This window comes from Urocitellus parryii, chromosome Y, assembly GCF_045843805.1.
Source record: "Urocitellus parryii isolate mUroPar1 chromosome Y, mUroPar1.hap1, whole genome shotgun sequence".
In the NCBI taxonomy this organism is placed as follows: Eukaryota; Metazoa; Chordata; class Mammalia; order Rodentia; family Sciuridae; genus Urocitellus; species Urocitellus parryii.
In genome coordinates, this window is record NC_135548.1 from 353607 (window position 1) to 497785 (window position 144179).

The 144179-nt window shown below is 42.3% G+C and overlaps 4 protein-coding genes and 1 pseudogene across 5 annotated transcripts in view; 4 read left to right on the forward strand and 1 right to left on the reverse strand.

The window, feature by feature from the left end:
* Positions 1-18592: 18592 nt before the first annotated feature.
* Positions 18593-36633, forward strand: LOC144251076 (uncharacterized). The gene is made up of 4 exons (XM_077794202.1): positions 18593-18725; positions 33035-33161; positions 33346-33406; positions 33977-36633. Exons 1-4 carry the CDS (start codon positions 18723-18725, stop codon positions 35445-35447), a joined length of 1662 nt encoding a protein of 553 aa, XP_077650328.1. The 5' UTR covers positions 18593-18722; the 3' UTR covers positions 35448-36633.
* Positions 36634-57809: 21176 nt separating this feature from the next.
* LOC144251063 (uncharacterized) lies at positions 57810-73764 on the forward strand. 2 transcript variants are annotated; one of them, XM_077794194.1, is made up of 4 exons: positions 57810-57949; positions 69051-69177; positions 69544-69604; positions 70164-73764. In XM_077794194.1, the coding sequence occupies exons 1-4, from the start codon at positions 57947-57949 to the stop codon at positions 71659-71661; spliced, it is 1689 nt and encodes a 562-aa protein (XP_077650320.1). In that variant the 5' UTR covers positions 57810-57946; the 3' UTR covers positions 71662-73764. The 2 variants fall into 2 exon arrangements, with proteins under 2 accessions (XP_077650320.1, XP_077650321.1); XM_077794195.1 differs by lacking the exon at positions 57810-57949 and having other exon boundaries at positions 69158-69177; positions 69544-69599.
* Positions 73765-108484: 34720 nt separating this feature from the next.
* On the reverse strand, positions 108485-108943 carry LOC144250925 (ubiquitin-conjugating enzyme E2 N pseudogene; annotated as a pseudogene).
* Positions 108944-111104: 2161 nt separating this feature from the next.
* LOC144251130 (uncharacterized) lies at positions 111105-124416 on the forward strand. The gene is made up of 3 exons (XM_077794225.1): positions 111105-112171; positions 112254-112387; positions 124358-124416. The coding sequence occupies exons 1-3, from the start codon at positions 111105-111107 to the stop codon at positions 124414-124416; spliced, it is 1260 nt and encodes a 419-aa protein (XP_077650351.1).
* A 3951-nt stretch (positions 124417-128367) lies between these two features.
* The window catches only part of LOC113177979 (uncharacterized), a 22237-nt gene continuing 6425 nt past the window's right edge, over positions 128368-144179 (forward strand). Inside the window, exons 1-5 of the mRNA XM_077794226.1 lie at positions 128368-128424; positions 133412-133538; positions 133719-133774; positions 134880-135437; positions 144002-144012. Of these exons, the coding sequence (XP_077650352.1) occupies positions 128422-128424; positions 133412-133538; positions 133719-133774; positions 134880-135437; positions 144002-144012 (755 nt within the window). The 5' untranslated portion in view covers positions 128368-128421. The remainder of the gene's footprint in view (positions 128425-133411; positions 133539-133718; positions 133775-134879; positions 135438-144001; positions 144013-144179) is intronic.

The following is a 144179-nucleotide window of genomic DNA, read 5'->3' on the forward strand; positions in this document are numbered from 1 at the left end:
CCTCTTGTCACAATAACTCTGTGGTTACATCACAGGGCTTCTTAGGAAGATGGACCCCAACAAAATTACGTTTGAAGGAAGAGATGACCGATGTCACACACAAAGGCAAAGTTTTTGGCTTTTTCTTATTTTTTTGGGGGGGGGTTATGCAACCCAGGGGGCTTGTGTGCTTTGAATATCCCACCAGCATTCCCGAAGGGTGCACCCTGAGTTTCCTACCAGCTTTCTCAGGTGCAAAATTCAAAGAGAAGATGAAACACTCCACCTAAGAGCTTTTGCAGTCGGATGTGCAAAAACTGATTGAGAATCTCACTATAGATACGAATCCCAAAGGCAGTGACCCAGCCCCTAGAGCTCAAGGAATTCCCCACGGACTGGCAGATGACAGGTGCTAGTCTCTTCCCTTCTACCTTGGAGGAGGCTGCATCTGGTGGGAGCTAAGCTATAGAAGCTCAGACCTTGTTCTTCATGCACCCAAAGCTGACCACTTAATGGCCCCCCATAAGGACAGTTCTAGTCCCCTGAGGACAACTGGCAAAGTACAGAGACACTGGGGATGTCCCACTTTGGGATGTGGTGCTATTGGTGAGCAGCAGGTGGAGACCAGAAATGATGTTCAACATCCTACAATGCACAGGATGGGCCCATCACAGAGAGTGATCTGGGCCAGTGCACCAGTAGGACCAAGGTAAACAACCTTGTCAGTCCTTCCATCCATCCAGCCAGCCAGCCACCCATGCACCCATCCATCCAACCACCCATCCACTCACCCACCCACCCATTCATCCACTATTCAACCATTCATCCATCCATACATCCATTCATCCATTCACTCATCCACCCATCTACCCATTTGCCCATCCAGCCACCCATCTGCCCACCCATCCAACCACCCATCCATCCATCCACCCACCCAGCCACCCATTCATCCATCCATCCATCCATCCATCCATCCATCCATCCATCCATCCAGGCAACCATCTATCCATCCATCCATCCACCCATCCACCCACCCACCCATCCATCCATCCACCCACCCATCCATCCACCCATCCATCCACCCATCCATCCACCCACCCATCCACCCATCCATCCATCCATCCACCCACCCATCCACCCACCATCCACCCATCCATCCACCCACCCATCCACCCATCCATCCATCCATCCACCCACCATCCACCCATCCACCCATCCACCCACCCACCCATCCACCCATCCACCCATCCACCCATCCATCCACCCACCCACCCATCCACCCATCCATCCACCCATCCATCCACCCACCCATCTACCCATCCATCCATCCATCCACCCACCATCCACCCATCCACCCATCCATCCATCCATCCACCCATCCACCCACCCATCCACCCATCCATCCATCTATTCATCCAGACAACCATCTATCCATCCATCCATCCATCCATCCATCCATCCATCCATCCATCTATCCATCCACCCACTCACCCACCCATCCATCCATCTACTCATCCACCCATATATCCATCCATCCACCAACCCATCCACCCATCCATCCAGGCATCCACCCACCCCCTCATCTATCCATCCATCCATCCATCCACCCATCCACACATCTATCCATCCACCTATCCATCCATCCACCCACCCATCCACCCATCCACCCATCCATCCATCCACCCACCCACCCACCCATCCACCCACCCATCCATCCACCCATCCATCCATCCATCCATCCATCCACCCATCCATCCATCCATCCATCCATCCATCCATCCATCCACCCATCCATCCATCTGTCCATCCATCCATCCACCCACCCACCCATCCATCCATCCACCCATCCATCCACCCATCCATCCATCCATCTGTCCATCCATCCATCCACCCACCCACCCACCCACCCATCCACCCACCCATCCATCCACCCACCCATCCACCCACCCATCCACCCACCCATCCATCCATCCATCCATCCACCCATCCATCCACCCACCCACCCACCCATCCACCCATCCATCCACCCATCCACCCATCCATCCATCTACCCATCCATCCATCCATCCACCCATCCACCCACCCACCCACCCATCCACCCATCCATCCAACATAGGTGGATGGGCAGATAGACAAATGGATGATGCCTGGATGAAAACATGGACAGATGGGTGGGTGGAGGGATGGCTCGGTCATGGATGCATACATAAGATGCATGCTGATGGATTTGGGGTAAAATTCTAGTGATTTGCTAACCTGAGAATAAAGGGCTCAGAACGGAGTACAATTTTACAAGCCTGTGTGCAATCCTCCATACAGTTTAGCCAAAATAAGAAAATACCCCACTCCCTAAGATCCTCTGGCCTCCAAAGACCCCCATTCAGACCTTCTCCTTGGCCCCCATTTTGGCCATAGTCTCCAGTCATACTGGGGATCAGGGTTTCTGTGGAACACAGGATATGTGAGTATCTTTTGGACCCATAGCTTTCAAATCCTTTGGTCTGAACCCAGCGGTGGCATTGCTGAATCATAGTGTGATTCAATCCTAAGATTTTGAGGGGCCACCATATTGTTCTGCCAAGGGCCACCTGGAACCCCAGGAGCTGGGGAGGCAGGAGGAGCCTCCCTGGAGCCTGTGGAGGGATCTGGACACCATTGTAAGAGGCAGGTCCTGTGCACAGCTGGACCCCAGAACCTGTGAATGGGACCTGGTGTGGGAACAGGGTCTCTGCAGAGGTCGTCAGTGAAGGGTCCTGAGATGGGCTCCTCCTGGGTCAAGGGGCCCTCATGCAATGGCCGTGTCCTCCCCAGAGACAGAGGAGGGGACACAGATACAGAGGAGGAGCCCCGTGGAGATGGAGGTAGAGACTGGAGTGAGGGGCCACCAGCCCAGGGCCACCTGGAGCCCAGGAGCTGGAGAGGCAGGAGGAGCCTCCCTGGAGCCTGTGCAGGGAGTTCAAGCTGGGACCCTGGTCCAGCTTCTGCCCTCTAGGGATTACTTTTAAGTCTCTTTGTTTTTGGTTATTTATTACAGCAGCCCCAGGAAAACCCTCACAAACTCAGCCCGGCCTCAAGTTGTTTGAGAGCGCTAAGATCCTGTTTTTACTCTTGGAGAGAATCATGTTTGGTGCTGAGTTCCACAGCACTAAGAAATTTCATTTGCACTGGTCGATTTTAAGTGAATTATTCCACTAAACTGCACACACACACAGCACCACCCCACCACCCAAACAGCACTCTACCTCAGTGTATCGTTCCCATAGCAACCAACATCCCCGATGCCCAGATCATCTGCCAAGATCAGCAGGATGTTTGGCTTGGAGGCCTTCGGTGATTTCGGCTCACAGGTCTGCAGAAGCCAACATACAAAGAGGAGAAGCAGCGTGGAATCCCTGCAGAGGAAAACAAAAGGCAGAAAATAAATGTACAGGATTTGGCTTGTGAAGTATACACCATGCATATGTAGATGTCAGGGGTCTGGGGAGGGCTTGAATCGCACTCCTATTGATAGACCCAACCTGATCTTTTCTTAAAATTGGGAGCCACCTCGCCACAAAGCCATGAAAAGCTAATTTTGGCTTTACTATAATTTACTGCAAACTCTGAACCTGCTTGGAATGCCTGCCCGTGCCTTGAACTCACCCATGCCTGGCTCTCTGACCAGATAGCAGCCCTCTCTGAAACTTTAGTGACACCTCATAAATCTTGGCCTTCCCTGGCCAGACAATGACCCTCTCTGAGGCTCTAATGGTCCTCATAAATTCTGATGTTGGGGCCAGCAAAAAATGTAAACTACCATTATTGTGATGCTTGTCAGAGTTGTGTTATCTGTAACCCCCCTTTGTGTAACTTTCTGGGCTATACAGCTGGGCTGCAGGAAAGCTGGGCTGGGCTGTCTTGTTCCTGCCATTTTGGGAGGGAGAGGCAGCCTGGCCAGTTGAAATAATCAGCTTGCTTTAATTTGATTTTAATTGGAGTCAGTGGACTTTTCTTGCATCCTGGTCTAACACTATGATGCCAACTGAGCACCGAGAGAATTATCCAGCTGTGGGGAAGCCTCTGGTTTTGCACAGGGTCCAACAGCCCAAAGCAAACCAGGGTGGAGTCCCTACTGCTAATGGCCACACAATCAAGATGACGCTAAGAGGCCCATTTCCTCCCTGCACCCAAACTGGAGATTCTCAGCAAGCAATCAGAACCTGAGCCCTCATAATGAGAAGGTGCCCTCAACCCCATGAAAACAGAGCAGAGGTTCCCTGTTTGTCCTCCGGGGACACATTCCAAAACTCTCAGAGGAAGTAGAAAGTTCAGCTAGTACCTAACCCTATACTTTCTAGTATACATAGATGCCTGTCATAACGTATGATTTATAATCTAGGCACAGCAAAGGATTAACAAGGCAAATCATAACCAAATAAAACAGTTGTAACAATGTGCTGTGACAAATGCCTGACTTACAAGTTTTGCACTTTCTGTTTTTTCCCACTTATTTTTGGACATTCGGGAACTGAATCCTGGGAGATTTCTGACCACTAAATTAAGGAACAATCACTGAGTGCATTTGTGGTGACCTTTTGTCGCTACCCACACACAGGGGTGACCCTGGAAACACCCTTTCTTGTTGTGCAAGTCATGGTCTCTTTGAGTTTGTTTTGTCACTAAATGGGTCCTCTGTGTTAAGGTCTTTTGAGCTCAACTCTCAGTAAAGTGTGGCCCAACTTGGCGAGAGTTGGGGTTCAGAGCCCGGGGCCTGCCGTGTGGGGTCCTCGGTGGGTCAGGAGGTGGCTGATGGTTGGCAGGCGCCTTGGCCCACAGTGCGTGGAGCCAAGGTTGCGCTAAGGGGCAGGCAGGACACTGGGAGGACAGGACCAGCAGGGACACTAGGATTTTAAACCACAGGTGGGGATTCACAGCAACCCCAGAGACCAGGGCAGCCGGCAGAGAAGAGAGTCCCTGAGCGTCTGAACAGGGGGCCAGGCGCCCCACCGCCCCAGGGGCTACTAGGAGCATCACTGAAGGGTCCTGGACTCCACCTGCCCCAGGACCCAGAGGGACTCGGTTGTCCAGGAAGCGCTGGGGGTGGGGCAACCGGGGAGGGCAGGGTGGAGGAGTCAATGTGACGTCACAGTGTGTGTGTGTGGGGGGAGGGTAGCCTGAGGAAAGGGGCGGGGGCTGCTGTAGATCTTGTGCGCCATGGGAGTGGGGGATCGCTGGCCAGTCTCACTGCTGCAGAGACGGGGACACTGGAGGGCACAGTGGGCGGACTGAAGGACCCAGAGCAGGACCAGCGAGTCCTAGCGCTGGGAGGGGGATCCAGCTGTGGCAGGGGGCGGGGATGGAGGAGTCAAGGGTCCGCACCCTGCGGTTTTTAGTGGGCTGTGTGGGGAGGTCATAAGGCCGGGCACAGCTGTGCTGGAGCGGGATGGGGGACTTGGGAGCCAGGAGCAGGACGGGGTGTGTCCTAGAGTGGGGGGTGGGGGGTGGGCGTGCTGGGGGTGGGACAGGGACGAGCCTGAGTGTTGGGCACCACGAGCTGGGGCTGCGAGGGGGACGCGCCCTGGAGCTGGACTGCGCCTTCCTTGAGGGACCCAGGGTGGAGGGCGGTGCAAGGGCGTGTTCTGACGTGCGCAGTGGACGGCAGAGGGCGGCGCAAGGGGCGTGTCCTAGAGGGGGGCGTGCTGGGGGTGGGGCAAGGGGCGAGCCTCAGTGTGGGCGGGCGACTCATAGCTGAGGCTGGGAGGGGACGCGCCCAGGAGCCCACCAGGGCCTGTCTAGGGGGAGACTAGGCCTTAAGGTGGGGTGGCGCAAGGGGCGTGCCCTAGGATGGGGGGGGGGGGCTGGACGTGCTGGGGCCGGGACAGGGGCGGGCCTCAGTGTTGGGCTCCGCGGAGCTGCCCAGGGTACACACATGCGCCCAGGAGAGAACTGGGGAGTGACTTAGGAGGGGAAGGGGCGGCGCAGGGGTCCAGTGGCGGCCCTAGAGTTGGAGGGACGGTCAGTGCTGGGGGGAGGGGAGAGAGGCCCGGGAGCGGGACAGCAGTGGCTTAGACTGTTCCTGGGGGCTCCCCAGCAGCATCAGGGAGGGGGTGCGGGGCGTGCGGGGGGACTCAAGCTGGGCCCGGAGTCGGAACCCGGTGGTTTTCTGGGAGTGATGGGGCGAGACGGCCTTATGGGGAGGGGACCGGACAGGAGTCTCAGCCGGGGTCAAGACCTTGTTGGGGGAGGGGCAGCATTATGTCTTAGAGTTTGTGAGAGGCCATGGCTGGGGGTGGGGACCAGGACGGGACACGGAGGGCTTCCAATTTATTGGGGAGACACGGGGCATCGGGCTGCGTGTCTTAAAAATGTGATTGCGGGGGGAGGGGTGTTACAGCCGTGTCAGCGTGGGGCAGGGGACGTGCCTTATAGAGATTGTGGGACTTGGCCATGGGGAGGGGTCCCGGCTCCGAATGGCAGGGGCAGAGCGGCTGTTAGTGGGGGGACACTCCAGTGCATCTGTGCCGACCTGGAGTGGGGGACACAGGCCATGAGGGGGCAGGGACCGGGTCTTGGAGGGGTTCGGAGGTCCGAGGGTCTCTGTGTGGGGAGGCGAGTCTCCGAGGCCCTGGGGTGGGGCGTCGCAGGCGCCGTTTCCGCGGCTCGAACCGGGCCCCCCACTCCTGATCGGCCTGCGCCCCCTCCTCCTGCTCGGCCCCCCACCTCCCTCCGCGCCCCACCCCAGCGCTGCTCTCCGGGCTGCGCAGAGAAGGCGCCCGGAGCTGGGTTTTGGTGACCCGCCATTTCCGGGCACCTCCGCTTCCTTCCCAGAGTCTCGCGCTTGTCCCCTCCCCAGGCCTGAGTGGCTCCGCGTCCCGGGGTCCCGCGCACCTGGCGGTGGCCGAGGCGCGTCCCCTGGGCCTGCGAGCACTCCTCTGCGTGGATCCCATGGCTGCGTGCTGGCGCCGGGGCAGGACCTTGACCCCAGACCTGGGCATGATCCCGCCCGCGCTGGCGCCTCCGCCCCACGGGCTGTGCTGGGCGCGCTCCAGGACCCCCAGGGCTCACTTAATCCGATTAACCTCCCTACTCTGCCTGGAGAGTGGCACGTGAAAGCTGGTTCTCCGGGTCCCCACCGCCTAGTGAAGCTTGGGCTTCTGGAGCTGCTTAATCTGGATGGAGCCCGAGCAGGGTGACTGCCCCAGGCAGCCAGGGCGGCCTATGGGACCCCCTTTTTAAAAATTCCTTCTAGGGGTCTTGGGACAGCCCAGGGTGCTGGACTCTTGCTCCTTTGTGCACGCAGGCCCTGGGGTGAAGCCAGAATTAAACCGGCAGTCAGTATAGACAAGGAAATGGAGTGAGGCCAATTTTGATGAGCCTGGCAAGTTGGAGACTGTTCCTGAGGGATTGAAATGTTAGTTCCTTCAGAGCCCTTCCTCCACCCTTATGGAGAACCTGCCCTTGAGCCAATCTGCTGCTAAGATAGCTTGTCCCAGGAATTGCCCCTCCCTACAGGGAGCTACAAGGTTTTTGATTAATGGTCCTTGGCTGCTCCACCCTGTCCTTCCCCCTTCAGCTCATCTGGTTCCCACCTTTTGACCAGCTCAGGAGCATCCCTGGGCCTAGTCAGGTTCCCAGGAAGGAGGAAGATGAGGGGAAGAGGGCCCCAGAACCAAGGAAGCCTAGGACACATCAAAAGGGCAGAACACCTTGCTTCTTGGGAACCAGGACACCAGCTGTGGCCCCTTCTCCCTCCCAGGAGAAGTCTGTGCTCCTCCTTTTTAAATAAACCCTGCTTCATATGCTTGCTTCGGCCTGCTCCTCCAATGTTCAGACGTCAACGTGTGGGAAGGCAGAACTCCTCGCCAGTGCCCGTGGTATCACTTGGAGGCCCCTCGAGCTCTTAATGCTTAAGTGCAGTTGGTGCAGCTGCTGTTAGGTGGGTGGTGGCGACTTAGAACAAAGCAGCCCTCAAGAACATCAATCAGATGCCTGTGGAAATGCCTGTCAATCAGCCAGATCTCCTGACTAATACCTGTCAATCAGCAGGACCCCCTGGCCAATCCTAGAGTTCATCCAACTCCCCTGAACAACTCCAAGGGGGCAAGGGACCCTGAAAACACCTTTTCCTGTCCCAAGCCCTTCCCTTCCTGCTGTAAGCCCCATAAAAGTCCAGTCCGGTCGAGCTTCCACGCGGTTTCTCCTCAGACCCTTCCCCTGTCCCCTCCGTGGGTTTAATTGAGTTCCGCCCAGGAGTGATATCTCAATAAAGTCTGTTCAGCAGCCCTTTTAAATCTGCCTCCTTTCGTGGCTGCCTACCTCGCCTGATGTGACAGCTGGCGCTCTTCAAGACTGGGGTGAAGGGCTTCCCCACCTAGGCAGCTCCCCAACACCCATTCAGTACAGAGCAGGCATATTGGGTTCTACTGAAGGTACTTCCCACTTCTTTTTTTTTTTTTAATTAAATTTCTCTTTTTTTTCTGGGGTTTTTCACAATCAGGAGTTGGTGAAGGGGTTCCTGTAATCTGCTGTCTGACAGGGTCACAGTGTGGGGGATGCTGTGGCAGGGTCACACCATCTGGAAACCTGAAAAAGGGGAATGTTAAGTGTTTTGTTTATGATCCTCATGGTATGGAGAACAGGGCACACTCCTCAATGCGTAATAAAAGTACCTGTTACCTGAGAATGCAGGAAAATTCCCAGAATGAGACCAAGGACACAACTGAGACAGGCCCCAAGGTGGGTTTCAATCTCTCTCAGGATACAATCTATAGTGTTATTCCTTAAGAAATTCACAGGGAAAAGATTACAAATCAAAATTCCTGAGAAAAGCCTGACAAGAAATGTTTATCCCACGGTTACCAATGTACACTGATCTCCCCCCATTTTCTAAAGGCACAACACATGCAACAGCCTAGTTACAGAAAAACAGTTCCTGAGCCAAGTGTACAAGGACCACCATGTGTAGCTTGCTTAATTAAAGGAAGATTATGGTATTCCCCTCCAGGACAAGAGGCTAATCAAAATACATCCCCCCCATTAACACAGCCTCCTTTGCCTCACACAGGAATTCATGATGAAATTGAGAAACACATAGTTAATATTAATGGCAAATGGGTTGAGGAGCAGTGCCTGCCCTTTAACTAAAAGATTACAAAGACACAAGACTTGGTATGCTTTGACCCAGGATCAAGAAAACTCTTTAAGGGCTGGGGCTGTGGCTCAAGAGGTAGCATGCTGGCCTGGCATGCGTGCGGCCCGGGTTCGATCGTCAGCACCACATAGAGATGTTGTGTCCACCGAAAAACTAAAAAATAAGTATTAAAAAAATCCCCTCACTCTCTCTTAAAAAAAAAAAAAAACTCTTTAAGAAAGCAATTAAATAGGTCATATGAAAAAAGGAAATTACTTTGGAAATTAAAAATAGAAGAATGTAAAATTAATATAGATATATTGTAGAGTCACTTCGGAATAATAGGCTTTTACTATTTTAAGTGTGTTTTACTATAGGGGCTGGGGATGTGGCTCAAGCATAGGTAGCTTGCTCGCCTGGCATGCATTCGACACAGGTTCCATCCTCAGGACCACATACAAACAAAGATGTTGTGGCCACCGAAAACTAAAAAAATAAATAAATATTAAAATTCTCTCTCTCTCTCTCTCTCTCTCTCTCTCTCTCTCTCCCTCTCTCTTTAAAAAAAGGTGTGTTTTACTGGAACTTTACATTAAAAGTAAGAAAGTTACTAATAATTATAGGTGTGCTTTAGAGTTAAAGGTTAATGAAATAATTATAGGTATGATTTAAAGTTAAAAGTTAATAATAGACCAGGAGACGTGTAGTCGAGTTGTAAACTATAGTGTTAAGGGCCAGGGTATATGAGCAATGACCAAAAGGCTCCGTTTCACCCTGTGACTCCATATCATGGAAGAAAGGCTTCTCCCATGGGAAAGCCCCGCCTCTGTACCCATTAATGGTTTCCTACAGAGCATACTTGGCAACACAAAATAGCAATTCTTACACAATGTAAAATTGTTCTCTTTGCTTTCCATTTTTCTTGGGCAATGTCCCTTGTCAGAGATGGATTGCCTAGACCTTAGTAACCATTCTCTAACTTGTACCGAACCAGGGTCATTTTGACCCACTTCCCTTCTGCTGGCTTGCTGCTCTGCCAACCTGGAAAGTCCTGCAGGGAATACCAATGTACCCACTGCATTGTCTCGCTAAATGCCCAGGCCAGCTTCTGGACCTGCTTCCTTACAGCTATGTCCACCCAGAAGTGTTTTTTGTCTTTAAATGTCCTACAATGCTCAGGCTTGGGGCTGTTCCTTGCAGAGACAGTTATGGGTCCTGCAGGGAGCTGTCCCCAGCTGGCCAGCTAAATTCTGTCAATTTGGACAGAAGTGGGACTTGGTGTGTTTTCTGAGTGACCTGCCCCACAACAGAGTGCCTAATGATTAAGGTGAAAATGTAGAAGCTTACTCATGATTGGCAAAGGTTACAGGAAAATATTTTAAACCATGTTCTCAATATATCTTAGGTAATCAATATGTCAGGGGCTGGGGATGTGGCTCAAGCGGTAGTGCGCTCACCTGGCATGCGTGCGACCCGGGTTCGATCCTCAGCACCACATACCAACAAAGATGTTGTGTCCACCAAGAACTAAAAAATAAATATTAAAAATTCTCTCTCTCTCCTCTCTCACTCTCTCTTTAAAAAAAAAATCAATATGTCAGAAAAGATCGTGACTCTTGAAATTATGTACATCAAATAAGTTTCCGGCTTTGAGATTATTTATTTACTACCTGGAAAGATATCTGCAAAAAAAAAAAAAAAAAGATATAAAAATAAAGGTCCCCCTAAGGGCAGCAGATTCCTTTTGAAGGGTGCTCAGAACTTGCAACCCGCTATTTTTCAGGACCACATAAAAATTAATAAATTAAATAAAGTTTTTGTGTCCAACTACACCTAAATTTTTTTTTTCTAAAAATTAAAAAGTAGGGACAGAGTAATACTGAGACAATCTTGGTGAATATGCTTGTTTCTCTGTGCACCATGTAGCCCCTTGACATGTCTTGAAAACATTTCAATATCTTGCTGAACCTCACTCCTCAACCTGGGCCCAGGGATGTTTTGTGTCACTGATGAGGCCTCTTTGGTCCAGGTCCCAGAGACACCCTCATGAATAAAAGCAAATCATTGTCCTCAGCCCACAGGCGAAGGGAGACTGTCCCAAGTCTCCACGGAGTTTCCTAAAACGTGAGGATGAAGAGGAGCAAGGAAGAGGTACATGTGCTTGAAAAAGAGTCAAGAAGTTTACCCAGCAGGTGACTTGTTCATTGGACACGGGTTAGCAAGGCAGTGAGATTTGAGGGTGGGGCTAATGAAACACACTTAAGCCATTTAAATGTTTATATCATTCTTCATGTGGGAGGAGAAACAAGTTCTTCAGAAATAGATCTGAAGTAGAATTTGGGAACAAGTGGTTAAATGTTTAGTCACAGCATTCAGCAGAAATCCTGGGGCAGGAAACACAGAAAACAGGAAGTGTTTGCAGCCCATTCACAAATGTGCCCTGTGGCTGGGCAGGGACAGGAGGAATGAAGAGGCAGTGCTTTGATGGACAGCGAAGCTGGAGAATGAACTGAACTCCCAGAGTCCAAGTTCACAGTAAGGATGTGACTCCTATTTTCTACTTGGATTCTGAATTATTTTCTTTCTGTTTTATTGTTTTCTACACTTAATTTGCTATGAGTGATGATTGATTCAAGACTCACATTATAATCTTATTGCTTTCTGCTTGCTAAATGATCTTCTACGAATCTTCATGATTTCACTTAAATACTTGGGAATTATTTCCAAAGTATTTGATACAGTTTTTATTAAAAAAATGTACAATGAACTTTTGAAAAGATTTTTATTGGTTCTAATTACAGCAGAATGCATTTTGTCACATTGTACATAGGTGGATTACACCTCCTCATTCTTCTGGTTGCACATGATATAGAGTTATACTGTTCATGAAGTCAGAGGGTACAGAGGGTAATGACATCTGATTTATTTTACTTTCAATCCTACCTCCATAACCCCTCCCCTTTTTTCACTTCCCTCAGTCTAATCCAAAGTTCCTCTATTCTTCCCAAGAACCTCACCCTTTTTGTGAATTAGATCTGCATGATCTGGGAAAACACTAGGCCTTAGAGTTCTTGGGACTGGCTTATTTCCCTTAGCATAATATTCTCCATTTCCATCTATTTACCGTCAAATGCCATCATTTTGTTCTTCTTTTAGGCTGAGTGGTATTCCATTCTGTATATATACCAAAATTTCTTTAACCATTCATCTGTTGAAGGTCACAGAGATCAGTCCTTGGAATAATACACAGAGCCCTCCTAGGCACACACCCACCCTGCTGAGTTCTTTATCTACAAATAACAGGAGAGACCTTCTGGACCAGGTGTCCCTGACTCAGTCTGGCTAGGTGAGGACCCACAGCAACCCCCTGCAACCACCAATCAGCATGAGACAGGGAAAATACCTGGGATGCCCGATGACCCCCCAGTAGTTTATGGAGCTTGATAACATGTTGGGAAACCATGTAGTTCAGCACACACTCCGCTTGTGGCTTAAACCAATCAGTTCAAAGGAATCCCCCTCTTGTACTAACTGATAGAGCCAACCTGATCATTTCTAAAAATTGGGAGCCATCTCGCCTTGCCACAAAGCCATGAAAAGCTAATTTCAGCTTTACTATAAATTACTGCAAATTCTGAACCTGCTTGGAATGCCTGCCCATGCCTTGAACTCACCCATGCCTGGCTCTCTGACCAGATAGCAGCCCTCTCTGAAACTGTAGTGACACCTCATAAATATTGGCCTTCTGCCGGGGTCCTGTCCTAGTGGGGTCCTGCCCTAGCGGGGTCCAGGGAGTCCTGAAGGATGAGTGGCATCGGCGAAATGATGAGACAGGAGTCGTTCCGTTGGAGCAAACTCCAGAGAGAGAGCTAATGCCGCTTTCTCTGGGTCATCTTTTATTACAATTTTTCTCATCATTATAGATTCAGAATACGTCATTGATTATAGAATTTAAAACTTTGCCAAGACATGACATTTCCTTAACCATGATTGGGGGGTACAAAAAATGTAATATTAATTTACATTTTTTCAGGATATGTCCTTCAGTTATGTAATTATTAAAAGTACAGAATCATTAATAAAATACGTCACTAATTTACATTTTTCAGATTTTCCCAAGATTTACTATTTTCCCCAAGATATGCTATTTTCTTATTAACTAATGCCAAACTACGTAACCAGACTCTAAGTCTCGTAACCAATCATTAACGTAAAGTACACTTGTACTTTATTTCTAATCTAAAATTCCCATCTAAAAAAGTCCCCTTAAATCTTATATTTAAAACATCCTAAAATTTATAAATCATTCTTAAAACACATCAGAAAACTATACTGTAAGAGTAAAAGAAATTGAAGTTAAAGTGTAAAAGACTGGGCATTGTAAAGTTGCCAGAAGCCAAGTGCCAATGTCTCCGCTTGGCACAGAATCACGAGCCACCACACAGCTTTGTAGGTTCAAACAGCAATTCTTTATTCCGGATCTCACACCAGCCTCCACACACATTCAGGGGCAGTCTAAATCTTCCTGCACACTTCACCTACTCCACGAGGCTTTTTCCAAATCCCATTTGAATCTCAGGAGAACTCAATGGGAACAAGCAGCAGGAACACCCTAATCCCAGCAGCAATAATCTTCAACCTCAACTTCCCTAGAACCCATATTCTTAAACCGGGAACACCCTAAACCCAAGGACTGGGGTACTTCCTCAAACCTGGATCCACCCTCGATCACCTTGAGCAGGGTCATCTTTCTCAAACACACAAGCAAGGTCGCAGCAAATTTCCAAGGCAAGTCCATTTAACATGGGTTACACTGGCAAGGATTACGATGCGTCAATACCTACTTGGTAATGGCCCTCAGCATAACGTTTCTAAGCTGCAAGGCCTGAGTTAAAAAGTAAAGGACCAGGTGTTGTTAAATTCCTCTGCTACCCCCCAAAACCTGAAATTGTTAGGACAATACCTGAACTGCCCAGTAAATATTCCTCCTGGTCCTCTGGTTGTTTAATAACGTAGGATCCTGTGTAATCCAGCACGTAGGCATTCAAGGCCCAAAACCAATCAGTTTGAATGTGCACCCTGCTTAGGAGTGACCAATCACCCCCGCCCTGTTCCCACCAATGAATGTACTAATCAAGTCTAAGAATTGTTGTTCAATTTTCCCACACCTCATGATGATTTGTTCTGATGTATGCAAAGCCCCCCGCCCTCCCCAAAAAGTGTACTTGAGCATTGATCAACCCCTGCTCTCGGCTCTGGGCTGCTCTCCCTTCCTGAGTGAGCCTGGAGCCTCAGCACACTGAATCGGATCCTCAATAAAAATCCCCTTTTGTTTATTGCATGAAGCCAGTCTCTTGTGGTCTCTTCCTCCAATGCTTCGCTGGACCCTTACATTACAACTAAAAACTTAAGAATTTCTAAACTTGGGCTGGAGATGTGGCTCAGCGGTAGCGCGCTCGCCTGGCATGCGTGCGGCCCGGGTTCGATCCCCAGCACCACATACCAACAAAGATGTTGTGTCCGCCGAGAACTGAAAAATAAATATTAAAAAAAAAAAAAGAATTTCTAAACTTAAGAATCTAAATAAAATCATATTTCTAACATTATTCTAAAACTGTGTCTTATAAAGCTGTTTTAATTAATTCCTAAATTCATTCTCATAAAAGTGGTTGAGCTGCTTTCTCAAAGAGTTTCTTTGTTTCTCAGTCAAGGTGCACTAGTTCTCATATCTTTATAATCTTTCTCAATAGAAAGTAAGTTCTAAACATCAGTGCACTTTCCGCCAATATTAACTATGCTCAACATATATCCCTATGTAAAGTAAGAAAGGGTTTACAAAAAAGAGAAGAATATATCTTTTTATGTTTCAACTTTCCTAAGTGTATAATATAACTTTCCTTAATCAAAAATGAGACTACATGTGGTGAACTTTGTAAAATAAGCATAATGATTAGGTTTTCTAAGAGGCCAGAAATATGGGCTTGGGTTCTAGTTGATATAATCAATGTGGTGCCTAAAATTCTCATGACCTTTCAGAGGATGATTGTTGTCCCTTATCAGGTTTGTCCTCAATGTACTAAGATAGAAGAACAGCCTTCTGCTTTGTCCTTGATATGCTGAGGGGTAGTAGAACAGCCTCCAAGGCATGAACTACCTGTTCTGTTCTAGCCATCTGAAATTTAATTTGTTTAGCATTTAAAATACTCATGACTTTTGTCAGAAACATAAGCATGAAAATGCAAAGTCCCAATTACATAAAAAAGGGTCTCATAGTTTCGGTTTCCCACCAACCAGTGTGGCTTTGCCAGCATTCATCCTCACTGTGACCCTGTCAAGACAGTGAGTGGGGGATCACCTTCACCAGCCTTCTCTGGCCAGCTAATGACCCTCTCTGAGGCTCTAATGGTCCTCATAAATTCTGATGCCGGGGCCAGCAAAAAATGTAAACTACCATTAGTTTGAAGCTCCTCAGAGTTCTGTTATCTGTAACCCCCCTTTGTGTAACAAGTTGTAACCCAACTTGTTCCCACCAGTGAATGTGCTAATCATGTTTTAGAGTTGTTTTATGATTTTCCCACAGTGTATGATGATTTGCTAAGAGATGCCATAATGTATGTGAAGTCCCTGCCTTCCCCAAAGTGTAGAAAACTGCTGCAAACCCTAGGCTCGGGGCCTCTCAGTGTCACCAGTTGCTTGGTGCCCATGGAGAATGAAGCTAGCTCACAATAAATGCCTCCTTGCTGCTTTGATCGATCTTGGTCTCTGGTGGTCTTTTGGGAGTCCCAAATTTGAGCATAACAGGTCTAGGGAAGATTATTGTAATCAACTTCAACTGGGCTTGAATTTTGTTAAATCTTTGTGAATTCTATAATTGTTTTTTAAAAGTAAAATAAATTTTTATAAATATATTTTAAATTTCAAAAAAAGAAAAAGAGAACAGTACACCACAAATTGACAGAAGGATTCAGTTTATTCTCCACACTTGGAGAGAAATTGACAAGTTCCCTAAAACCCACATCACTTTGTGAAGAAAACCAAAACTGTGGGCTGGGGATGTGGCTCAAGCGGTAGCATGCTCGCCTGGCATGCGTGCGGCCCGGGTTCGATCCTCAGCACCACATACCAACAAAGATGTTGTGTCCGCCAAATACTAAAAAATAAATATTAAAAAATTCTCTCTCCCCCCCTTTCTCTTAAAAAAAAAAAAGAAAACCAAAACTATGACCCACTCTTTCAAATACATGACAAAACTCTGTGGTTCCGCACACTGACATCAATTCTTACTGAAAACTACAGTGAACAAACCATAAAGTTCTAGCCTGAGAATGGATTCTTAGAAACCAATTTGAAGATGAAATATTGCACACAATTGTGAACAATTCATTATAGTAAATGGATTAAGAACTTCAATGAGGATAGAAGTGTTTTCTAAAATGATTCCAGAAAACTCAAAAGTTGTCCTGCAAAATGATGAAGCTGGAGCCCCAGCCCCAGTCACACACTAAACATATAGTCATCCATGGTTAACAAATGTATGAAGAAAAGTTCGACATCTCTAGCAATTAGAGAAATGCAAGTTCAAACTACCCTGACATTCTATCTCCCTCCATCAGGAGGGCAATTCTCAGCAATACAAGTAACATTAAATATTGGCGAGGATGTGGGAATATGTTGTCTTTAGAATTTTTTTTTTATAATTCTAGAGACTCTAAATAAATGTAATGAGTTATTAAGATGATTAGTGGGATATGTTGTTGAGTCCTCTCCCATGGGGAAAATGCTTTTGTGGACATTTTTTAGATTATTCTTATGAATCTTTATATTTTAAAATGTTAGGTAAAGACTTTTTGGGTTAATGTACTAGAAGTCAGTGCTTGGAGAGTGATAGACCCAACCTGATCTTTTCTTAAAATTGGGCATCTTGCCACAAAACCATGAAAAGATAATTTCGGCTTTACTATAAATTACTGCAAATTCTGAACCTGCTTGGAATGCCTGCCCATGCCCTGAACTCACCCATGCCCTGCTCTCTGACCAGATAGCAGCCCTCTCTGAAACTTTAGTGACACCTCATAAATCTTGGCCTTCCCTGGCCAGACAATGACCCTCTCTGAGGCTCTAATGGTCCTCATAAATTCTGATGTTGGGGCCAGCAAAAAAATGTAAATTACCATTACCGTGATGCTTGTCAGAATTCTGTTATCTGTAACCCCCCTTTGTGTAACTTTCTGGGCTATACAGCTGGGCTGCAGGAAAGCTGGGCTGGGCTGTCTTGTTCCCGCCATTTTGGGAGGGAGAGGCAGCCTGGCCGGTCAAAATAATAAGCTTGCTTTAACTTGATTTTAATTGGAGTCAGTGGTCTTTTCTTGCTTTCTGGTCTAACAGAGAGTGAGAAAACAGGGAAGGAAAATGTTGTGATGAGACTCAATAAAAGGATTCTTTCCCCGAAGAGAAGTAAGTTTTATTTTTCTGTTTTTTTTTTTGTTTTTTTTTTTTTTTTTGTGAACACTCAGTTTATACTGAACCCCTACTGGGTCTGATGGCCGAATCCAGACTGCCTTAAAATCTGATAGCAACGCTGGTGTCTGCCATTAAAGCTCACTTTTAAAGTCCCACATGCTGCCAGAGAAAGTGCAAAGGCAGGAGGACACAAGCTGCAAGCACAGGTCGCCCAGGGATACCCCGAAGAGGCGGGGGAACGCAGTCAAACTAAATGGAATGCCACAGGCTAGGGAAGCCCTAGGGCAGCGGGCTCCAGGCTGTTTCCATCACCATGGTAACCGCCCAAGCCTGGCCGCTCAGCTGGCTTCCTGGTCCCGCCTCCTGCATTTCTACAGGCTTCCCATTGGTCCTTCCAACTGTCACTCAGACAGGGCTTCTGGTCCCACCTTCTAGCTGCTAACCTGTACTTCCTGTTTCAGACCTGCTACCCGGATAAATGCCCAGAACCTGCATTTTTAAGAACACCCATCTGTAAGCGCTAACAAAAGATCTTTTTCAGGCAAAATCTAATTCCACAATTTCGTTCGTTGCAGCCCTAAGCCAGACTTGCTCTCAAGGCCAAATAACTTGATTTCTTATCCCTCAGCAGCTTCCCTTGGGACCCTTCCTTTTCCTTCCTATGGTTATGTTGCTAAATGCTGCTATTTCACATTTGGCTTTTGATTTTGAAAGTTATGGGGATGCATTTGCTTGTCGCAGAAACACAGCTGGCAATGTTCCTGGGATGACCCCAAAATCCTTATTCTTGTTCCTGACTGTATAATTACAAGAAATAAGTAAATGTATACACGAGGATCATCAGCCACATCACGTGACATCACATGCAAGCGTGCACTCCTAGTTGAAAACAAATTGAAATGGATCCAACATATCTTAAGATCCATTTCAATTTGTTTGGAGGCCATCCATCTGGGAAGCTGGAGAACTGTCCAATCAGTGCGCAGAGGAAGGGGAAGGGCGGGCTTCCGCAATCTCAGGGTTTTTTTTCCTCTCCGACTGGGCTACTCCTTCTCAGGGCCAAGTTCTCTGCTCCAGGGACCCAGGGACTCTGTGCAGCCTGTGTTCCCCGCCCCCCCATCTCGGGTACCCGGAGGTTCCTCCAGAGGAAGCCGGGTCACCACGGAAGCCAAAAATGGTGAGTTTGCGACCAGGGCTGAAGGTGCGCATCACCATCTGCCTTGGGGCTCGGCTCGCGGGTGAGCTGCGGAGCGCTGCCGAGTCCCCGCTGGCGGGTGGCCCTGGGCCCTGTCCCCTGGTTCCCTGGGTTTGGAAGGGCGGCTCAGGTCCCTAGTGTCCCCTCTTCTCTACCAGTGGCCCGACCCACTCTTCCCAACGTGGAGGAAGCAGGGCCACAAATGCACCTTCCTCCTCCCAGGGGAGCTCCTCCGGAGGCTGCTGTAGGTCCCCCAAATTGCAGGCGCCTCCTGCCTTCTAAACCCACCTTCCCTCCACCTCACAGCTCGGCCAGACGTCCGTTCTTCCCACTCGGTCCAAATGGACACCGCCCGCTAATTGTCACTTTTCATCTAGTGAAATATTGGAGAGAATCTTCCTCCCTCCCTCCATCCTTTCCTCCCTCCCTCCGCAGCCTTAACTTGTGATCCTCCTGCTTCAGCCTCCCATGTATCTGGAATGACAGGCCTGTGCCACTGTCCCTGGCAAGAAGGACACTTTTGAAAGCATTTGTTTTTTATTTGTGAATATTATACTTGAGGGGAAAGAATAATCACTTAACACTTCCTTGTGTTTAGTCAAAATAACTGCCTTAAAGGGAATAAGGAGGTTGTTTATAGATCCCAGGGATATGGAATCCTGGGCTCCATCAATAGAGGATAACTGCTCCCTTTTCTGATAGTCCATGATGTAGAGTCACCCCAGTCGTGTAGTCACCTAAGTGCACAGGGAAATGATGATGTAGGGACAAAGGAGGCAAGGCACTGAAGATAGCCGGAAACAGTTTTATCTGGCTGTGTCCAGTCTCAGAGGGCCCAGGTTTTTCTGTAATCAATCAGTCAATCCCCTGAACCCTGAGTTCAGGTGGTTTCAGAATCTTATACCCAGCATGTAGGGGGACGGATTCAGAAGTTCACATTGTAATACTGAGACCCTCAAATAACTCTCAGACCACACAGTCTCATTCCAGTTAAGCCTTTATTGCTGGCTGGTGACAGACACTCTGCTCTCGAAAGAATGAGATGGACAGGGTGGTGCCCCTGCCTTCAGGTGGCTCCATATTTAAGCACAAATACCATAAAAGGGACGTTTGGGGGTTCAGGCAATGCAAGCAAGGCTGAAAGTTTCAGTCAGTTAGTCTCCAGTTGGCACCATAGATAATGCTGGGTTCTTGGGGGCTTTTCATGAAAAAAAAAAAAAGAATACAAAGTGCCCCAGTCATGACTTTTTTGTGTGTCATGACTGAGTTCACAAAATGGAGTCACCATTGTCAAGTTGTCACATCACACACATAAAAACAGCTTTTTCTTTCTCTGTTCTGGCTAGGATCTCCCTGTTTGAGAAGCCAGATTTAAAGAGAGGAGTTTCTGTAGCTAGGTTAATGGGGTTCATTAGGAGCCATAAAGAAAATGGAGTATAATCTGATCCTGGGAAAATCATAAAAACACCTGAGAAATTGAAATATTAGTGTCCCATGATCTTGGGGAGGTCCTAATAAGGGTTAATGAAGTAGCTCCCAGTAAAACCAGGAGATGCTAATCAAATCACCATAGGCTGTTCCTGCCCTGGTTTCTGCTTTCTGCCCCATTAGTCCACCAGTTTCCCACCCTTTGTCCTTCCACCTGCAGCCCCCATCACATGCACAAAGAGAAATAAAGGACAGGAATGTGGGAGGACAAAAGACGACCTTAGATATAAAAGAGAGGATTTCTCCTTTCCAGTCCCCTTCTTCCCAAGGGTGGGGGTGAATCTTTTCTGCTCTCCCTTAATTGAGCCTTCCACTTTCCACTCTCCACGTGCTTCTCTGGTGTTATACTTCAGCATTTGGGGAAGCAAGGACCTGTCACAGTAAACATGGGTAACACTGTAGATCCTGACCTGAACCTTGGGCTCCTCCTGCCTGAGGCTCCCCAAGTACCTTCTTTTGTTAATTGTTCTTTGTTTCTGTGGTGAGGTTAACACCCAGGGCTTCATTCATACTGGGAAAGCAGTCTCCCTGAGCCATAGCTCAATCCCATCCTTACCAAGTTCCAAGCAAAGGCTTCTAACTTGGAATTTTTTCCAGCCCAGCAAAGACTTGTCACCTGAGAAGAACTGTCACTCTAGGCAATTTTAGTTAGTGATTGGATAACCATTTTTGAATGGGTGGCTCAGGTCCCTGGCTTCCCCTCCTCTCCCTGCTGGTGGCCCGCACCCACTCTTCCAAATGTGTAGGAAGCAGGATGGCAAATCCACTTTTCTTCCTCCAGTTTAGTTTCTCCATAGGCTGCTGTAGGTCCTTCATTTGCAGTTGCCTCCTGCGTTCTAAAATGCCATCTTCCTCTTCTCTTCCCATCATTTTCAAATATCTGGTCTTCCTCCTGTGTTTCAAATGGACACAGTCTATTAATTTTCACTTTCTCTCTAGTGAAGTATTGCAAGGAATATATTGTTTTTGTATTGAGGATCAAAACTAGAGAAGCTTTATCAGTGAAATCCTCAGGCACACCCCCTCCCTTATTTATTTTTTTTAAAAGTGTGATTCTATCTCAGTTGTTTTGTATGTTCACTTCCAGGTTGTGATCCTCCTGGCTCAGTTGCCTGTGTCCCTGGCATTGCAGGCCTGTGCCCCTATCCCTGGCAAGAATAACACTTTTGAAAGCATTTGTTTTCTGTTCTGAATATCATACTTGAGGGGAAAAAATAATCACTTGACACACCCTGTGTTTGGGTAAAATAGCTACTTTAATGAAATAAGGCACCTCTTATAAGGGATATTCAATCTTGGTCTACATCCCAGTCCTTTTTTGTTTGTTAGTTTTTGCAGAAGTTATTTATTTGTTTTACTTGGTTTTCATTACTTGTACATGGCAGTAAAAACATTTTGACACATCATACATAAACAGAGTTTAACTTCTCCTTTTTGTGGTTGTACATAATGGTCATTTAGTCATATATGCACATAGGATAATGATGCTTGATTTATTATACTGTCCTTCATCCCCAGCCCTTTTAAATTTTATTTTCAGACAGGATCTGGCTATGTTGTCTAGTCTCACCTGGAACATGTGATCCTCCTGCCTCAGCTTCTCAATTCTGTTGGAATTAAAGGCTCTGGCCACCATACCTGAAGAATATAGTTTATTTTGACCCAAATATTAATGACCATCCTCAGGAACATGAGGATGTTCATTTAACTTATCCTGAATGATGTATGTGTTCCACTCTGGAAGAGATTACATTTTTTTTTTTTTAATACCAAGGATTGAACCCAGGGGTAATTAACTAGTGAGCCATATCCGCAGCCCTTTTTATATTTTATTTTGAGGCCTGATCATCCTTAGGGCCTAAGTTACTGAGGCTGGCTTTGAATTTAGCAGTCCTCCTGACTCAGTTTCTCAACCTGTTGGTTTTGTAGTTGTGCTCCAGTGTGCATAGCCGAGAAGAACATTTGTAAAGAAAGTTATGTAAGAATACATTAACCAATTGCATTGATAGGATCATCAGATCGGTGACTACAGTAAAAAGGGTCGGGGGATTTCTTCTTTAGGTCTGTTATTACATTGTTAGCTTTGGAAGATGGTGCTTATATGTCAAATAAGGTTGGTAATACATACTGAGAAGTTTATTTGTTCTGAGAAGTTTGAACTAATACAGAAATTGAGGTAATTGGCTATTAATGGGCTTAAGATAGCCCAAGATAATTTTTGCCATTCATCCAGAACCCTGTCTTACTGCCCTCATGGTGGTTTAGTTCCCCAAAGTCAAGTGGTCTGAAGTTTCATTGATTTGAGAAAGTTCATAGAGAATTTCAGTTCATACCTGCAAAAATTCTGTGCTTCTCCTTTTATCTTTCTTAGGAATAAGCACCATATCCGATTTTCTCAGGCAAGTTTCCTTTGGACACCTCACAGAGTCCTATGTTCTCAATCACTAGTGTTTCCTGGGCCTGCCACAATGTGCCCACAGGTATCCTGTGTCCCGCATGGTTCAAGGAATTTTAGGCACTCGGTCAGCTCCTCTTAGAGGACAGCCTAAGGTGTGAGGTACAGCCTTTTGGGGGATCAGCTGGAAGTCTTGGGGCTAAGGAATGTCCTGGAACAAGCCTCATCTAGACAACTAACTTCTTGGGACCTTGTTTTCCCCAAGCCCTGTTCCCATTCCTTGGAGACAGGTGTGCAGTCAGCCTGTGGATGCTAGTGGTGAGAGGCCATGTCACCAGTGATTCCTAACCCTTGCATTCTCTCACAGTGTGGAGGAGCAAAAACTCTCCCAGAGCCTAAGGACCAGGGACCCCAATGCAGTGCTGAGCAAACCCAAAAAGCCTTATAAGCTGGAGTCATGTCCAGGTCTCGTGGGAGAGTGATCATAGAGTGCTTCAGTGGGTATGACCAGGTGTGAGGATGTCCCAGCTGGAAGGGACCTTCTGTACTTCTGAGCCTATTAGGTTTGCTTCCTCAGCACCAGCCATTTTGTGTTTATCACTTTGAAATGATCTGCTTATTATCTGAAGCCCAAGTTTATTTATTAAAAACCAAATATGATGAAATATTATGAAAAAGAGAAGACAGAGGGGATTTTAAAAAGTCTACTTACATTTTCATTTGTTAAATATCCTAATTTGCAGCAACATTCAGTGGTGCACCCCTGTACCTTTTGGTGCTCCAGATGCTGAGGCAGGAGGGTTTAAAGTTTGAGGACATCTTTACCAACTTAGGGAGACCCTATGCAACTTGATGAGACTTCAAAGATTGGGGATGTGGTTCAGTGGTCAACAGCCTCTGGGTTCAATCACAAGTATTAAAAAAAATATGCCTCATCTTTGTGCCACCACGTTGACAGCTAGACTATTAGCTTATGAAATTTAGCAGTTACATAAATACTATGTTCATACTCACTGTGATCTCTACAAGATTTTCACTGATCTTCGATATGGTCCACTATTTCCATTTTTAGGAGTAGTTTCTGTTAAGTTCACCAAGAAGCACAGCACTCCTGGCCCTGGATTTCACAAAATTTACTAAAATGCTCAGGATTTTTTCAGAGAGTGTAGATCTTGGGAAAGTTCAGTCTCCTTAATCTCTTTGCTAAGAAAGCATATTGTCTTTCTATTGATTTCATTGTATTTAATGCCTCACATTTTGCACTTTTTCTATTATAATCATTTTTTGTCATTCATGAGATGTATTTTAGTATAGTTTCTGTGTGTGTGTGTGTGTGTGTGTGTGTGTGTGTGTGTATGTGTGTATTTGTGCCCTGCTTCGGACTGAACATAGGGCCTCATGCATGCTTGGCAAATGCTCTATTGTTGGGCAACTCCCCAGCCCAAGAAAATGGACTATTATTGATGTATTTACTTATGTATTAAGTGGTGGGATTTAAGCCATGGACTTGCTCATGCTTGTTATCCTTCAAAAACATGTTTTAAGTTTGTGAAAGCATTTTCTTGGAGGGATGTTTCCCTAAGGATTAATCCCAGAGCCACTTGACCACTGAGCACATCCCCAGTGTTTTTTGTTTTTATTTTTTATCTATTTTTAATTTTGTTTTAGTAATAAATGGACAGAATACCTTAATTTTGTTGATTTATTTGTGGATCTAAGTTTTTTTTTTTCTTAGAGAATTTTTAATATTTATTGTTTAGTTCTCTGCGGACACAACATCTTTGTTGGTATGTGGTGCTGAGGATCTAACCCGGGCCGCACGCATGCCAGGCGAGCGCTCTACCGCTTGAGCCACATTCCCAGCCCTGGATCTAAGTTTTGAATCAAGTGTCTCACACATGCTAGTCAAATGCTCTGTCACTGAGTGACAGTCTCTTTCCCTCATTTTCATTCTTGATTAAGGGCAAGTCTCACTATATTTTTGATACTTTTGCTACATGACTGAGGCTGGCTTCAGTGTTGTCATCTTCTGGCCCTGTCCTCCCTAGTTACTAAAATTTGAAGTGCACACCACCACACTAGGAGTTATAATGACTTTTAAAGATAAGTCATTATCTCAAAGTGGAAACAGTATTGAAAATCAGTTTCCTTGCTTTTCTTCATAGTTATGAAATTTGTATATATAACTCTTCCTCTTTCCTTTTTGCCGCAGTCTAGCTGCAGCAAAATAACCGGGGGTGACGAACAACTTGTGTAGGTTGATACAGCAGGAGTGGGAGCCGTTTATTGTAGAACTGGAGGGATATATATACATTACACACAGCTTATCTTAATTAACATAAACTAGATACAGCAGTCAACCAATAAGGAATCTCCACCCTTAATGGCTCACTGGCATTACTTCATAAACCACTCCCCCTGGCAAAATGCCAGGCGCCATCTTGACTTGTTTACAGACCCTAACGTTTCCCCCTTTTGTTTAATTTAAATAACAACCATAGTGGTTTTTACACAAACACCATAAATAGTCTGCTACAAGCAGAAGGGGAGGATACAAAATGCCACAATACCAAGCCAATTGATGGCTCCATGCAAGAAGCCCTTGGAAAAATTATACCAGCAATGAGACCGTTAGCAAAGATACCGAGTTACAATTTGTTGTAGATTACAGTTTGTTGTCTCAGTCCAGGTAAAGCAGTGTCTCAATAGATTAACTCACAATCCAGGTAAGTTCTGCAGGCAGCTAGCTTGATCCGAAGTCTCTTCTGGTTCTCAGTAACACTGGAAATTCTTCCACCTTCATCTTCACTGGCACTGGGACGAAGGCAGGAACTCCGGATGGCTAAAGAAAATCCTGTAGTATTCCAGCAGGCACTAAGAAAACAACCTGAACAATTTAGTCCATTATCTAAAGGTTTTTTACATTTGAAATAAGCCTTAATAGTGCTCATTACTCATTAGCTTCCAGGCATGGGAGAACCATTGTAGTTACTGGCCTTGGAAATGATCAAACTTCAGGGACCTGGCTGTCTTCTGGCTACAGGGTCCCAGGCAGCCCCAGATGGCCCCGGGGAGAGTCCAGGGAGTGTCCCGCACTCAAACTGCCATTGGGCACAGGGAGCAAGAGCCTGCGAGACTATGCCTCTGGTCAGGTTTGGATTTGGGCTCTCAGTGTCCCGCTCCCCAGGCGGGGGCAGGGAAGAGCCGGCTGCCACCACTTGGAAAGTTCTTGCTGCGCCATGACCCGCTTGCGCATGTGGCAGCCATTATGTACCCTCCAGTAACGAAAAGTATTCAGTAATAGCCTTTTGTTGCAACTTTTTTCCTGATAATCCTTCTGCTTCTTAACTTTCTTTTTCTTTCTGATTAGAGTTCCTGGGCTTCCATCAACACATGCCCTAACTATTCTTGGTTCCACTGGGTGCTTCCTTCCCTTAGCAATTTACTTAATACCCCTTCCATATTTTCATCACAAAGACAATACAACACTGAGACAAAACAAGACACAAACATGCTGTATTAATCCTCTCCATCTTCTTAAAATGGTCATTCTTTCTTTCACTCTGTCTGCTTAGGGACGAGCAGACTTGCTCCCGTCCTATCTTTTTATGGATGGGTAGCTTTTTTTTCATCACTTACCCCCGAGTGTCCCAGGGCTCCCCATACGGGCCACCATCTGCCGCAGTCTGGCTGCAGCAAAATAACCGGGGGGTGACGAACAATTTGTGTAGGCTGACACAGCAGGAGTGGGAGCCATTTATTGTAGGACTGGAGGGGTATATATACATTACACACAGCTTATCTTAATTAACATAAACTAGATACAGCAGTCATCCAATAAGGAATCTCCACCCTTAATGGCTCGCTGGCATTACTTCATAAACCACTCCCCCTGGCAAAATGCCAAGCGCCATCTTGACTTGTTTACAGACCCTAACACCTTTACTCTTGCATTATTATGGAAAAGGTATTCAGTATGTAATATTGTTTCTTATGTATATATTTGTGAATCTTCCATGGTGTGGTAGTTGATTCACTTTTTTATTAAATTTATTTTTCAGAGTGATTATAGTCTTATATAGTACATTAGTTGGGGTTCTCCATTGGAACAGAATTAACAAGAAGAATGAATACAAAAAGGGGATTTATTGGATTGTCCTAGGTGACCAGAAGCTGGAGAGTCCTCCATGGCTGTCTGGTGGCTGGGGAGCTGGAGAAGTAGTAGCTGTGCAGCCCAAGATGCTGAAGCCTCTGAACAAGAGGGATCAATGGTGCTACCCTAGTGTGAGATCCAGTGCTTCTGGAAACTCCCTGGAGAATCACTGGCAGATCAGCTTTGGAAGAGTAAAGAAGGAAAAGTTGATATCCTCAGGCAATCACAGCAGCAGTGGAAAACCCATCTGTGTACAATCCAGCTTGCATCCGCAGCTGCTCCATGTTGTTACAACTTTTATTTCATGCAAACCACCATCCTATTTGATGATGTTACCCACACATATGGAGGTTTTCCAGTTTGCTATCCCACATGTCAATCACTCCTAGACACAGCCTCATGGCCAAACCCAGAAGCCCATCAATCATCAGTCTCTCTTAATCCCATCAAGGTGAAAATTCACATGAACCATCACATAGTATAATACACCCCTTCTCTCTAGCTCATAGTCTCAATTCTTTTCAACATCTTGGACTTGGCATGCAATTCTTTTTAATTATTTTTGGTTCAGTTAAGTAATGTTTGTAGAGGTATTTTGCATTTATGATCATGAGAGTAATCCATAGCTTCCTCATTTTATCAAGTTAATTTTTTAAAAAAAGAGGAGAGAATTTTTTAATGTTTTTTTTTGTTGTTGTTGTTGTTTTTGGCGGACACAACATCTTTGTTTGTATGTGGAGCTGAGGATTGAATCTGGGCCTCACGCATGCCAGGCAAGCGCACTACCACTTGAGCCACACCCCCAGCCCCTATCACGTTAATTTTGATAATAATGTAACATATGCCTCCAAAGAGATTAGAAGGTGTTTTCTCTGCTTCTGCATTCTCAAAAGAAATGTAGAAAATTGGTGGCAATTCTGGAGTGTCTGGTAGCAGCCTGTAGGATGTCTAAAAGTCTTACATTTCACTTTTTTGATGGTAATGAGTTATTGAGTCAGTTTCTTCTCTAGGCACAGGCTCATGTGTTTTGTGTATTTGTCCTTCTGTGTATGTTGTAGGAGATGGTCTCTCTGAAATTATTGGGCTACTTCCTCTAAGTTACAGATTTGTGTCAAGTGCATGTTCATGATATTGTTGAAGAGCCCATGGATGGTAATGTTGGGTCTTTTAATTCTAATGGATAGTTTCTGTGTCCTCAGTTTTCTTAATTGTTTATGTTATTGTATTTCTCATAGCTTTGTTTTAATTTATTTAATTTTATGTGCTGACAAGGAATGAACCCAGTGTGTAACTGGTGCTAGGCAAGCTCTCTACACTGAGCCATAACCTCACTCCTGTCCTCTGTTTCCTTAGCCACATATTAGTTTGTCACTGATGCTGATGTTCAGGAAGAACTTGGTTTTGCTGACTGCTGATTTCTTTTTTTTTTCCTATATTTTTTCTTAATTTTTAAAAATTGTTCATAGATCTTTATTTATTTATATGTGGTGCTGAGAATTGAACCCAGTACCTCCCACATGCAGGGAGAGTGTGCTACAGCTGAGCTCCAGCACCAGCCCCTGCTGATTTCTTGATTGTGGTTTCACCAACACCCCCTCTTACCTGCCTGTGCTTAATTTACCCTTACCTTGCTCTTTTTTCTTTGCTTTCCTTAAGTATTGGGTCAATGATTGCTTTTATCTCTTCTTTTCTAAAATGTGCTTTGGATAGTGTAGATATCCCCAGTGCTCCATCTCTGCTGTTTTCCATGTTGGACTTTTTAATTTCATTTTTCTAAACATGATCAAATTTACCCTTGAGTAACCTCTTCTTCCTGGGTCTGTTTAGAGCCCTGTGTTGCATCTCCCATTGCTTAGAGGTTTTCCAGCTGCTTCTGATCTGATTTCTGCTTTAACTCCCCTGTTCTTTGAGCATACTTGGGATTTCACTGGCATTGCACACTTATTGAGGTGAAGTTTATGGCTCAGAATGTGGCCTTTTCTGGGGAGTCGTACTATGATCCTGAGAAGCCTGTGTGTTTCACTGTTGACTAATGGCCAGGGATCACAGACCCAACAGAGTTGTGGTGATGTCTCCCAATGTAGCCATGTATTCTTCACTGTCCTGGGGAGTTTTGTATGTCTCTGCCTGGTGTATTTTGACTTTGTTTCGGGTGCATGCATACTAGCAATTCAAGACAGTTACTTGAAAGTTTAGCCTAGAGCCGCCACAGTGGCACATCCCTTTAATCCAAGCACCTCAGGACTCTTAGGCAGGAGGATCAGAAGTTCAAAGGTAGGCTCAACAAGTTAGGCACTGAGCCAATTAGAGAAATTCTATCTCAAAATAGAAATAATTAAAAATGAAATATGGCAGTGAATGTGGCTTATTTGTGATGCACCCTTTGGTTCAATCCTTGGTACAAAATATAAATAAACAAAAAATAAATGAATAGAAAAAAATTAATCCCAGGGATTCTGGAGTCTTATCTTACTTGGGCATGGTCAATCTCACGTCTGGTATTTTCCACTCATGAGTTAAGTTTTCCTGTTTCTCAGTATTCTTTGTACATTTTTAAAAAGTGAATGAAATATGTTTCTTGGGGCTGGGGTTGTGGCTCTGTGGTAGAGTGCTTGCCTAGCCTGCATGAGGCACTGGGTTTGATTCTCAACACCACATACAACTGAAAAAAGTCCCATCAACAACTAAAAAAAAATTAAAAACAGAAAATATGTATTTCCTTTTCTCCTATACTATGGTTCCTGTTTGTTGAAGGCTTCGTGCCTTTGCCTAGAGACTAGGTGTCTGAGCTATTTTTAGTGAGTTATTTTGTGTTCAGCTCCTTTGAAAGATTTCCCTGAATGCTAGATCATCCAACAGAATGGAAACTTTAGGAGTTTCAGAGCTGATAGGCTGTGGTTTTGCAGACTGACACCCAGCAGCTGTGCTCTCTGACATTTCACCATAAGGGCTGTCAACAGCTGCAGGTACCTGTAATGCAGCAGTAGAAGCAGCCAACAAAGTAGCAGAGAAAGAACAATCCCTCTTCAGGTTGAGCATAGTAAAAGTCCCAAATGTGTATGAGTCTTTAGGCCATTGGCAAGCTTGTTCCCATATAAGAAATAAAAAATTCACTCTCCAATATATTGCCCCAATTTCCTTTTTAATGTCCTCAAAACTTGTTTATGTATAAAAGTAAAAGCCCAGCTGTGCTCAGGCCTCAGGCTTTAGGAATTTTTTGGGGGGAAGGGGTCTATGGTGTCACAATCAATTATTGCTATCAGATTTCAGTGTCCCTTGGCCTCATTTCTCCTTACACCTGAAACTATAAAAGAACAGTAGAAACAGCAAAACCTCATTTTTCTGGTTTTTGTGAGTAGTTGTGCTGGGGCCTGTACTTTAACACACAGTGGTGCTATTTAAAACTCTGCTGTGCCTTTGCTCTGCGGATCCCCACCTGGAGAGCAGCCAGTGCTGAGCATGTGGGTCATGGTCTTTTTAATGTTTCCTCCTGATCTGTGTGAACTTCCTTCTTTTCTCAGAATATCTCGGTGGTTTTATTTGGGGGAGCATACTGTGGAGTGAACCCTCAGGTGCTTCACCACTAAATCAAATGCCCAGAACCTCCCCCCTTAACTTTTATTTTTTTAACTTTCATTCAGGATTTTGCCAACTTGCTTAGGGCCTAACTAAGTTGCTAAGGCTGGCACTGAACTTGCAAGTCTCCTGCCTCAGGTTTCTGAACCTGGGTATTTTTGAGACCTGATTTCTAAAAGAAACTCTCTGAAAGTTTCTTTGTCAAATTTTAGGTGATGGTTGAGTGGGTAGACAATAGTTTGCTTTCTTGCTAGATGCAGGCTGTTTTTTTACTTAAATCCTTTAAAGGAATTTCTGCTGATTTTTTACAGTGATTGCTTCTGATGTAGAAAATTGAGAGTTGGTTTTAGGTGTTAATATATTTCCATGCTTGAGCTGGAGTTGTGGCTCAGTGGTAGAACACTCACCTAGTACATGTGAGGCCATGGGTTCAATCCTCAGTACCACATTAAAAAATAAATAAATGAACAAATAAAGGTATTGAATTCAGTTACAATTAAAAAACAAAATATTTTAAAGAAGATAATTCCATGGTGATTTTAGTATGAATTGCCCCAAACTGAAGAAGATGTGCTGTGTGTAGTCTGGAGTCATAGAGGGTCAGGCTGAAGGGATCATGAAGGTCAAACCATGGTTGCTGCACTGCACTCTTCCATATGACTGCTTCACGGAGCTGTTGGGAAACTTTCAGGGCTTTGGGGCATGATGACACTGTTGTTCTGATGGTTTGGCTTGTGGTTCCACTTTTGTTGTATTTCATGGCAGTAGTGAGATAGTTCCAGGCTCCCTGTTGTGTCATTTTGCTATGAGTGTTGAATTGTTTTTCTTCTTATCATTAGGGAATTGTATAACATGTTCTTCTACAAAACTAAATTTCCACAGGTGCAATGGTGCATGATTGTATTCCTAGCAGCCTTGGAGGATGAGGCAGAAGAATCATAAATTTAAATGCTACCCTCAGCCTCTCACAAGGCCCTGAGGAAGTTTTTGAGTACTGTGTCAAAATGGCATATGTGCTGGGGATGTGGCTCAGTCATTAAGTGCCCTATGGTCAGTCCCTGCTTATTTATTTTCTAAATGTTTCTGACCACAAATAAATAAGTACAGTGAAATTTTTTGTCAGTTCATTAAAAGTGTTTTAGTGTTTCATATTTGAATGTATAATAAATGGATTTTTGACTACAGAATTAATGCCTTTGGCCACCTAGATTCGAGTTTGCCTGGACCATCATTGTGAACTGTGTCCAAGACACCTGCTCTCACTCATCTTTCCATGCTGTGAAGGCCAGCCCACTGAAGCCTTCCTCATGGTCTCTTGCTCACCTCTGCGGGTACTGTGCTGCTCAGGAGATCACATGTTTTAAGTCCTTGAGAATGGTTCTATGTCAGTGGCAGGGGCACCTTCTGGTAGGTGATATTTTTGGCTGTTCCATCATGGAGCACACATCATAGTATTGTTATGATTGTACATGAAGTGGCGTGTTTCACACCCAAACTGTGTTAGATAGGTGAGGATTCTAGGTTGCAACCTTGCTTCTTTACCACACCCTGGAAATGCTTCTGTCTTAGGTTTGCACCACCATCATTACAGGCAGGAGGAAACTCTTTCACAACAGACACCAGTGCACATGTGGCCCACTCTTGACCAAAGTGTTCTTGAGTGGAACATGGCTATGTGGAACATGACCTTACGGTAGTGAAGTGACTGCTTTTCAGTAGGTTATTGACAATTCTTGTACATTCATTGTTGCTATGAGATTTAGAAATTCGTGTCTGCTTTTTATAAAGAAAACTGGTTTGAGACTTATAAAACTTTGCAAGGTTGTTGTTTGGACAAGGTGACATCTTTGGGTCATTGAGTTATATGTAAGACATGTTCCATCTTTCAACTTACCTCATTCTGCTTTGACAGTAACCTTAAGAAATCATTAATTTTTTGTGTTTATTAAGCATTGTGCATGTTTACTATCTTATTAATTTTTTAATGGAGAAATGTACCTGTAAACATCTAGTTGTTCTCTTATTGTAATCCCACAACATGAACTCAATCCCTAGTTCACAAATTCTGGTAACCTGAGTGTCAAGTTGTCTAAATGTTGTCTGTAGGGGAAGCTTCTTTGTGATCCATCCTCAGAAATCATGGGTGGAGACTGTTCTAGGCATTTCCTTAAAGAAGGAACAATAGACTTTCAGAAAGAATCAAGAGATCAGTGAATGCAGTGTTGTCTATATTAACTGTGTAGGCACACTGACCCACTGTTGTTGGTAGAATCTCTCTCAATTGCTGAGTTCTGTGATTACAACAATGTCCTACTAAGTCAGCTTTCTTTCCTAAGGGTAAGTACTCTCAAGGGTGCTAATTTTAGCTCTCAACATCAGAGAAGGTTGTTAGGACATGTAATAGAGGTGTAACCAACAAAGTGACCCAGGATCCTGTGTTACTTCCTGTGAACTCACCAGTGGAAGGGAGAAAAATCACTAAATTGCTTGCCTTCTGAGTGGCCCAATTCTACTGTTGAAATGTTTGTGAGGAATTGAGTGCAGAAAAGTTTTGTTGGACCAAATCATGGAATTAATCAGAAATTCAGAGAATCATGTGAACATCAACCTTGTTGAGTACATATTTCTTCTGCTGTGAATCTGTCCTGACCTCCAGTAAACATTTGTGGGATATTTTAGATCTCAGTGACCTTTGAGGATGTGGCTGTGAACTTCACCCAGGAGGAATGGGCATTGCTGGATCCTTCCCAGAGGAACCTTTACAGAGATGTGATGCTGGAAGTCCTCAGATACCTGGCTTCTATAGGTAATAATGATGTTTTTTTTTAAATTAATCTAATAGAAAACTCGTGTTTATTTTGGTCATTTATATAGAACATGAAAAGGGAATCCATTGTTGAATTATTGCAGCATAAAAGGCACCTACAAGTTTGGCAAAGCATTTCTGTCTCCTAAAAATTCATAAAGATTGTTCTGGTTTCTCATTTTAGAAAACAAATGGTATGAAACAAACATTGAAGATGAGATCAAAAATTCTGAGATCATTCTAAGGTAATTGTACTCACAAGAGGAGTTCTTGAGGGAATTTGAGAAAGTCATATAATTTTTAAAAGAGACCAACCCAAGAAGTATGCATAATTTGAAATGTATTTATTCTTATAAGATTTTTTTTTTAACTAGAAATGTATACTTAACTGTAACAGATATTCAGTCTTTGACAAGTACTTGGCATGCCAAAAGTATATGAAATTGCATGTGAATATCACTATTTGGACAAATACCATAGGGAAGCTGCATTGCAAAGGATTATTTCCTTTGGATATCTTGATTTTCAGGCAATTTGAACACATCAGGAAACCTAGCCTTTACCTGATGTTGGTAGTAATGTAAGCCTAGGACCCATAAATAAGTATAAAATCATGAATGAATCAAGCATTGATAATGTGCTGGTCATTCTTCAAAGAAGACATGTGGTAAACTTCAATGGCCAAGAAGATAGTGTGGGGAAACTTTCAATGAGATTCCAGTTCTTAACTGGACAAAGAAAAATTTTAATAGAGTAAGTGCATGTGGTTGTTATATGTGTGCCAAGGACTTCATATGCCCTTCATTCCTTCATAGGCACATCACATCTCACTCTGGACACAAATGCCACAAGCATGAGGAATGTGAAGACAAGCTTTGTGAATTTAAACAGCACAGGCAATCCCTGCTTTCTCTCAAAAGTGTTCACACACAAATGTTAATACAAACTGGAGATGGACCCTATGAACGTACAGTATGTGGGAAAGACTCCAGTTGTTCCAGTGATATTCAAAGGCATGAACATACTCATACTGGGTGGCAACCCTATAAATATCAACAATGTGGTGAAGCCTCTTCTTCTCTCCCAGATGTTCAAAGACACATGAGAACACACAGTGGAGGTAAACCGTTTCAATGTAAGGTATGTGGGAAAGCCTTTCATTTCTCCTCTTTATTTAGAAGACATGAAAGAATTCATTCTGCAGAGAAACTGTATCACTGTAAACAAGGTGGTCAAACCTTTATTTCACACACAAGTCTTCAAAGGCACAGGATCACACACACGGGGGATGCACATTTTAAGCGTAAGGTATGTGGGAAAGACTTTGCTTATCCCAGTTCATTTAGAATACATCAGAGAACACATACTGGAGAGAAGCCCTATGAATGTAAGCAGTGTGGAAAAGCCTTTGCTAGATCCAGTGAACTTCGCATACATGAAAGAACTCATACTGGAGAGAAGCCCTATGAGTGTAAGCAGTGTGGCAAAGCCTTTTCTACATCCAGTTACCTTCAGATTCATGGAAGAACACATACTGGGGAGAAGCCCTATGAATGTAAGGAGTGTGGCAAACCCTTTGCTAGATCCACTGACCTTCAGATTCATGGAAGAACGCATACTGGAGAGAAGCCCTATGAGTGTAAGCAATGTGGCAAAGCCTTCAGTCATTTCTCTGCCCTTCACTCACATAAAAAAATTCATACTGGAGAGAAGCCTTATGCATGTGATCAGTGTGGCAAAGCCTTTGCTAGGTCCAATACCCTTCACAGACATGAAAGAACACATACTGGGGAGAAGCCCTATGAATGTAAGCAGTGTGGAAAAGCCTTTGCTAGTTCTAGTTACCTTCCCACACATGAAAAATCTCATACTGGAGAAAAGCCCTATGAATGTGAGCAGTGTGGCAAAGCCTTTTCTACATCCAGTTACCTTCAGATTCATGGAAGAACACATACTGGGGAGAAGCCCTATGAATGTAAGCAGTGTGGAAAAGCATTTGCTAGATCCACTTCCCTTCAGAGTCATGGAAGAACGCATACTGGAGAGAAGCCCTATGAGTGTAAGCAGTGTGGAAAAGCCTTCACTCATTTCTCTGGCCTTCATGCACATAAAACATTTCATACTTATACATGTAAGCAGTGTGGCAAAGCCTTCACTTGTTCCTCTGACCTTCACTTACATAAAAAAAATCATACTGGAGAGAAGCCTTATGCATGTAAACAGTGTGGCAAAGCCTTTACTGCATCCAGTAGCCTTCAAAGACATAGAAGAACACATACTGGGTAGAAGCCCTATGAATGTAAGCAGGGTGGCAAAGCCTTTGCTAGTTCCAGTGAACTTCAAAGACATGGAAGAACACATATCAGAGAGAAGCTCTATGGTTGTAAACAATGTGTAAAAGCCTTTGTTACATCTGCTCAGCTTCACTTACATGAAGCAACCCATAGTGCAGAGAAATCGTACTCATGAAAACAATTTGCAAAGTCTTCCTTTAATAATGTTTCACTAATTAACATGTAGTAAGTTTTCTGTAGGAAAATTCTTTGAATGTGGTAAATCAATGTTTCTTGTTCATTTCAGTGAGTAGAAAGTGCTCACATGTTTGAATCTATCTATCTATCTGTCATCTATCTATCTATCAGTAGTACTGGGGATTTAGTCTGGTGGTCATCTATCACAGAGCCATGGTGAAGGCGATCTCCCACTCACCGTCTTGACAGGGTCACAGTGAGGATGAATGCTGGCAAAGCCGCACTGGTTGATGGGAATCAGAAAGCATGAGACCCTTTTTTATATAATTGGGACTTTGCATTTTCATGCTTATGTTTCTCACAGGAGGCATGAGTATGTTAAATGCGAAACAAATTAAATTTCAGATGGCTAGAGCAGAACAGGTAGTTCATGCCTTGGAGGCTGTTCTACTACCCCTCAGCATATCAAGGACAAAGCAGAAGGCTGTTCTTCTATCTCAGTACATTGAGGACAAACCTGATGATGGACAACAATCATCCTCTGAAAAATCACGAGAATTTTAGGCACCACATCGATTATATCAACTAGAACCCAAGCTCTTAGGAAACCTAATTATGCTTATTTTCCAAAGCCCACCATAGGTAGTCTCATTTTTGATTGAGGAAAGTTATATTATACACTTAGGAAAGTTAAAACATATAAAGGTATATTTTCTTTTTATAAACCCTTTTTTACTTTACATAGGGATTTATGATGAACATAGTTAATATTGGCGGAAAGTGCACTGATGTTTAGAACTTACTTTCTATTGAGAATGATTATAAAGATATGAGAACTAGTGCACCTTGACTGAGAAACAAAGAAACTCTTTGAGAAAGCAGCTCAACCAGGTTTATGAGAATAAATTTAGGAAGTAATTAAAGTAGCCTTATAAGATATATTTTTAGAATAATGTTAGAAATATTATCCTATTTAGACTTTGGGGTTTAGAAATTCTGAAGTTTTTAGTTGTATGGGTTTCTGATATATTTTAAGAATGATTTATAAACTTTAGGATATTTTTAGTAGAAGATTTAAGGGGACTTTTTTAGATGAGAGTTTTAGATTAGAAATAAAGTAAAGGTGTACTTTAAACTTAAAGGTTAATGATAGGTTTGGAGATTTAGAGTCTGGTTTCATAGTTTGGCATTAGTCCATAAGAAAATAGTAAATCTTGGGAAAATCTGAAAATGTAAATTAGTGATGCATTTTATTAATGATTCTGTACTTTTAATAATTAAATAACTAAAGGTCATATCCTGGAAAAATGGAAATTAATGTTACATTTTTTATATCCCTAATCATAGTTAAGGAAATGTCATGTCTTGGCAAAAGATTTAGATTGTATAATCAATGGCATATCTGAATCTATAATGATGAGAAAATTTGCAATAAAAGATGACCCATAGAAAGCTGCATTAGAGCTCTCTCTCTGGAGATTTCTCCAATGGAATGACTCCTGTCTCATCTTTTCGCCGACACCACTCATCCTTCAGGACCCCCTGGACCGCCTTGGCAGGACAAGAACAGGATCAAGTCACCCTTTTCTCTGCATGCCCTCACTAGTGCAGTTCTTTCATCCTCACTGTGCAATGCAACTATTGATTTCTTTGACTTTTCTCACAATGATGCTGCCCACTGCTTTTTCTCAAAAATTAATTATTACTTCATGACTTCTCAATTTATTCTTTTGTGTGTTTCTAAACTTTGGTTACACATTGTGTATGTGAGTTGAGGCCTGTGGACTCCAGCATTCTGTGCAGATTGGCCAAATGTCTCTTTGTTCTTCCTTTGCTCCCTTCTTTCCTTCAGATTTCACCCAGGAGTTCTCCACCACTGAGCTTCCCCCTAGCTCTTTTATTATTATTTTTTGAGATGGGGTGACGCTGGCCTCAAACTTGTTGTCACCCTGCCTCAGCCTCCTAGCAGCTGGGACCATAGAGATGTGCCCTTTTGTGCCCTGCTACTGGCCTCTTCCTTTTCCTTGGTGCCTTATTGGCCTGTTGATGACTCTGGGACCACCACTCTGTCACTCATGTTTCTTCTAAGTCTCATGTGTTGTGGTGTATGTAGGCACATTAAAGGGCATTATAAAAGTTGTAATTTGTATGTATTCTTTGGAGAGGCATCTCCTCAAAATATACTTTGCCGTGTACTTAATTGAGTGGCTTTCTATTTCTTCTCTTTCCCTGGTGCCAGGAACCCAATCTTGCCTTGTGCCTGCTAGACAGGTGCTCTAGCACTGAGCCCTCCCCTAGCTCAGGTGGTGAGTTTGCTGCTGCTGTGTGTGTGGACCCCACTGAGGACCACTTTGGTAGATGCAGCTCTGCAGGTTTTTCCCATGTTTTCACCTGGTCCCTTTCTTAAACATCTTGTACAGCAGGGAATTTCAGCCACTGACATCCACCTTAGCTTTTCTCCCCATGACTAATGCTTAGGTGAAATATGCCAGAAAACCCAGGCTGGTCTTGTCTCTGTGTTCAGGGAACCTCAGTAGCCCTGGGAACATCGTGTGATGATTTTCTTCATACACATCATGTGATCAAAACTAGGTAAGGAGGGACCCAGTCGGATGTCCTAATGTATTGGTGCCCCCTTCTGCACCTAAGAATCTTAAATAAGCTTCTCCAGAGATCCTCATAATATTCTTTAAAACAAATATCAGGAAAAGATTTTGCAAAGATATCAATATATGTTAGAATGAAGATGTGATGATGTTACTTCTTTTTTGGTAAAGCTTGGAAGGTCTCCAAATAATCTCAAAAATGATTAAAAATTCACTTTCTTTGAACAACCAAAAAAATTTATGTAGACTCCTACAAAAATAAAATAAAATAAACCTCCACCCCCTCCCACTGGGTGTAAAGATAATGAAATTCCAACATCAAGGTCCAGAAAATTTTAGGTGATACCCCTCTAACCCTGCCGCTAATAAGTCAGCTCCCTGAATCTTCCTCAGGGGTCCAGCCTCATCTGCCCCACATCACTTATAGAGCCTCAAATGGCAAAAGATTTCACATGATAGCCAGGAATTTTTCTTTTAACATTAACAGCAGGGTCGCTGATTGGAATTCAGGAGCACTGGTTTCATGGTTGCTAGACACTTTAGAGCTTCCTTCTCCAGCAGTCATGACCCAGACAAAATCCACAGTGGGTACAGCACCTGGGAGGTGGCCACCCTTCATGAAGGCAATACACCTCTTGACCTTACAGACAATAAATTTCCAGGAGTCCTGCTTCCCAGTGCTTGCTCTGTGCTGCAGGGGGTCCTACTTGTTGCTATAAACTTCTGGGTGTTCTTGCTGTGCTCTGCTGGGGTCATTCTACCCAGGAGGCCTGGACACTCCTGGTCCTGGGGTCTATTAATGACTGTGGAGCAGGAGGCACTTGCATGGATGCCCATTTACTGCTGGGTCTGATGAACTTCCTGGGCCAGCACCACCCAGTCGTGCCTGGATCTGCTCTTTACTCTCGCCTTCTTCCCTGCACTGCCTGAGCTCAGAGTCCCATCAGTTCTCCACACTCATGTTCCTCTTTCCTGATGGCCTTGGTGTCCACCAGGGAACATACTCCCTCTCAGCCTCATGGGCTCCCATCAGACCCCTCTCTGCACAGGTCACCATGGTGTACACCGCAGGTTTGGCATCTCCCCCTGCTGTGGAGTCTTGGTACACTGGGCCCAGGGTCAACCAGGTGTGTGCCGCAGGGTCGGCATCTCCTCCTGTTCCCTGAAACCCTGGTACACTCTGCCCCTACCCTGGGTACCCTGCAGGGAGGACAGAGGGCCTCTAGCAGAGAACCTGGGATCTGATCTGCTGTGATAGTGTGATTTAAGGACCTCCATTGACCTGTCCTGGGCCCACCCAGGGGAAGACTGCAGGGCTCCCTGGATGTATTCTGCTCCCTGGAACATGCCCTCAGGGAGAACTGTGTTTGTGTCATCTGTGAATGGTCCTAGGTCCTAGGATGAATGTCATTTGGGAAAGGGACGGGAACACACTGTGCTCCAGAAGAGGCCAGCATGGAACTTCCCAGGGAGGCATGGCACCTGTCTTAGAGCGCCCACTTCTCTGAGTTTGCAAAGGACAGATGAGGCTCACCCTGGGCGGTTCCACTTACAGCCCTCCCCCACCTCAGCTGTTGCCAAAGCAACAAAGGGCACCCCAGATTTTGAATTTTGAATTTGGCCTGGGGCTCTGGCACACAGACACCTTGCTGATTTCACTTTCGGGGGGTGATGATTGACAGATGTTGAACAGTGATTATAAACACAGGCTGCGTGAGAAGCTTTTGTCCAACCAGGAATGAGGTGGGCTCTCAGCCCGCAGAGGCAGTCTGGGCTCAGCCAGGACCTTGGGTGGGTTGTGGGTATGAAATGCACACCTGCTTGGTGACATTCTCCACTTAGAGTGGGTTATGGGGACCTCTTGGCACAATAACTCTGTGGTTACATCACAGGGCTACTTAGAGGAAGATGGACCCCAACAAAATTACATTTGAAGGAAGAGATGACCGATGTCACACACAAAGGCAAAGTTTTTGGCTTTTTCCGCGGCTCGAACCGGGAATTTAATGGGCTACTGGATAAAGGTGCAGACCTTAGCATCATCTCTCGTCAAGAATGGACAAAACATCAGCAATTACAACAAGCCGCTCAAACGCTTAAAGGCCTAGGAGTGGCGACTAATCCCCATAGAAGTGCAATGGTATTAGATTGGAAGGATCCTGAAGGATGTGAAGGAACTATACAGCCATATGTATTGGATCATCTTCCCGTAAATTTATGGGGACAAGATGTTCTAGATCAATTAGGACTAACATTAACAAATAGCATCAATTAAAATGCATCCACTATTATGGCTAGACAAGGTTTTAGGGAAGAAAAAAGATTAGGAGAACAAGAACAAGGTATAGCAGCACCAATACAAATAGATAAAGGAACAGACAGACATGGATTGGATTTTCAGGAGAGGTCACTGTGACAATAAAAATTACTTGGAAATCAGAGAGACCAATATGGGTTCCCCAGTGGCCCCTGACTAAAGAAAAGATACAAGCAGCCTATGACCTGGTCAAACAACAATTAGTGGAGAGACATATACAACCTTCTGTATCTCCCCATAAAACTCCCATTTTTGTTATCAAAAAGAAATCTGGTAAATGGAGATTATTGCAAGATTTAAGAGCCATTAATAATGAGATGATTATTATGGGACCTGGTCAATCGGAGATTCCCCAATTGTCTGCTTTGCCAAAAACTTGGTATGTTTTAGTTATAGATATTAAAGATTGTTTTTTTTTCAATTCCAATTCATCCTGAAGATAGTCCACGTTTTGCATTTACTATCCCTGCACTGAATCATGAAGGTCTTGATCAGAGATATGAATGGAAAGTACTCCCTCAAGGGATGGCAAACAGCTCAACTATGTGTCAAATTTATGTTAACAAAGTAATCTAGCCACTTAGAAATCAAAATCCTGAACTACAAATATTTCACTATATGGATGATGTATTATTAGCACACAAAGATAAAAACACATTGCTAGAATGTTATGCCACACTTACAAACTTATTAAAAAATTATAATCTAGAGATAGCAATAGATAAAGTACAATTAAATTTTCCATTTAATTATTTAGGAGTTCTATTATCCTCAACCATGGTCCGTCCACCAAAAATTCAAATACGAGTAGATCAACTCAAATCACTTAATGACTTTCAAAAGTTATTAGGAGACATAAATTGGATAAGGCCTTATCTAGGCATACCAACAGGAGAGTTGGGACCTTTATTTGATATCCTAAAGGGCCCATCAGATCCAAATTCACCCCGAATGTTAACGCCTGAAGCAAAAAAGGTATTAAAAATCATTGAAACATATATAGAAAATATGCATTTGGATAGAATTGATATAAGTTTGCCTTTATTATTTATTGTACTACCAACAAAAAATATTCCTACAGGAGTATTTTGGCAAGAAGGTCCATTATTATGGATACATTTATCTTATTCTCCTAACAATATTCTTACTAGGTATCCTGAGGCTGTAGGACAATTAATACTCAAAGGAATAAAAGCAGCAAAGGGAGTGTTTGAAATTTCTTTCAATAAAATTATTACTCCATATTCTATGGATCAAATTGATGAGTTAGCTAATGAGTTAAATACTTGGGCAATAATTATGTGCAAATCTAATGTTTTATTTAATAACCATTTACCATCTAATCCTTTGTTGTCTTGTTGGTCATCACATCCTGTAATTTTTCCAAAAATGACAAGAAAAACACCTATCATGAATGCTCCAAATATATTCACTGATGGGTCAAATAATGGTACAGCAGCAGTAGTTACACCTGATCAAACTTTTACATTTTTAGTACCCAAACAATCAGCTCAAATGTTAGAGCTTAATGCAGTATTACAAGCTTTTGTGATGTTTAAAGATTCTGTATTTAATTTATTTTCTGATAGTCAGTATATAGTTAATGCTATAGAATCCCTTGAAGATGCTGGTAGGATTTCCCCTGCCTCTACTGTTTTCTCTTTGTTTTCTACTATACAAAGTCTAATCTGGGACAGAAAAGATCCATTCTTTATAGGACGTATCAGGGCACATACAGGATTGCCTGGAGCCCTTAATTTGGGCGATGATTTAGCAGATAAAACTACACATGACATACATATTTTCTCTACACTAGAAGAAGCTACAAATTTTCATAAAAAGTTCCATTTCAATGCACATACTTTAAAAAGGCATTTTAAAATAAGTAAGGAACAAGCTAGACAAATAATAAAACAATGTCAAAATTACCACAAGTTAATCTTGGAGTCTATCCTAGAGAACTGATACCTAACCATATTTAGCAGATGGACGTCACACACTTGCCAGAATTTGGAAAATTAAAATATTTGCATGTTACAGTTGATACTTCTTGTGGATTTTTGATGGGCTCCCTTCATGCCAGAGAAAAAACTAAAGATAGTGTAGCTCATTGCTTACAAAATTTTGCCACTGTGGGCGTTCCAAAACAGTTAAAAAAGATAATGCCCCTGGTTATTCTTCTACCTCTTTTAAACAATTTTGCTCATCATTTGGCATTACTCATATAACAGGAATCCTATACAATCCACAGGGACAAGGCATAGTTGAAAGAGCTCATCAAACTATTAAAATGTACTTATTAAAGTAAAAAGAAGGAATTTGGATGGGATATATATTCCCCAAAGATAAACTTAAAATAACCCTTTTTACTCTAAACTTTCTAAATTTGGATTCATCAGGGCTTAGTGCTGTGGAAAGGCATATGTGTCCAAAAAATGTACATAAGCCCAAGTTACTTTGGAAAGATATTCTAACAGGACAATGAAAAGGTCCTGACCCAGTAATTGTCTGGAGTTGGGGGTCTGTTTGTGTGTTTTCACAGGGAGAACAGCAGCCAATTTGGATTCCAGAGAGATTAACTAAAGTGATTTCTACAGACCAAAAAGATGATGATTTGGCTCAAATCCATAACAGCTGATATCCAGAACTCCGGTTTAGCTACCCTTACATCTGTGACAGAACCAGGATGCTTTTTTCAATATCTATTTTATTATTGCCCTTTCCCACATCATGAAGTTCTATTTTGTTTTTTAAGTCATACAGACCTAGGTTAATGTTTTGTTGATCAGTTCTATTTTTTGACTACAGAGTTTTTAAACATTGCAATGGAGATTTCACCTGTAAGAAGTTATAAGGCTTTACTATTATGTTATATGTTGTATGTATTATATTATGTGTGCACATTTGTGTTTTGTGTTGTATGTTTGTATGTACGTATATCCATATATCATATATGATGAGCGCTTATGAAAAAATGGATCCAAATATTTTTTTCTTATTCACATGATTTAAATGGTTTAATTTAAATTGGGTAAACAGCTGTTGAGGATTGTTTTAATATGTGAACACAAAAGGAGGTTAACAGATCTGTTTGTTTACTTTCATCTTTCCTTTTCATTATATTTAATAATTCTGTTCAGGATAATGTAAATTGTTCAAAAAATTGTTTTCTTTTAGTGCCTGCTGAATGTTACATAATTTTTTCTTTAGCCATTATTGCCAGAATTCCTATCTTCATCCCAGTGCCAGTGAAGACAAAGATAAAACCAATCTACAGCTTCTGCAATAGCTATCACTGAACTGCTTGCAGAACTTGCCTGGACTATCACTTGTATGCATTGTGAATTATCTGTTGGTGCAGCAACTTGTGGTAGTGTTGGGGTATTTTTGCTGATGGTGTCATCCGTGGTACAATTTTTCCAAAAGGAGCCGTCAATTGGCTTGGTGTATCCTTCTCCCTTCTGCTTGTGATGGTCGTTCAGCTACAATTTAGGGGCCAACAGAGTTGAGGCAAAGAACCCACCCCCCTGCTGGTACAAAGGCCTATCCACAGGTTTGGCTGTATGCTGGACCGGTAGTCAATGACAGGTAAGATCCTATTGCAATGGTACCAACCTAAGACAGGAGGCTGATGCCTTCAGGTCAGCTCATCCGATTATGGGTAAGGACCATATGTAGTATTGAACAACCTAAGGCAGGCATGGTCCCTGATTGAATGAGGGACACCTGGTGCAGCAGATCTCTCCTGTTATTTGCAGATAAACAACTCAGCAGGATGTATTTGTGCCTAGGAGTTCTCTGTGGGTCTTTCCAAAGACAAGGGTCATGCCCCCTTCCTTGGACAGGCTTTGCTCTGAGGTAGAGGCTGGTTCCTCAGGTGCCCTTCAGCAGATGAATGGATAAAGAAAATGTGACACACACACATACACACACAAGCACACACATGGAGTGTGGGGAGAAAAAATAAAAGTCTATTGAATTAGACAAAGAGAAATTATGGGAAGGGAGAGGGAGGGTATAGGAAAGTGAGTAGACTGGATGGGACACATTCCTATGTTCATATATGACTACAGACCAGGGTAACTCCACATAATGTACAACCAAAAGACTGGGATCTTAATCAGAATAAGTTACTCTCCATGTATGTATTATGTGTCAAAATATACTGTAGTGTCATGGAACACACAGAAATGCAAATACTGAAATTACTAGAATTATCAGGGCAAAAACAAGAGGGAATTTGGTTGATCTTGAGAGAGGAAAGATGTCTTAGAATTATACTGAAGGTACAATCAGGAACAACTTTTAATTTATTTTTTATTTTATTTTCTTGGTATGGAGGATTGAACCTATGGGCACTTAACCACTGATCCACATGCCCAGCTCTTCTTTATATTTTATTTAGAGACAAAGATGCTTCAGGCCTCACTAAGTTGCCAAGGCTGGTTTTAAACTCGCAATCCTCCTGCGCCAGCCTCCTGAGCCACTGGAATTACAGGCATGAACCACTACACCAGCAAGAACAGAAAATTTGATAAAGAGTACCTCATCAAATTTATAAGAATTTTCTCTTCAAACACCATAAAGAATGTGAAAACAGTCTCTAGATTTAAGCATTTCAAAAATCTATGCATACATCAATATATCATTATTTTACTAACTAATGTTTTAAGTTATAATTATACAAATAATTCTAATGTGAAAACATTTTTAAAAAGAAGCTGCTGAACAGGAGACACTATTTCACATTATATATTTGATTAGTTTCTTTCTAGTGTCTAGATTATAGCGAACTCTAGTGAGTTCATAATTAAATCATGGTTGGCCAATTAAAAAATGAGTTCAGAATTGTGAAACCCTGAATATGGCTGCTGGTTTGATGGTGTTCCTTGAGGATGAAGTTCAAAATGGCAATCGTCAACCTTCGGTCCCGAACTTTGGGATGATTCTACAGTAAGGTCGCCCCTATCCTGGATCAGAACAGGGTTCCTGCAGTGGTATTTTAACTCACCTGTTTTTCCAAAGGTTATTGATATGCTCTGTGCAAATACCCCTACCTCTGAAATCTGGGGGATCTTAGAGTATGTCTCCACTTGCTGCTCAGGTGACACAATCTGAGGCTAACATGGACCCTAAGAACTCTGCAGCTGTGTGTTCCTGCAAGAGCCCGGCAGGGGGCGCCCTTCCCACACACTTCACCCTTCTCCTGCAGGATTTTTTAATTGTAGGAGGAATGATGGGGTCTGACTCTGATTTATGCTTTCACTGCAAGTGAAGATACAGAACCACTCCAAAGCTGTAAAGGATAGAGTTAGCATCATGTTCAACTCTAGCATTAACTAATCATAAAAAAATTAAAGCTCCCCCCCCCCAAACCAGCGTAATAGGAGCTGGGAAAGCGTTGTCAGGAGGAGAGTAGACATCTCTTTCCATAATCTTCCTGGAATCCCAGAAGACACTGGCCAATATTCCTGGCTCCTCAGAGCTGGAGATGCTGATTGGATCTCGGTGGGCCCCAGCTTCACCTGCTGCTGAGGAAGTGGGTGCACCTGACCTTGTGTGAGGAGCCTCTTCCACTGACAGGGCTTTGACCCACAGGCCAGGAGACTGTATGGGAGGCTGGGTCTCCATGAGGCCTCCCTCAGAACCGTGTGCCAGTCCCCTCACTTTCGCTGCCCAGTGTGATCCAGCTATTATCACACAAAAGTGCACACGTGAGCCTGTCATGTACAAAAGTGTCCCAAGCATCACACGAAACAAGTGAAAGAGGCCACAAAATCAGTGAGCTTTGAGAATCAGGAAGCCAGAGACTGAAGCCATCCAGGTCATTCTAACATAGCCCAAGATAGAGGACAGCCCCTGAAGGGCCTAGTCTTTAGCACAGTTCTCCTTTATAGTTCGGGGCACAAGTGACCGCCCACCAGCAAACCCTGTTCTGTCCTCAGCCAGGGCCACACAGCCACAGGTACTGTTTGCTCCTCTTCTGTCCTCCTCTAGTGTTTTCCTTAATGATCTAGAAACCCGGATGACAAGGATGCTGATCCCAGAGCACAGACTCTAGGTGGCAGAATTTCCTTCTGCTGGGGATCATCTTTGTTTTGACCCAGATCAACTCTGTTCCCATCTGCCCTTTATACTTTTCCCAACACCCATGCCCACTGCACCTCATCTTCTCAGGTAGACATACGTAGAGGATCACAGCATTGTCCCCTTCACACAGGAGGAAACTAAGCCTCTTGTGAGACCCACTCATCACAGGGGCCATTTGTGGGAATCACTCTGAATGACCCACACCTTCCAGTCCTGAAGCAAGAAGCTCCAATCAATCACTCGGGCATTGCCACAGCTCAAGAAGTAAAAGGCATGTCTTCAGATGTAGATGAGTCACCAATGGGGTTGAGCGACACTCACCTGTTCTATTGTAATCCTACCCCTTTGCCCTGTTTGGGATAAAATGTTCCTTGGAAACTCCCTTTGTGTGTTCCCTTCTCTTGCTGTGCCTTTGGGTGTGGCCTCCCTAGATGTCAATCAACCTGCTGGCAGCAGACAACAGAAAGCTAGACTCAGCCCCCAGAAACCTGACCCCTTGCCTCATTTGTGTGTGTGTGTGTGTGTGTGTGTTCTCTCCCTCTCTCTCTGTCTCTCTCTCTGTCTCTGTCTCTCTCTCTCTCTGTCTCTCTCTCTGTCTCTCTCTCTGTCTCTCTCTCTCTCTGTCTCTCTCTCTCTCTGTCTCTCTCTCTCTCTCTCTCTCTCTCTCTCTCTCTCTCTCTCTCTCTCTCTTTCCATGGACCCCTGAGGTCCGAGCAGCCATCACAACACCCAAAGGAAAAGGAATCTCTGTCTCTGTCTCTTGTGTGATTATTTCATGCAGCTCAGTTCACCTGGAGTGACCCTGAGTTTTTTAGTCATGAGGAATGCGACAATTGGTTGCCCATATGGTGACTCCAGGGTGAGTTTTAAAAATTCAGTTCGTTTGGAATTTCTCTCCAGAAGTTAAGAGCGCTTAGGATTGCAGAGTATTGTGGACTGAATTGTAGAAAGTAAGTAAATTAGACAGAAGAAAAATCTGTGAGGTTAAACTTTTTACTATCTGGGAATATTTTGTCTTTAGAATTTTTTTAAAAAATAATTCTAGAGAGTCTAAATAAATGTAATGAGTTATTAAGATGATTAGTGGGATATGTTGTTGAGTCCTCTCCCATGGGGAAAGTGCGTTTGTGGACTTTTTTAGATTGTTTGTCTGAATCTTTATGTTTTAAAGTATTAGATAAAGACTTTTTGGGTGAGTGTACTAGAAGTCAGTGCTTGGAGAGTGAGAAGACAGGGAAGGAAAATGTTGGGATGAGACTCCACACAGGGATTCTTTCCCCGTAGAGAAGTAAGTTTTATTTTTCTGTTGTTTTTGTGAACTCTCAGTTTATACTCCTAGGGGTCTGATGGCTGCAACTCAGCCGCTGCTCCCTGTGGTGTTTGTAACTGGACTCACTGCCAGCACTGCTTTTGACCCTTAAGCAACCCAGCCTGGGTTAAAATCTGATAGTAACGCTGGTGTCTGCCATTAAAGCTCACTTTTAAAGTCCCACATGCTGCCAGGGAAAGTACAAAGGCAGGAGGACACAAGCTGCAAGCGCAGTGGCTAGGGAAGCCCTAGGGCAGGGGGCTCCAAGCTGTTTCCATCACCATGGTAACCGCCCAAGCCTGGCAGCAAAGCGGGCTTCCTGGTCCCGCCTCCTGCATTTCAACAGGCTTCCCATTGGTCCTTCCAACTGTCACTCAGACAGGACTTCTGGTCCCACCTTCCAGCCACTAACTTGTACTTCCTGTTTCAGACCTGCTACCTGGAGCTGCCCAGAGCCTGCGTTTTTAGGAACACCCACCTGTAAGTGCCAACAAAGTTCTTTTTCAGGCAAAATCTAATTCCACAGTTTTCTTCCTTTGTTGCAGCCCTAAGCCAGACTTGCTCTCAAGGCCAAATAACTTGATTTCTTACCCCTCAGCAGCTTCCCTTGGGACCCTTCCTTTTCCTTCCTATGGTTATGTTGCTAAATGCTGCTATTTCACTTTTGGCTTTCGATTTTGAAAGTTATGGGGCTGCATTTGCTTGTCGCAGAAACACAGCTGGTAATGTTCCTGGGATGACCCCAAAATCCTTATTCTTGTTCCTGACTATATAATTACAAGAAATAAGTAAATGTATACACAAGGATCATCAGCCACATCACGTGACATCACATGCAAGCGTGCAGTCCTAGTTAAGAACAAATTGAAATGGATCCAACATATCTTAAGAACCACGTGGTTACATAAAGTAAATCAATTATATTGTATTAATTATAGGTTATTATATTGTATTAACTATCTACAGAAATATCCAAGGACTTTAACTATATTTTCATTGATATTTCTTTCCCTTTTTTAAAATATATTTTTTAAAGTTGTTGATGCACCTTTACTTTTTAAATTTATTTGTATGTGGTGTCGAGAATCGAAGCCAGTGCCTCATGCATGCCAGGCAAGCGTGCTACCACTGAGCCCCAACCCCAGCCCTCATTGATATTTCTTTTTATCAAGGTACAAAGATTCTAAGGTTTTCAGAAATTATTTCAAAGTATAACCAGGAAAAATTCTAAAAGGAATTTCAACAGAGGAGAAGCACACATTGGAGAAGAAAGAAATCATCTTTGGGTAAACTAAGATCTGTATATTCTAGATTTTAATGATAAAAATATTTTCCTAAATAGAAATATTTTTATATTATTAATTAGACCGATAATAGAGAAATATAAAAAAAGATTTATATGTACTGGACTAAAAATTTTAACTGATTAATTCAAGGATATTTCAGGCCATTTCCCTGATTTTACTATCTATGCTGATAGTGAGCTAATATTTTTGTTCATATTTTGACATGATAAAGACCTATTAAAATGTTAAGTTTAACTCCTTTAAGTAAGGTCTTTATCGCCTAGTGATTCTTATTGTTTAAGGCAAGGATTAATTTTGGTGAATAAATTCACATCCTTGATTAAACAAACTAAATATATTAAAGTGCTGTCTTAGATTCCAATTTTTACAATTCTCCTTGGAGACTAAATTTGATTGATTCGAAGACTGTTCATTCTTGCATATTTTGTTTGTTGAATAATTTTGAGATCTGGGAATTTCATTAGGACTGATATTCTCCAAATTAAAGTTGTATGTTAGTTTTGAGCAATAAAAGTTGCAAACCTTGTTGAAAATTCACTGACATTATACAAGTTCTCTCACTGGACCTATTATTCATAAAAATATGGTAGGATTTATATACTGCTTAATCATATTTTTAAAAAGACAATTGAGAGACATCTATTTAAAGGATAATATTCTGAGACATAAAGATATTGTGAGACCTTCTCTCAGAAAAACATTCAGGATTCCTTTTAAATTGTTAGGATATATCAACTAGTATATATTGAGAAATTACAATAATTAACATAAGGTAAATCTAATCATTTAAATACTTTACTACTATCCATAACTTAAGCTGATGATACTATGGCTTATGCCAAGTCTTTACTCAGTTTTATTAAATAAAGAAAAGGGGGAATACAGGACCCCAGAGGCACACACTAGATCTTACAAAATATTTATTTTTTTCCTTAATTGTAATATTGAGAATCTCAGGGGATATAGCTCAGTTGGTAGGGTGCTTTTCTCACATGCACAAGGCCCAGAGTTCAATCCCCAGCACCACCACCAAAAAAAGAAAAAAAAAATTGAGACTGCTGCTGAATTGACTGAATCATGTTCACTGCTGCTGATCATGATTCAGTAAATTAAATCAGATTTGAAAAGATAGAATTTAAACCAGTCATCATGACTGAAAAACCTGACATAGGAAGGTAAATCTTTCAACTGCAGAGTTCACAACCATGCAGATTCATGAGCTTGCCAGGTAAGTCAAAAGTATGAAGAGACTTCTATGGACCCATTTCTCAGATCTATTTTTTAAAATTTACTTTTTAGTTGTAGATGGAAACAATCCCTTTATTTTGTTTATTTTTTTATGTGGTGCTGAGGATGAAACCCAGGGCCTCACACGTGCTAGGCGAGCGCTCCACCACTGAGCCACAACCCCAGCCCTCAGATCCATTTTTAATGTACATTGTGGTGTGGACTGGAAAGTCCACCAATGAAACTAGATTAATCATGCTGACTGTAGTGGTCAGTTATATGTTGATCCTATGGTAAACAGGTTGTCTGGGATTATATTTGAGGAAAACACAGCATATGAGAAACGTAAACCAGACAATCATGCTGACCCTTTGAAATTAAGTCTACTTATCGGGACAATTGTTCAAATAGAAAGCTTGTTGAAATAGAATTTTTCTATACTGGCCAGTTATTTACAGAAGGTATCCACCAATGCATGGTTGCCCTGATCATTCTACAATAGAAACCGGCACCTTTCCTAAGTATTCTTCCTGAGTATTCCTAAGTATTATGCAAATGTCTGGTCAGTACAACACAAGAGGTCTAGAAATAGTGGATGCATTTTAGGCTGGTCTCCTAGAATGGACAAGAGCAATTACAGGAGGATGCCTGGCACCTGGAGGTTGATTGGTAATACCCTAACCCTCAGTGAGATGGCACCCAAAAGGATGTTTGGATGTTTGTCTTCTGCCTTCAGAATATGTACATCAGTGACCGACCTAATAGACTCCTTAAATATGAGAGTTAAGAGAAAGGATGATGAATATCCTGTAGCCTGTATGAATACAACTCACCTTATGGCATCGCTAGTTATTGCTGGTTGGTATTTCAGAGCTGCACTCTGCTGAAGTTCATGTTGGGGTCTGAAACAGGTGCATGCCAATGAACCAGACCTAGGCCAGCTCCTGGTCTCATGATCTTTGAAGTGACTACTTTAAATATTATTCCTTGCTTCTGTGATACAGTCTTTATGGTTCTGTTTCAAACTTACAACATGTGGATTTTCTTAATGTTTGACTTAAATTACTTCCAAGATCTTTCATAGTCAGATAAATGCTGATGGAAAACTTAGAACTGAGTTAAAATGCTCTAAAAAGCCACTGTAATAAATATTGTGACTGAGCCCTCTGCTCCATGGAAAGGCTGAAGCACCACGCCAAATGAAAATGTCCATGTGACCATTGCCAAGTGCAAGGCTTCCCAATAAAATGAAGAAAAGATGAAGAGTCTTCTGATGAGTGTTTGGCAGAATAATAATATTAATAACCTGGATCTTCCAAGTTGGTTATGTCCCTGAGATAGTATGTTTTCTACTAATGCCTTTTGTGTTTCAAGAGTAGATCATGATGACCTCGGACCAAGAATCCAGTGATGGAAGGATATAATTTCCCAATTGCCTTCATATATTAAGGAAGGGCTGGGGATGTGGCTCAAGCGGTAGCGCGCCCGCCTGGCATGCGTGCAGCCCGGGTTCGATCCTCAGCACCACATACCAACAAAGATGTTGTGTCCACCGAAAACTAAAAAATAAATATTAAAAAATTCTCTCTCTCTCTCTCTCTCTCTCTCTCTCTCTCTCTGCAGACCCTTACAGTCAGAGGAGCCATCACAGAACCCCCCACAAAGGTCTCAGTGTGTCTCCTGTGGTTATTCCGTGCAGCTCAGTTCCCCTGAGTGACCCTGAGTGTTTCCGTGTGAGGAAGCGGCAGCAGTGATGCAGACATGGTCTCTGTCCACTTTCTGATTCTTCGAGCTGTCTGTACTGTAAGCCTCACCCAGACCAAGGCGCACCCCCCTTCACTTTGAAACCGTCCAAAACAGGGGGCTGGCAGGACACTTCTCATTACTTTTCTGGCCAGGGGTGGGCCGGAGAGTTTCAAATTTCCAATCCCCCTCCCAGGGAGCACTTGGAGGCTGTTGGCCTGGCCCTTCTGCCGGAGGAAGAGCCCACCTCCAACCCCAAGCCCTTTGTGGCTATCCTGACCAAGGGGACCTGGTCTCTAGCAGGGCTTCCCCATCCCTCTCTGGTCTCCCCTTCCTGAATTGAGTCTTGTTGGAAGCCAGAGCCCCAACCTGCATTCACTCAGGCAGCCAGGAGGGAGATCTGGGGCACAGTTGGGACTAGTTTGCTCATTAGGTTTCCTGATCTGGGTCTCAGGTGCTGATGAAAAGTGGGCGTGGCGGGTTAGTCATGCTGGGATTGTCACTCTCTTGAAAGTGCCTCTGTGTAGAGCCCTCCATCACCTTTGCAGCCCAGGGAGCCTGGGACACTGTCCCCAGTCACAGACCTTCATGTCCCCTCCGCCTTGCAAGAACAGCCACCAGAACCCAACCTCTTCGTGGGCAGAAGATGTGGCGTGTCTGTCATCCTGTCATTGCCTCCCCTCCCATTGTCCTCGTGGCACCCCTCTCTTCTGTGCAGAACCCAGGCCCTTCTTCCGGCCCCAAAGTAGCTTGTGATTGGAGTTGAGCCTGGCATGTTCATTTTGGTCAGAATGTGAAAGGATGCTCCATATCCACTCTCCACGGAGGCTCTGAGGGCAGGAGGATCATGAGGTCAGAGCCAGCCTCAGCAAAGACAGGTGCTCAGCTACTCAGGGAGACCCTGTCTCCAAATAAAGACAAAATAGGGCTGGGAGGGGGCTCAGCGGTTGAGTGCCCCTGAGTTCAATCCCTGGTACCCCCACCTCTCCAAAAAACAGCCCCCTGTTCCTGCTGATGAGAAGAACCATGGCCTCTGAGACAGAAGATCACATGCTTCTACTTTACTAACAAAGCAATACAACTTATCTTCCCCCCAAAGCTGTGTCCTCATTATTGGATTGGCACTGGGGACAAGGATGGAGTTTTTAGTAACTCCTTAACCCCATGTTTCCATCCCCCACAGCTGTTATCTGTCACTAAATATTTGTGTTTGAAACATTTTGCCTAATTTTAGTAGATTGCTGTAGCACAGCCTCCTCCTCCTCTGTTTGCTGGTGCAGATTCACATCCTTTGTTTTCAAACTCTATCTATTACCATGCAAGCAGGGACTCCTGTGGATAGTATAGAATTGGACATTGTTTTTATTTTTTTAGATGACCTCTACCTTTGGATAAGATTGCTTAGTCAATTCACATATAATGTCACTGTTGATGTCGTTATATTTATATCTGCCCTTTTACATTCTATTTTCTTATGTCTTTTTTGAGGGGATGGGGACTGGGGATTGAAAGCAGGGGCACTCAACCATTGAGCCACATCCCCAGCCATATTTTGAATTTTATTTAGAGAAAGGATATCATCAAATTGCTTATGACCTCATCATGGCTGAGGCTGGCTTTGAACTCATGGTCCTCCTTCCTCAGCCTCACAAGCTGCTGGGATTTGAAGTGTACACCACCATGCCTGACCCTTACATCTTCTTTATTCCTCTATCCCTCTTCATTGTGTGTGTGCTTTACTGAAGATTGAGCCCAGGGGTGCTGTAACACTGAACTACATCCCCTGAACTACATCTCCATTGCAGGTTTTATTTTGAGACAGAGTGAAGCTAAATTGCTGAGGCTGCTCTAGCAAGTTACTGATTTATTTATTTTTCTTTGTTTGTTTTATTCAGCTGTTTGTTAATGAAGACTTCTGAATTTTTTTTCAGAGAATGAACTCATTATAGAGCTGGGACCCCCTGAGAAACTGAGGCAGTGAAAAGATCCCCTTGAACCCTTGATTCTTGCAATCACATCAGAAAGTTTCAGACCTGTCACCCTGTAACAGACATGAACTTCTTGAAGGGGACAAGAAGAACTTCTTGAATGGGACATTCTCAAGGATGAGAGTGGGTCCTCTCAGTGAGCAGAGGGACACTGTGCCTCTTCTGCACTCCAGTTTTATTGGAATCCCTGGGAAGTTTCCAGAGAGTCCTGCCCAGGTGCACCTTTTGACTTTTGGCAGCAGGGTGACATCATATTTTCAAATCTGGACTGTCATGGCAACTCTATGTCACCTTGGCCCATGATGAGCCAAATTGGATACTTATCCAAAGAATTATCCTTTCTTCCAAAATTTGGTCTGTGAAAACAGGCACAAAATCTGTCCCTGCCTAGTAACTTGGGTTCCTCTTAGGGGGTTTCCTGCCTGCATTTCTCATGCAGATCACAGGTAGTTTGCTGAGGAATGTGACATCTCCTGTCCACTTAGGCCAGGCAGAGTTGCAGTAAATTGCTTTTTGGAAAAGAATGCATATGCAGGTCAGCACAGTGGGCCCCATTTTACAGGATTATTCTCTTAACCTTCTGTTCCCACCATTCTACTGTGTGTCCCCTAAAAGACTAAGAGACACAGGTACGGAAAAAGCACGGCTTTCGCTGAGAGTCTTTCAGGATGGAACACCTGGGGGAGCAGGCAAGTTGCAGTCAGCATTTTATCCTCTGGTTCACAAGGTCCCCGCTTCCCACCCCAGTTCCTTGTTGGCAAAGTACTATGGGGTGTACCAACTTCCAGATCTTCACCTGGGCTTCCCACTGGGCTGTTTAAAAAAGTATGCTGCTGGGAAGAGTGGCACATGCCTGAAATTCCAGTGGCTTGGGAGGTTAATGCAGGAAAATTGCAAGTTTGAAGCCAGCCTCTGCAGCTTAGTGAGGCCCTAAGCAACTTAGCCAGACCCTGTGTAAAAGTAAAAAAGAGCTGGAAATTTGGCTCAGTGGTTAGGTAGCCCTCAGTTAAATCCCTGGTATCAAAACCCCCACATATTTGTATATAAAGCAATACACCATTAGTTGTCCTCACCTCCCTTTGTCCTTTTGTGCCAGGAAAGTCTTCTTGGATTGAGTGCATCTTGGACATAGACCATTTTTACTTTCCTAAATCAGCACTGTTTCTTTCTCTCTTGGTCAGGGTGACCCCTCCCCTACCTCCTGTGTGTCCAGGGTGGTTCAGGTGCATGGACTCGGGATCTGCCACATCCACAGTCTGGGGCTGTACGAGTATCCATTTTGCTCTACTTGCCCTCAGGCTGCCTTTCTTATGTCTCAACTCTACATTTAAGGCAACATACTATATTCTGAATATACATCAGTGGACTTTTTATTTCTCACACCAAGTACATCTTATCAGAATAAGCGACGCATTCATGCTAACAACTCCAGCTAAATAGAAAACCTTATCCTACCTAGCTCTCCATCCTTCCACATACAGTTGTAAGTCCTTTTCTACATTCCATTTTTTTATACTTATTCTTATACATGTCATATCTCTAAAATTACAAACTAAATAGTACCTGGCTGGAAAAGTTATTGCATCAGGACATTCTAAATTCGAAGTCTTTTGAGGAAGTTAAAAGGAGACCAGTGATGTAATTAAGAATATTGTTTATTATTTTTATTATTTATTTATTTATGGTGCTGGTGATTGAACTCAGGGGCACTTGGCCACTGCACCACCTACCCAGCCATGTTTGGTATTTTATTTAGAGTCGGGCTCTCATTGAGTTGCTTAGCACCTCATTTTTACTGATGCTAGATTCGAGCGAGAAATCCTCCTGTCTCGGCCTCCGGAGCCTCTGGGATTACAGGCATGAACAACCATGCTTGGCCTCACCCTCTTCTTTGTCAGTTTCTTCATTGGATTGATAGTAGGTTGGACTCACCATCTGGAGTTATTCTCTCAGGCCCATTACAGTTATGCTCACACCCACCTTCTTTGAACCACAATAAAAGGGATGCTCAGAGGCAAAGTGCTCCTGCCCTCAATTCAGTCTCTACCATGGGGGACAATAAAAGCACCTGGAATTCAATTCTCAGCCCTGGGAAGCTATGTGCCCACTTTTCCACACCCGTGGGAATATGACTTCTTACACAATAGTCCCCCTTGGCCATGGGAAATATTGTTAGGTAGAATGAACTTGGGCCAGTGAGCAGGATGTGAAAGACTTCACAAAGGCCAACGTAAGAGCAGAGAATTGGGCTGGGGATGTGGCTCAAGTGGTAGCGCTCTCGCCTGGCATGCGTGCGGCCCGGGTTCGATCCTCAGCATCACAAAGATGTTGTGTCCCAAGACCTAAAAAATAAATATTGAAAATTCTCTCTCTCTCCTCTCTCACTCTCTCTTTAAAAAAAAAAAAAAAAAGAGAGCAGAGAATAAAATTGTACTTAATTTCCAAGATGGGGGTAGACATGACAGGCACTATTGGCCCCAAGTGGCAATTTTTTATGGTTTATACGCAGGGTTAATGGGCCGAGCTGAGCAGGGTTTTTGTTTCTTTCTGGTTTGACTATCAGTTGATACCCAGGAAGCTGAGAGCGCTGGGTCAGCTTCTGGGGGAATGTTGCTTTCTCGGGTTTGTGGCTTTTTTTAAAAAACCTTGACATGGAAAGAATACACTGGAGGGGGACTTTCTCCTGACAAAGTGAGGTCAGTCTGTGCAATAGAGTGACGTGTCAAGGGGGCAAGTGAGCGTGAGCTCACAGACATGTTATAAGACCACAGATGCCTGAAGCTTAAATCCTACAGATAATACTAAATCCTAGATAAAATTTCCCCTATACATACATGCCTATGATTACCCTTTCTATAAAACCTCAAAGTCCTTGTCAGCACCTGAAGACAGGGTAAGGACAGGGTTTCCTTGTCTTCCTGCTGTAGCTGCACTGGTCAAAGTTCCTTTCCTGCTTTGCGTCATGACCTCTTCTGTTTGATGTTGAGGCAAACACCTGACCAGACCTGTGGGATCACCAGAGTCTTTAAATAGTGTTTCAAAAATGTGGAGACTGGGTCTTTCTAAGTCGCTTCACGTCGCATCAGCTGAGTGGAAAAATATATGTATAGATGCAATATCGTTCTTTCTTTTTAAAGGTCCTGGGGAATAAACCCAGTGGGGCTTGACCTGGACCTCTGAGCTACATCCCACCCTTTTCCTTTTATTTTAAGAGAGGGTCTCTCTGACCTTGGGCTCCTCCAGCCTCAGCCTCCCCGAGAAGCTGCGCTTTGTTTTTGTGTTGAGGTTAAACCCAGGGCCTTGCCAAGCTCCGAAAGCAGCGCCAGGTGTCACCTCTGTACCAGAGGCTAAGCCAAGGCTTCCCACCTGGATTAGGTCCCAGCACAGCCCGGAAGCTCCTCCTGAAAAGGGCTGGGGCCAAGAATCCGTCACTCTACCCAATTTCAGGCAGTGATTGGATGATGTTAGCTGTCAGTCACGATGCAGAGGCGGGCCTGGAGGCCATCCATCCGGGAAGCTGGAGCAACTGTCCAATCAGTGCGCAGAGGAAGGGGAAGGGCGGGCTTCCACAACATTGCGGGCCTTCTTCCTCACCCACCGGGCTACTCCTTCTCTGGCCGAGTTTCTGTTCCAGTGACCCATTGACTCTGCCGCTGCCTGTGTCCCCGGGGATTTCGGGGGCCGGGAAGTTCCTCCAGAGGACGCCGGGTCACCACGGAAGCCAAAAATGGTGAGTTTGCGACCAGGGCTGAAGGTGCGGGGTTGGGGCCCGGCGCGGGGGTGAGTTGCGGAGGGCGGCGGATTCCACGCTGGCAGGTGGCCCTGGGCCCTGTCCCCTGGTTCCCTGGGTTTGGAAGGGCAGCTCAGGTCCCTGGTGTCCCCTTTGCTCCCTACTGGTGGCCCGACCCACTCTTCCCAACGTGGAGGAAGCAGGGCCACAAATGCACCTTCCTTCTCCCAGGGGAGCTCCTCCGGAGGCTGCTGTAGGTCCCCCAAATTGCAGGCGCCTCCTGCCTTCTAAACCCACCTTCCCTCCACCTCACAGCTCGGCCAGACGTTCGTTCTTCCCACTCGGTCCAAATGGACACCGCCCGCTAATTGTCACTTTTCATCTAGTGAAATATTGGAAAAAATCTTCCTCCCTCCTTCCCTCCTTCCTTTCCTCCCTCCCTCCCTTTTTTCCTCCCTCTCTCCTTCCCTCCTTTGCTCCCTCCCTCCCTCAGCCATAACTTGTGATCCTCCTGCTTCAGCCTCCCACGTATCTGGAATGACAGGCCTGTGCCACTGTCCTTGGCAAGAACAACACTTTTGAAAGCATTTGTTTTCTCTTTGTGAATGTTATACTTGAGGGGAAAGAATAATCACTTAACATTTCCTTGTGTTTGGTCAAAATAACTGCTTTAAAGGGAATTAAGAAGTTGTTTATAGATCCCAGGGATATGGAATCCTGGGCTGCACCAATAGAGGATAACTGCTCCCTTTTCTGATAGTCCATGATGTAGAGTCACCCCAGTCGTGTAGTCCCTTAAGCACACAGGGAAATAATGATGTAGGGACAGAGGAGGCAAGGCTCTGAAGATAGCCGGAAACAGTTTTATCTGGCTGCAGCCAGTCTCAGAGGGCACTGCTTTTGCTGTAATCAATCAATTCATCCCCTGAACCCCGAGTTCAGGTGGTTTCAGAATCTTATACCCAGCATGTAAGGGGAGGGACTCAGAAGTTCACATTGTAATACTGAGACCCGCAAATAACTCTCAGACCACACAGTCTCATTCCAGTTAAGCCTTTATTGCTGGCCAGTGGCAGACACTCTGCTCTCGAAAGAATGAGGTTTTCAGAGTGGGGCCCCTGCCTTAACTTGGCTCCATATTTAAGCACAAAAACCACAAAAGGGACGTTTGGAGGTTCAGGCAATGCCAGCAAGCCGGAAAGTTGTGGTCAGTTAGTCTCTGGTTGGCACATAGATCATTCTGTGTTCTTGGGGGATTTTCATGAACAAAAGAATGCAAACTGCCCCAGTCATGACCTTTTTGAGTGTCATGGCTGAGTTCACAAAATGGAGTCACCATAGTCAAGTTGTCACATCACACACATAAAAGCAGCTTTTTCTTTCAGTGTTCTAGCCACGTTAACCCTTCAAGGACAGCACCTGAGAAGGGGAGAGCTTCTTCTCCCCTTTCTTTCCTCCCCCACCAGCTGTTTCCATGGTGCCCAGTTGGTGACTTCTCTGTGAATCCCAGCTCAAGGCCAGAGGCCTTGTTTGCACATTTCTACAAACTACTATACTGGATACAAGTGTGTAAAAAACTAGTAAGGGGAGTTTGAGTCCAGCACTTGGAGTGCTAATTTCTCCCATACTAGCCACCCGGTAAAATAGGGCAACACGAAAATAGAAAGTTTATCTACACTGAACTTTTTTGTGGACACTCTCTTGTTGACAGTCCTAAAATTAGCCATGGTGAAGATTTCTGGAAAAACCCAGTTAAAATTTTCTGTGAAGGAAGGGGATGCCACTACAATAATATCTGATTCATTTACTGTCCTTCATCCCCAGCTCTTTTCAATATGATTTTCAGAAAGGATCTGGCTACGTTGCCCAGCCTGGCCTGAAAGTTGTGATCCTTCTGCCTCAGCTTCCCAAGCTGTTGGGATTAAAGGCATTGACAACCCCAGCTACAAAACATACTTCATTTTAACCCAAATATTAATGACCATACTAAGGAACATGGATTCAAGTTACCCTGAATGATGTATGTGTCCCTCTTTTCTTTCCTTCTTTTCTTTTTTCTTTTCTTCTTTGTTTCTTTGTTTCTTTCTTTCTCTCCCTCTCTCTCTCTCTCTCTCTCTCTCTCTCTCTCTCTCTCTCTCTCTCTCTCTCTTTCTTTCCTTTTTTAATATACCAGAGATTGAACGCAGGAACACTTATACATTGACCCACATCCCCAACACTTTTTTTTTTTTAGTTCTCGGCAGACACAACATCTTTGTATGTGGTGCTGAGGATCGAACCTGGGCCACACGCATGCCAGGCGAGTGCGCTACTGCTTGAGCCACATCCCCAGCCCATATCCCCAGCCCTTTTTACATTGTATTTTCAGATGTGATCTCACCAAGTTCCTTATGGTCTCACTAAGTTGCTGAGGCTGCCTTTGAATTTAGCAATCCTCCTACCTTAGCCTCTCAAGCTGCTGGGATTACAGTTGTGTACGACTGTGTCTGGTCTACATGAACTTTTATAAAAGAAACTTGGTAGGAACATCAGATTAATGGGGTACAGAAAAAAAATAAAGAAAATTTTTTCTGTATGTCTGTTATTGCATTCTGAGCTTTGGTAGATTTTGGAGACTAGGCATCTGGTAAGGTTAGTGGTATATTCTGAGAAGTTTTGAGAATTGTGTTCTGATACAGAAATTAAGATAATTGGCTATGAAAGGACTTAAGATAGCCCAAGATAATTTTTGTTCTCCATACAGAACCCTGCCTTTCCACCCTCATGGTGGTCTGGTTAGCCAAGTCAAGTACTCTGAAGGTTCTTTGATGGAGATGCAACTGTATAGAGAACATGAGTTCACAGCTGTAAAAATCTTGTGCTTCTCCTTTATCTTCCTTAGGTGTAGACACCATGTCAGATTTCTTGGGCAGAGGTTCCCTTTGGATGCCTCACAGGGTCCCATGTCCTCAGCCACTGTCCTCTCCTGGAGCTGCCACAAGGTGCCCACTGCTGCCCTGGTCCCTTCAAGGTGAACAGAACTTCAGGCCCTGGGTCAGCTCCTCCTAGAGGACAGCCTGAGGTGTGGGGTGCAGCCTCTCAGGGAAGCTGCTGGGGGCTCTGGGCTGAGGAATCTCCTGGAACAGCCCTCATCTAGACAGCTACTTCCTTGGGAACTTGTTTTCCCCAAGCTCTTTCCCCATTCCTTTGAGACAGGTGGCCAGTCAGCCTGTGGATGCTGGTGCTGAGGGGCCAGGTCACCAGTGATTCCTGCCCTTTCAGTCTCACAGTGTGAAGGAGCGAAACCTGTCCCAGAGCATAAGGACCACCCACCCCAGTGTAGAGCTGTGCAAACCTGAAAAGCCTCTTAGAGTGGAGTTATGGTCCAGGTCTCTTAGAGGGTGATCCTGGAGGCTTTCAGGGAGCAAGACCAGGAGGGAGCATGTCCCAGCTGTCAGGAACCTTCCCTGCCCCTTGAGCCTGACACATGTGTGCTCCCTCAGCACCAAAGCTTTCTGTGTATCACTTTGAAATGATGTGCTCACTTATCCGAGGCCCAGGTTTATTTATTCATAGCCACATGGGATGGACTAATATTAAAGAGGCAAGAAAGAAGTGGATTTTTTAAAAGTCTGGTTGCATTTCCATTGTTAAAAATCCCAACTTACAGCCAGGTACAGTGGTGCACACCTTTGATCGTTTCTTCTCCAGAGGTTCAGACAGGAGTGTTGCAAATTTGAGGACAGCTTTAGGAACTTATCCAGGCCTTATGCAATCTGGTGAGACTGTATCTCAAAATAAAGTATAAAAATGACTGGGGATGTGGATCTGTAGTAAAATGTCCCTGGTTTTCATCTTGGGGCTATAAAAAAGAAAGAAAGAAAAGAAAAAGAAAACACCTAATTACCTAATTTACCTTTTGCTACCCCTGAGTATGTATAGAAAGTTTGTAAGATTCAGTCTTGTCTTTTCAGTGATTTCAAATTGAAATCCAACCCTAGATTCCAAAATGCCACGTAAGATACAGAGAAACTCTGTTTTGCATTATTGCTGCAGAATTTGAGTCCAATACTATAAAAATAGTGGTGGATAAATTTATGAATGTGATTTCATGTAAACTAGTAACTGTCCTTCACAAGGTGATGAATTTGACAAAGGATGACATTTTTTCACTGTTGTTATCTGGACTTGGCAGGTTCATGTTAGCTGTGTGTTTTTTTTTGGTATCAAGAATGGAACCCAGAGTTGCTTATCCACGAGCCCCTTTTAGATTCTTTGTTTTGGTACAGAGTCTTGCTACATTGCCTAGTGCCTCAGACTCGTGAACCGCTGGGTTACAGGTGTGCACCATCACTCCCTCGTCATTATAAAATTTAAGGACAATTTTGGCAATACCTGAAATACCCAATTATGATCATTTAATCACTGAAATAGTAAATGACACTCGTTTTCTGGAAAGGAGCCATACGTCTGTCTAAATAAGGGTGCTGATCCCCTCAAGAGCACTCCCAGTATGTCACCTGATTCCTGTTCCCTCCTAAGTGCCTCCTCCTAGGGCCACCCTTTTGGGAGCTGGCCTTTTATCTTATGAAATTTGGGATCAGCATAAATGCCCTCTCTATTCTCTCTGTCCTGTAGAACATTTTGGCTGGTCTTAGATACAGTCTATTATTTTCAATTTTTTTTTTTTAAGAGAGAGGGAGAGAGGAGAGAGGAGAGAGAGAGAGAGAGAGAGAGAGAGAGAGAGAGAGAGAGAGAGAGAGAGAGAATTTTTAACATTTATTTTTTAGTTCTCGGCGGACACAACATCTTTGTTGGTATGTGGTGCTGAGGATCGAACCCGGGCCGCACGCATGCCAGGAGAGCGCGCTACCGCTGAGCCACATCTCCAGCCCGTATTTTCAATTTTTTGAAAACTATTTTTTGTTGTTGCTGTAGTCTGACAAAATGCCTATTTATTTATTTTTATGTGGTGCTGAGGATCTGAAAGGTTAAGAATGTAAAGGTTAAGTTTGTTTTCTTGGTTGAAGTTCTGTTTTCCTGAAACCTGAAATTTATGTGGGTGTCAAAACAATTCCTGGAACAACCGTTAAATGTATGTTGAGAAATGTCTCCTGACCATCTGGTTGCTCTGTACAAACAACCCCTCCCGCATTCCCTGACCTCCACATGAACTCCCCAGTTCAAACAATGTATATAACCTCTGCTTAAGTTGTTCTCGGGGCTCTCAGCTCCTCTCAAGTGAGCTCTATGCCCCAGCATGCTGGACCCCCAATAAACCCTCTGCTGTTGCATGAGCAGTCTCTTAGTGGTCTCTTCCTCTGACGCTCACCCGACCTTAACAGATCAAACCTAGGGCCTCTCATGTGCTAGGTAAGCACTCTACTGCTGATCCAAAATCCCAACCCTACTATTGTTTTTTTTTTTTTTTTTAAAGAGAGAGAGAGAGAGAATATTTTTTAATATTTCATTTTTTGGTGGACACAACAACTTTGTTTGTACGTGGTACTGAGGATCAAACCCAGGCCGCACACATGCCAGGCAAGCGGACTACCACTTGAGCCACATCCCCAGCCCCCAACAATACTATTTTTATTTTTAGATGTAGTTTTTCTTATGTTTACCTCCAAAATACAGTAAACCATGCCCTAAATTTCACAGAATTTATTGAAATGCTCAGTGTTTTTTTAGAGAGTGTAGATTATGGAAACATTCAATCTCCCTTGTGAGAAAGCGTGTTGTCTTTCCATTGATTTTGTTGTATTTTATGCCTCTAATTGTGTACCTTTTGTATTATAATCATTTTTATCTCTCATTACATGTATTTTAGTTGTTTTTTTTTGTGTGTGTGTGTTTGTGTGTGTGTGTGGCCTGCTGGAGATTGATCTGAGGGCCACAGACATGCTTGGCAAGTTTTCTACTACCAAGCTACTCTCCAGCCCAAGAGAATTAGTATTGTAGACTGTTTTTTATTTATTTGCTTACTTATTGAGTGCTGGGGATTGATGCCATGGACTTGCTCATGCTTAGTTATCCTCCAGAAATAAATTTCAATTTGTGAGCAGCTTTCTGGCGGTGGGCAGGTGTTTTACTGGGGGATAAACCTACAGTCACTTGACCACTGAGCACATCCTCAGCCTTGTATTTATTATTATTTTTTCTTTTTTTATATTTTGTATAGTTATACATAGACAGAATACCTTTTTAAAAATTTTTCTGTGGTGCTGAGGATCATACCCAATGCCTCACACATGCTAGCAAGTGCTCTGTCACTCAGCTACAATCCCAGTGTCCTCTTTTAATTTTTAATGAAGACCAGTCTCACTAAATTTCTGAGTGTCTTGCTAAGTTGCTTAGACTGGCCTCCAACTTTCCATTTCCCTACCTTGACCTCCCTTTTGGCTGAAGTTACAGGTGCACACCACCACACCAGCAGTTGGAATGACTTGTCAGACCCTGCTGACAATCTGTAGTTCCTGATCAGGTGGTAACAGCAGAGATGCTGAAAGACACACACACACACACACACACACACACACACACACACACATACACACAGTAGGAATGAGCACCTCTTTATTTTTTCCCTTCTTCTTTTATATAGCAAAAAAGAAACACATCCTCTTGGCAGCTTAATCTTTTCCAGCATGGATAAACATTCTCAGCATAACTTTGTTACTGGTCACAGTGCTCTATACTTCTTATTATACTACTTGTAGTTAGTTATTTCCTGGCAAGCACAAAAATGTATATATTTTAAACTTGGCAGAACATTCTTTTATCTTCTTAAGATGGCAACAAGGACACAGTTCAAAGAGTTCATAGTTTCTCACAGTGCCCCTTTGTTTTGCGAAGCACAGCAAAACTTAACACTTTGTGTATGTGACCACACAATGACTTTTGAAGACTTATCATCCAATTTCTTTCAAGATGGTAATAGTATTGAAAATCAGTTTCCTTGCTTTTGTCCATAGTTTTGAAATTTGTTACTCTGACTCTTCCTCTTTGCTTTATTTTTGCATTTTTATGAAAATGGTATTTAGCATATAAAATTGTTTCTCATGTATATGTTTGTAAAACTTCATGGCTTGGTAGTTTATTCACTTCTTTATGATATAAACTTTATTTTTTTCAGAGCAATTTTTGACTTACATAGTATATTAGTCAGTGTTCTCTAGAGGAACAGCATCAAGAGGAAGTATGATTATGAAAGGGGACTTTTAGATTGGCCTACTTGACCCAAAGCTGGAAGTCCACAGTGGCCATCTGCAGCTGGAGAGTTTTAGGAGTGCTGGCTGCAGAGTCCAAGAGGCTGAAGCCGCAGAACAAGAGGGATCAATGGTGCTGCTCTGGTCCAGACCACAGGTTCTGGAAACTCCCTGGAGAATCACTGGCAGAGTCCACTTTGGGAGACTGAAGGAGGCAGAGTCTGATATCCTCAGGCCACTGCAGCAGCCATCAAGAACAAATGGGAGAAGAAAGGAGCTTGCTCTGCTGCTGCTTCCTTCTTCTTCCAACTTTTGTTCACCCAAGTCCTATTAGATGGTGCTGCCTAGCTTAAGGAGGATCTCCAGTTTGGTTCACTGTTCCACATGCCAATCATTTATAGACACACCCATAAGGTTATTAATCATTGGCATCTTTTAATCCAATCAAGGTGACAATTAAATGTGGCATTACTCATAGAATCGAATACCCCTTCTCTCCAGCTGATAGTCTCCACTGTTTTCAACATATTGCATTGGTGTAGGGTGTTTGTTGGTTACTAAACCATTGTTGAACATTTGATAAGGAGAATGGATGAAGCAACATGTTATGATAAGCCAAAGTTCATTCTTTACCTTAGTGTTCCTCCTCTGTGTGATGTGATTGTGTGTGTTACATAGTTTACAAGATAATGTCATACAGAAGAGTTTCACTGCTCTGGGAATTTTGTGTTCCCCCTGTTCATCACTCCTCCTCATTGCTCCCTCCCTCTCTGCTCCATGAGTCCCTGGTATCCATCAGTTCTGCTAGTGCATCTATAATGTTGTCTTTTCCAGAATGTTTTTGACTTGGAATCTTACTGCACTTGGCCATTTCAAACTGGCTTCTCTCTCTTACCAGTCTGCCTTTAAGGGTGCTGTATCATTCCAGGCTGCAGAGCTCATTTTCTGGGTGATGTTCTTTGGTGTGGGTAAACTGCAGCTTGTCCATCCAGTATTGCAAGGTGTATCTTCCTTGCATCTAGCTTTGGGCACTTCTGGATATGGGTTCTGTAGTCACTGTAGTCAGGGTTCCTGTGTCCATAATTTCCCCATCATTTGCATAGACACCTGGAGTGTACAGTTTTTTACATTTATGATTGTACATTTTCTCTCTCTCTCTCTAAAAATACTTTTCTTTATCTATTTAATTTGGATAATATGGTAACTTATGCCTCAGAAAGAATTAGGAGGTGTTAACTCAGCTTCTATGTTCTGGAAAAAAAGTAGAAAATTGGTGGCAGTTCTTAAGTGTCTCATGGAAGCCTGTTTGAGATGTCAGAGCCTTGTCTTGCTTTTGGGTAGTAATTAGTTATTGAGTCTGTTTTTGTCAGTAGCCATGGGCTCATCTGTTTTGTGTATTTCCCCTTGTGTGTAAGTTATAGGAGATTGTCTCTCTCAAAGAAATGGTCCAGTTTTTGCAAGTTGTCAAATTTGTACCAAGCATGTTTATGATAATCTTGAAGTCCCAATGCATTGTTGATGATGATACCTTTAAATGTGTTACTAGGTTTTCAGTCCTCTTTGATTTTTTTCTTTAATGTTATTGTATATTTTACACTTTTTTCTTTTTATGTGTCAGTGAGGTTTGAACCCACTTTCTCCCAAGCAGTAGACAAGCACTCTTCCACTGAGCTATAACCCCAGTCCCTGTCTTCTGTATTCTTAGCCTTATGTCAGTGTATCAGTGATGCTGATGTTCATGAAGAACTTGATATTGTAGACTTCGGATTTCCTGGTTGTGGTTTCATCAACACCTTCTGTTACCTTTCTGTGGTTAATTTAGGTTTACCTTGCTCTTCTTTCTCTGTTTTTCTGAAGTGACAGTTTCAATGATTGCTTTTAGATCTTCTTTTTTGAAATGTGCATTGGATCACTTAGAAAGCAATACAGCACCACCTCTGTTCTCTAAGAATTTCCTGTGATGGATTTTTATAATTTTTCTTCAAAATGGTCACCTTTTCTCTTGAGTCCCCTCTTTGTCCTGTGTCTGTTTTGAGTCTTGTGTTTCACGTCCCCTTCTCTGGAGGCTTTTCAGCTGCTTCTGATCTATTTTCTGCTCTAGCTCTCATGTTCTTTGAGCATACATGGGATTTCACTGGTGGTGCACTTGTAGGGGTGTGGGTTATGTCCTGTGGAGTGTTGCTGTGACCCTGAGACTTCAGTGTGCTTCCCATTTGCTTCAAGGCCCATGAAGCCCTCCTGCCTGCATCATTGTCCTGACAGAGTTGGGCTGATGTCTCTGAGTGTAATTGTGGATTCTTCCTTGTTTTGGGCGGTTCTGTATGTTTTCAGTCCTTGAGTATGGTTCTGTGTCACTTGCAGGGACATTTTCTTTTTGCCAGTTCCATCACTGTGCAGACATCATAACATGCTTACAGGGCTGGGGATGTGGCTCAAGCAGTAGCGTGCTTGCCTGGCATGCGTGCGGCCCGGGTTCGAGCCTCAGCACCACATACCAACAAAGATGTTGTATCTGCCGAGAACTAAAAAATAAATATTAAAAAATTCTCTCTCTCTCTCTCTCTCTCTCTCTCTCTCTCTCTCTCTCTCTCTCTCTCCTCTCTAAAAAAAAAAAAAAAAAAAGAAATAACATGCTTACAGATGTGAATGGTGGCCTTTTTTACACCCAGATTGTGTAGGATAGTTTAGGATTCTGGGCTACAAACTTGTTACTTTACCACACTCTGGAAGAGCTTTTGCTTTATGTTTGTTTGCACCACCTTTGCTACAGGCACCATGAATCTCTTTCACAACAGTCAACCATTGCACATGTGGCCCAACCTTGATCAAAATGTCCTTGAGCGGAGCATTGGCATGTGTCTCATGACTGTACATTATGGTAGTGAACTGGCTGCTGTTAAGAACAGTTTGACAATCATTGGACATTTATTTTTACTATGAGGCTTAGAAATGTAGTGCCTGCTGTTTATTAAGAAGATTTTTTGAGAGATATAAAACTTTGTAAGATTCTTATTTAGACAAGGTGACATTTTTGGGTCATTGAGTTATTTCTAAGGCACGTGCCATCTTTGCACTTACCCCATTTTGCTTTGACAGTAACCACAGGAAATTATCAAGTTGTTGTGTTCATTAATAAATAAGTTAATCAAATAGAGAACTTATGTTTGTTTTTGTCACTTAATAGTAAGCTAGTTGACTAAATTTGTTCTGGAGTAAAGCACCTGCAAAGTTCTAATTGTTCTCTGTATAATCACACAGGATGAACTCAATCTCCAGTTACCACATTGTGACAACCTGTGTGAAAGGTTGTCTAAATGTTGTCTATGAAGGAATCTCCTTATTGACCCTTTTACCAGAGGGTGTGGGTGTGGGCTGGTTCTAGGCATTTCTTTAAGTATGGAATGATAGACTTTCAGAGGAAACAAGACATCAGTAAGTACCATGTTGTTTATATTAACCTTGTAGGTACAGGGATCCAGTGTAGTTTGCAGAATCTCTCTCAAATGCTTAGTTTCTTGATTCCTGCAATTTCCTACTCATCACCTTTCTTTTCTAAAGATAAGTACTATCCAAATTGCTTATATTAGCTCTGTACCACACAGGATGTTTCTAGGACATGTAATAGAGATGCAACCAATAAAGAAGTTAGGATTGATCTCGGAGCCCGTCTCACTTCCTGTGAACTCACCAAAGGAAGGGTATAAAGCACTAAAAAAGGATGTTTGCCTTCTGAGTAGCCAATTTCTAGTGTTGGAATGGCTGTAAGAAATTGAGTACAGTAAAGATTTGTTGGATTAAATCATGGAATTCATCAAGAGGCCAGGGAATCATGTGAACATCATGCATGTTGCGTATAGATTTCTCATGCTGTCAATCTCTCCTGACCTCCACTATACATTTGTGGGATATTTCAGATCTCAGTGACCTTGGAGGATGTGGCTGTGAACTTCACCCAGGAGGAGTGGACTTTGCTGGATCCTTCCCAGAAGAATCTTTACAGAGATGTGATGCTGGAAGTCCTCAGAAACCTGGCTTCTATAGGTAATAATGATGTTTCTAAAATTAATCAAATAGAGAACTCATGTTTATTTTGGTAATTTATGTAGAAGGTGGATGGGGCTGGAGATGTGGCTCAGCGGTAGCGCGCTCGCCTGGCATGCGTGCGGCCCGGGTTCGATCCTCAGCACCACATACCAACAAAGATGTTGTGTCCGCCGAGAACTAAAAAAATAAATATTAAAAATTCTCTCTCTCTCCTCTCTCACTCTCTCTTAAAAAAAAAATTTATGTAGAAGGTGGAAAGGGAATCAGTTGGTGAACTATTGCAGCATAAATGGCACCTAGGATTTGGCAAAACATTTCTAGCTCCTAAATATTCATAAAGATTGTTCTGTTCTCTCATTTTAGGAAACAGGTGGGAAGACAAGACCACTGAATATCAGATTGAAATCTCTGGAAGCAATGTAAGGTAACTGTACTCACAAGAGGAATTCGTGAGGGAATCTGAGAACTGTCATATAATTTTTAAAGCAAACCAACTGAAAATGTATGCATAATATGAAATGTATTAATTTTTATAATAATTTTTACCAGAAATATATTCTTAGCTGTAACAGATATTCAGTCTTTTCAAAGTATTTGACATGCAAAAAGTACTATAAAATTGCATATGTGAATATCACTATTTGGATAATAGCCACAGAGAAGCTGTGTTGCAAAGGATTGTTTTCTTTCAATCTCTTTATTTTCAGGCAAGTTGAAGAAGTCAGACAACCTAGCCTTTACCTGATGTTGGTAGTAATGTAAGGATCTATAAATACATACAAAATTGTGAATGAATTAAGCATTGATTATGTGTTGGTCACTTCTTCAAAGAAGTCATGGTAAACTTCAAAGGCACAGAATAGTGTGGGAAAACCTTCAAATCAATTCCAATTCTTTATTGAACAAAGAAAAATTTTAATAGAGTAAATCCATGTGACTTCATTATGTGTGCAAAAGACTTCATATGACCTTCATTTCTTTAGGCAGATCACATCTCACTCTGGACACAAACACTACAAGCATGAGGAATGTGAAGAGAAGCCATGTGAATTGAAACAATATAGGAAATCTCTGGTTTCTCTCAAAAGTGTTCACACACAAATGTTAATACAAACGGTAGATGGATCTTATGAAAGTACAGTATGTGGAAAAGTCATCAATTGTTTCAATGACATTGAGAGACATGAAGAAACTCATACTGGGGGGCAACCCAATGAATATCAACAATGTGGTGAAGCCTTTTCTTATCCCACCAGTGTTCAAAGACACATGATAACACACAGTGGAGGTAAACATTTTCAATGGGACACATGTGGGGAAGCCTTTCATTTCTCCTCTTTATTTAGAAGACATGAAAGAACTCATTCTGGAGAGAAACTCTATGAATGTCAACAAGGTGTTCGGACCTGTATATCACACACAAGTCTTCAAAGGCACAGGATCACACACACAGGGGATGCAGATTTCAAATGTAAGATATGTGGGAAAAATTTTGATTATCCCAGTTTACTTCAAATACATCAGAGAATGCATACTGTGGAGAAGCGCTATGCATGTAAGCAGTGTGGCAAAGCCTTTGCTAGATCCAGTCACCTTCACTCACATGAAAAAACTCATACTGGAGAGAAGCCCTATGATTGTAAGCAGTGTGGGAAAGCCTTCACTCAGTCCACTAACCTTCACACACATGAAAAAACTCATACTGGAGCAAAACCCTATGCATGTAAGCAGTGTGGCAAAGCCTTTTCTAGATCCAGTCACCTTCACTCACATGAAAAAACTCATACTGGAGAGAAGCCCTATGATTGTAAGCAGTGTGGGAAAGCCTTTTCTACATCTGGTTCCCTTCAGATTCATGGAAGAATGCACACTGGAGAGAAGCCCTATGAATGTAAGCAGTGTGGCAAAGTCTTTTCTACATCTGGTTCCCTTCAGATTCATGGAAGAATGCACACTGGAGAGAAGCCCTATGAATGTAAGCAGTGTGGAAAAGCCTTCACTACTGCCTCTTTCCTTCAGATACATGAACGAACTCATACTGGAGAGAAGCCATATGAATGTAAGCAGTGTGGGAAAGCCTTCACTCAGTCCGGTCACCTTCACACACATGAAAAAAGTCATACTGGAGCAAAACCATATGATTGTAAGCAGTGTGGGAAAGTCTTTGCTACGTCCAGTTACCTTCAGATTCATGGAAGAATGCACACTGGAGAGAAGCCCTATGAGTGTAAGCAGTGTGGCAAAGCCTTCACTCAGTCCTCTCACCTTCACAAACATGAAATAATACATACTAGAGAGAAGCTCTATGAATGTAAGCAGTGTGGCAAAGCGTTTGCTACGTCTTCTCTGCTTCACAGACATGGAAGAATACATTCCAGAGAAAAGCCCTATGAATGTCAACAATGTGGAAAAGCTTTTGCCACATCCTGTCTGCTTCACACATGTGAAAGAACAGATACTGCAGAGAAATCATATTCATGAGAACAATTGGTAAACTTTTCTGTTATTACTGTTTCACTCATATACATGTAGGAAGTTACTGGAGAAAAATCCTTTGAATGTAAAACCTGGTAAATCAATATTTCATGTCATCCTCAAAGACAAGAAAGGGCTCACACTGCCAAAAATGTGTGTGTGTGTGTGTGTGTGTGTGTGTGTGTGTGTGTGTGTGTATGTGTTTGAGAGAGGGAGAGAGAGAGACTGGGGATTATGTCTGATTGTGCTCTACACTGAGCTACATTCTAGTTACTTTTTATTTTGAGACGGGGACTTGCTGAGTTTCTTAGGGTCTTCCTTAGGTGCTGAGGCTAGCCTCCAACATTGATCCTTCAGAATCCACCTCTCAAGTCTCAGTAATTAAAGGCAAACACCACCACATCCAACTGAATAACTCTTTAAATGTAAAAAATATCACAAATCATTCCATTTCCCCTGTTGTCTTCAAAGCCATTTTAATCACATTGAAAAAAAAAAAACAGTTTGTGGGGGATTTTCTACATCCTGTCAGCTTCCCATCCAGCCCTGTTTTCATTTACATATATGAAAATCCTCACGGAGAGAAGCCCTGTGAGTGTGAGAATGTGGGAAATCTTCTAGTTTTCTCAGTATTTTACTAAGGACTTGGAATAATAAGTATAAATCCTACGCAAGTAAGAAATATAAAGGTTTCAGATGTTCTAGTTTTGTTCAGTTGTATGAAAGGACGCATACTGTAGAAAATACTGAGGATAAGCCATGTGGGACAGTATTCAGCTTTGAGAGTTTTCCTCAAAGATGTAGCGAATTCATATCTGGGAAGATCCTTTTACTCTCTTTAAAAATTATAGTAAGACTTTCAACTTTCCAGGTCCCTTTGAACAGCATTTAAGTAATCACACTAGATCTCCAGTCGCACAGTTCACTTGTGGTTGTGACCCAGTAACCGGTCCTCGGTGATGGAAATCCTTCCTCTAGGTTTTGGTGCACCCCAATTTTGATGGAAATTCCTAACAAGATAGCTTTTGGTCGGTGTACCTCGTTATTCACCTGTGCAGTGATGAAATACAGGGGGGTGATGCACTCTATTCACTGCCATCTTCTCCCCAGAAATTGAAATCAAAACCACCCTAAGATACCATCTCACTCCAGTAAGATTAGCAGCCATTATGAAGTCAAACAACAACAAGTGCTGGAGAGGATGTGGGGAAAAGGGTACTCTTGTACATTGCTGGTGGGACTGCAAATTGGTGTGGCCAATTTGGAAAGCAGTATGGAGATTCCTGGGAAACCTAGGAATGGAACCACCATTTGACCCAGCTATTGCTCTTCTTGGACTATTCCCTGAAACCTTAAAAGAGCATACTACAGGGATACTGCCACATCAATGTTCATAGCAGCACAATTCACAATAGCTAGACTATGAAACCAACCCAGATGCCCTTCAATAGATGAATGGATAAGAAAATGTGGCATTTATACACAATGGAGTATTACGCAGCACTAAAAAATGACAAAATCATGGAATTTGCAGGGAAATGGGTGGCATTACAGCAGATTATGCTAAGTGAATCTAGCCAATCCCTAAAAAACAAATGCCAATGTCTTCTTTGATATAATGAGAGCAACTAAGAACAGAGCAGGGAGGAAGAGCAGGAGGAAAAGATCAACATTATACAGAGAAATGTGGGAGGGAAAGGGAGAGAAAAGGGAAATTGCATGTAAATGGAAGGAGACCGTCATTGTTATACAAAATTACATATAAGAGGTTGTGAGGGGGAAGGGAAAAAAACAAGGGAAAAAATTAAATTACAGCAGATGGGGTAGAGAGAGAAGATGGGAGGGGAGGGGAGGGGGGATAGCAGAGGATAGGAAAGGTAGCAGAATACAACAGGTACTAATATGGCATTATGTAAAAATTGGATGTGTAATCGATGTGATTATGCAATCTGTATTTGGGGTATAAATGGGAGTTCATAACCCATTTTAATCAAATGTATGAAATATGATATGTCAAAGAGTTCTGTAATGTTTTGAACAACCAATAAAAAAAAATCAAATAATATCACACTAGACAAAAGCCCTGTATATATAAATGTGGTAGGACCTTTGCTTGTTTCAGATCCATTTGAACTTGTTCAGACTTGAGGAAATTTTTATTTCATTTTATTTATTTACTTTGATAAAACCACTGTAGGTGTGTGAAAATGTGTGTGCCTTCATTTCTTTTTTTATCTATTCAGAGGTAACAAAAATGCACCCTGCATTGGAGAGGAGCATTGCATCAGCATGAAGATTTGAAAGCAACATGTTTTTCTGGGTTACATCTTTCTTATTGTTAGATTCCATTTTCCTGTATTTTAAGTCTTTTGTTGTCCTTAGAAACCCAGCACCTCACACATGCTAGGCATGTTGTCAACTACTGAACCACAGCCTGAGCCCAAGTACTGCGATTTGTAAGGTGACTTACCTGGCTTACAAAGAGTAAAGAACTCAGTGAGACCCTGTCTCTAAAAAACTAACTCAAATAATAAATTAAAAAGAAGGCTGGGAGGTGGCTCAGTGGTTGTGTCCCCCGAGTTCAATTCCCAGTACCTCCAAGAAAAATACATTAGGAACCAAGATTTAATAAACTGTATGATGGGTGGATGGGCTTGTCCATTATACTGTTTTCTTCTTTGGAATCTCGGGCATGGTTTACTAATTTTGGAACTCTGTAAAATTTACCAGTTCAATAAAAAGCAAGTCTATGGTTTTAAAAAAATATATATAGCAAGGTCCATAAGGGGCAGCTTCCTGCTCTGGGAACCCTCAATAATTGGTAGTCATCACAAGTGGCCATAATGTCCTTATCATAAAGAGTTTGTGGAAGCTTCTGTTGTGCAGGAGTTTCTGAAGGTGCTAAAAGTGCCTGTGTTTTCAGAGAGTTGGTGGAGGAATTCCATATGGAGGTCTCTGATTTATAGATGATGTCATTGGAGAGCTCAAGTGAAACTGATAAGTGAAGAGCATGTTGCCACATGGTCCAGTGCAGTCTAAGAGGTGTCAAATATTCTTTAAGAAGTGTGTCAAGGGGAGCGACTGAGGGTAAGTTAACTGCTCGCCCCTGAGGGCAGGGCGAGAGGATGGGTAGGCATTCTAAGATTCCTCTTTTGTTTTGCTTCATTTTTGTTTTAAGTTGCCTGTTCCTGGACATGAGTGAGACGGAAGAAAAACCGCTCACATCTGAGGAAAAACTATTTGTATCTGAGGAACAGATAGGCAGAAAGGACGGATACAAATTTCAGGAGGATAGAAAGGGTGATATAATGAATTATTGTTCCAACTTTATTTCATTCTGTCTCAGTTTTGTTTGCTGTTATCTTGCTGGGTTGTATTATAGTAGAAATACGGGATCAGCAATTAGCAAAAAAGAAACCGAAAGACTGTTAAGTAAATTGTTAGAGGAAGGAGGCATCTCAGTAAAATCAAGAACAGTCAGGGCATACGTTGATACAATACAAAAATGTAGCTCATGGTTTTTTAAGGAGGAGTTGTTAGATATATCACAATGGAACCATCATGGTGAAGATTTAAAAAGAATAGAAAAGAACAACCCAGGGACTCTGCCAGTTGGCACATTGCCATTGTGGACGTTCGTATCTGGTTTGCTTATCCAAAGCCTTCAGTTCAGACAAAGGTAGAGGAAGGAGAAGACATATTGATTCAAGTAAAAGATAAGGTCTCTCAAGTTAGTCAGAAAGAGGAAAAGATTCAAGTACAAGAGAAGGTCTTTCGAGCTAGTGAGACAGAGGAAGGAAGTTTAGAGCAGAAAAAGCCATCAGGGGAAAAGTTACAACAGGAGACTGCTAATAACACCTTTCTATAAGAGAGCGAAAGTCTCCAACCAACAGCACCACCTCTATAGGAGACTGCTACTAACAGCATTCTATCACCAGAGGGCATAAGTGTCCAATCAACAGCACCACCTCCATATGCTAGTAGACTCCCAACCCCCGCAGTTGATAGTTGGGATCCTGAGACAGGATCTCAGGTATGCCCTGTATTTGAGGTAGGAGGGCAGCGAATTTACCAGGGTTTAAATTTAAAATCAGTGAAGGAGCTAAAAGAGGCTGTAACAACCTATGGTCCTCAAGCACCCTTCACTGTAAGCTTGGTCGAATCCATTACCAACTTAAACATGACACCAGCAGATTGGGCTAATATTTGTAAAGCTGTGTTAACTGGAGGACAATACCTGTTATGAAAGGTTGCCAATGAGGAATTTTGCAAGGAGACAGCTAGGTGAAATGCAGCAGCTGGTTATCCTCAGAGAAATCTAGATATGTTGTTAGGAAAGGGACCTTATGAGGATCGGCCACAACAACTTGCATATGATCCTGGTGTATATTTACAAATTGCTGTAGATGCAGTTAAGGCATGGAAGACTTTACAAGGACATGGAGGTTTACAAGGTCAATTATCTAAGATAATACAAGGAGCTAATGAACCTTACGCTGAATTTGTAGATAGGCTTATTCAAACAGCTACCAGAGTTTTTGGGAATACAGAACAAGCAATGCCATTAATAAAACAACTGGCTTATGACCAAGCAAATCGTTGGTGCAGAGATATCATTAGACCATGGAAACAGGAAGATTTAAACACATATATTAAATTATGTAGAGACATTAATGAACAAGAGCATGTCATGGCAGCTGCAGTAAACAGGCTTTAGATGTCAGAGACATTAGTGAACAAGGGCAAATTGTGGCAGCTGCAGTAAAACAGGCTTTAGATGCCAGAGACATTAATGAACAAGGGCAAATTGTGGCAGCTGCAGTAAAACAGGCTTTAGATTCCAGGCCAAGAACATGCTACAATTGTGGACAAACAGGACATTTTAAAAGGAATTGCCCCATAGGAGGAGGGTTTAACAAAACTAGGTATCAAAGGAGTAGAATACCGGGTATTTGCCCACGATGCTGTAGAGGGAGACATTGGGCTAATGAATGCCGTTCTCAAACCACCATAGAGGGTACTCCATTATCAAAAAACGAACAAGGACAAGGTGTTTATCCACAATATCGTGGACAAAGGCATCGGGCTCCGTTGCCAAAAAAATGGACAGGGGGCCCCAATGCTCCGGGGCCCCAAACCACAAATATACGGAGCACTGGAGGAACCCAGCAACCCCATCAGGGTAGTGCCCAGGACATCAGATCCATCATCAGACAAACAAGAGGGAGTGCAGGGTTGGACATCTGCGCCTCAGCCAGATCAGTACTAACTCCAGAGATGGGAGTTCAAATCATTCCCACAGGGGTGAAAGGACCTCTTCCCAAAGGAACAGTAGGCTTATTATTGGGATGCAGCTCTTCTACTCTAAAAGGACTTTTGATAAGTCCTGGGGTAATTGATACTGATTATGAAGGTGAAATGAAAATTATAGCCAGTTCTCCAAAGGGTATATCAGTAATTTCACCAGGAGATAGAAGAGCACAGTTACTAATAATACCAAGCCTACATGATAAATTTTCCAGTCATGCTGTAGAAAGAGGTTCCAAGGGATTAGGCTCCACAGGTGTAGATTGGGCTATGCTTTCTTTAAATTTAGGTTCTCGCCCCATGCTAAAACTAAATATTCAATGACATGAATTTAATGGGCTACTGGATAAAGCTGCAGACCTTAGCATCATCTCTCGTCAAGAATGGCCAAAACATTGGCCATTACAACAAGCCACTCAAATGCTTCGAGGCCTAGGAGTGGCGAGTAATCCCGATCGAAGTGCAATGGTATTAGATTGGAAGGATCCTGAAGGATGTGAAGGAACTATACAGCCATATGTATTGGATCATCTTCCTGTAAATTTATGGGGACGAGATGTCTTAGATCAATTAGGTTTGACATTAACAAATAATATCAATCAAAATGCACCCACTATTATGGCTAGACAAGGTTTTAGGAAAGGAAAAAGATTAGAAAAACAAGAACAAGGTATAGCAGCACCAATACAAATAAATCAAGGTACAGACAGACATGGGTTGGTTTTTCACAAAGGGCCACTGTGACAATAAAAATTACATGGAAATCAGAAAGACCAGTATGGGTTCCTCAGTGGCCCTTGACTAAAGAAAAGATACAAGTAGCCCATGATCTGGTCAAACAACAATTAGCGGAAGGACATATACAACCTTCTGTATCTCCCCATAATACTCCCATTTTTTTCATCAAAAAGAAATCTGGTAAATGGAGATTATTGCAAGATTTAAGAGCCATTAATAATGAAATGGTCATTATGGGACCTGCTCAATCAGGGATTCCTCAGTTGTCTGCTTTGCCAAAAACTTGGTATGTTTTAGTTATAGATATTAAAGATTGTTTTTTTTTCAATTCCAATTTATCCTGAGGATAGTCCATGTTTTGCATTTACTATCCCTGCACTAAATCATGAAGGTCCTGATCAGAGATATGAATGGAAAGTACTCCCTCAAGGGACGGCTAACAGCCCAACTATGTGTCAAATTTATGTTAACAAAGTAATCCAGCCACTTAGAAATCAAAGTCCTGAGCTACAAATATTTCAATATATGGATGACATATTATTAGCACACAAAGCTAAAAACACATTGCTAGAATGTTATGCCACACTTACAAACTTATTAAAAAATTATAATCTAGAGATAGCAATAGATAAAGTACAATTAAATTTTCCAATTAATTATTTGGGAGTTCTATTATCCTCAACCATGGTCCGTCCACCAAAAATTCAAATACGAGTAGATCAACTCAAATCACTTAACGACTTTCAAAAGTTATTAGGAGACATAAATTGGATAAGGCCTTATTGAGGTATTCCAACAGGAGAATTGGGACCTTTATTTGATATCCTAAAAGGTCCATCAGATCCAAATTCACCCCGAATGTTAATGCCTGAAGCTAGAAAGGCATTAAAAATCATTGAAACATATATGGAAAATATGCATTTGGATAGAATTGATATAAGTTTGCCTTTATTATTTATTGTACTACCAACAAAAAATATTCCTACAGCAGTATTTTGGCAAGAAGATCCATTATTATGGATACATTTATCTTATTCTCCTAACACTATTCTTACTAGGTATCCTGAGGCTGTAGGACAATTAATACTCAAAGGAATAAAAACAGCAAAGGCAGTGTTTGGAATTTCTCCTAATAAAATTATTACTCCATATACTATGAATCAAATTGATGAATTAGCTAATGAGTTAAATACTTGGGCAATAATCATGTGCAAATCTAATGTTTCATTTGATAACCACTTACCATCTAACCCTTTATTGTCTTTTTGGTCATTGCATCCTGTAATTTTTCCAAAAATGACAAGAAAAACACCTATCATGAATGCTCCAAATATATTCACTCATGGGTCAAATAATGGTACAGCAGCAATAGTTACACCTAATCGAACTTTTACATTTTTAGTACCCAAACAATCAGCTCAAAAGGTAGAGCTTAATGCAGTATTACAAACTTTTGTGATGTTTAAAGATTCTGTACTTAATTTATTTTCTGATAGTCAGTATATAGTTAATGCTATAGTATCCCTTGAAGATGTTGGTAGGATTTCGCCTTCCTCTACTGTTTTCTCTTTGTTTTCCACTATACAAAGTTTAATCTGGGACACAAAAGATCCATTCTTTATAGGACATATCAGGACACATACAGGATTGCCTGGAGCCCTTAGTTTGGGCAATGATTTAGCAGATAAAACTACAATGACATACATATTTTCTTTACACTAGAAGAAGCTATAAATTTTCATAAAAGGTTCCATGTCAATGCTAATACTTTACAAAAGCGTTTTAAAATAACTAAGGAACAAGCTAGACAAATAATAAAACAATGTCAAAATTGTGTGACCTTTTTACCACAAGTTAATCTTGGAGTCAATCCTAGAGGACTGATACCTAACCATATTTGGCAGATGGACGTCACACACTTGCCAGAATTTGGAAAATTAAAATATTTCCATGTTACAGTTGATACTTCTTCTGGATTTTTGATGGGCTCCCTTCATGCCAGAGAAAAAACTAAAGATGTTATAGCTCATTGCTTACAAAATTTTGCCACTGTGGGCATTCCAAAACAGTTAAAACAGATAATGCCCCTGGTTATACATCTACCTCTTTTAAACAGTTTTGCTCATCATTTGGCATTACTCATATAACAGGAATCCCATACAATCCACAGGGACAAGGCATAGTTGAAAGAGCTCATCAAACTATTAAAATGTACTTATTAAAGCAAAAAGACGGAATTGGGAAGGGGTATATATTCCCCAAAGATAAACTTAAAATAACCCTTTTTACTCTAAACTTTTTAAATTTGGATTCATCAGGACTTAGTGCTGTGGAAAGGCATATGTGTCCAAAAAATGTACATAAGCCAAAGGTACTTTGGAAAGATATTCTAACAGGAAAATGGAAAGGTCCTGACCCAGTAATTGTCTGGAGTCGGGGGTCTGTTTGTGTGTTTCCACAGGAAGAACAGCAGCTGATTTGGTTTCCAGAGAGATTAACCAAGGTCCTGATCCAGTGATTGTCTGGAGTCGGGGGCCTGTTTGTATGTTTCCACAGGAAGAACAGCAGCCGATTTGGATTCTGGAGAGATTAACTAAAATCCTGACCCAGTGATTGGAGTCGGGGGTCTGTTTGTGTGTTTCCACAGGGAGAACAGCAGCCAATTTGGATTCCAGAGAGATTAACTAAAGCAAATTCTACAGACCAAAAAGAAGATGATTTGGCTCAAATCAATAACAGCTGATATCCCAAACTCCAATTTGGCTATCCTTACATCTGCGACAGAACCAGGATGCTTTTTTCAATATCTGTTTTATTATTGCCCTTTCCCATATCATGAAGTTCTATTTTGTTTTTTGAGCTCATACAGACCTAGGTTAATGTTTTGCTGATCAGTTCTATTTTTTTTTTTTTTGACTATAGAGTTTTTAAACATTGCAATGGAGATTTTACCTGTAAAAAGTTATAAGGCCTTTACTATTATGTTATGTGTTGTATGTATTATATTATGTGTGCACACTTGTGTTTTGTGTTATATGTTTGAATGTACGTATGTCCATATATCATATATGATGAGCGCTCATGAAAAAATGGATCCAAATTTTTTTTTTATTCACGTGATTTAAATGGTTTAATTTAAATTGGGTAAATAACTGTTAAGAATTGTTTTAATATGTAAACAAAAAGGAGGTTAACAGATTTGTTTACTTTCACCTATCCTTTTCATTATATTTAATAATTCTCTTGAAGATAATGTAAATTGTTAAGAAAATTGTTTTCTTTTAGTGCCTTCTGGAATGTTACACAATTATTAATATTAACCATTGTTTTTTTTTTAAGAGAGAGTGAGAGAGGAGAGAGAGAGAGAGAGAAAGAATTTTTAATATTTATTTTTTAGTTCTCGGCGGACACAACATCTTTGTTGGTATGTGGTGCTGAGGATCGAACCCGGGTCGCACGCATACCAGGCGAGCGCGCTACCGCTTGAGCCACATCCCCAGCCCCTAATATTAACCATTGTTGCCAAAATTACTATCTTCATCCCAGTGCTGGTGAAGATAATGTAAATTGTGAAGAAAATTGTTTTCTTTTAGTGCCTTCTGGAATGTTACACAATTTTTTCTTTAGCCATTATTGCCAGAATTCCTATCTTCATCCCAGTGCCAGTGAAGACAATGTAAATTGTTAAGAAAATTGTTTTCTTTTAGTACCTTCTGGAATGTTACATAATTTTTTCTTTAGCCATTATTCCCTGTGCTGGTGAAGACAAAGATAAAACTAATCTACAGTTTCTGCAATAGCCATCACTGAACCGCTTACAGAACTTGCCTAAACTATGAGTCACTTGTATGCATTATGAACTCACTTGTATGCATTGTGAACTATCTGTTGGTGCAGCAACTTGTGGTAGTGTTGGGGTATTTTTGCTGATGATGTCATTGGTGGTACAATTTTCCCAAAAGGAGCCGTCAATTGGCTTGGTATATCTTCCTCCCTTCTGGTTGTCATGATCGTTCAGCTAAAATTTTGGGGCCAACAGAGGTGAGGCAAAGAACCTCACCCCCCCGCTGGTACCTCTCCACAGGTGTGGCTGTATACTGGACCGGTAGTCAATGACGGGTAAGATCCAATTACAATGGTACCAACCTAAGACAGGAGGCTGACGCCCTGAGGTCAGCTCATCCAAAGACGGGTAAGGACCATATGTAGTATTGGACAACCTAAGGCAGGCACGGTCCCTAAGCCACATGCTTGTTGTTTAAACAGAGAGGGGGAGATGTTGAGAGCCACAGCCAAAGGGGCCCCAGCAAACTTCCAGCTGCCAGCAAACCTTCATACTGCCAGCTGATGATTGGCTCACAGCGGCCCCAGCAACATCTAGCTGATTGGCTCCTCTGCAATGATGTTTATTGGGCAGTTTCCCTGCCCTTCAGACTACGGAACTGCTCATTGGGGGACTTCTTTGGCTCCGCCCACACGACTCAGCCAATTGGCCTCAAGAGCAGGAGGATTGTGGGAGGTGGTGAGGTTGGTGTGAGGGAGAGGCTTGTGGAAGCCAGTGGTGGCAGTTGGGCTCTGAGGGTTTTTTCCTTTGGAGCTGTTTTGCTTGGCGTTTGTAGTTCTAAAAATAAAGTTAGTTTCTTTTGACAAGTGGCTCCTGAATTGTGCCCAGCCAGACTGCGGCAACTGGGTATTGCTGCGACCAGTGTGGCCAAAGTAGCAGGTTCTGGCAAGGCTGATGGGAGATTGGAAGAAAGAAAGAGTAACACATGCAGAACTTGAAGATAGAACAGCTGGGATTGGATGGAGAGCTGCTCTCTGATGGAGCAGCAGGTCTAAAAATTACACCAGGAATCTTTATTATATATGTCTCATTTATCAGATTAATGACTATGCAAGCATTATTCTTTGTATTCATGAAAGTTATACAGTTAGCAACAGTATGCAGCTATTTCCTTAGTTACATTCCACAGTTGCAATGCACAATGTTATGAGCACTGTGCAGCTCTCAAGAAAGTCCATCATTTAAAGTTACTAATTTCTGGGCAGATCCAGGAGCAGCAGAACTGGTGAAACATTGTATTTGTCTTAGCCAGGATTTTTTTTTTTTTTATTCTCAGGAGCTGTGTGCCTGAGAATAAGGTCAAAGCTGAGAAGACTCTCACAACAGAGTCACCCCCATGGAGAGCATTGCCGTAGCAACCAGGCATCTTATACTTTTGCATAGAAACCTTCCCAGTCACTGAGCATGGAACTGCCATGAAGTCATCAGAGACCCCAATGTCAGACACTTGTCTCCCAATCACTGTCACTGGTCTCCACAAGCGATTGAACCCAAGTCTGCTTTACCACTGAGCTACACCCTCACCAAGGTTCCCCTTTTTTTTCCTTGAGACAGTGGTGGACTCTGTTTGTAAAAGACTTTAAAAACTTCCTGATGCATTTAAATTGAAATTCGTTTAGATTTTCTAATTTCAAACATTTTCTCAATGACAATGACACTTCTGATAAGGCACTCCAAATCTTAGTGGCACTGGGGCACACACTCTAATTCTAGCTGCTCAAGAGGCTGAGGCAGGAAGATCATGAGTCAAAGGTCAGACTGCAAAAGTGAGCAAATTTCTATCTCAAGATCAGTACAAGGGACTGAATGGTAGAGTGCTTTCCCAGCATGTGTGACACACTGGGTGTGACCTCAGCCTGGGGTGGGGTGACATGCAGAATGTCCACTAATTAAGTATACTTTAGTTTTTTTGTGTGTATGTATGCTTTGAGTTTCAAGATACTTAAAAATATTTCAATTTTTAAAAGCATTTTACGTTTTGCACCACAAAGTTTTATTCCTATATTGTATATATATAAAATTTTTATGTGTTCATATATATCATACAACACATATGTTTATGTAATGATACATGTCCTAGACAATTAATTGTTCACACTATCATTTTAGAGAAATCCAGATGAGATGTGTCAGCAGTTTTCCCTTTTCTGTGTCTTAAACTTGAATTACCCTCAGCAGTGAGTTAACATAATATGGTTAAATATGGATACATGTATCCCAGGCAGTGAGCATGAGGGATAACTACAGAGTGATTCAGCTAACCAGAATCAGGTGTTTTAGTGTTAGATGTACCCCGAAAAAACTTCAGGGGACTATCATTATTAGTGGGGCCCAAGCATAGGAAGGCCTCCTTGCTCAGTGCAGGCTCAATAAAAGGATCAGTGTGATCATTTTGATATAAATTCACAGTTGTCATAGGTGTTCCTCCTGTTTTCTAAGAAGAGAAAACATATCTTGTTACCTAGGGTATGAATGTGTGGTCACTTAGCCACTGAGCATTTTTTAATATTTCATTTAGAGAAAAGGTCTTGATGAGTTGCTTGGGGTCTCTACAAGTTGCTGAGTCTAGCTTTGAACTTGCATTTTGACACATCATATATAGATATAGTATAATTTCTCATTCTTGTGGTTGCACATGGTGTAGAGTTACACCAATCTTGTTATCATATGTGTTCAGAGGGTAATAGTGTCTGCTTTATGCTTCTCTCAGTCCTACCCCTACCCCTGTGCACACTCCCCTTCTCCCAGTCCCCTCTGTCTAATACATAGTACCTCTATTCTTCCCTGACCACCCTCTGTGCCTTCCTCTGAATTAGCATGTGCACATAAGAGAAAACATTTGGCCTTTGATTTTGGGGACTGGCTTATTTTGTGCAGCATGAGATTCTCCATTTTCAGCTATTTACTAGCAAAGAGTATAATTTTATTTTTTTATTAACTGAGGAATTTTCCATTGTGTGTGTGTGTGTTTGTGTGTGTGTGTGTGTGCATGTGTGAGTTTGTGTGGGTGTATTTTCTTTATTTATTCATCTGTTAATGGCACCTAGATTTGTTCCTTTTTTTAAATACCATGGATTCAATGATAGATTATTTTAATAATAGTCAATAGGGCTCACATTTTGTTAAATCTTCATGACTTTAATAATTGTTTTGTAAAAGCAAAATAAAGATTTATGAATAGATTTTTAAATTTGAAAAAAAGAAAACTGTATGCCACAAATTGATCTAAAAGTTTTGTGTAGTCTCCTCACTTGGATAGAAATTAAGAAGCTCCAAGTATTCCACATACATTTGTGAAAAAAAAAAAAACAACAACTGTGAACTACTCTTTAAAATGCATGAGAAAAATCTGTGATTTAATGATGAACCAAATGAAATTCCATACTTTTTAAGATTGGGAGTCATCTTGTGAAAAAGTTAAAAAAGTGCATTTCTGTTTTGCTAAAAAATACTAAGATTTCTATTTGGTCTGACAACCTGTTTAAACTTGTTTGAAATTCCTGCCTGGGCTTTGAACTCACCCATGCCTGGCTCTCCTTGACCAGGTAACAACCCTCCCCAGCAGCACCTCATAAATTCTGATGTTGGAATGTCAATTCACTCCCTACCATGAAATATTAAGACATGTAGATTATTAACCTGCTATCTGCCTTTGTATTATGCTTGCCAGAATTCTATTAGTTGTAAATTCCCAAAGCACTCCTCCACCATTGTTACTTTTGGAGCTATAAAACCTTTCACCGGAAGGGCTGGGGTGCTGTTCTTTAGCTTGGCTTTTGAGAGATAAGTGCTGGTGGACAGCTTTTGTGTACACAATACAAGCTTTCTTTAGTTTGATTTAAAATTGGAGTTGGTGATCTTTTCATTGCATCGTGGTTCAACATTAACTTTGTGACATCAATGTTCACTAAAAAACTACAGTGATCAAGCCATGAAGCTGTAGCATAAGAACAGATTCCTATAAATGATTGGAAAGATTTGAATACTGGATGATGAACACATTTGTGAGTAATTCATTTTAGTAATCAGATTGAAAACATCAATGAGGAAAGAAGTGTTTTCTAAAAGGTTTCTAGGAAAGTTAAATGTTCATCTGCAATAGGATGAACCTGGAGCCCCAGCATCAGTCACACATTAAATACACAGTCATCTATGATCAACAAATATGTGAATAGAAGTTTGCCAGTGCAGGCTCAATAAAAGGATCAGTGTGATCATTTTGATGTCAATTCAGAGTTGTCTTAAGGTGTTCCTTCTCTAGTTTTCTAAGAAGAGAAAACATATCTTGTTACCCAGGGTATGAATGTGTGGTCACTTAGCCACTGAGCATTTTTTATATTTTATTTAGAGACAAGGTCTTGCTGAGTTGCTTAGGGACTCTAGGAATTAGAGAAATACAAGTTAAAACTACACTGACTATCTCACTACAGTCCAGATGACAGTTATCAGGAACACAAGAAAATATAAATAAGAATGTTGAGGAAAAGGCAAACTCATAAATTGTTGGTCAGACTGAAAATTGGTGCAACCACTCTGCAAAGCAGTAGGGAGATTTCTTAGAAAACTTGGAATGGAACTACCATTTGACCCAGTTATCCCACTCCTCAGCTTATACCCAAAGGAATTAAAATCAGCATAGTTCAGTGATGCAGGCACATCAATGTTTATAGCAGCTGAATTGACAATACCTAAAGTATGGAATCAGCCTAGATGACCTTGAACAGAATAATGGAGAGAAAACACACACACACACACACACACATTAGAATATTACTCAACTCTAAATAAGAATGAAATATGGCCTTGACTGGTAAATGGATGAAAGTGGAGTCTATCATGCAAAGTGAAATAAGCCAATTCTCAAAATCCAAAGGCTGAATATTTCTACTTACATGTGGATGCTTACACACAACCAGGGAAGGTGGGGTCACAAAAAATAGAAGTCTATTGCTTTAGACTAAAGGGGAAGAAGGGAAGGCAGAAGGGGAATAATGAAGAAAGCAGACTTAATGGATCATCAATTTTCTATGTTTCTTAATGAATACATGACCATGGTAACTCCACATCATGTTCATCCAAGACTTGGATCCTACTTAGAATAAGTTATAGCCTATTTATGCATAAAGGGTCAAAATATACTCTAGTGTCATGTGTATCAAAAGAGAACAAATTTAAAAAGTGAAAAAGACGCACTCGTGGAGCATTCAGAAATGAAAGTACTGAATACACTAGAATTCTCAGGGCAAAAATGAGAGGAAATTTTGATGCTCTTGAAAGAGAATAACATGCCTTAGAAATTGCATCAAACCAAATCAAGAAAAAATTATGAATACTTTTTCTTTCTTTCTTTTTTTTTTAAAATGTTTTTTTTTAAATATTTATTTATTAGTTATTGGCGGACACAACATCTTTGTTTGTATGTGGTGCTGGAGGATCGAACCTGGGCCGCACGCATGCCAGGCGAGCGCGCTACCGCTTGAGCCACATCCCCAGCCCCTTTCTTTCTTTCTTAATGAAGATTAAACCCATGGGCATTTAAGCACTAAGCCACATCTCCTCCTATTCTTTATATTTTATTTTATTCAAAAATAGAGTTTCTTGGTGTTGCTCAGGGCCTCACTAAGTTGCTGAGGCTGGCTTTGAACTCACAGTCTTCCTGGTCCAGCCTCCTGAGCCACTGGAAATATGGGCATGTACCATCTTACCAGTAAGAACAGAAATTTTTTTTAAAGAGGGGGGGAAGAGAGAGAAAGAGAGAATTGTTTAATATTTATTTTTTAGTCATCAGCGGACACAACATTTTTGTTTATATGTGGTGCTGAGGATCAAACCCAGGCCACAAGCATGCCAGGCGAGCACACTACTGCTTGAGCCACATCCCCAGCCCCAGAACAGAAAATTTGACATAAAGAATACCTCCTCCACTCCAATTTTTAAAAGAACATGAGAATACTTTCTATATTTAACCATCCCAGAATGTATGTGTACATCAAAATATAATTAATACATAATTATAGTTATTATAATTATACATACAATTTTTGTGTGAAAAAAATTTAATTTTTTATTTGTTTAATTAGTAGTACATGACATTAGAGTGCATATATGCACTCTGATATATCATACTTGGATGAGATATCATTTCTCATTTTTCTGAGTGTACATGTTGCAGAATCATATTAGTCATGTAGTGAAATACATACATACAGTAATGATGTCTGTTTCATTCTACTACTATCTTTCCTATCCTCACATCCCTCTCTCGCTCCTCCTATCACGTCTCTCAACCTAATCTAAGGTAAAGCTATTCTGCCCTAGAGCTCCCTCCCTCCTGAATTAGCATCTGCATATTACAGAAAACATTCCTCTTTGGTTTTGTGGGGTTGGCTTATTTCACTTAGCACGATATTCTCCAACTCTAACCATTTACCAGCAAATGCCATAATTTTAGTCTACTTTAAACCTGATTGATATTCCCTTGATTATATATACCACATTTTCTTTATCCATTCATCTTTGGAGGGGCATTTAGCTTAGTCCACAGTCTAGGCATTGCAGATTGACCTGCTATAACATTGTTGTGGCTGCTAAGGAGGTCATACATGTGAAAATATTTTTTAAAAATACAAGTTGCTTAGCAGGAGAAAATATTTCACATTACATATTTAATCATTTCCTAGTATACAGACTATAAAAGGAATTCTAAAGACTCCATAATAAAATGATTGAGGAATTAAAAAATGAATTCTGAATTGTGAACCCCTCAGATATTTCTGCTACTCTTTAAGGTGTTTCCTGAGAATAATTTTCAAAAATGCTAATTGTTAATTTTTTCTGGCTGACATCTAGGAAGGCCACACTCAAGGGCAGAGCAAGAGAAGGGGACACACAAAAGTCATATCCAATACAGGACAAGGGGTAATATCACAAAGGAACAGGTGAGCATAGCTCGACCCACAGGGATGTAGGAAGGCTCTCCTATGCAGGAGGACACAGCCACAGGACTCCAAAGATTGGCGCTATCATCTAGGTTAGTTAGGCAACCAGATCATAGAGTGAACAATGATGAGGCCACACCAATCAGGAGGGGAGACAGAGTCACATGCTAATTTGGCCTCCCACACACTGGGTCTCACTGAGTCTGGCTCCAGGGGAACTTAGCTAACTGGGCTGTGCAAAATAACCACACAGAGACAGAAATACCTTTTTCTATGGGGGTGCTGTGAGCGCTCCTCTGACCTTAAGATTAGAGAGAGAGAGAGAGAGAGAGAGAGAGAGAGAGAATGTGTTGAACCATTTTATTAAGGAGAAGTCATTCAAATGAGGCAAAGGGTCAGGTTTTAGGGGGCTGAGTCTAGCTTCCTGATATCTGTGTCAACATGTTCACTGACATCCAGGAATAACACTCCCAAGGGGAGAGCAAGAGAAGGGGACACACAAAAGACATCGCCATGGAACATTCTATACCAAAGAGGGCAAAGGTAATACTACAAAGGAACACAGGAGCATAGCTTCACCCATGATGATATAGGAAGGCACACCCATGCACAAGGACACCGTCACACAACCCTAAAGATTGGTCATTCTTTGGGTTACATAGGCAACCAGATCACAGGGTGATCAATGATGATGTCACACACATCAGAGGGGAGGCAGAAACAGCTACATGGTAGTTTGGCCTCCCACAGACTAGGTCTGACTGAGTCCGGCTGTGTTATTTTATCTCCCCTGTTTTCCCGAGGTTATCCACATGCTCTGGGCAAACACCCAGCACTTCTTAATCCTGGGGAATCTGGGGTCCCATCTCTGCTCCCTGCTCAGGTGACACAGTCTGAGGCTAACATGAATGCTGAGAGCAGAGCAGTCGTTTGATCCCACAGGAGCCAGGCAGGGGGCGCCCTTCCCACACACTTCCCACTCCTCCTGCAGGATTTCTTAATGCAGGAGGAATGATGGAGTCTGACTCTCATTTCTGCTTCCACTGCAAGTGAGGTTACAGAACATCTCCAAAGCTCTAGAGGACACATTTTAGTATCATGTCCAACTACAGCATCAACTAGTTATGAAAATTAAAGGTTTCCCCGGCTCATGGGAATGAGAGGATCTGGGAAAGGGCTGTCAGGGATGAGGGATGGGGACATGTGCTCTTTTCATAACCTTCCTGGGATCCCAGGAAGAGGCTCCCAGTTTTCCCATCTCATCAGAGCTGGAGGGACTCATTGGAGCTCCTTAAGTTCCAGCTTCACCTGCTGCTGAGGAAGAGGGTGCACCTGACCTTGTGTGAGGAGCTTTGTCCACTGACAGGGCTTTGACCTGCAGGCCAGGAGACTTCGAGGGAGGTTGGGTGTTCACAGGGCCATCCTCAGAACCATGGGCCAGTTTCCTCATCCTCGCAACTCATTGCTCTACAGCTGTCATCATTCAACCGTGACCACATGTGTCCCTGTATGTGGAAAAGGGTCCCAAGCATCACCTGCCAACAAGTGGAAGAGGCCACAAATCATTTAGCTTGGAAACCAGGAGGCCTAAGACTGAAGCCATCCAAGTCTCTCTGACCAAGCCCAAGGTAGGAGACAACCCTGGGCAGAGCATGGTCATTTGCACAGTTCTGGTGTCCTCAGCCAGAGCAGCACAGCAACGTGTGTGTGACCACCTCCTCCTCTGACCCCTGCCCCTTCAAACAGAAGGAAACCAAGCCTCTGGAGAGACACACCCATCACAAGGGCCACTGATGGAGCCAGGATGCCTGTCCAGCTGTCTGACTCCTCGAGTCCCTGTGTAGTCTGAGCTTCCTCCAGGCCAAGACAGGTCCCATGCACCCGTCCCTCTAATTTTCACTTTAAAACTAGAAAAAGGGGGATGTCAGGATTCGTCGGGGTGCTTTTCTGCCCAGGCATCTAGTATGGATGGGCTGGCACTGGGGTGGGCAGCAGAGTCTCAGTCCTCTCCTCCCACTCCAAATCCCCCTCCAGGGAAACCCCTGTGTCTCAGCTGTTGTGCTGCCCTTGCTGCCAGAGGGCAGCCCCACCTCAACCCCAAGCCCTCTGTGGCTGTCCTGACATGGGAAAGCTGGTCATCCAGCAGGGCTACCTGACATCTGTCTGGGTCTCACCTTCCTACTCGATTGTTTGAACAGGCCAGAGCCCAAGGGTGTATGCACCCAAACAGCCAGGAAGAAGATCTGGGGCAGAGTTGGGTCCACTTCTCACCATATTTCTTGTTCTGGGCCCCAAGGGCGGATGAATCATGAGGATGAGGGACTTAGGTAGGCCTGGGATTGTCACTGTCCTGGAAATGAGTTTTTGAGAGGTCTGTGCAGGACCCCAGATCACATCTGCAACCCACGTGGCCTGGGACTTGATCCCCAGTTCAAGACCTGTGTGTGTCCCTCCCCTTGGCAGGAGCAGCCTGTTAGAGTCTGTAAACAAGTCAGGATGGTGCCTGGCATTTTGCCAGGGGGAGTGGTTTGTGAGGTGGCACCAGGGAGCCATTAAGTGTGGAGATTTCTTATTGGTTGACTGCTGTATCTAGTTTATGTTAATTAAGATAAGCTGTGTGGAATGTATAAATACCTCTGTTAAATACCTCTGTTGTCCTACAATAAAAGGCTCCCACTCCTGCTGTATCAATCTACACAAGTTGCTCATCACCCCCACCACCACCCCACCTCCCCCACCCCCATTATTTTGCTGCAGCGGGACTGCGGCAGCAGCCTCCAGAACTCAGCCTTCACATGGGAGGAAAATGGCATGACTGTCATTCTGTCATTGCTTTCCCACTCATTGTCCTCATGACACCCGACTCTTCTGTTAGACATGAGGTCCTCTTTCAGGTGCCAAATCAGCTTGCATTTTCAGCTGACCCTGGAATGGTTCATATAGGTAAGAATGTGAAAGGAGCTGATAGGTTGCCTTCATATCCCAGGGAGGCCACAAGGTTGGATCATCTAACATTGTGTGGACTCTACAGGCTTTTGTGTCTCCTGGACTGTGTTTTGGGTTTCTCCAACAGCAAACCCAAACAAACCCAGAATAACCAAATTCTAAACTCTAATGGACTTCAAACAAAGAACTTTCCATCTCATTAATGAAATATTTTGCTTTGTGCCAGGTGTGGTGGTGATGCCTTAATCCTACCTCTAGGGAGGCTGAGGCAGGAGGATCAAGAGTGTACAGGCAGCCCCAGCAAAGTCAATATGCTAAGCTACTCAGAGAGACCCTGGCTCTAAATAAAATACAAAATAGGCTGAGGATGTGACTCACTGAGTGCACCTGAGTTCAATCCCTGGCACCCCCATCTCCCCCTGCAAAAAAAACCAACTGTTTCTTCTGATTGGCAGAATCCCAGTCTCTGGGACAGTAGTCATTGTGCTGCTCTTTTGCTAGCAAATCCATTTTTTTCCCTGTAATCTCACAGCTGTGCTCTCATTATTGAATTGGCATTGGGAAAGAAGATGGAGCATTCAGGAACACCTTAACCTCATGTGTCCATGTCTCACAGCTGTTATTTCTCAATAAATTGTGGTTTTGAAACATTTTGCCTGATGTTGGGGAGGTAGTATAGTAGAGCTCACTCATGGTGTCTGTTTTCATGGTGTAGGACTCACATCCTCTTCTTTTCTTTTCTTTTAATTTTTTAATGTGTTTTTTTAAAGAGAGAGAGAGAGAGAGAGAGAGAATTTTAATATTTATTTTTTAGTTTTCAGCGGTCACAACATCTTTGTTTGTATGTGGTGCTGAGGATCGAACCCGGGCCGCATGCATGCCAGGCGAGCGCGCTACCGCTTGAGCCACATCCCCAGCCCTTATCTTATTTTCAGACTCTTTATCCATTTGTACCCCAGCAGTGACCCCTGCACATAGCACAGAATTGGACCTTGTTTTCATTCTGTCTGCTGAGCTCTACCTTAGGTTAGGATTGTTCAGTCAATTGCCATATAATGTCACTGTTGATGTAGTTTGATTTATGTCTGCCCTTTTACACTCTTTCATTTTCTTATGTCTTTTTTCCCTGTGTTCCTCTTCAGGGTGTTATTTATTTTAACTGGCCATTGAGCCCAGTGGTGCTGTAACACTGAACTACATTCCCTGCCCCTTTTAAGTTGTATTTTGAGAGGGTGCAGCTACGTTTCAGAGGCTGGCCTAGAATTTTTGACCTCCCCTGGCATGGTTTGCACCACCATCCCAGGATACTGCTCTAGTTTTGTTTTGTTGTTGTAGTTGTTGTTTTCTAAGAAAGAATGCATTCAATAATTTTTTTCAGTTTTTTAATGTATTGGCCTGGAGATATGGTTAAGTGTGAGAAATTTGCTCCCTTGGCCAAACCCAAAGATGGCCTTGTTAGAGACCTGGCACTGTAAAACCACAACACAAGGAAAAGACCACAGCCTCCAATTTGTATGAAATTAAAGCAAACTTATATTTATGTTCCCAGGAGCTGGCCATGTCTCTCTCTCCCCAACCCCGGGCTAAAGATACCCCAGCTCTCTAGGAACACAATTTTATAGCACAAAAGTTGTAAAATGGGATGTCTTGAGAACTTACAGATCACAGGATTGGACAAGCCTAATACAAAAGCAGATACAAATTTAATAATCAACATGGCTTAACATTTCAAGGTAGAGAATAAATTCAGATCTCAACCTCAGAATATATGATGTGCCACTGAGGTTTCACAGAGATTTGGTATTTGGTCAGTGGGAGGCAGTCTTTATTAAGAACCACAAAGGTTCTAGAGAGGATTGTTATCTGGTCACGGAAAGCCAGGCATAGGTGAGTAGAAGCCCTGGGTAGGGATTCCAAACAAGTTTAGAAATTGCAGCATAGTAAAACAGAAATTAACTTTTCCTGAGTTGATGATGAGATGGCATCTAATCTTAAAATGAAATTAGTCTGGGGTCATCAGAGTTTCATTCTCAAATTCATTACATTTATGCTCCCACCCATGTTATTTGTACCACAATAAAAAGGGGGCTGGGAGTGTTCCTCAGGATTACTATATGCTCCTGCCATGGATTCAATGCCCATCCCAGAGGGTGAAAAAAAAGCATCTGGGGTTGTGTCCTCAGCCTTCAAAAGGTATGTGGCCACTATTCCACATTTGTGAAAATATGGCTGTGCATTTGTTATCCCCCCCACCCCGACATTGTCCATGTGTGATATTCCTAGGTAGAATGACTTTGGGCCAGTGTGCAGGATGTGAAAGACTTCACCAAGTCCAACTTAAGAGAAAAGAATAGAATTGTATTTACTTTCCAGGAAGGGGTAGATACTGAAGCCAGGAATAGACAGGCAGTCCTTACAGATAGGTAAATAGAATCAGGTCAGATCAAGGAGGCCAATTTTGAGTGAGTCTGGCAGTTGGAGACTGTCCCTGAGGGATTAAAATGTAAATTTCTTCAGTCTTTCCTCCACCCTGATGAAGACCTTGCCTTTGTTCCAACCTGTGGCCAAGGTAGACTCTCCCAGGAATTTCCCCCTCCCTACAGGGAGCTATAAGGTTGTTCCTGTGTCCTTGTCTACTCCACCCTGCCCTTCCTCCTTCTGCCCACCTGTTTCTCACCTTTGGGCCAACCCACAGAGCACTCCTGGGCCCAATCAAGTAGGCAGGAAGGAGAAAGATAAGCAGAAAAGTAATGGAGAACCAAGAAAGCCCAGGACTCATTAAAAGACAAACCATCTGGCTTCTGGGGATACCAGGGTACCAGCTGTGGCCTCCTTCTCCCTTGTGGGAGAAGTCTATGTTACTTCTTTTTAATAAACCTCCCCAGTAACCAGCGGTATCAACACCACAGGCCATATGTGCCCCAAGTGGGGTTTCATATGCAGGCTTTATGGGCTGAGCTGAGCAGGCTTATTGTTTCTTTCTGGTTTAACTATCAATTGAAACCCAGGAAGTGAGAGCCCTGGGTCAGCATCTAGGGATATGTTGCTTTCCAGGCAGGAGCAGGTGGGCTTGTGGCTTTTCTTCAAAATGTTGGTTCCTCTGAACCACTGACATGGAGAGAACACAAGGGTGGGGACCCTTCCTGAGAGATCAGTTCAGGTCAGCCTGTGCAATGGGGTGAAGTGTGTTGAGGGGGCATGTGACCATGAGCCCACAGACATTTTATGAGACCCACAGATGCCTGAAGCCACAGATGACACCTAACCTACATACAGTTTGCTCTCTACACACATGCCTATGACTGGTTTCCCTTTCTATAAAACCTGAGAGTCCTAGACAGCCCTGAAGAGAGGGCGAAGGACATGGTGCCCTGGTCTTCCTGGTGTAGCTTCACTGATCAAAGTTCCTTTCCTGCTTTTCATCATGACCTTTTCTGTTTGGTTTTGGGGTAAACAGATGACCAGATGTGTGGAATCACCAGAGCCAGGTCACTTCCTACAACTCCCCTAATAGTGGAAAATAGACAATGGACATTAAGCACAAGGCAGCCATTTTATTTCCAGTGCACATTGCTGCCTTAGAGGATCCACTCCCCTTTCCGTTTTCCCCTGTTCTGCTGGGGAGAGAGCACTGGGCCAAATCACCAACACCAATTGCTTCCTTTCTTAGCTCAGGCTATCTCCTGAAATGATCAGGGGGCAGAAGGTGAGGAGAATTACAGAAATAATTGTCACACTGTTTTTATTTTTAGATATTGAAGCCAGATTTAAAGTTAGGTAGTCAGTGTAGTTAGGTAAATCGAGTCTAACATTGAGTGACATCTAAAATGGAGGCCATGCTGGGAATGACTCAGGGAAAACACGACAATTCATGCAACGTGAATGAAGTCCCGAAAAGGCCCTAGGCCAAAGTCCACCTGGAAGAAGTATTAACCAACAGCCCCAACAGATTTGGAGATAGCCCGTCCCAGAGAAGTGATAATCCCATCCCAAAAGGTGATAATTATGTCCACCAGTGTCCCACCCCTTGGGCCCTCCAACCTACATTCCATCACCAAACCTATAAAAAGGGGAACACATTTGCCCGCTAACTGGATTCCACCTCTTGGGTCCCCTTCTTCCTCCGGGAGAAGTCTTTTCTGCTGTCCTTTAATAAACTCCTATCTCTACTCTGCCCTTGCCTGGGCGTGCTTCTTTGGTGTTATTCTTCAACATCGGGGAAGCAAGGACTCGTCACCAGTCAACAGCGGTAACAATATCACACATGTGTGATATATGTGCCATCTTTAAGTATTGTTTCAAAAATTTTGAGACTGTCTTGCTAAGTTGTCTGAGGTCACACCAGGTGATACTATATATGTATATAGGTATCTTTTTCTTTGAGGTTCTGTGGAATAATCCCTGTGGGGCTCCACCTCTGAGCTACATCCCCAACCCTCTTTCTTTCTCTCTCTCTCTCTCTCTCTTTCTTTCTTTCATTTATTTATTTTTAGCTAGGATCTCCCTGGCAGGTCCTAAATAAGGGTTAATGAAGTAGCTCCCAGAACAACCGGGAGTAGCTAGTCAAACCATCCTAGGCTATTCCTGCCCAAATCTCAGCTCCTAGCCCCACCAGTCCACCAGTTTCCCACCCTTTGGCCTTCCCAACTACAGCCCCCATCATGTGCACAATAAAGAGAAATAAAAGACAGGAATGTGGAGGACAAAAGACAACTTTAGGTATAAAAGGGAGAAGACCTCCCTTTTCCAGGGATTCCTACCTTCCAATCCCCTTCTTCCTGGGGGGTGGGGGTGAATCTTCTCTGCTCTCCCTTAATTGAGCCTTCCACTTTCCACTCTCCACGTGCTTCTCTGTGTTATACTTCAGCATTTGGGGAAGCAAGGACCCGTCACAGTAAACACGGGTAACAGTGTAGATCCTGACCTGAACCTTGGGCTCCTCCTGCCTCACACTCCCCAAGTACCTTCTTTTGTTAATTGTTGTTTGTTTCTGTGGTGAGGTTAACACCCAGCGCATCACCCATGCTGGGAAAGCACTCTCAAAATCATAGCTCAATCCCATCCTTACCAAGTTCCAAGCAAAGGCTTCTAACTGGGGATTTTTTTCCAGCCCAGCAAAGACACTCTACCCATAAAGGACTGGGACCTAGGATCTGTCACTCTAGGGAGTTTTAGGAAGTGATTGGATAACATTAGCTGTCAGTCATAAGGCAGAGGAGTTCCTGGAGATGGCTCATTAGGGATGCTGGGGTCGAGCTGTCCAATCAGGTTCCTGAACAGAGGGGAAGGGCGGGCTTTAGCAATCTCGCGGGCTTTTTCTTTCTCACCAACTCAGCTCCTCCCTTTCCGCCCCCATGTGGTCTACTCAAAAGGCCAAGGTGACTCTGAGCAGCCTGTGTCCCCCAGATCTCTGGTGCCTGGAAGTTCCTGGAGAGAACACCAGGTCCCCAAGGAAGACAAAAATGGTGAGTATGTGACGAGGGCTGAAGGTACACGGTGGTCAGCACCTGCCTTGGGGCCCTGCAAACGGATGAGCTGCAGAGCGTGGGGAATCGCTTTTGGAGGTTGCCCTGGGTCTCTGTGCCCTAGTCCTGGGGGTTGGGATGGATAGTAGGACCTTGAAGTCACCTCCTGGCGGCTGACCCTAAGCCTCTATCCCCTGGTCCCGCCGGGTGAGCTGGGTGTTGGGTGCCCGAGGTTGGTGCAGAGGGTGCAGCCTAGTCCTCCATGGGGATGGCCCTGGGCTTCTGCTCTCTGGGCCTGAGGGCTGGGCTGGTCTCTAAGGTCAGCTGTGGAGCATGAGGTCCAGTTCCACTGGCAGGTGACCTTGGGCCCTGTCCCTTGGCTTCCATTGTTGAACAGTGGCTCAGGTCCCTGGCTTCCCCTCCCCTCCCTGCTGGTGGCCCGCCCCCACTCTTCCAAACGTGTAGGAAGCAGGATCCCAAATCCACTTTCCTTTTCCCTGTTCAGAGTCTCTGAAGGCTGCTGTAGGTCCTTCATTTGCAGTTGCCTGCTGCGTTCTAAAATGCCATCTTCCTCTCCACTTCCCATCACTCTCAAATGTCTGGTCTTCCTCCTAAGGTTCAAATGAACACAGTCTATTAATTTTCACTTTTTCTCTAATAATATATTGAAAGAATGTTTTGTTTTTGTAATGGGGATCAAAACTAGAGAAGCTTTATCAGTAAAATCCTCAGGCGTACCAACCCCCAATTAAAAAAAATAAATAAATGAGATCCTATCTCAGTTGTTTTGGACACTGCCCTCCAACTTGTGACCCTCTTGCCTCAGCCTCCCGAGTCCATGGGATTACAGGTCTCTTCCACTGTCCCTGGCAAGAATAACACTTTTGTTTCTGAATATCATCCTTGAGGGAAAAGAATAGTCACTTGACACATGCTGTGTTCTGGTAAAATAGCTCCTCTCAATGAAATAAGGCAGTGGGTAATTGGTACTAGGGATATAGAATCTTGGTGTACATCCCCAGCCCTTTTTTGTTTCATTGTTTGTTTTTGGCAGAAGTTATTTATTCATTTTACTTGGTTTTTACTACTTATCCATGACAGTAAAATGCATTTTGACACATCATACATGAATAGTGTAACTTCTCTTTTTTCTGGTTGTACCTAATTCACACTGGTCATGTGGTCATATATGCAAATAGGATAATAATGTCTGATTTATTTTCTTGCCCTTCTCCTGCAGCTCTCTTAAATTTTATTTTCAGACAGGATCTGGCTTTGTTGTCCAGCCTTACCTGGAATATCTGATCCTCCTGCCTCAGCTTCTCAAGCTGTTGGAATTAAAGGCACTGGCCATCATACTTGAGGAAAATAGTTTATCTTGACCCCAATATTAATGACCATCCTCAGGAACATGGATTTAACTTATCCTGAATGATGTATGTGTCCTACTCTGGAAGAGATTACATTTTTTTAGATAAAGGGATTGAACTCAGGGATACTGAAACACTGAGCCATATCCACAGCCCTTTTTATATTTTATTTTGAGACATGATCTCACTACAGTCCTTAGGGCCTCACGAAGTTGCTAAGACTGACTTTGAATTTTGCAGTTCTCCTGACCCAAGTCTCTCAAGCTGCTGGGGTTACAGTTGTGCCCCACTGTGCTTGGCTGACAAGGTTTGTAAAAATGTTATGTATGAATATATTAACTAATTGCATTGGTAGGATCATCAGATGGGTGTCTACAGTAAAAAAAAGGGGGGAGGAATTTCTTCAGTTATTACATTGTTAGCTTTGGAAGATGGTGCTGATATGTCAGGTAAGGTTGGTAATATATTCTGAGAAGTTTATTTGTTTTGAGAATTTTGGACTAATACAGAAATTAAGGTAGTTGGCTTTGAAAGGGCTTAAGATTACCCAAGAGAAATTTTGCCATCCATCCAGAACCCTGTCTTACTACCCTCATGGTGTTCTAGTTCCCCAAAGTCAGGTGGTCTGAAGGTTCATTGATATAGAGCAAGTTCATAGAGAACTTCAGTTCACACCTGCAAATTTCCTGTGCTTCTCTTTTTATCTTTCTTAGGTATAGACAGCATATCAGATTTCTCAGGCACATTTTCTTTGGATACCTTGCAGAGTCCTATGTCCCCAGCCACTATCCTTTCCTGGGTTGCCACCATGTGACCACAGCTGTCCTGTGCCCTGCATGGTATAAGGAAATTTAGACCCTGGGTCAGCTCCTCTTACACAACAGCCTAAGTTGTGAGGTACAACCTCTTGGGGGATCAGCTGAGGTCTTGGGGCTAAGGAATGTCCTGGAACAAGCCTCATCTAGACAACTAACATCATGGGACCTTGTTTTCCCCAAGCCCTGTCCTCACTCCTTAGAGATAGGTGTTCAGTCAGCCTGTGGATGCTGGTGCTAAGGGGCCAGGTCACCAGTGATTCATGACCCTTGCATTCTCTCACAGTGTGAAAGAGCAATAGCTCACAGAGGATAAGATCTACACACCCCAGTGCAGTGCTGTGCAAACCTGAAAAGCCTCATAAGCTGGTGTCATGGTTCAGGTCTCCTGGGAGAGTGATCAAGGAGTGTTTCAGTGGGTATGACAAGGTGTGAGGATGTCACAACTGGCAGGGGGACCTTCCCTGCCTCTTGAGCCTGATATGTTTGCTTCCTCAGCACCAGCCATCTGTGGTTATCACTGTGAAATGATCCGCTCACTTATCTGAGGCCCAAGTTTATTTATTTAGAACCAAATATGATGAAATATTAGGAAAGAGGGAAGAAACAAGTGGATTTAAGAAGCCTAATTACATTTCTATTTGGTAAACATCCTAGTTTATGGCAAGGTGCACAGCTGTACTCCTTGCTTCTCCAGAGGCTGAGGCAGGAGGATTTATAGTATGAGGACAGCTTTAACAACTTAGCCAGACCCTTTGCAACTTGGTGATACTTCAAAGACTGGGGATGTGGTTCAGTGGTCAACTGCCTCTGGGTTCAATCCAAGGTATCAAAAAGAAAAAAAATGTGCCTTATCCTTGGGCCACCCCTTTGGGAGCTGGACTGTTAGCTTATGAAATTTGGGAGTTACATGAATACTCTGTGTACTCTCACTGTGATCACAACAAGATTTTGACTGATCTGAAATATGGTGTCCTATTTCCATTATTAGAAATAGTTTTTTTTTTTTTAAGTTCACCAAGAAGCACAGCACAACTGTTTCTGGATTTCACAGATTTATTACAATGCTCAGGGGGTTTTCAAAGAGTGTAGATCATGGGAAAGTTCAGTCTCCTTAATCTCCTTTGTAAGAAATTATATTGTCTTTGTATTAATTTAATTGTATTTTATGCCTCTCATTTTGTACCTTTCCTATTATAATAATTTTTTGTCATTCATGTGATGTAGTTTAGTAGAGTTATAGTGTGTGTGTGTGTGTGTGTGTGTGTGTGTGTGTGAGAGAGAGAGAGAGAGAGAGTGTGTGTGTGTTTTTGTCCTGCTTCAGATTGAATCCAGGGCCTCATGCATGCTTGGCAAATGCTCTACTGTTGAGCTATATCCCAGCCCAAGGAAGTGGACAATTGATTTATTTACTTATGTATTAAGTGGTGGGATTTAAGCCAGGAACTTGCTCCTGCTTGTTTCATTCAAAAAATACTTTCAAGTTGCTGAAAGCATTTTTTGATGGTGGGTGTGTGTTTCCCTAGGGATTAAACCCAGAGGCACTTGACCACTGAGCACATCTCCAGCATTTTTTATTTTTATTTTTAAATTTATTTTAAATTTTGTTATAGTTCGAGATGGACAGAATACTTTAATTGTGTTGATTTTTTTTTTGTGGATCTAAGTTTCAAACCAAGTGCCTCAAACATGCTGGGAATGTGCTCTGTCACTCAGGGACAGCCTCTTTTCCTGATTGTAATTTTTGATTAAGACCAAAACTGACTATGTTCCTGATGGTTTTGCTCCATTGCTGAGGCTGGCTTTAGTCTTGTCATCTTCCTGCCCTGACTTTTCTAGTTGCAAAATTTAAAGTGGACTCCACCAAACCAGGAGTCATAATGACTTTTAAAGATAACTCACCCATTTCTCTCAAAATGGAAACAGTATTGAAAATCAGTTTCCTTGCTTTTCTTTATAGTTTTGAAATTTGCATATATAACTCTTTCTCTTTACTCTTGCATTATTATGGAAAAGGTATTCAGTATGTAATATTGTTTCTTCTATATATTTTTGTGAATCTTCCATGGTGTGGTAGTTGATTCATTTTTTATTGAATTTATTTTTCAGAGCAATTGTAGTCTTATATAGTACATTTTTTTAGGGTTCTCCATTGGAATAGAATCAACAGGAAGAATGAATACAAAAAGGGGATTTGTTAGATTGTCCTAGGTGACTAGAAGCTGGAGAGTCCTCTGTGGCAGTCTGCTGGCTGGGGAGCTGGAGAAGTAGTAGCTGTTCAGCCCAAGATGCTGAAGCCTCTGAACAAGAGGGATCAATGGTGCTACCCTAGTGTGAGATCCAATGGTTCTGGAAACTCCCTGGAGAATCACTGGCAGAATCAGCTTTGGAAGAGTAAAGAAGGAAAAGTTGATATCCTCAGGCAATCACAGCAGCAGTGGAAAACCTATCTGTGTAGAATCCAGCTTGCATCTGCAGCTGCTACCATGTTCTTGCAACTTTTATTCCATGCAAGCCACCATCCTATTTGGATGACATTACCCACACTTAGGGAGATTTTCTAGTTTGCTAACCCACGTGGCAATCACTCCTAGACACAGCCTCATGTACACACCCAGAAGCTTATTAATCATTAGTGTCTCTTAATTCCATCAAAGTGAACATTCCAGTGAACCATCACCCATAGTATCATACACCTCTTCTCTTTAGCTTATAGTCTCCAGTGTTTTCAACATCTTGTACTTGGTATGCAATTCTTTATTAATTTCTAGATTCACTTAAGTAATGTTTGTGGAGGTATTTTGCATTTATGATCATGAGAGTAATTCAGACCTTCCTCATTTTATCAAGTTAATTTTGATAATAATGTAACATATGCCTCCAAAGGAATTAGAAGGTGTTTTCTCTGCTTCTGCATTTTCAAAAGAAATGTAGAATATTGGTGGCAGTTCTGGAATGTCTGGTGGCAGCCTGTAGGATGTCTAAAAGTTCTACATTTCACTTTTTTGATGGTAATTAGTTATTGAGTCAGTTTCTTCAGTAGGCACAGGCTCATGTGTTTTGTGTATTTGTCCTTCTATGTACGTTGTAGGAGACGGTCTCTCTAAATTATTGGGCCACTTCCTCTAAGTTATCAGATTTGTGTCAAGTGCATGTTCATGATATTGTTGAAGAGCCCATGGATGGTAATAGTGGCTATTTTAACTCTAATGGGTAGTTTCTGTGTCTTTGGGTTTCTTATTTGTTTAATGTTATTGTATTTCTCATACCTTTCTTCTATTTATTTACTTTGATGTGCTGGTATGGATTCAACCAGTGTCTCACTGGTGCTAGGCAAGCTCTCTACACTGAGCCATAAATTCACTCCTGTCCTCTGTTTCCTTAGCCACATATTAGTTTGTCAGAGATGGTGATGTTCATGCAGAACTTGGTTTTGTTGACTGCTGATTTCTCTTTTTTAATAATTGTTTTTTCTCTATTTTTCAAAATTGTTCATAGATCTTTATTTATTTATATGTAGTGCTGAGAATGAAACCCAGTACCTCACACATGCAAGGAGAGTGAGCTACAGCTTAGCCCCAGCACCAGCCCCTGCTGATTTCTTGATTGTGGTTTCACCAACACCCCCTCTTACCCACCTGTGCTTAATGAATACTTACCTTGCTCTTTTTTCTCTCCTTTCCTTAAGTACAAGGGTCAATGATTGCTTTTATCTCTTCTTTTCTGGAATGTGCTTTGGATGCTGTAGAGACCCCCAGTGCACCATCTGTGCTGTTTTTTCATGTTGAACTTTTATATTTCATTCTTCTCAACATGGTCACATTTGCCCTTAAGTTACCTCTTCCTCCTGTGTTTGTTTAGAGCCCTGTGTTGCATCTCCCATTGCTTAGAGGTTTTCCAGCTGCTTCTGATCTGATTTCTGCTTTAACTCCTATGTTCTTTGAGCCTACTTGGGATTTCACTGGCATTGCATACTTGTTGAGGTGAGGCTTATGGCTCAGAATGTGGCCTGTTCTGGGTGGTGGTACTGTGATCCTGAGAAGGCTGTGTGTTTCACGTTGACTAATGGCCAGGGAAGCCCTCCTGTCTGTTGCTCTGCTACATGATCACAGACCCAGCAGTGTTGTGGTGAGGTCTCCCAATGTAGCAGTTTATTCTTCATTGTCCTGGGGAGTTTTGTATGTCTCTGCCTGATGTATTTTGACTTTTTTTCAGGTGCATGCATACTAACAATTCAAGACAGTTACTTGAAAATTCAGTCTAGGGCCCCCACATCCTTTTAATCCTAGCAGTTCAGGACTCATAGGCATGAGGATCACAACTTCAAAGGAAGGTTCATCAAGTTAGGCACTGAACGACTTAGAGAAATTCTCTCAAAAATAGAAATAATTAAAAATAAAATAGGGCAGTGAATGTGGCTTATTTGTTATGCACCCTTTGGTTCGATCCTTGGTACAAAATATAAACAAATGAATAGAAAAATAATTTATCCCAGGGATTCTGGAGTCTTATCTTACTCAGGCATGGTCAATCTCACGTCTGTTATTTTCCATTCATGAGTTATGTTTTGCTGTTCCTCAGTATTCTTTGTATATTCTTTTAAGTTAATGAAATATGTTTCTTGGGGCTGGGGTTGTGGCTCAGTGGTAGAGTGCTTGCCTAGCCTGCATGAGGCACTGGGTTTGATTCTCAACACACATACAACTGAAAAAGGTTCCATCAACAACTAAAAAAGAAAAAAAAAGAAAATGTGTTTCTTCCTTTTTTCCTATTCTGTGGTTTCTGTTTGTTGAAGGCTTCATGCCTTTGCCTAGAGACTAGGTGTCTGAGCTATGTTTAGCAAATTATTTTGTATTCAGCTCCTTTGAAAAATTTCCCTGAATGCTAGATCATCCAACAAAGTGAAAACTGTAGCCGTTTCAGAGCTGATAGGCTGTGGTTTTGCAGACTGACACCCACCAGGTGTGGTCTGTGACATTTCACCATGAGGGCTGGCAACAGCTGCAGGTACCTATAATGCAGTAGCAGATGCAGCCAACAAAGTAGCAGAGAAAGAACAATCCCTCTTCAGGTTGAGCATAGTAAAAGTCCCAAATGTGTATGAGTCTTTAGGCCATTGGCAAGCTTGTTCCCATATAAGAAATAAAAAATTCACTCTCCAATATATTGCCCCAATTTTCTTTCTTGATGTCCTCAAAGCTTGTTCATGTATAAAGGTAAAAGCTCTGATGTTCTCTGGGCTCACACTTTGGGAATTATTTTTCTGGGCTGTAGTGCCACTAATAAACTGTTGATGCCAGATCTCAGTGTCCCTTGGCCTCATTTTTCTGTATACCAAAAACTAGAGAATAACAGTAGAAACAGCAAAACCTCACTTGTCTGGTTTTTGTGAGTAGTTGTGCTGGGGCCTGTGCTTTAACACACACTGGTGCTATTTAAAACTCTGCTATGTCTTTTCTCTGCAGATTCCCACCTGGAGAGCATCCAGTGCTGAGCATGTGGGTCATGGTCCTCTTTTTAATGTTTCCTCCTAGTCTGTGTGAACTTCCTTCTTTCATCAGTATATCTTGGTGGTTTTATTTGGGGGGCATACTGTGGAGTAAATCCTAGGGTGCTTAACCACTGAACCAAATCCCCAGCACCTTCCCCCTTAACTTTTATTTTTGTTAACTTTCATTCAGGATTTACCAACCTCCTTAGGGCCTAACTAAGATGCTAAGGCTGGCATTGAACTTGAGAACCTCCTGCCTCAGCTTCCTAGACCTGGGTGTTTTTAAAACCTGATTTTTAAAAGAAACTCTCTGAAGCTTTCTTGGTCAAATTTTAGGTGATGGTTGAGTGGGTAGACAATAGTTTGCTTTCTTGCTATTTGCAGGCTGTTTGTTTACTTAAATCATTTTAAGGAATTTCTGCCTACTTTTTATAGTGATTGCTTCTGATGTAGAAGATTGAGAGTTGGTTTTAGGTGTTAATATATTTCCATGGTTGAGCTGGGGTTGTGGCTCAGTGGTAGAACACTCACCTAGGACATGTGAGGCCATGGGTTCAATCCTCAGTACCACATTGAAAAATAAATAAATGAATAAATAAAGGCATAGAGTTCAATTACAGTTAAAAAACAAAATATTTAAAAAATATACATTTTCATGGTGATTTTAGTATGAATTGCCCCAAACTGAAGAAGATGTGCTGTGTGTAGTCTGGAGTCATAGAGGGTCAGGCTGAAGGGATCATGAAGGTCAAACCATGGTTGCAGCACTGCACTCTTCCATATGACTGCTTCACGGAGCTGTTGGGAAACTTTCAGGGCTTTGGGGCATGATGACATTGTTGTTCTGATGGTTTGGCTTGGTTTCCACTTCTGTTCTATTTCATGGCTGTACTGAGATGATTCCAGGCTCCCTGTTGTGTCATTTTGCTCTGAGTGTTGATTTTTTTTCTTTCTTCTAATCATTAGGGAATTGTATAACATGTTCTTCTACAAATCTAAATTTCCACAAGTGCAATGGTGCATGATTGTATTCCTAGCAGCCTTGGAGGATGAGGCAGAAGAATTATAAATTTAAATGCTACCCTCAGCCTCTCACAAGGCTCTGAGGAAGTTTTTGAGTACTGTGTCAAAATGGCATATGTGTTGGGGATGTGGCTCAATCATTAAGTGCCCTATAAATAAATAAAATAATATTTCTTGTAAGCTCATTAAATGTTTTAGTGTTTTACATTTGAATGTATAGTAAATGGATTTTTGTCTACAGAATTGAGGATATAGTGCCTTTGGCCGCCCAGATTCCAGTTTGCCTGGACCATCATTGTGATCTGTATCCAAGACACCTGCTCTCACTCATCTTTCCATGCTGTGAAGGCCAGCCCACTGAAGCCTTCCTCATGGTCTCTTGCTCACCTCTGCGGGTACTGTGCTGCTCAGGAGATCATATGTTTTAAGTCCTTGAGAATGGTTGTGTGTCAGTGGCAGGGGCACCTTCTGGTAGGTGATATTTTTGGCTGTTCCATCATGGAGCAGACATCATAGTATTGTTATAATTATACATGGAGTGGCGTGTTTCACACCCAAACTGTGTTAGATAGGTGAGGATTCTGGGTTGCAACCCTGTTTCTTTACACACCCTGTAAATGCTTCTTTCTTAGGTTTGTTTGAACCACCATCATTACAGGCAGGAGAAAATTCTTTCACAACAGACACCAGTGCACATGTGGCCCACTCTTGACCAAAGTGTCCTTGAGTGGAACATGGCTTTGTGGAACATGATCTTATGGTAGTGAAGTGACTGCTTTTCAGTAGGTTATTGACAATCCTTGCACATTCACTGTTGCTGTGAGATATAGAAATTTGTGTCTGCTGTTCATTAAGAAAAATGTTTTGAGACTTATAAAACTTTGCAATGTTGTTGTTTGGACAAGGTGACATCTTTGGGTCATTGAGTTATATGTAAGGCATGTTCCATCTTTCAACTTACCTCATTGTGCTTTGACAGTAACCTTGAGAAATCATTACATTTTTGTGTTTATTAATCATTGTGCATGTTTTCTCTTTTTTCTGAATGTTGAAAATGTAATTTTAATAGATAATTCTTCATCTTACATAGGAGCACAATAAAATACACCACATTCTGAAGAAACTCCAGAAATTATGAGAATAAGAGTGAGGAAAATTCAGATGGGGCTACAATATCCATTACCTTAAACTGCAAGAGACAAAAGATTCCAAAGTGAAGGTTAACATTTACATATTTATGACTGGCTACATTTATGACTTGAAAATAAGAATCAGGCATTGGATGTGCAGAGAGGTGGAAAAGAACAGTTTGTGAGGGAAGAAACTGTCACTGAAGAAAAATTTACTAATAACAAATTAAAGAATAAAAGGAGCTCTAAAGCAAACACTAGGGAGGTGAAAGCACATTAACTAAGATTTGATGCTCTCAAAAGAAGAAACCTTTCTGATGACACTTATGCAAGCTGGTTGCTTGCGATACACTCTTAGTACTATAAGGAAGACTCAAATGCCTCAGCAAACCTCAAATGAATACCAGATTGGTGTTTCCTAATAACACACACCAGTGGCCACATAGGAAGTTTAAAGACAGGAACCAAGAGAAAGGTCATACTCCACATCTGAGGTAAAAATGTGGCACGACATGTGAAAGTCCTACATGTCAGTCACTAATGCTTTCTTTGCTGTGACTATCCCTGTACAGTAATTTGTCAAACATTGTGGCAATACCAATGATAGCCTAACTAAATCAGACAACGAACATTTATTTTTAATTTCTAGGCGGTTAAAAAAAAAAGTCAGACACTGATGCTTTATGCATGCTCAGGGCCAATTTGTAAATAATCCATTCAGTAATTCTTAGTATAAGTTTGCATCAGTGAAAAGAAACTGGCAAAATCTCTTGCCATTCAGTTTGTCAGATGGTGAAGACCAAAACAGAATGTTTCATCAGAGTTTTTTAATTTTTAAATACGATTGTCACATTGGGAAAATGAAATAAACACAGTAAAATAAACTGTACAAAGGCAAAGTCGAATAACAAAAAATATTTTACTAAAACATAAGATTTTGTTGGGGATGTGGCTCAAGCGGTAGCGCACTGACCTGTCATGCGTGCGTCCTGGGTTCAATCCCCAGCACCACATACAAAACAAAGATGTTGTGTCCGCCAATAACTAAAAAATAAATATTTTTTTAAAAAAACAACAACATAAAATTTACAGAATTCCATACAAGCCATACAAAATGGTCACAAGTTTTTTCTTTCTTTTTTTTTCTTTTTTTGAAGGGGGGAAAACTACAACTGACAGCAAAGTGACAATGTTATTAGTGAGGGCTGTGATGTTTGTTTCGTGTTCCCATTTTGATTCAAACAATCAAGCTTGTCCATCTACAGAGTCTAAATAAAGTTAGACTTAGCTAGAGAGCATATTCTAAAGAACTGGTTAGCTGCTTTTAACCAATGCAATTAGCTCACCATAAAGGGGAGTGAAAGGAGTCCATAAAATTAAAATAAAACTACCTTTCCCCTCAAAAAAATTAAAAAAAAAAAACACACCCATACCCCTGGCAGCTAACCCTGACAACTACCTTCATTCATAGTGCTTTATACTTAAACCATGATGGGGGAAATGAATAAAAGCAGAGAGCCACTGCTTTTAAACGTTTTGCAACAATCCAAATGATATTTCTAGCCTCGGCTCATGCTTTACAACAGTAAATCAGGACAAGACATAGATTTGCTAATGTGCATTTAATCACCAAAGAACTGAAGATGTCTGGGCTTTTATTCTGTAATGTTTCTATTAAGACTGTGTCCATTAAATGCAAACAAAAAAGGAAGAAATCTTGGCAGAACAGGAGAAGTGATGCACACTTGATGATCGGATCAATTTAAATATTATTCATGGCATATAGCCTAGTTCATGCTGTAGCTGTTTCTATGGCTTGGGCTTCGTTGGTCTTCCACTGCTCCACTACATCATTTGCTAATGGATCATCTGGATTAGGAGCACTTAACAAAGCCTGGATCAATAGCAGAACTGTGTGTGTCTGCAGTCTGGGGACCACTTATCTTTCTATATATCTAAACATATTATTCCCAACTTGTCTACATTAGGATGATAAATTTTGGTCATGAAACAGTACTTTAGGTGCTGCCATTGGGTATTCTTCTGGAAGGAATAGTTCAAGTTTAAAAGTCCCTCCCTCAAAGGGGGAATCCTGGGGGCCAGCAATGACCACATGAAAATAACGGGCGTTGCTCTCATCTGGTTCTGCTTTAATGTCAGGAACTGGTTCTGCCAGCAAACTCTGGGTTTCCTTGATGATCCTGCGGGGCAGCCCGGCCATCTTGTCAGATCCCGAGTTCAGCCTCTGGTTTCGTCTCCAGCTTTGCTTGCCTCACATGTTTTCTATTTTATTAATTTTGTTATGGAGAAATGCACCTGCAAATATCTAGTTGTTCTCTTCGTGTAATCCCACAAGATAACACAATCCCCAGTTCACAAATTGTGGCAACCCGAGTGTCAATTTGTCTATATGCTATCTCTAGGGGAATCTTCTTTGTGATCCATGCTCAGAAGTCATGTTCTAGGCATTTCCTTAAAGAAAGAACAATAGACTTTCAGAAAGAATCAAGAGATCAGTGAATGCAGTGTTGTCTATATTAAGAGTGCAGGCACAGTGACCCACTGTGGTTGGCAGAATCTCTCTCAATTGCTGAGTTCTGTGATTGCAACAATTTCATACTCAGTCAGCTTTCTTTCCTAAGGGTAAGTACTATTGGGGATGCTAATATTAGCTCTCCACTGCAGAGAAGGTTGTTAGGACATGTAATAGAGGTGTAACCAACAAAGTGACTCATGATACTGCCTTACTTCCTGTGAACTCACCAATGGAAGGGAGGAAAACACTTCGTTGCTTGCCTTCTGAGTGGCTCAATTCTAGTGTTGAAATGTTTGTGAGGAATTGAATGCAGGAAGGATTTGATGGACCAAACCATGGAATTAATAAAAAATTCATAGAATGCTATGGACATCAAGCATGTTGAGTACATATTTCTTCTGCTGTCAATCTCTCCTGACCTCCAGTTATTTGTATGATATTTTAGATCTCAGTGACCTATGAGGATGTGGCTGTGAACTTCACCCAGGAGGAGTGGGCATTGCTGGATCCTTCCCAGAAGAACCTTTACAGAGATGTGATGCTGGAAGTCCTCAGATACCTGGCTTCTATAGGTAATAATGATGCTTTTTAAATTAATCAAATAGAGAACTCATGTTTATTTTTGTCATTTATATAAAACATGAACAGGGAATCCATTGTTGAATTATTGCAGCATAAAAGGCACCTACAATTTGGCAAAGCGGTCCTGTGTTCTAAGAATTCATACAGATTGTTCTGGTTTCTCATTTTAGAAAACAAATTGGATGAAAATAATTTTGAAGATGAGATCAAAAATTCTGAGAGCATTCTAAGGTAATTGTACCCGCAAGAGGTTATTTGAGGGAATCTGAGAAGGTCATATAATTTTTAAAATAGACCCACTCAAGAAGTATGCACAATTTGAAATATATTTATTCTTATAAGATTTTTTTTACCAGAAATATTTACTTAACTGTAACAGATATTCAGTTTTTTTTCCAAGTACTTGGCATGCCAAAAGTATATGAAATTGCATGTGAATATCACTATTTGGATAATCACCATAGGGAAGCTGCATTGCCAAGGATAGTTTCCTTTCAATTTCTTGATTTTGAGGCAATTTGAACACATCAGGAAACCTCGCCTTACCTGATGTTGATAGTAATGTAAGCCTAGGTCCTATAAATAAGTATAAAATCATGAATGAATCAAGCATTGTTAATGTACTGGTCATTCTTCAAAGAAGCCATGTGGTTAACTTCAATGGCCAAGAAGATAGTGTGGGGAAAGTTTCAATGAAATTCCAGTTCTTACCTGGACAAAGAAAAATTTTAGTAAAGTAAATCCATGTGGTTATTATATGTGTGCCAAAGACTTCATATGCCCTTCATTCCTTCATAGGCACATCACATCTCACTCTGGACACAAATGCTACAACCACGAGGAATGTGAAGAGAAGCCACGTGAATTTAAACACTATAGGCAATCCCTGGTTTCTCTAAAAAATGTTCACACACAAATGTTAATACAAACTGGAGAGGGACCTTATGAAAGTACAGTAGGTGGGTACATCTTCAGTTTTTCTAGTGACATTCAAAGACATGAAGATACTCATACTGGGTTGCAACCCTATGAATATCAACAATGTGGTGAAGCCTCAACTTCTTCCACATGTGTTCAAAGACACATGAGAACACACAGTGTAGGTAAACCTTTTCAATGTGACATATGTGGGAAAGCCTTTCATTTCCCTTCTTTATTTAGAAGACATGAAAGAACTCATTCTGGAGAGAAACTCTATGAATGTCAACAAGATCGTGAAACCTTTATTTCACACACAAGTCTTCAAAGGCAGAGGATCACACACATGGGGAATGCACGTTTCAAATGTAAGGTATGTGGGAAAGACTTTGCTTACCCCAGTTTATTTAGAAGACATCAGAGAACACATACTGGAGAGAAGCCCTACGAATGTAAGTGGTGTGGAAAAGCCTTTTCTACATCCAGTTACCTTCAGATTCATGGAAGAACACATACTGGAGAGAAGCCCTATGAATGTAAACAGTGTGGAAAAGTCTTTGCTAATGTTTCTGGCCTTTACAAACATGAAAAAATTCATACTGGAGGCAAGTCCTATGAGTGTAGGCTTTATGGCAAAGCCTTTGCTAATTGTAGTGACCTTCAAAGACATAGAAGAACACATACTGGAGAGAAGTCCTATAAATGTAAGCAGTATGGAAAAGTTTTTGCAAGTTCCAGTGAACTTCAGAGACATGAAAAAACTCATCCTGGAGAGAAGCCCTATGAATGTAAGCAGTGTGGCAAAGCCTTTACTAAATCCACTTATCTTCAGATTCATGGAAGAATTCATACTGGAGAGAAGCCCTATGAATGTAAGCAATGTGGAAAAGCCTTCAGTAGTTTCTCTGGCCTTCACTCACATAAAAAAATTCATACTGGAGAGAAGCCTTATGCATGTAAGCAGTGTAGCAAAGCCTTTGCTAGGTCTTATAGCCTTCGTAGACATGAAAGAACACATACTGGGGAGAAGCCCTATGAATGTAAGCAGTGTAGCAAAGCCTTTACTAGATCCGGTGAGCTTCACTCACATGAAAAAACTCATACTGGAGAAAAGCCCTATGAATGTAAGCAGTGTGGGAAAGCCTTTGTTAGATCCCGTTTCCTTCAGATTCATGGAAGAACGCATACTGGAGAGAAGCCCTATGAGTGTAAGCAGTGTGGAAAAGCCTTCAGTCGTTTCTCTGGCCTTCACTCACATAAAACCATTCATACCGGGGTGAAGCCTTATGCATGTAAACGGTGTGGCAAAGCCTTCGGTCGTTCCTCTGGCCTTTACTTACATAAAAGAATTCATACTGGAGAGAGGCCTTATGCATGTGAGCAGTGTGGCAAAGCCTTTGCTACATCCAGTGGGCTTCACAGACATAGAAGAACGCATACGTGGGGAGAAGACCTATGAATGTAAGCAGTGTGGCAATTTCTTTGCTAGTTCCAGTTACCTTCCCAAACTTGAAAAAACTCATACTGGAGAAAAGCCCTATGAGTGTGATCAATGTGGCAAAGCCTTTGCTAGTTCCAGTGACCTTCAAAGACATGGGAGAACACATATTGGAGAGAAGCTCTATGGTTGTAAACAATGTGGAAAAGCTTTTGTTACATCTGCTCAGCTTCACTTACATGAAGGTTCCCATAGTGCAGAGAAATCGTACTCATGAAAACAATTGGCAAAGTCTTCTGTTAATAATGTTTCACTCTTTAACATGTAGTAAGTTTTCTGTAGAAAAATTCTTTGAATGTGAAATGTGGTAAATCAATATTTCTTGTCAAATTCAAAGAGAAGAAAGTGCTCACATGTCCAAATGTATCTATCTATCTATCTATCTACCTACCTACCTACCTACTTACCTACCTACCTACCTATAAATAGTACTGGGGATTTATCACTGAGCCACAACGTTTTTCCTTTTTATTTTGAGACAGGGATTTCCAGAGTTCCTTAGGGCCTTGCTTAGGTGCTGAGTTTGGCTTCACATTTGTGATCCTTCTGCCTCAGACCCCGAGTCTCTGAGATTAAAGGCAAACTCTACTAGATTCAACTGAATAAAGCATTAAATGTGAAGAATTTGGAAAATCATTCCATTTTTTCTGTTGCCTTCAAAGTCATTTCACTCACACTGGAAAAAAAAAAAACCCTCAGAATGTGGAAGATTGAGTACATTCTGTCAGCTTCCCATCCCAGCCCTGCTTTCCTTCTCATATATGACAATACAGAGAGAAGCCCTGAGAATGTGATTAATGTGGGAAGTTTTCTAATTTTCCGAGTTTTTATAAGTTCTGGGAAGACTCTTCTTGAAAGATTCATGCCAAAATGAATAAATCATGTGCAAGTAAGTGTTCAAGTGTTTCAGTTTTGTTCACTTGTATGAAAGGACTCATACTGTGGAAAATCCTGTGGAAAAGCTTTCATGGTTTCCTTCAAAGACATTAAGGGATTCACATCAGGGATAACCCTTCTGTTCTTTCAACAATGTGATGACACTTTCACTTTTCCATGTTCTTTTTGAACATCATGGAAGCACTCACTCTGGAGAAAAGCCTTGTATATAAAAATGTGGTGAGACCTTCAGTTGTTTCAGATCCATTTATTTATTTTTATTTTTTTTAAAGAGAGAGTGAGAGGGGCTGGAGATGTGGCTCAGCGGTAGTGCGCTCGCCTGGCATGCGTGCGGCCCGGGTTCGATCCTCAGCACCACATACCAACAAAGATGTTGTGTCTACCGAGAACTAAAAAATAAATATTAAAAATTCTCTCTCTCTCTCTCTCTCTCTCTCTCTCTCTCTCTCTCTCTCTCCTCTCTCACTCTCTCTTAAAAAAAAAAAGAGAGAGTGAGAGAGAGAGAGAGGAGGACAGAGAGAGAGAGAGAGAGAAAATTGTAACATTTATTTTTTCTTAGTTCTCGGCAGACACAACATCTTCGCTTGTATGTGGTGCTGAGGATCGAACCCAGTCCGCAGGAACGCTAGGCGAGAGCGCTACCACCTGAGCCACATCCCCAGCCCTTCAGATCCATTTAGACTTACATAGACTTGAGAATTTTTTATTTTAATTTCTTTTACTTTTTTTTTTTTTTTTTTTTGGTACCAGGGATTCAACCCAAAGACACTTAACCACTGAGCCACATTCTAGTTCTTTTTTTTTTTTTTTTCAAATATTTAGACATGGTCTCACTGAATTGCTTTGGTCCTCACTATGTTGCTGAGGTTGACTTTGAACTTGAGATCTCCTGCCTCAGCCTGCTTTTCCAGTGGAATTTTAGTCATGCAACCCCTTCAGCAAGAATCCTCTTTTTCTGAGAAAACCAGTGTAGGCGTTTAAAAAGGGGGTGTGCCTTCATTTCTTTCTATTCAGAGGTAAGGAGAATGCATCCTGGAGTGGATGTAGGAATTGTGTCAGTATGAAGATGTGAAAGCAACATGTTTCTCCCTGTTAAATATCTCTTCTTGTTAGATTTAATTTTTCTCTCTATATTTGTTGATCGGTAGTCAACTCTCCCATATGATGACATAATCTCATATTTACTCTGTGTGTGTGTGTGCACAAAATCTAGTGTGTAGTATGATTTTGTACATAGAAGTATTTTATAGAATAGTGCACGAGATTTGTAGTTAAAATGTATGAACCTGTATTGGCAGCTTTTTAATTTTTTTTTAGAGTTTTCATCTCTCTTCTTCTTTTGAGTCCAGTTTCTCTCATATTGCCCATTTTTTTTTCCACTAAAGACCTTAGCAAACAAATGATATTTTATGGGCTGGGGATGTGCCTCAAGCAGTAGAGCACTCACCTGGAATGCGTGCGGCCCGGGTTCGATCCTCAGCACCACATACCAATAAAGGTGTTGTGTCCGCCGAGCATTAAAAAATAAATATTAAAAATTCTCTCTCTCTCTCTCTCTCTCTCTTTCTCTCTCTCTCTCTCTCTATCTCCCCTCTCACTCTCTCTTTAAAAAGATAAAAAACAAACAAATGATATTTTATGACTCTGGTCTCATAATTAAAAATAACTTTTTCCAGGTTTATGAATAATATGATATTTTCTGTCTCCTCATATATCTTATGACTCTTATATATGTTGTGAAAAAATTAAAAACTGTGAGAAGTTTTAAATATAAATACCAGGGTCATAGAATTGAGGGCCAAAGAAAATAAGCATTACTATTATAATTATCGTTGTCATCATCACGACCACCATCACCATCATATCTGAAGTGCATAAGCCCTGATCCCATCCCTACCCCTTTTTATTTATATTTTTAAATTTTGATTGAAGTATTTTATAAATTCTTTCCAAGGGCCTCAGTATGTTGGTGAGGCTGGGTTTGAACTTGTGATTCTCATTCTATAGCCACTGGGATTACAGATGTGCTATCATGCCTGGCTCCTTGATGTTTCTTGAGACTTTGATGTAAATCAATATATGCCTGGTTTTTGTAGAGTTTCCAAGTCTTAATTGATTCATAGGCGAGAATTCCTTTTTACTGTGTTTATGTATACTAATGCCCTTAAAGCTCTAAGATTTTACAATGATTCTGAGCATCACAAAGACATTAATTCACGGCTTATACCCCAAATTTTTATATTTCCAGTTGGACTAAACTGAAGTCCATTTTGAAAAATTTTATTTTCTATAATTTTTGTTGAAAAGAGGGTGGGAGAATTGTTTTAATATTTAAGGGAAAAAACTATTCATTTGTATTAAGATCTTATGATAAAATGAAATGTAAGTAATCAACATGAGTATTACAGAAAGTTTTTTAACAAACATTTTTTTGTTCCCTCTGTGCACCAGACACCAGATAATCAACTTTGCAGAGTCACAGAGACTATGGAACATGCCCTGGTGCTCATGTGAGTGTCATCTAAAGCACCAAGTGACACTACGAAAGCAAACACCTGAGAGGGCTGAGTTGTGCCACCCACACTTGCACACTCATACCCACGTGCACATGCATGTACAGGATCAAGTCACCCTTTCTCTACATATTCTCCCTAGTGCAGTTCTTTCATCCTCTCTGTGTAATGCAACTATTGATTTCTTTGACTTTTCTCACAACATTGCTACCCACTATTTTTTTTCTTAAAAATCAATTATTACATCATGTCTTCTCAACTTATTCTTTTGTGTCTTTCTAAAGTTTGCTTACACATTATGTATGTGAGTTGAGGCCTGTGCACTCCAGCATTCTGGGCAGATTGGCTAAATATCTCTTTTTTCCTCCTTTGCTCCCTTCTTTCCTTCAGATTTCACCCAGGAGTTCTCCACTACTGAGCTTCCCCCTAGCTCTTTTATTGTTATTTTTTGAGATGGGGTGACGCTGGCCTCAAACTTGTGGTCACCCTGCCTCAGCCTCCTAGATGCTGGGACCATAGAGATGTGACCCTTTGTGCCCTGCAACTGGCCTCTTCCTTTTCCTTGGTGCCTTATTGGCCTGTTGATGACTCTGGGACCACCACTGTGTCACTCGTGTTTCTTCTAAGTCTCATGTGTTGTGTTGTAAGTAGGCACATTAAAGGGCATTATAAAAGTTGTAATTTGTATCTATTGTTAGGAGAGGCATCTTCTCCAAATATACTTTGCCCTGTACTTAATTGAGTTGCTTTCTATTTCTTCTCATTCCCTGGTACCAGGGACCCAATCTTGCCTTGTTCCTGCTAGACAGGTGCTCTAGCACTAAGCACTCCCCTTGCTCAGGTGGTGAGTTTGCTGCTGCTGTGTGTGTGGACCCACTGATGACCACGTAAGTAGATGCAGCACTGCAGGTTTTCCTCCATGTTTTCATCTGGTCCCTTTCTTCTTAAACATCTTTAACAGCAGGGAATTTTAACCACTGACATCCAATTTAGCTTTTATCACCATGATTAATACTTAGGTGGAATATGCCGGAAAACCCAGGCTGGACTTCTCTCTGTGTTCAGGGAATCTCAGTAGCCCTGGAACCATCATGTGATGATTTTCTTCATACACAGCATGTGATCAAAACTAGGTAAGGAGGGCCTCAGTTGAATGTCCTAATGTATTGGTGCCTCCTTCTGCACATAAGAATCTTAAGTAAGCTTCTCCAGAGACCCTCACCATAATGTTCTTTAAAACAAATATCAGAAAAAAGATTTGCAAAGAACTCAATATGCGTTAGAATGAATATGTAATTATATGACTGCTTCTTTTCTAGTAAAGGTTGGAAGACATGTGAATAATCTCAAAAATGATTAAAACTTCACTTTCTTGAACAACCAAAAAAATTTTATGTAGACTCCTACAAAAAAAATAAATAAATAAAAATGAATAAACGTCCACCCCCTCCCCACCCTGGGTGTAAAGATAATAAAATTCCAACATCAAAGTACAAAAAATCTTAGGTGATACCCTTCTGAGCCCTGCTGTCAATGCCTCTGCTTCCTGAGTCTTCCCCAGGCATCCAGCCTAGTGCATAATTTTGTGCTATTAAGAGCATTCACATTGATGTATGACCATCACTGCCATGCATCTTCAGAGGTTTTTAATCTGTCCAAAGTAAAACTCATGAAACACTCTCTCCCCTTCCCTTAGTCCCAGGCAACTTTCACTCCAATTCCTGTCGCTAGTTCATGACTGGCTTCGGTCATGAAGTATAATCTCTTCAATGTTCATTGTTATTGTGGCCTATGTTTCTGTGTACATTTTTGTCTCCACAGTTAGTTTATCATTGTGTATATGTATCACATTTATTTATGTATTATAACTATTTGTGCATGTGGGTGTGTATGTGTGTAGGCACCCCACTGGTGAAAATACTGGATTATTTATTAAGTCAAGGATTATTGTTTTGAGGAATCAATGTACTGCTTAACACATTGACATCACTATTTCAAATTTCCAAAATACTCAGCAAAGCTTCAAGTTCTACGCACATTTTGTCATTTATTTTTGAAAATTTTTTTTTCTTGTGGGTGTGAAATGGCTTCTCATTGTGAATTTGATCCACATTTCACTGATGAGTACGGGTGCAGGATATGTTTTAATGTGTTTATTATACATTTGGATATCCTTCTTGGAGAGATTTAGTCTTCAAGTTCTTTGTTCATTTTCTAGTTGTTCTTTCTCATTCATGTGTGCACACATAATACTAATTGTGTGGATCTTAATGTTTCATCATGTGACCTTTCCTCAAGTCTAGTGAACTTTGGCTCTAATATAATATATAAGCCTACAAAGCACAGAATTATTGGTGGTACTTCTCAAAATTGTCCAATGATGAACTTCATCAAGACTGGAATCTTCTATACTCTTCTGATGTGCATATTCTCAGGATGACAGCTCCTCCTTCCACTTCCACAGATCCAAATGAAAAACCTTGTGTTCAAATTCATTTTTTGAAGAGTCCATAAAGCTGTGAGTTTGGTGTATAAGCATCCCAGAAGCACATACCACAAATGCTATTTGTGAAGAGCTTCGGCACAGCTGGGAAGCTGCAGTGAACATAGGCATAGAAGTCAGATATGGGAATGACATTTTACTGAACTCTGGAGATTGGATGAAAACCAAAAAGAGACTGGGTGGAAGTGAACAGTGAAAATTCAGAGTATAATTTCTGTGACTTCGCATGTGAGGTCTTGGCAATAAGAATTCACTGTGAATTTTAGAACAGAGAAAAAATGATGTTCCCTGACTTAAGATATGCCACACCTGGGAATGTTGTACAAAGAATATTAAAGAAGATTAAAAAAAACATTTTCTTACGTAATAAAACAAAGAAATATTTGAAGTAAGCCTTAAAAATAAATATAGAAGAAATAAATGATGCTGTGATGATTTTAAAACATTTTGTAATATGGACCTCTATTGGATGAATTTAAATGAATTTTCCATGCCTATGTCCTGGAAAAATAATTCCTTATACTAATTTGTAAATGCATTAGTGGATATACAAGAGTTTCATATTCTACTGAAGTTGTAACAAATATTATGGTTCACTAAATTTCCAAGTTTCTTAGAAAACATTTTGGTCATAATTAGTCTCAGAAAATATTAATTGTTGAAGAAGAACATGAGATTTCTTTTTGACAAATACAAAAAAAAAACCTGGTACTTAATTTAAATTAAGTTATTTAATGAATAACATACATCCTGATTGCAGAAAAAAATTTTCCAAATTGACTTAATAATCATTACTTGACACACTGATTCTTTTTTCTCACACCAAGGTGAACTCATAAAGCTCTGTGGCAAATTATGATCAAGTGTCCATTGATTTTATCTTGTTGGAATTGTTTCCATCATAGAGAGTTAGTCTTGTTGGGCACAGTGTCACACACTTAGAACTCCAGTGGACCAGGAGGCTGAGGGAGGAGGATGACAAAGTTTTGCTCATCCCCTTAGTGAGGCCTTAACAACATAGCAAGACCCAGTGTCAAAATAAAAATTAAAAGGTCTGCGGATGTTGCTCAGTGGTTTTGCACTCCTGGGCTTAATCCCCAGTACCAAATAATAAAAATATAAAAATGGATTTAGTCTTTCCTCTTCATTTGCATTGCTCTCATCTTCCTAATGGCTCTAATTGACAACCTATCCATGATCCTTCTCACCCTCCTGCATGTCCTCCTCCACACGTTCCTCTATTCCCTGCTTAGTTGGCTGTCCCTCATTGATGTAAGTTACATCTCCACACATGTCCCTAAGATGGCGTTTTCTTTCCTAGTTCAGTGAATGTGAAATTCAGAGTTTCTCCTTTCTTTGTTTAATAAGTAGAGATACACTATTCCTGATATCTGTGTTATTTGTTCATTTGTTTGTTTTGGTACTAGGGATTGAACTCATGGGCACTTGTCCACTGAGCCACATCCCCAGCACAATTTTATATTTTAATGAGAGACAGAGTCTCACTGAGTTTCCAAGTGCCTCACTTTTGCAGAGGCTGGCTGTGAACTTGTGATACTCCTGTCTCATCCTCTTTAGGGATTACATGCATGTGCCATGGTGCCTTGTGAAAATAGTTCTTTAAAAAGGGCTTTATCAACTCCTGTGCTCCCATCACATATACACTCCATATCTATCTCTTATTGCTGATTTAGGCCCATCAATCATTTTTTTCTGCTATGTCTCCATCATTTTGGCCCTAGTTTTTAATGAACATCTGGGTCCAGGAGAACACAGTGTTTGTGAGCATTACCTTCTCCTTAGGTTTGCATTAACTGGAATCATTTCTTGTGGTCAAGTCTTTCTTGCTCTGTGTTGCATGCCCTCAGGGCAGAGGAAAAGGCCTACTCCTCCTGCAGCACCCCACTTCACTGTGCATCCTTTGCTTACACTTACCCACAGCCAAGATCCCTCTGATCTACAGCAGAGGACAAGGTTCTGGCTGTCTTTTCTACCACCTCACCTCAATGCTCAACTCCATCTTCTACAACCTTAGGAACAAAGACGGGTTGGGGCCCTGAGCAGATGGACCAAGAGAGTCTGGTGTGTGTAATGTAGAATAACTTTCTGTGTCTTTCCCCGGGACTTAGCTACAAGTCCATTCAACAATGCATAGTAACTGAAAATATTACTTCACACCAAGAATGTAGAGACACAAACAATCTAGAATATAAATACACTTTTCAGGTCTGTACAAAATTGTCTTATAAACGTGTAATTTGAAATAAGACTTTAATTGTGTATTGTCCACAACATATAAATATGTGTATTTTCTGCTAATGTACTATCATAGAGGAAATTTTTTTTCTTGCTCTTGCTGAAACAAGATTGGAAATTGTCTACCTGGATTGGCATTCAGCATAACAATTTCAATATAATCAATTTGTCTTCTAATATTGTTAATTTATTATTTATGCACATCCAAAACAGGAAAAGAAATTTTGTTGAGTAATGGATCTAATCAATAGCAGTACGTTTTGTGTTTTCTTTCCCACATTGTATAATTTACCCATTATCAATTATCTTTCTTTCAATTTAGAAAAATCATTACAGAATTCAGCAGAGAACTCATTAGAAATATTAAACTCTTCATTTTTGAGGTCACATTTCAAGCTAATGCTTTTTTGTGAAGGCTGAATGCAAAATGAATGAACATCAATGAGGACTCAAGCAGAGGTCAAGGGTGAGGGCAGGTATGATATAATATGGACAGGCTAGGGTTCAGTCTGATGAGCCACATTAGATATACGGAGGACCTACAACCATCCTCCCCATGCTCAGCACACAATCCAGTAACATTCCACATAGCCACTGCTCCTTGCATATTCACACTGTATGTCAAATGACGCTTTACATTCTACCTGCCACTTCTCATACTTTTACTGAAATGAGTGAGGGAAAGTGAACAATTATACACTAAGATTTTCAGTCACACTTAGCACATATTACAAGGTGATCTTAAAAATATTTAATTTGAGAAAAAATAGATTATTTTACCAAGATTTTCTAGAATATTTCTAACTGGAAAAGGTTTGGTATAAATTTCTGATGAATCATTGAAAAATAAACATTTTAATATGCAAAATTCACAATTTTCCAAAAATAATTTATGATCTAATAACATGTAATTCTTAGTATAAATGAAATTTATATCCTCCAGGTTTTTAAACTTCAAAAAGAAGCAACATGCACACACATATTGATATTTGGCAGTTTTGAATATCCAAACCACAGATGTGCACCTATGAGGAAAATTTTTCACCTCTAAGGTATACTCTTGGATGTAAATTTAAATACAAACTCTTTAACAGTATTCATAGATTCTCACAGAGAAGTGTTCAGGAACAAGAGAGAAAAACAGCTTCTCAAAAGTCTGTTCTCACCTCTTGCACTGTTTTACACCCAGGAGAGGACCTGCCCAAATAAAACCAGACAATGGCTCGCATTTACCAGCAAGGCCTTTTGAGGATTTCTGTGCAGAGTGGAATATTAAACATACCACTAGTATTCCTTACAGCCCTCAGTAGCAAGGAATAGTGAAAAGAGCCTACAAAGAGCTGAAGGCTGCCATATGAAAACAAAAGGAGGGAGACAGCACCTCCTCACCATCTCCCCATGGTATTCATAAGAGTATCCTCTTTTCTCTGAATTTATTAACAGTGCCTAAAGGTGATGACTGCACACCTAGCTTCAAATATTGGCCCCTTGATTGGGCCTTCTCATTAACCCCCCCTTTTTTAACATTTATTTTTTAGTTCTCGGCAGACACAACATCTTTGTATGTGGTGCTGAGGATCGAACCCAGGCTGCATGCATGCCAGGCGAGTGCGCTACCGCTTGAGCCACATCCCCAGTCCCTCATTAACCCTTAATACAATATAAAGACTCCTTTACCAATCAGTGGTAGGAGCCTTCACCACTCATGAAGATAGATAGGGGGTTTGCTTGTGTCTTCCCAGAAAAAAATCTACAGCCCCATCTGACCCTAGATGCCTACCCAACATGATGGCCTGCTGCACAATATAAATGAGAGGACACAAAAATGCAAGAGGGCATGAGGACCCCAGAAAGAGAACTGTCACAGGATCACATGGGGGGATATAAAAGGACTTATTCACCAGGTGAAAAATATTGGAGAAAGCCAGGTTGGTGGTTCTAATTCTCCTGGGCAAGTCTTTTTTCTACTTTTATGTAGAGCTCTAACCATCGAGAGTGCCATGGCCCAGGTAAATTGGGCCCTGGTCACTAGACCACCCCTTTTTGCTGTGGCTAATTGGGAAGGGGCTTTACCTAAGCTCTTTTTCTAAAAACTCCAACCTTATTGACCCTGAGTTATTCATCCAGGAGGTGACTGTAACCTGGAATGCCAGCATTTCCCATCCTACTCTGCTCATTTGTATCTCTGTAGCAGACAAAGATGCCTATAATCCAAACAGAAGGGCTAAATCATCACAGTGAGGACATATCCAAAAACACAATCTACAAGCAGAAAAAAAAGTGAAATTAAAAGAAAAATTGATAAAGGAGATTGAACACCGAACAATAATAGTAGTAGAAGACAGGAAATAAATTATTAATGGAATCAGTCTAAAGTGTTTACCATCTGAAGTCAGGCATGACAATATTAAAGGAGTTCTGAGACCATGGCAAGGTTGTCAAGATATTTTACTATTCATAATATTCCAAGAAAGAAAATTTGTTCATGAGATTGTTGAGAGGCTAAAGGACCAGAGGTGCTTTCGAGAGGCTAAAGGACCAGAGGTATTGTGGATTTCAGTTTCTCACCAATAAATTGGAAGGCACAGGGAATTTTTAAAATAGAATATTGAAGCTAACTAGAGTGTCATTTACACAGAGCCTTAAATAAATATTTTAAAGCCTCCAAGTTTAAGTTCCTAGGACATTTTTAAAAATTGTTTATTCATTCTGCTTTGTTATATATCACAGCAGAATGTATTTCAGTTCCTAGTACATATTGAGTACAATTATTCATGGCTCTGGTTGTACATAAAGTAGTGTCACATCATTTGTGTCTTTATACATGTCCTTAGGGTAATGATGCCCATCTCATTTCACCATCTTTCTTACCCACATGCCCCTTCTTTTTCCATGTATCCCCTTTGCCTTATCTAAAGTTCTGCTATTCCTCCCATGCTCTCCCCCATCCCCTTTGTCAATCAGCATTCTAATATAAGAAAAAAAAATCTGACTTTTGCTTTTTTGGGAAATTGGCTTACTTCATTTAGCATAATATTCTCCATCTGCACCCATCTATCTGCAAATATCCTAATTTTATTCTCTTTTTATGCTGAATAATATTCCATTGTGTATATATACCACAGTTTCTTAATCCACTCATCTATTGAAGAGCATCTAGCCTGGTTTTACAAATTAGCTATTATAATTTTGCTGCTATAAACATTGATATGGCTGTGTCACTCTAATATAATGTTTTAAAATCCTTTGTGTGTAAACCCGGGAGTGGGATAGCTGGTTCAAATGGTGGCTCCATTCCCAGTTTGACAAGGAATCTCCATAGAGTTATCCATATTGATTGCACCAACCTGCTCTCCCTCCAGCAATGTATGAGAGTCCATTTTTCCCCAGATCCTTGCCAACACATAATGTGTTTTTTGTTCTTAAAAGCTGCCATTTTGACTGGAGTGAAAGAAAATTTTAAACTAATTTTGATCTCTAAGAATCTTTATAAAATAAGCTGTGTTTCTCTAAAAAGAGCATAGTGAAGGAAGATGTGAGCTAAAGGGACTCAGGGTCGACCAGGAGCCAGACAGGGCCGGGATCTGTTCGGCTGTGCCTTTGATGTGGAGGTGTGCCAGGGCACAGCAGGCTGCGCAGACAGACATCCGTCCAGGCTCTGGTACATCCTGATGGGTGGCTTTTCCTTCCTGAGGTGTAGATCGTCAGGCAGTCGCTGCTCTCTGGATGTCACACTCTCAGGTCTCATTGTAGTGAAATGTGTCTGTGTGGGATCTAATTGGAGGCCGCATTCTCTCTGCTCTGGAGGAGAACAGGTTATTCCCCACCCACACATGCACTACCGCCCCTAGTGCTGTTCACCTCCTGATGACACGTGGATGACTCCCGCTGTTGTCCTAAGTCATCTCTCTATGATTTTTGACCCCCTGCAGGCACAATCCTGTGGAATGTGCACTTCCTGACCCTGATCTTTGAGCCAGAGTGCACCTGAGCCTGCCAAGGGGAAGGGGTCTGCTGTGGTTTGAGGTCCAGTGGTCCAGCTTGACCCGCCTTTGCTCTTTGTTCTCTGAAGAGTCCCCTGGAAGACCCTCATCCTTACAACTATCTCAGAGCCCTGGTTCCACAAAGTGATGGGCAGAGGCCTGCAGGCCTTGGAGGAGGATCAGTGGTCACTGAGCCCCTTCCCCAGCAGCTGGGCATCCTGCACAACCTGTAGAGGACCTGGCTGAAGCCTTGCCATGGCCCTTTTACCCTGTGCTGGTGCGACACAGAAGACCAAGGGCAGTGACCAACTGTGTGGAAAGGCCTGGAGCTTGGTCCAAACAGCTCCTTAGTCTGTCTTCAGGCATTCTTTGCATGATGACCAGTGATTCCCCACATCAGCACTTAAAGTCACAATGCACAAACCACACTGAATAAAATGCACCCTCAGGGGCTACTCTGAGCACCCAGCAAAGAGACCAGAACTTCCTGCAATTAGAGGCTGAGACAGAAGACTCTAATCAAGCCTGGAGGAGACCACTCTGCAAACAGAAGGTGTTTCCAAATTGCACAGACTTGAAGGAGTAGAAGAGGAAAGCCCCACAGGACAAAGGTGACTCTGTTAAGTCATGGCACGTGACTAGGAATTAAATCTTTGCTTATGGCTTTCAGGAGCAACAAAGGCTCCATCCTCTGGACCCCATCCCTTCCCAAAAGCCCCTAATTCTTAAAACCATCACTTTTGTGGTAAAGATTTTTATATAAGAATTTTGGAGGGACTCCCATACTCAGGTCATTGCAGTGGTCAGAGGGCTGGTGTGTCACTGTATTAGTCTTCCTGGGCTGCTGTAACAAAACAGCCAGGCCAGGGGCTTGTAGACCACAGAATCTGAATCCTTATTGATGACCTCATGGCAGTCACCACCTGTAGCCACCTCCACATTTTCCTGATGGCCAAATCCAACTTCAATTCAGTGGATCTTGGGATAAGAAAAGAAATGGCAGCTGGTCAACCCTAGGAGCCCTACTTTCTTACCAAATCCCATGCTTTGTGGAACAGAAAGCCAGCATATTTGGCCAGCTCTGTCCTCTTTCACCAGCCCATCTCATCACCTCTGAGATCTTCAGCATCCTCTGGGCTGGGTCATCCTCTCCAGAGTCAACCACACATTTGACAATGTTGGCTTTGTAGCCCAAGTCCCCACAGAGGCTCCAATTTCTTACCCCATAAGTGTCAAGCTATCAATTCTGCAAATGTATCAACACAATTATATTTTTTAGTTATTATTATTACTAATAGTAGTAGTGGTACCAGGGATTGAACCAAGGGTGCTTTAGCACTGAGCTGCATACCAACATTTAGATTTTACTTTGAGACAGACTCTAAGTTGTTTAGGGCCTTGGTAAGTTGCTGAGCCTGACTCCCATGTTGCAGTCTTCTTTTCTCAGCCTCCTGAGTCACTAGAATTATCGGTGTGCACCACTACACCTGACTTCAACATGATTATTGATATTGGGCATTAAAATAGGCTGGAAATCATAATGTAGAGCTTATGTTTTATTGCATTATGATTTAACTGTTATTAGATAACAATATGCTCTGTTACGTGATGTTTTGAACTTTCTCATCTTTCCCTATTCAAGCAAACTTCCTCAACTACCTCTCCACAGGGAAGCAGCACCCTCTGACCCCAGAGCATTTGTAACCCAGGATCATGCTCAGTACATTTGATAGTCTACCTAGCAGCACACAACATACTTATTTTCTGAGATTCTATGACATCTCTGCTCCCAGGACCCAAGGTCTCCTTAATAAACATAATCTTGTCTGCCGTGGTGGTGTATGCCTGTAATCCCAGCTGCTTGGGAGGCTGTGACAGGCAGATTCAGCTCCTGGAGGTCTATGGGGTCCCAGGAATCTGGTATAACAGTGGGAATAAAAAATGGACCCCTCCACCATACTCAAGCCACACCCAGTTAAAAAACTCCAGAAGCCGCAAACTCGCTGGGCAGCCAGAAAGGAGAACCTGTCCCCAAGGGCACCTCCCAGGCCAGAGTTTGCAGGTTAATTGGATTTAGCCTGCAGGGCGGGCGGGACCAGGGTGGAGATGCCAGCAGAGGTTGGGGTGGATTGTGGACCTTGGTCCGGGGACAAGATTCTGCAGCAGCGCCAACCGCAGCCTTAGGATCCCCAGAGCAGAGGGGCACTCGGCAACTCAGGCCCCACTCAGGCTCTGGGGGGGGGAGTCTAGCGATGGCCCCTTGGGATAAAGCAGTGGTGTCCTGAGACCCAGAATCACCTAAACCCAGCCCCGGGCGCCTTCTCAACTTGGCCTGGAGAGCAGCGCTGGGTTGGGGTGCAGATGGAGGTAGGGGGCCAAGCAGGAGGAGGGGGCTCAGTCCGAGCAGAAGGGGGAACTGGGTGGAGCTGAGCTGCGGAAACTGCGCCTGGGATGCCAGCACAGGTGCTGCTCCCTGGTTGAGCGGGGTGACACGCCCCACCCTGGGACCTCGGATAATTGCTTTCAGAAGCTGAGACCCTGGGTCAGCTTCTGGGGGTATGTTCTTTCTAGGGCTTGTGGGTTTCCTTGAAAATATTGGTGCATCTGAAACCTTGACACGGAAACAATACACTGGAGGGGGACTTCCTCCTGAGAGACAAAATGAGGTCAGTCTGTGCAAGAGATGGACATGTGTCAATGGGGCAAGTGAGTGTGAGCTCACAGACATGAGACCCACAGATGCCTGGAGCCTAAGTCCTACAGATAATACTGAATCCTACATACACTTTTCCCTTTCTTTACATGCCTATGATTGTCCTTCTATAAAACCTCAAAGTCCTTGTCAGCACCTGAAGACAGCATAAGGACAGGGTTTCCTTGTCTTCCTGGTGTAGCTGCACTGGTCAAAGTTCCTTTCCTGCTTTGCATCATGACCTTTACTGTTTGATATTGGGGCAAACACCTGACCAGACCTGTGGGATCCCCAGAGTCAGGTCTCTGCATAAGACTTCCTAACAGTCGAAGTAGAACATGCTCACTAAGCACAAGGCACCCATTTTATTTCCACCGCACATTGCTGCCCTAGAGGATTGCCTTCCTTCCTCCCCCACCCTCTCTGCTGGGGATGGAACCCTGAGCATCAGAGCCAACCCCAATTGCTTCCTTTCATAGCTCAGGCTGCCTCCTCAAAGCCACAGAGGCCAGGAGGTGATGAGAATTACTAAAATAGTTTTCAAATTGTTCTCATTTTTAGATATTATGTATGGGTCATACATATGATATCTTTAAATAGTGTTTCAAAAATGTGGAGACTGTGTCTTTCTAAGTTGCTTGAGATCGCATCAGCTGAAAAAAACAATATATATGTTATATAGTTCTTTCTTTTTCTTTGAGGTCCTGGGGAATAAACCCAGTGGGGCTTGACCTGGACCTCTGAGCTACATCCCACCCTTTTCCTTTTATTTTAAGAGAAGGTCTCACTGACCTTGGGCTCCTCCAGCCTCAGCCTCCCTGAGAAGCTAGGGTTTGTTTTTGTGTTGAGGTTAAACCCAGGGCCTCACCATACTCGGAAAGCACTCTATGGCTGTTGAACACATATAGCAGAGCCACATGTCACATCCATAACAGAGACTAAGCCAAGGCTTCCCACCTGGATTAGTTCCCAGCACAGTGGGGAAGCTCCGCCTGAAAAGGGCTGGGGCCAAGAATCTGTCACTAACCCAATTTCAGCCAGTGATTGGATGATGGTAGCTGTCAGTCACGATGCAGAGGCGGGCCTGGAGGCCATCCATCAGGGTCGCTGGGGGGAACTGTCCAATCAGTGCGCAGAGGGAGGGGAAGGGCGGGCTTCCGCAATCTCGGGGGGCTTTTCTTTCTCAGGGACTGGGCTGCTCTTTCTCTGGCGCCTGAGTTCTCTCCTCAGTGAAACACGTGACTCTCGTTCCCTGTGAACCCCGCGATCTTGGTTGACTGAAGGTTCCTCAGAGGACCCCGGTTCACCACGGAAGCCAAAAATGGTGAGTTTGCAACCAGGGCTGAAGGTGCGCAGCCAGCACCTGCCTTGGGGCCCAGCGCGCGGATGAACTGCAGAGGGCTCTGGACCCTGTCCTCTGGTTCCCTGGGTTTGGAAGGGTGGCTCAGGGCCCTGGTGTCCCCTTTGCTCCCTACTGGTGGCCCGACCCACTCTTCCCAACGTGGAGGAAGCAGGGCCACAAATGCACCTTCCTCCTCCCAGGGGAGCTCCTCCGGAGGCTGCTGTAGGTCCCCCAAATTGCAGGCGCCTCCTGCCTTCTAAACCCACCTTCCCTCCACCTCACAGCTCGGCCAGACGTCCGTTCTTCCCACTCGGTCCAAATGGACACCCTCCGCTAATTGTCACTTTTCATCTAGTGAAATATTTGAAATAATCTTCCTCCCTCCCTCCCCAGCCATAACTTTTGATCCTCCTGCTTCAGCCTCCCACGTATCTGGAATGACAGGCCTGTGCCACTGTCCCTGGCAAGAAGGACACTTTTGAAAGCATTTGTTTTCCATTTGTGAATGTTATACTTGAGGGGAAAGAATAATCACTTAACATTTCCTTGTGTTTGCTCAAAATAACTGTCTTAAAGGGAATAAGGAGGTTGTGTATAGATCCCAGGGATATGGAATCCTGGGCTCCATCAATAGAGGATAACTGCTCCCTTTTCTGATAGTCCATGATGTAGAGTCCCCCCAGTCGTGTAGTCACCTAAGCGCACAGGGAAATGATGATGTAGGGACAGAGGAGGCAAGGCACTGAAGATAGCTGGAAACAGTTTTATCTGGCTGCAGCCAGTCTCAGAGGGCACAGCTTTTGCTGTAATCAATCAATCAATCCCCTGAACCCTGAGTTCAGGTGGTTTTAGGATTTTATACTCATCATGTAAGAGGAGGGGCTCAGAAGTTCACATTGTAATACTGAGACCCTCATATAACTCTCAGACCACACAATCTCATTTTATCTCTCATTACATGTATTTTTTTTTTTTTTTTTTTTTTTGTGTGTGTGTGTGTGTGTGGCCTGCTGGAGATTGATCCGAGGAAAGGCCACATACATGCTTGGCAAGTTTTCTACTACCGAGCTACTCTCCAGCCCAAGAGAATTAGTATTATAGACTGCTGTGTATTTATTTGGTTGCTTATTGAGTGCTGGGGATTGACGCCATGGACTTGCTCATGCTTAGTTATCCTCCAGAAATGAATTTCAATTTGTGAGCAGCGTTCTGGCGGTGGGCAGGTGTTTTACTGGGGAGTAAACCTACAGGCACTTGACCACTCAGCACATCCTCAGCCCTTCTTCTTATGTATTTATTATTTCTTTTTCTTTTCTTTTTAAATATTTTGTATAGTTGTAGATGGACAGAATATATTTATTTTGTTTGTTTATTTTTCTGTGGTGCTGAAATCATATCCAGTACCTCAAACATGCGAGCAAGTGCTCTGCCCCTCAGCTACAATCCCAGACCCCCTTTTAAGTTTTGATGAAGACCAGTTTCACTAAATGTCTGACTATCTTGATAAGTTGCTGAGACTGGCTTCCAACTTGCTATTTCCCTGCCTTAACCTATCTAGTGGCTAAATTACAGGTGCACACCAGCACACCAGCAGTCGGAATGACTTTTTAAAAAAATATTTTTTATTTGTAGTTGGACACAATATCTTTATTTTACTTATTTATTTTTATGTGGTGCTGAGGATTGAACCCAGGGTAATGCATGTGTGAGTTGAGTGCTCTACTGCTGAGCCACAACCTCAGCCCCTTGAATGACTTTTGAAGACTTGTTATCCAATTTATTTCCAGATGGAAATAGTATTGAAAATCAGTTTCATAGCTCTTGTCCATAGTTTTGAAATTTGTACCTAAGACTCTTCCTCTTTGCTTTATTCTTGCATTATTATGAAAATGGTATTTAGCATATACTATTATTTCTTATGTATATATTTGTAAAACTTCATGGCTTGGTAGATTGGCCTACTTGACCTGAAGTTGGATGTCCACAGTGGCTGTCTGCAGCTGGAGAGCTTGAGAAGTAGTAGCTGCAGAGTCCAAGAGGCTGAGGCCTCAGAACAATAGGGATCAATGGTGCTGCCCTAGTCCAGACCAAAGATTCTGGAAATTCCCTGGTGAATCACTGGCAGTCTCCACTTTGGGAGAGTGAAGAAGGCAGACTCTGATGTCCTCAGGCCATTGCAGTAGCAATCAAGAACCCATTGAGAAGAAAGGAGCTTGCTCTTCTGCTGCTTCCTTCCTCTTCCATCTTTTGTTCCACCCAAGACAGTGTCTTATTGGATGGTGCTGCCTAGCTTAAGAAGGTTCTCCAGTTTGGTACACTGTTCCACATGCCAATCATTTTAAGACACACCCTCATTCACACACTCAGAATCCTATTAATCATCAGTATCTTTAATCCAATCCAGGTGACCATTAAATGTGCCATTACTCATAGTATCAAATACCCCTTCTCTCCAGTCGATAGTCTCCACTGTTTTCAACATATTGCATTGGTGTAGGGTGTTTGTTAGTTACTAAACCAGTGTTGAACATTTGATAAATAGAATGGATGAAGCAACACATTATGATAAGCCAAAGTTTATCCTTTACCTTAGGGTTCCTCATCTGTGTGATGTGATTGTGTGTGTCATGTAGTTTACAAGATAATGTCATATAGAAGAGTTTCACTCCTCTGGGAATCCTGTGTTCCACCTTTTCATCACTCCTCATTCCTCCCTCCCTCTCTGCTCCCTGAGTCCCTGGCACCATCAGTTCTGCTAGTACATCTGTAATGTTGTCTTTTCCAGAATGTTCTTGACTTGGAATCTTACTGCACTTGGCCTTTTCAAACTTGCTTCTCTCACTTACCAGTCTGCCTATAAGGGTGCTGTTTCTTTCCAGGCTGCAGAACTCATGAAGAACTTGATTTTGCAGACTGTGAATTTCCTGATTGTGGTTTCATCAGCACCTTCTCTGTTACCTTCCTGTGGTTAATTTAGGTTTACCACCTCTGGTATTCTCTATGAATTTCCTATGATGGACATTTACATTTTTTTCCTTCAGAATGGTCACCTTTTCTCTTGAGTCAACTCTTTGTCCTGTGTCTGTTTAGAGCCTACGTTTCACATCCCTTTCCCTGGAGGCTTTTCAGCTGCTTCTGATCTGATTTCTGCTTTAGCTCTCATGTTCTTTGAGCATTATGGGATTTCACTGGTAGTGCACTTGTAGGAGTGTTGTTTATTTCCTGTGCAGTGTTGCTGTGACCCTGAGACCTCCCTGGGCTTCCCCTTCAGTTAAAGGCCCATGAAGCCCTCCTGCCTGCATCATTGTCCTGACAGAGTTGGTCTGAAGTCTCTGAGTGTAATTGTGGATTCTTCATTTTTCTGGGTTTTTCTGTATGTTTTCAGTCCTTGAGTATGGTTCTGTGTCAGTGGCAGGGACATTTTCTTTTTGCCTGTTTTGTCACTGTGCAGACATCATAACATGCTTACAGATATGCATGGTGGCCTGTTTCACACCCAGACTGTGTGGGATAGTTCAGAAATCTGGGCTACAAACTTGTTGCTTTACCACACTCTGGAAGAGCTTCTGCCTTAGGTTTGTTTGCATCAACTTTGCTGCAGGCAGGATGAATCTCTTTCACAACAGACAACCATTGCACATGTGGTCCAACATTGATCAAAATGTCCTTGAGCAGAACATTGGTATGTGTCTCATGACTGTACATTATGGTAGTGAACTGGCTGCTATTAAGAAGAGTTTGACATTCAATGGACATTCATTGTTGCTATGAGACTTAGAAAAGTATTGCCTGCTGTTTATTAAGAACATGGTTTGGAGAGTTGTAAAACTTTGTAAGGCTGCTGTGTGGACAAGGTGACATTTTTGGGTCACTGAGTTATTTCTAAGACATGTACCATCTTTCACTTACCCCATTATGGTTTGACAGTAACCATAGGAAATTATAAAATTGTTGTGTTTATTAATAAATAAATTAATCAAATAGAGAACTTATGTTTGTTTTTGTCACTTAATATTAAGCAAGTTGTCTAAATTTGTTCTGGAGTAAAGCACCAGCAAACTTCTAATTGTTCTATGTATAATCACAGAGGATGAACTCAATCTCCAGTTACCACATTGTGACAACCTGTGTGAAAGGTTGTCTAAATGTTGTCTATGAAGGAATCTCCTTATTGACCCCATCCCCAGAGGATGTGGGTGTGGGCTGGTTCTAGGCATTTCTTTAAGTATGGAACAATAGACTTTCAGAGGAAACAAGACATTAGTAAATACCATGTTGTTTATCTTAACCTTGTAGGTACAGGGAGCCAGTGTAGTTTGCAGAATCTCTCCCAAATGCTTAGTTTCATGATTCCTGCAATTTCTTATGCATCACCTTTTTTTTTTTTTCTAAAGATAACTACTGTCTGAATTGCTTATATTAATTAGCTCTGTACCACAGGACGTTTCTAGGACATGTAATAGAGATGCAACCAATAAAGAAGTTAAGAGTGATTTGGGAGCCTTTCTCCCTTCCTGTGAACTCATTAAAGGAAGGGTATAAAACACTGAAAAAGGATGTTTGCCTTCTGAGTAGCCAATTTCTAGTGTTGGAATGGGTGTAAGAAATTGAGTACAGGGCTGGGGATGTGGCTCAAGCGGTAGCGCGCTCGCCTGGCATGCTTGCGGCCCGGGTTCGATCCTCAGCACCACATACCAACAAAGATGTTGTGTCCGCCGAGAACTAAAAAATAAATAATAAAAATTCTCTCTCTCTCTCTCTCTCTCTCTCTCTCTCTCTCTCTCTCTCCTCTCTCACTCTCTCTTTAAAAAAAAAAAAAAGAAATTGAGTACAGTAAAGATTTGATGGACAAAATCATGGAATTAACCAAGAGGCCAGGGAATCATGTGAACATCACACATGTTGAGTACAGATTTCTCATGCTGTCAATCTCTCCTGGTCTCCACTATACATTTTTGGGATATTTTAGATCTCAGTGACCTTGGAGGATGTGGCTGTGAACTTCACCCAGGAGGAGTGGGCTTTGCTGGATCCTTCCCAGAAGAACCTTTACAGAGATGTGATGCTGGAGGTCCTCAGAAACCTTGCTTCTATAGGTAATAATGATGTTTTTAACATTAATCAAATAGAGAACTCATGTTTATTTTGGTCATTTATGTAGAAGGTGAAAAGGAAATAAGTTGGTGAACTATTACAGCATAAATGGCACCTATGATTTGGCAAAGCATTTCTAGCTCCTAAATATTCATAAAGATTGTTCTGTTCTCTCATTTTAGAAAACAGGAGGGAAGACAAGACCACTGAAAATCAGATCGAAAATTCTGGAAGCAATGTAAGGTAACTGAACTCACAAGAGGAATTCGTGAGGGAATCTGAGAACTGTCATATAATTTTTAAAGCAAACAAACTGAAAAAGTATGCATAATATGAAATGTATTTATTCTTATAATATTTTTTACCAGAAATATATTCTTAGCTGTAACAGATATTCAGTCTTTTCTAAGTATTTGACATGCAAAAAGTACTATAAAATTGCATATGTGAATATCACTATTTGGATAATAGCCACAGAGAAGCTGTGTTGCAAAGGATTGTTTTCTTTCAATCTCTTTATTTTCAGGCAAGTTGAACAAGTGAGAAAACCTAGCCTTTACCTGATGTTGGTAGTAATGTAAGGATCTATAAATACATACAAAATTGTGAATGAATTAAGCATTGATTATGTGTTGGTCACTTCTACAAAGAAGTCATGGTAAACTTTAAAGGCACAGAATAGTGTGGGGAAACCTTCAAATCAATTCCACCTCTTAACTGAACAAAGAAAAATTTTAGTAGGGTAAATCCATGTGACTTCATTATGTGTGCAAAAGACTTCATATGACCTTCATTCCTTCAGGCAGATCACATCTCACTCTGGACACCAACACTACAAGCATGAGGAATGTGAAGAGAAGCTATGTGAATTGAAACAATATAGGACATCTCTGGTTTCTCTCAAAAGTGTTCACACACAAATGTTAATACAAAGGGTAGATGGATCTTATGAAAGTACAGTATGTGGAAAAGTCATCAATTGTTTCAATGAAATTGAAAGACATGAAGAAACTCATAAGGGGGGGCAACCCAATGAATGGCAACCATGTGGTGAAGCCTCTTCTTATCCCACCAGTGTTCAAAGACACATGATAACACACAGTGGAGGTAAACATTTTCAATGGGACACATGTCGGAAAGCCATTCATTTCTCCTCTTTATTTAGAAGACATGAAAGAACTCATTCTGGAGAGAAACTCTATGAATGTCAACAAGGTGTTCGGACCTGTATATCACACACAAGTCTTCAAAGGCACAGGATCACACACACAGGGGATGCACATTTCAAATGTAAGATATGTGGGAAAGACGTTGATTATCCCAGTTTACTTCGAATACATCAGAGAATGCATACTGGGGAGAAGCCGTATGAATGTAAGCAGTGTTTCAAAGCCTTTGCTACGTCCAGTGACCTTCACAGACATGGAATAATACATACTGGAGAGAAGCCCTATGAATGTAAGCAGTGTGGCAAAGCCTTTTCTACATCCAATTACCTTCAGTCACATAAAAAAACTCATACTGGGGAGAAGCCCTATGAATGTAAGCAGTGTGGCAAAGCCTTTTCTAGATCCAGTTACCTTCAGATTCATGGAAGAATGCACACTGGAGAGAAGCCCTATGAATGTAAGCAGTGTGGCAAAGCCTTTGCTACATCCCCTCAGCTTCACAGACATTTTAGAATACATACCAGAGAAAAGACCTATGAATGTAAACAGTGTGGAAAAGCTTTTATTACTCCCTCTTACCTTCAGATACATGAACGAACTCATACTGGAGAGAAGCCATATGAATGTAAGCAGTGTGGGAAAGCCTTCACTCAGTCCTCTAACCTTCACTCACATGAAAAAACTCATACAGGAGTGAAGCCCTATGCATGTAAGCAGTGTGGCAAAGCCTTTGCTAGATCCAGTATCCTTCACTCACATGAAAAAACTCATACTGGGCAGAAGCCCTATGATTGTAAACAGTGTGGCAAAGTCTTTTGTAGATCCAGTTACCTTCAGATTCATGGAAGAATGCACACTAGAGAGAAGCCCTATGAATGTACGCAGTGTGGCAAAGCCTTTGCTACATCCCCTCAGCTTCACAGACATTTAAGAATACATACCAGAGAAAAGACCTATGAATGTCAACAATGAGGAAAAGCTTTTGCCTCATCCTGTCTGCTTCACACACATGAAAGAACAGATACTGGGCTGGGGATGTGGCTCAAGTGGTAGCGCGCTCGCCTGGCATGCCTGTGGGCGGGGTTCGATCCTCAGCACCACATACAAACAGAGATGTTTTGTCCGCCGAAAACTAGAGAATAAATATTAAAATTCTCTCTCTCTCTCTCTCTCTCTCTTTCTCAAAAAAAAGAACAGATAATGCAGAGAAATTGTATGCATGAAAACAATTGGTAGACTTTGATATTACAGTTTCACTCATATATATGTAGAACGTTATTGGAGAAAAATCATTTTAATGTAAAATCTGGTAAATCAATGTTTCATGTCATCCTCAAAGACAAGAAAAAGCTCACACTGCTGAAAATGTGTGTGTGTGTGTGTGAGAGAGAGAGAGAGAGACTGGGGATTATGTCTGATTGTGCTCTACACTGAGCTACATTCCAGTTACTTTTATTTATTTATTTTTTTTAATAAATTTATTTTTTAGTTCTCGGCAGACACAACATCTTTGTTGGTATGTGGTGCTGAGGATCGAACCCCGGTCGCACGCATGCCAGGCGAGCGCACTACCACTTGAGCCACATCCCCAGCCCTCCAGTTACTTTTAATTTTGAGACAGGGACCTGCTGAATTTCTTAGGGTCTTTCTTAGTTGCTGAGGCTAGTGTCCAACATGTATCCTTCAGTATCCACCTCTTAAGTCTCAGTAATTAAAGGCAAACACCACCACATCCAACTGAATAACTCTTTAAATGTAAAAAAATATCACAAATCATTCCATTTTCCCTGTTGTCTTCAAAGCCATTTTATTCACATTGGAAAAAAAAACACTCTGTGGGGGATTTTCTACATCCTGTCAGCTTCCCATCCAGCCCTGTTTTCATTTTCATATATGAAAACCCTCATGGAAAGAAGCCCTGTGAGTGTGAGAATGTGGGAAATCTTCTAGTTTTCTCAGTATTTTACTAAGGACTGGGAAGATTCTTTTGGAATAAAAGGTATAAATCCTATGCAAGTAAGAAATATAAAGGGTTCAGAAGTTCTAGTTTTGTTCAGTTGTATGAAAGGACGCATACTGTAGAAAATACTGAGAATAAGCCATGTGGGGCAGTATTCAGCTTTCAGAATTTTCCTCAAATTTGTAGAGAATTCACAACTGGGAAGATCATTTTACTCTCTTTAAAAATTGTAGTAAGACTTTCAACTTTCCAGGTCCCTTTGAACAGCATTTAAGAAATCACACTTGGGGCTGGGATGTGGCTCAAGCGGTAGCGCGCTCGCCTGGCATGTGTGCGGCCCGGGTTCGATCCTCAGCACCACATACAAACAAAGATGTTGTGTCCACTGAAAACCAAAATAAATAAATAAATATTAAAAAAAAAAACAAAAACGAAATCACACTAGAGAAAAGCCCTGTATATAGAAATGCGGTAGGACCTTTGCTTGTTTCAGATCCATTTGAACTTGTTCAGACTTGAGGAAATTTTTATTTTATTTCATTTTATTTATTTCTTTTGAGAACACCACTGTAGGTGTGTGAAAAGGTGTGTGCCTTCATTTCTTTTTTTATCTATTCAGAAGTAACAAAAATGCACCCTGGGATGGAGAGGAACATTGCATCAGCATGAAGATTTGAAAGCAACATGTTTTTCTGGGTTACATCTCTCTTATTGTTAGATTCCATTTTCCTGTATTTTAAGTATTTTGTGTCTAATGTTTTATTACTTATTGTATATGTTAGTTCAGACCTCTCCACTCCAGCCTTTGGTAGATTGGTGAAATCTCTCTTCTGAACTTCGTTCCTCTCTTTCTTTCTTCAGATTTCACCCAGGAGTTCTCCACCACTGAGTTTCTCCACAGTGTTTTTAATTGTTATTTTTTGAAATGGGGTGAGGCTGGGAGCTGGGACCATAGGGATGTGTCTATTTACCCTGTAGCTGGCCTATTTCTTTTCCCTGCTTGCTTATTGATCTGTTGATGACTCTGGGCCCCCACTCTTGTCACTTGTGCTTGTTCTAAGTCCCATGTATTGTGCTGTATGTAGGCACATTAAAGAGAATTATGATATCATGTCATTTGTGTATATTATTTGGAGAGGCACTTTCTCAAAACATATTTTGCCCTATGCTTGAGTTGCTTTCTCTTTTCTTTCCCCAGTTCTGGGGACCCAATCCTGCCTTATGCATGCTGGCAGGCATTCTAGCACTGAGCACTCCTGTAGCTAAGGTGGTGAGTTTGCTGTTGCTGTGTGTGTGGGCCCCACTGATGACCATATCAGCAGATGCAGCTCTGCAGGTGTTTCCTCCACAATTGCAGATGGTCTCTTCCTTCTTAAAGGTCTTTTATACCAGTGAATTTTTAAAAAAACTTCATCCAACTTAAGTTTTCTCCCCATCAATCATACTTAGGTGGAATATTCCAGAAAACCCAGGCTTGATTTCTCTCTGGGTTTAGAGTAGCTCACTAGCCCTGGGAAAATTGTGTGCTGATTTTCTTAATACACACCACATGACCAAAGGCTTGGTAAGGAGCATCACAGTCTGATGTCCTAATATAGTTGCCCTCCCTTCTCCACCCAAGAATCTTAAATAAGCTTCTCGAGAGACCTTCACCATAATCTTTCAACAGAATATCAGGAAAAAAATTTGCAAAAATCTCAATGTGGGTTATAACACAGACTTCTGTTTTTGTGTTAAAGCTTAGAAGATCTCTGAACAATCTTACAATTTATACACAAACACTTTCTGTGAACAAAACAAAAGACACCTTTATGTATACCCCTACAAAAAGTATAAACCTCCATCCCTGTCACACTGGGTGTAAATGCAGATCAAGGAAATTCCAAGCAGTGATCTAAATTTTTAGGTGATACCCCTTAGAACTCTGCATCTAATAGTCTGCTCCTGGAACATTCCTTGGGTGTCTAGCCTCATGTGCCCTACATCACTGATGGAGCTACAGCTTCCAACCAGGTGATGTTGTGCAATACATGATGTGGAGAGGGCTGTTTCTGCTCAGGCTAAAGAATTCAATGACCTGTCCTATGGACTCAAAGCATCCTGAGCAAAACCTCACCCACAACCTATTCAGGAATCATGGATCTTGTGTGATCATTGCTAAGAGTTCCTTACATACTTGTGTTCAAATTTTTAAGGTAACCAACATGCCAACGATGGGATGATTGTCACTGCTATATCTGTTGCTGGCCTTTTGCTGAGTGTCAGTGTTCATTTGGAAAGGAAAGCCAAAAGAGTGTGCTGTGGCACTTCTGTTTTTAATAAATACAGCTTAAGCCATTCAGGATTACTGTAAACTGTCTTTCCACCTACTGAGACAGTGTGACAATTTCCTAGTTTTACATCTTTGATTTAGTAGAAATATTGCATACTGGTGTATGAGTACTTGATGCAATCTGGACATCTTTGTAAGGAATTCATTTGCCAAAGCAGAAGTTGCAGGCTTGCTCCTGGGCAGTGTGAGGAACTGGAGTCAATGCAACTGTCCTAGGGTGCCAGCATTCTTTGTAGGAATTCAGTCTTGGTGAGTACATGAGTGCAGGAATCAGACTCCTAAGAGGGCTACAGAATCTTCTGACAGGATCTGCCTACCCCTTTTGGTTAATAGTGTTGGCATGTGGACTGACATGTGGATGGCCACCTTATGATGGGTTTGGGTTTTTAGGAGAGCAAGTAGTGAGAATATATAATGATTAAATGACAATTAAAATATTCTGTGTCATACTGAATACATGATTTGGAGGCCAAACACAATAACAAGTCCCCTCTTGGACCTTGAATCACATATTTTCTTTCATATATGCACTTTGTCACAAACTTTTGTAGTGTGATGCTTATGTGAAACAAACTGAGATGAATATGGAGAGGTTTATTTAATGGTACAGTGTACTAGAAGTTTTAAAGACTTGCAGCAGACTTAAATTCCACTCTTGTTAAAATTTTATGAAAGACTGAAATCCTCAAAATTCTTGTGAATCCCCTGGTTCTGTGGTATACACCTGAAATTCCAGTTGCTCAAGATTCTTAGGCAGGAGGATTTTGCTTTCTTTTCATTTTTTTTAAAGAGAGAATTTTTATTACTTATTTTTTAGTTTTCGGTGGACACAACATTTTAATTTATTTTTATGTTCTGCTGAGGATCGAATCCAGTGCCCCACGCATGCCAGGTGAGCACACTGCAATTTGAGGCCATGTCCCTAGCCCAATTATTCATTTTTTAAAAATTATTTCTTACTTGTTGGTGGACATTTATTTATTTAATTATATGGTGTCCTAAGAATCAAACCCAGTGCCTCACACATGCTAGGCATGTTGTCAACTACCGAACCACAACCTTAGCCCAAGTGTTGTGATTTGTAAGGTGACTTACCTGGATTACAAAGAGTAAAGAACTCAGTGCGACGCTGTCTCTAAAAAACTAACTCAAATAATAAATTAAAAAGAAGCCTGGGAGGTGGCTCAGTGGTTGTGTCCCCGAGTTCAGTTCCCAGCACCTCCAAGAAAAATACATTAGGAACCAAGATTTAATAAACTGTATTATGGATGGATGGGCTTGTCCATTATACTGTTTTCTTCTTTGGATTCTCAGGCATGGTTTACTAATTTAGGAACTCTGTAAAATTTACCAATTCAATAAAAAGCAAGTGTATGGTTTAAAAAAATAATAATATAGCAAGGTCCATAAGGGGCAGCTTCCTGCTCTGGGAAGCCTCAGTAATTGGTAGTCATCACAAGTGGCCATAATGTCCTTATCATAAAGAGTTTGTGGAAGCTTCTGTTGTGCAGGAGTTTCTGGAGGTGCTAAAAGTGCCTGTGTTTTCAGAGAGTTGGTGGAGGAATTCCATATGGAGGTCTCTGATTTATAGATGATGTCATTGGGGAGCTCAAATGAAACTGATAAGTGAAGAACACATTGCCACATGGTCTCGTGCATTCTCTCAGGCCCATTACAGTTATGCTCACACCCACCTTCTTTGAACCACAATAAAAGGGATGCTCAGAGGCAAAGTGCTCCTGCCCTCAATTCAGTCTCTACCATGGGGACAATAAAAGCACCTGGAATTCAATTCTCAGCCCTGGGCAGCTATGTGCCCACTTTTCCACACCCGTGGGAATATGACTTCTTACACAATAGCCCCCCTTGGCCATGGGCAATACTGTTAGGTAGAATGAACTTGGGCAAGTGAGCAGGATGTGAAAGACTTCACAAAGCCCCACTTAAGAGCAGAGAATAAAATTGTACTTAATTTCCAGGAGGGGGGTAGACATGACAGGCAGTATTGACCCCACGTGGCAATTTTTTGTTTTATATGCAGGGTTAATGGGCCAAGCTGAGCAGGGTTTTTGTTTCTTTCTGGTTTGACTATCTGCTGAAACCCAGGAAGCTGAGAGCGCTGGGTCAGCTTCTCAGGGTATGTTGCTTCCTAGGGCTTGTGGCTTTTCTTGAAAACCTTGACATGGAAAGAATACACGGAGGGGGACTTGTTCCTGACAAAGTGAGGTCAGTCTGTGCAATAGAGTGACATGTGTCAAGGGGGGAAGTGCGAGTAAGCTCACAGACATTTTATAAGAACACAGATGCCTGAAGCTTAAATCCTACAGATAATACTAAATCTTAGATGAAATTTCCCCTACACATACATGCCTATGATTACTCTTTCTCTAAAACCTCAAAGTCCTTGTCAGCATCTGAAGACAGGGTAAGGACAGGGTTTCCTTGTCTTCCTGCTGTAGCTGCACTGGTCAAAGTTCCTTTTCTGCTTTGCGTCATGACCTTTTCTGTTTGATGTTGAGGCAAACACCTGACCAGACCTGTGGGATCCCCAGAGTCAGGTCTCTGCACAACACTTCCTAACAGTCAAAGTAGAACATGCTCACTAAGCACAAGGCACCCATTTTATTTCCACCGCACATTGCTGCCCTAGAGGATTGCCTTCCTTCCTCCCCCACCCTCTGTGCTGGGGATGGAACCTTGAGCATCAGAGCCAACCCAAAATTCTTCCTTTCATAGCTCAGGCTGCCTCCTCAAAGCCACAGAGACCAGGAGGTGATGAGAATTACTAAATTAGTTTTCAAATTGTTTTGATTTTTAGATATTATATGTGAGTCATATATGATATCTTTAAATAGTGTTTCAAAAATTTGGAGACTGGGTCTTTCTAAGTCGCTTGAGGTCGCATCAGCTGAGTGGAAAAATATATGTATAGATGCAATATCGTTCTTTCTTTTTAAAGGTCCTGGGTAATAAACCCAGTGGGGCTTGACCTGGACCTCTGAGCTACATCCCACCCTTTCCCTTTTATTTTAAGAGAGGGTCTCTCTGACCTTGGGCTCCTCCAGCCTCAGCCTCCCGGAGAAGCTGCGCTTTGTTTTTGTGTTGAGGTTAAACCCAGGGCCTTGCCAAGCTCCGCCGAAAGCAGCGCCAGGTGTCATCTCTGTACCACAGACAAAGCCAAGGCTTCCCACCTGGATTAGGTCCCAGCACAGCCCGGAAGCTCCTCCTGAAAAGGGCTGGGGCCAAGAATCCGTCACTCTACCCAATTTCAGGCAGTGATTGGATGATGTTAGCTGTCAGTCACGATGCAGAGGCGGGCCTGGAGGCCATCCATCCGGGAAGCTGGAGCAACTGTCCAATCAGTGCGCAGAGGAAGGGGAAGGGCGGGCTTCCGCAACATTGCGGGCTTTCTTCCTCACCCACCGGGCTACTCCTTCTCTGGCGGAGTTTCTGTTCCAGTGACCCATTGACTCTGCCGCTGCCTGTGTCCCCGGGGATTTCGGGGGCCGGGAAGTTCCTCCAGAGGACGCCGGGTCACCACAGAAACCAAAAATGGTGAGTTTGCGACCAGGGCTGAAGGTGCAGCGTTGGGGCCCGGCGCGGGGGTGAGCTGCGGAGGGCGGCGGATTCCACGCTGGCAGGTGGCCCTGGGCCCTGTCCCCTGGTTCCCTGGGGGTTTGGAAGCACGGTTCAGGGCCCTGGTGTCCCCTTTGCTCCCTACTGGTGGCCCACACCCACTCTTCCCAACGTGGAGGAAGCAGGGCCACAAATGCACCTTCCCTCTCCCAGGGGAGCTCCTCCGGAGGCTGCTGTAGGTCCCCCAAATTGCAGGCGCCTCCTGCCTTCTAAACCCACCTTCCCTCCACCTCACAGCTCGGCCAGACGTTGGTTCTTCCCACTTGGTCCAAATGGACACCGTCCGCTAATTGTCACTTTTCATCTAGTGAAATATTGGAAAAAATCTTCCTCCCTCCCTCCCTCCCTTTTTTCCTCCCTCTCCCCTTCCCTCCTTTGCTCCCTCCCTCCCTCAGCCATAACTTGTGATCCTCCTGCTTCAGCCTCCCACGTATCTGGAATGACAAGCCTGTGCTACTGTCCTTGGCAAGAACAACACTTTTGAAAGCATTTGTTTTCTCTTTGTGGATGTTATACTTGAGGGGAAAGAATAATCACTTAACATTTCCTTGTGTTTGGTCAAAATAACTGCTTTAAAGGGAATAAGGAGGTTGTTTATAGATCCCAGGGATATGGAATCCTGGGCTGCACCAATAGAGGATAACTGCTCCCTTTTCTGATAGTCCATGATGTAGAGTCACCCCAGTCGTGTAGTCCCGTAAGCACACAGGGAAATGATGATGTAGGGACAAAGGAGGCAAGGCACTGAAGATAGCTGGAAACAGTTTTATCTGGCTGCAGCCAGTCTCAGAGGGCACTGCTTTTGCTGTAATCAATCAATTCATCCCCTGAACCCCGAGTTCAGGTGGTTTCAGAATCTTATACCCAGCATGTAAGGGGAGGGACTCAGAAGTTCACATTGTAATACTGAGACCCACAAATAACTCTCAGACCACACAGTCTCATTCCAGTTAAGCCTTTATTGCTGGCCAGTGGCAGACACTCTGCTCTCGAAAGAATGAGGTTGTGAGAGTGGGGCCCCTGCCTTCAGTTGGCTCCATATTTAAGCACAAAAACCACAAAAGGGACGTTTGGAGGTTCAGGCAATGCCAGCAGGCTGGAAAGTTGTGGTCAGTTAGTCTCTGGTTGGCACATAGATCATTCTGTGTTCTTAGGGGATTTTCATGAACAGAAGAATGCAAACTGCCCCAGTCATGACCTTTTTGAGTGTCATGGCTGAGTTCACAAAATGGAGTCACCATAGTCAAGTTGTCACATCACACACATAAAAGCAGCTTTTTCTTTCACTGTTCTAGCCACGTTAACCCTTCAAGGACAGCACCTGAGAAGGGGAGAGCTGCTTCTCCCCTTTCTTTCCTCCCTCACCAGCTGTTTCCATGGTGCCCAGTTGGTGACTTCTCTGTGAATCCCAGCTCAAGGCCAGAGTCCTTGTTTGCACATTTCTACAAACTACTATACTGGATACAAGTGTGTAAAAAACTAGTAAGGGGAGTTTGAGTCCAGCACTTGGAGTGCTAATTTCTCCCATACTAGCCACCTGGTAAAA

Bases quoted from the DNA above. Each gene is read 5' to 3' on its own strand.
- LOC144251076 (XM_077794202.1), top strand. The intron at 33,162-33,345 runs GTAATAATGATG...TTCTCATTTTAG, and splicing joins CAGATACCTGGCTTCTATAG to AAAACAAATGGTATGAAACA. The intron at 33,407-33,976 runs GTAATTGTACTC...ATTCCTTCATAG, and splicing joins AATTCTGAGATCATTCTAAG to GCACATCACATCTCACTCTG.
- LOC144251063 (XM_077794194.1), top strand. The intron at 69,178-69,543 runs GTAATAATGATG...CTCTCATTTTAG, and splicing joins CAGAAACCTGGCTTCTATAG to GAAACAGGTGGGAAGACAAG. The intron at 69,605-70,163 runs GTAACTGTACTC...TCATTTCTTTAG, and splicing joins ATCTCTGGAAGCAATGTAAG to GCAGATCACATCTCACTCTG.
- LOC144251130 (XM_077794225.1), top strand. From the start codon at position 111,105: ATGGGGAATGCACGTTTCAAATGTAAGGTATGTGGGAAAGACTTTGCT. The intron at 112,172-112,253 runs GCTTCACAGACA...TGCTAGTTCCAG, and splicing joins GCCTTTGCTACATCCAGTGG to TTACCTTCCCAAACTTGAAA. The intron at 112,388-124,357 runs GTAAACAATGTG...GACCCCCTGCAG, and splicing joins TGGAGAGAAGCTCTATGGTT to GCACAATCCTGTGGAATGTG.